This window comes from Pocillopora verrucosa, chromosome 11 (assembly GCF_036669915.1).
Source record: "Pocillopora verrucosa isolate sample1 chromosome 11, ASM3666991v2, whole genome shotgun sequence".
NCBI classification, from domain to species: Eukaryota; Metazoa; Cnidaria; class Anthozoa; order Scleractinia; family Pocilloporidae; genus Pocillopora; species Pocillopora verrucosa.
In genome coordinates, this window is record NC_089322.1 from 15,032,760 (window position 1) to 15,171,736 (window position 138,977).

The 138,977-nt window shown below is 37.3% G+C and overlaps 12 protein-coding genes, 1 long non-coding RNA gene and 1 pseudogene across 13 annotated transcripts; 8 read left to right on the top strand and 6 right to left on the bottom strand.

The window, feature by feature from the left end:
* Positions 1-1,309: 1,309 nt before the first annotated feature.
* Positions 1,310-10,509, bottom strand: LOC131789892 (non-structural maintenance of chromosomes element 3 homolog). The gene is made up of 11 exons (XM_059107074.2): positions 10,370-10,509; positions 10,258-10,298; positions 9,870-9,984; positions 9,391-9,454; positions 8,306-8,385; positions 7,791-7,891; positions 5,978-6,057; positions 4,113-4,155; positions 3,568-3,630; positions 2,813-2,927; positions 1,310-2,109 (listed from the first exon to the last, which is right to left on the bottom strand). The coding sequence occupies exons 1-11, from the start codon at positions 10,418-10,420 to the stop codon at positions 2,029-2,031; spliced, it is 834 nt and encodes a 277-aa protein (XP_058963057.2). The 5' UTR covers positions 10,421-10,509; the 3' UTR covers positions 1,310-2,028.
* An 88-nt stretch (positions 10,510-10,597) lies between these two features.
* LOC131789886 (PX domain-containing protein kinase-like protein) lies at positions 10,598-26,653 on the top strand. The gene is made up of 21 exons (XM_059107067.2): positions 10,598-10,786; positions 10,895-10,945; positions 11,530-11,577; positions 13,717-13,806; positions 14,743-14,839; positions 15,062-15,139; positions 15,271-15,350; positions 15,448-15,522; positions 15,918-16,022; positions 16,141-16,242; positions 17,194-17,230; positions 18,070-18,115; positions 18,877-18,955; positions 19,270-19,387; positions 20,031-20,112; positions 21,035-21,083; positions 21,629-21,706; positions 22,565-22,651; positions 24,282-24,324; positions 24,774-24,821; positions 25,209-26,653. The coding sequence occupies exons 1-21, from the start codon at positions 10,697-10,699 to the stop codon at positions 25,391-25,393; spliced, it is 1,668 nt and encodes a 555-aa protein (XP_058963050.2). The 5' UTR covers positions 10,598-10,696; the 3' UTR covers positions 25,394-26,653.
* A 669-nt stretch (positions 26,654-27,322) lies between these two features.
* Positions 27,323-40,948, bottom strand: LOC131777797 (uncharacterized). Its single transcript, XM_059094140.2, has 7 exons — positions 40,804-40,948; positions 40,579-40,651; positions 35,361-35,409; positions 31,990-32,159; positions 31,423-31,472; positions 30,368-30,933; positions 27,323-29,783 (listed from the first exon to the last, which is right to left on the bottom strand). The coding sequence occupies exons 1-7, from the start codon at positions 40,830-40,832 to the stop codon at positions 28,720-28,722; spliced, it is 2,001 nt and encodes a 666-aa protein (XP_058950123.2). The 5' UTR covers positions 40,833-40,948; the 3' UTR covers positions 27,323-28,719.
* Positions 40,949-42,658: 1,710 nt separating this feature from the next.
* On the bottom strand, positions 42,659-46,484 carry LOC131789913 (elastase-1-like). Its single transcript, XM_059107103.2, has 6 exons — positions 46,344-46,484; positions 45,190-45,399; positions 44,358-44,570; positions 43,270-43,608; positions 43,113-43,160; positions 42,659-42,797 (listed from the first exon to the last, which is right to left on the bottom strand). Exons 1-6 carry the CDS (start codon positions 46,408-46,410, stop codon positions 42,691-42,693), a joined length of 984 nt encoding a protein of 327 aa, XP_058963086.1. The 5' UTR covers positions 46,411-46,484; the 3' UTR covers positions 42,659-42,690.
* Positions 46,485-48,416: 1,932 nt separating this feature from the next.
* Positions 48,417-52,596, bottom strand: LOC131777794 (polycystin-2-like protein 2). Its single transcript, XM_059094138.2, has 3 exons — positions 51,891-52,596; positions 50,826-50,994; positions 48,417-50,353 (listed from the first exon to the last, which is right to left on the bottom strand). Exons 1-3 carry the CDS (start codon positions 52,539-52,541, stop codon positions 48,924-48,926), a joined length of 2,250 nt encoding a protein of 749 aa, XP_058950121.2. The 5' UTR covers positions 52,542-52,596; the 3' UTR covers positions 48,417-48,923.
* On the bottom strand, positions 52,541-62,075 carry LOC136284209 (uncharacterized). The gene is made up of 12 exons (XM_066174054.1): positions 62,030-62,075; positions 60,858-61,173; positions 60,305-60,444; positions 59,337-59,797; positions 58,324-58,503; positions 57,767-57,892; positions 57,201-57,368; positions 56,564-56,806; positions 54,485-55,993; positions 53,833-54,069; positions 52,576-53,204; positions 52,541-52,544 (listed from the first exon to the last, which is right to left on the bottom strand). Exons 1-12 carry the CDS (start codon positions 62,073-62,075, stop codon positions 52,541-52,543), a joined length of 4,059 nt encoding a protein of 1,352 aa, XP_066030151.1.
* A 98-nt stretch (positions 62,076-62,173) lies between these two features.
* Positions 62,174-64,424, bottom strand: LOC136284261 (uncharacterized). The gene is made up of 3 exons (XR_010719101.1): positions 64,294-64,424; positions 63,463-63,635; positions 62,174-62,306 (listed from the first exon to the last, which is right to left on the bottom strand). It is a non-coding gene; the product is annotated as an uncharacterized lncRNA (long non-coding RNA).
* Positions 64,425-72,691: 8,267 nt separating this feature from the next.
* On the top strand, positions 72,692-76,063 carry LOC131789939 (microfibril-associated glycoprotein 4-like; annotated as a pseudogene).
* A 5,889-nt stretch (positions 76,064-81,952) lies between these two features.
* On the top strand, positions 81,953-85,492 carry LOC131789927 (microfibril-associated glycoprotein 4-like). Its single transcript, XM_059107115.2, has 5 exons — positions 81,953-82,022; positions 82,580-82,821; positions 83,416-83,530; positions 84,045-84,431; positions 85,201-85,492. Exons 1-5 carry the CDS (start codon positions 81,953-81,955, stop codon positions 85,464-85,466), a joined length of 1,080 nt encoding a protein of 359 aa, XP_058963098.2. The 3' UTR covers positions 85,467-85,492.
* A 4,321-nt stretch (positions 85,493-89,813) lies between these two features.
* Positions 89,814-94,408, top strand: LOC131789926 (microfibril-associated glycoprotein 4-like). The gene is made up of 5 exons (XM_059107114.2): positions 89,814-89,929; positions 90,492-90,733; positions 91,328-91,442; positions 91,923-92,303; positions 93,316-94,408. The coding sequence occupies exons 1-5, from the start codon at positions 89,827-89,829 to the stop codon at positions 93,579-93,581; spliced, it is 1,107 nt and encodes a 368-aa protein (XP_058963097.2). The 5' UTR covers positions 89,814-89,826; the 3' UTR covers positions 93,582-94,408.
* Positions 94,409-100,254: 5,846 nt separating this feature from the next.
* Positions 100,255-103,894, top strand: LOC131789925 (microfibril-associated glycoprotein 4-like). The gene is made up of 5 exons (XM_059107113.2): positions 100,255-100,324; positions 101,350-101,591; positions 102,204-102,318; positions 102,573-102,959; positions 103,629-103,894. The coding sequence occupies exons 1-5, from the start codon at positions 100,255-100,257 to the stop codon at positions 103,892-103,894; spliced, it is 1,080 nt and encodes a 359-aa protein (XP_058963096.2).
* A 5,028-nt stretch (positions 103,895-108,922) lies between these two features.
* LOC136276984 (microfibril-associated glycoprotein 4-like) lies at positions 108,923-112,839 on the top strand. The gene is made up of 5 exons (XM_066158532.1): positions 108,923-109,038; positions 109,616-109,857; positions 110,453-110,567; positions 111,058-111,444; positions 112,480-112,839. Exons 1-5 carry the CDS (start codon positions 108,969-108,971, stop codon positions 112,743-112,745), a joined length of 1,080 nt encoding a protein of 359 aa, XP_066014629.1. The 5' UTR covers positions 108,923-108,968; the 3' UTR covers positions 112,746-112,839.
* A 3,453-nt stretch (positions 112,840-116,292) lies between these two features.
* LOC131789928 (microfibril-associated glycoprotein 4-like) lies at positions 116,293-119,190 on the top strand. The gene is made up of 5 exons (XM_066174055.1): positions 116,293-116,419; positions 116,666-116,907; positions 117,472-117,586; positions 117,888-118,274; positions 118,925-119,190. Exons 1-5 carry the CDS (start codon positions 116,323-116,325, stop codon positions 119,188-119,190), a joined length of 1,107 nt encoding a protein of 368 aa, XP_066030152.1. The 5' UTR covers positions 116,293-116,322.
* A 5,249-nt stretch (positions 119,191-124,439) lies between these two features.
* Positions 124,440-132,886, top strand: LOC131789917 (QRFP-like peptide receptor). Its single transcript, XM_059107106.2, has 2 exons — positions 124,440-124,508; positions 131,046-132,886. The coding sequence occupies exon 2, from the start codon at positions 131,202-131,204 to the stop codon at positions 132,378-132,380; it is 1,179 nt and encodes a 392-aa protein (XP_058963089.2). The 5' UTR covers positions 124,440-124,508; positions 131,046-131,201; the 3' UTR covers positions 132,381-132,886.
* Positions 132,887-138,977: the final 6,091 nt, after the last annotated feature.

Here is a 138,977-nt window from a genome sequence, read left to right on the forward strand (position 1 = left end):
CACCAGTCTTTCTACAGCTGAGCTTAACTTGGCCGGCTCTTAGTTTAAGGTCAGCTCACGTCAAATACAATCTTCGTGATCTTATCAAGGCCCGCCGGGAAAAAATAATTACAAACGGAACCAATCTAGAACCCGAGGAGGGAATTAGAGGGCCGAGGCACTTCCCCCGGTGTGAAAATACGCTAAAGGAGCATTTCAGATCCTAGGGCCACCCCCCCCTTCCCCCCCCCCCCCTCCCCCCCCCCCCCCCCCCCCCCCCCCCCCCCCCCCCCCCCCCCCCACCCCCCCCACACGACAAGTTGATAGCTTGTGTAGCCAATCAAAACATTATCGTAGAAAAAATACCTTCACGAGCAATATTCAGCCTGCGAAACAGGCACTGTCAGGATAATAGCAACCGATATTCTCTTGGACACTCATTATAAGCGGCTTGCGGGCGAGCGTCAATTTAAAAATAGGAGACCTGAAGCAACGCAACGTCTTATGATGAAAATATTAGTATCAGAATCTCGGCAAATCTCGACCCGCAAGCGGGACAAACGCGCGTCCTGCCGCACTATTAACGAGGGCTGTTAGAACGCTAGAGAATGAAAAAATTACAAAAAAAAATTGACACAAACCAAGTATATTTTGCACCATTTTTCTACCGACCGTAAGGGACTTTGTCCTAGAGTCATCCCGTGCTTTAGCGTCTCTCACTACCCTTCCCCGTCTAACGGGAAATGAGACCAGGGAGACGGGGGAGGGGGACTGAGTCAATCCCAAGGGTTTAAAAGAGGGCAGCACTTAGACAGGGAGTCATTCCAGCAAGCTCTTAACACACCATCCCTGTGTCTCCAACATCACTTAATCCGGGGAAGGGGCTTCTAGAAAAATTGAACCCAAGGGATTGAAAATAGGGCTAAACAGGATAAATCAATCGTCTGGAGCGATATTCGATATAAGCGAACCGTCCCATACGAATGCAAGACTCCGTCTGCATTACTTCGACGTCTCAGATTGGGTAAGAATATTTGCTGACCAACCGAACCTCTGCGCCCCATCATGCCCCATAACGCGGTCTGTTGTTTTAGTCGTTTTTAAGCGTTTTATCTGGGCCGAGTCACAAAAACCCATGGATAAAACAAAACCACTTAGGGATGGAATGCATTTTTTTTGTAGAAAACTCACATAACCTTTGATTGTAACCCCGCTGTCAACCTTCCAGACTGCGCCGGAAATGAGTTTTAACAACTGGCGTTATTAGTGCAAACATTGTCAAAAGGTATGTGATATTTAGACAACTCCTCTGATCGCACGATTCAAAGCGCTTTGTCCAAAGGTAATTTAAGTAAGTTTAGCTAATCAGTGAGCCATACCTCACCTGCTCAATACAAAGTATTATTAGCAGCTCTCTTCGTGCTGTCTTCCATGTAATCTCTAGTTTTTTGGAGATTAGATTGCATACTTTCCTAATTCAAGACCTCATACGAACCCTTCGCATTACTGTAGAAGGAAAAAAATTTACAATCGAAGATGGAAAAACAACGACTAAATCTCTTTTTTTTTTTTTTTGTTAATCAAATACTATCAGTAAAAATAAACTGTAATCTTCATTTATCATGGATTTACAAATTCACCCGACGAGTTTCATCAATGGTGCTTTTATAGAAGTGAGTGTAACTATCGCATAGAAACTTTTTTTTAAAATAAAACAATAGCAATGAAAATTAGCTATAATCTTCATTTATCATGGATGTACAAATACTTTACCTACAAATTGACCTAAAGAGTTTCACCAATAGTGTTTACATGGATGTAAGTGTAACTATGGCGTAGAAAATGTTAGTTTGTGCAATATAAAGTACGTACGTATGTTTCCAATTTGGTACTTATTTCATCTTTGTCAAATAAATCTGGTATGGCCTGAGAGTCAAAGGAAATGACCAGCAGGCCAGTAACAAGTGAAATGAGCGGCCTAAAATGACAGCGCTGGTCCGCCATATTTCCTTCTGTTTGCCGATTGAAGATTACAACATCCTCTCACTGTTAGCCTTTCGTATCGCTTTCTTCTTTAGCAGTTATCTCCTTCATTTGGGCAGTCCAGTCTTCCATTTGGGTACCATAGATCTATGAGATGTCATAGAGAGGAGTAATTGGAGAAAATCTGTAGTCTTAAACGAGCAGTGAGTGTGTACAAACTCCTGTTGCGTGGCACGAACCGCTTTCTATACAAATGTAGATCGTGTTCCTTTTTGTAAAAACCGTTCTCCTTTACACTAAATTAAAATCAAGCGTCGGGACATCTAGACTGTCACATAAATAGTCTTTAAAATGCTGTTCACATCACGAAGTTTTTTTGAGCCAAAACACGAAGTGAAGTGAAATGCCACGAAGAGACTTCGAATCGTACAATACCGGAAGTGGAGATTGTTCTTGTTCAGACTCTCCTGTGCACGCTTCAACCTGACCCCTTTTGAATCACGAATTTACCACCATACCGGTATAAGAAAAGAGGTTAAATTTCTTTACCTTTTAACTCCCATGAGCGACGAAGCCAGAATTTCTCCTCACGATATCAACACAATGTCAAGCAAACAAGTGATGAGAATAAAGAAAAATCAATTTGGGATTACCAGTTGATCCACTACCAAATTCTCCAAAGTGACATCATAGAAATTGTATGGCAAACAGCAAGGAGAATTACTAATGAGATCTTGAGAGTGAAAGGGTAAACCTTGTCTAATCAACACTTAATTATACTGATGTGTATCGACGATCCAATAAAGAAAAAAATTACAAAATTACAAAATGAAGTTTGTCAGCTGCATACCTCAGACACAAACTTCAGTGCTTGTCGCCAGGTCAGCTCCTTCTCTGCTCTTGCTCCCCATCTGTACTCATATGCAGCCTCGTCACCTCCCAAAACTTTCTTTCTGTCCAAGTAACTAAAACAGTTGCAAGGAAAATAAATTTTAGTGTGTTATATTAAAGTTCACAGGCAACCTGGTGGAAAGTCAACCATGGTTTGATGCTACTCTGGTTTGAAGATTTAATAAATGTAACAAGGACTAACTAATCACTGCAATCATAGTTAGTAGAGGAGACTACTAACTATGCTGCAATATATAAAAGGACCTCTTGTTGCAGTGATTAGATCATCCCTGATGAAGGCACTAGACAGGAGTGTCAAAATGACGAGTCTATGAATTTAAACTTCAAGGTTATATTAACTAAATCTTTAAACCAGAGTAGCATCAAACCATGCTAGCTTTAGTGTGTTCTGTCTGAGTGGCAAAGATCATACACGTTAGGGCTGAACAGTCCAGGAATTTTATCAAGGGGAGGAGGGGTCAACAAGTAATTCTCAATCAACACATGCCCCCATTCCTTTAACTCATGGTTATACAAAGGAAATCTGCAAATTGAGTATATGTAATTTTGTTGTTGCAAGATCACTGGTGTCAGATAAATATTACAGAATCCACAGGTCAGATTAAGGTGGGAGAGGGGAGGGAAGGGGGTACCTGTTACTATTGATTGTTGAGTTGTTATCACCTCCACCCTGAAAAAACCCCTTGAACTTACCATTGTCTCACAAATTCTTGTGATATGAGTTTTTCTGAATCACCAAACACTTCATGCTCTTTCCTAACAAACAAACAAATAAATGTATAAACAAATTATGACAAAAACAAAAACAAAAACAAAACATGCATAATGGAGATGGGGATGTAAGTATAAAATTCTGACCCTGGTACATATTTTGTAATGACCACTCGACCACTGAAGTTTTATGATTGTTAATCCCCACGGAATCAACAAGCGCTTTTCATTCAACTAATTTATTCCTGTTTTCTTGTCAGCATATTCCCACCAATGGTGTAGCTCCACTTTGTACATATAAACCCACACACAACCCACAATTCCTCCAATTGCTCTGACGAAGGGCTAACGCTCGAAATGTCAGCTTTTTTACCCTTTACGGTGGCTAATTTACATTTTCAACTCAGTTGTTAACACTAAATTACCTGCTATACTCTCCCACCGACGCAGCACCACGGTTTCTTTAGAAACTTACCCCCTTTATTCAGAAAAAATAGCAAATATCTTTCCTTTCAATGTGCACTTACTTTGGTTCAATACCAAGCTTCTTCAGCATGTGCCAAAGTTTTGCTAAAAAGAAGCAAAATAATAATAATAAATAATAAAAACACTTATAGAGCGCTGTGATCACTAATTGCTTAAAGCACTGTATAACAATGATTAAACTATAAAATACAAAAGCTAATAGCTATTATAATGATATTAACCAAACTACACTACTAAAAACTAGACGTCATAAGCCAAGCCAACCAGTGAAATAATTTGTTAACCCTTTCACTCCCAACCCAAGAATACGATCGACAATACAAAACAGCAAAATTTAGATCATTTCACAAGCTGTTTGCTGTACCAGAGAGTTCAACAGACAGTACAACCAGTGAATTAATTTGTTAACCCATTCACTCCTAAGATCTAATTACCGGTAGTATTTCTTCCTACTGTCTGCCACATAATCTTTTGATATTACTCGGGAGAATTTAGCATTGGATCAACTTAAAGTCCCCCAAGTTATATTCTTCTCTATTCTCATCACTCTCCTACTTGACATTGTACTGATATTGTAAGGAGAAGTTCTATCTTGGTCACTCATGGGAGTTAGAGGGTTAAGGTACACTTATGTAACTCTTGCCAAGCAGTACATGTACATCTATGGCACAACTCAGATTAATAAATAACACCCTTAAGGGGAACTAGGATAATGATAAGGATGATAATCACAAAATAATAATGATTATATTGCTGATGACAACACTGGTGTTGATAAAGTAATTAATTGTATGGATGGGCTAATATTGACACCAGATATTCGACACTATTTACACTGAGATAGATCAAATTGTAAAATATTGATACCAGCAAGAAACTTCAAAGCCATTCCAGAGCGTTATTTATCTTTATCTCTTAGCTGCTAGGTCTGGTTATCACATTTGACTCATGGATACCACAATATATTTAAGTCAGTATTATTTTAAATATTGTTATTGAATGACAAAAATGAATAAATAGATTCCCTGTTGCCATGCCTCTGTTTAACAAATAGATTCCAAGTTGCCGTGCGTCTGTTCAGTAATAGATCACAGATGATGTCAAAATTTGGTAAAAACAAAAAAGTAGCACACGAGGTGCAGCCAAGTGTGTCACCGATGTTCTTACCACATTTTGATGTCCTCTGTGATCTATTGCTGAACAGATGCACAGCAACTTGGAATCTATTTGTTTTATATAATAAAGAATTAAAATATACAGAAAAAAAGTTTTAATGGTGATGTCATCTATACGTCTGTCCTCCAATAGATTATAAGTGAGAACCAATCAGAATGCATGCATAACTGAGCTTATTATATAATTAGTAATAAATCACAGATGACACAAAAATGTGGTAGGAAAAAGAAGGTGGCACAGAAAGTTGCAGCCATTTACTTCACTGATTTTCTTACCACATTATGATATCTACTGAGACCAATTACAGTACAGACCCATGGCAACTTGGAATCTATTTTTTTTAGATGATAAAAAAGCAAAATTTTGTTAATAGTGACATCATTTACACATCTGCCCTCCTATAGATCATAAGTAAGAACCATTCAAAATGCAAGTATAACCCTTTACACCCTAACATCAGAATGCATATTCTCCATACTGTTCTCTATACATTTCCTGAAGTGCTGACGAAGAGAATTTGTTTAAAAATCAAGAGCTTTTTAAGTTGGTGACCATTTCCTTTATTCTCATGACCTTAATGTTTGATTCAGGAGTTCAGGAGTGATATTGTAAGGAGAAATTAGAAGCTGATCACTCTCTAAGGTTAAATGGATAATTCAGCTTATCATACTAAATGATGTAGACATCAGTAAGTTTTCCCGTCAGCCAAAAATACCTCAGTTGTACTTACATTCAGTAATCACATGATCACACATAAAAATCATGCCTAACACAACCATCAGCAGACCCATCTTGGGAAGATCATCTCCCCTAAAACAGAAGTATCATAAAAGAAGTGAAGATATAATCCTCCCTGGCTGGTCTTCTATAAAACAGTATGTAAAAAATCTACCTCCCTGTAGCAATTAACTTCTCGGGGTAATGAGGATAGATGCACTAAACATTTCACTTCCAAGATCTCATTAGAGACTCTTCCTACTCCCTGTCATGCAATTTTTATGTTGTTAGTTCTGAGAATTTGGTGTGGGATCAACTAATGATCCCCTAATTGATATTTTTTGCTATTCTCACCACTTGTCTTCTTGATAATGTGTTTATATAAAGTCTAGCTGCTATCGTCCAAAATTGTTCACTTTTGTGATAAAAGCATGAAACTTGACATGCTTACTACTAATCCTGTAACATATCATTTCTAATACATCGTATGGATCCAAGCTAGGTTACGCTCTGATCATGAGATCTGCACATGCCCCGAAATTGCCAACCCGGAAATGAGACTGATAATGAAATCGTCTGGGAGCACTAAAACAAACTTGAAACTGATATATCAGTAACAAATGATATATTGTGTCATTAATTGCCTTAAATGTGATCAAGTGTCCTTTCTTTCAATTTTGAGAATCTTGATTGAGGCACCTGTGCTGGAATATACTAATGGTTTACTGCACTGATGAAAGCCAAGCAATCCACTATCATTTTTATGTGTGGCCACATGCTGGCTTTTCATGTGTTTCTGACCTTGAAAAGGTCTTACATTTAGGCCTTCCTTATTAATCAATACTGCACTTGCACTGTATTTTCTTAACACCCCCATCACCTGAAATGAATACTACTGTACAGCTTGAGGGGGAAGTTGAAAATAAGTCCATCATAGAATTATTGGTACTATACTAGGGAAAAGGGCCAAGATACAGTGAGAATAACATATAGTAATAATATATAGCCATAATATAATAATATATAGCCATTACAGACACTAAGATGTTGTTGAAAACTGCGAATTTACAGGAAAGCTTTTGAGATTGATATGAACCGAGTCAACTCAAAGTGTGAGTTTCACAAACTAGTTACAATTACCTCCACAGTTGCTCAATCCAGTGCAAGTTAGACTGACTTTTTGGCATTTGCAGCATCACCAACAACCTGTTTTTCTGCCTAAGGGTTAGGTTAAGTTCATTGTAGGAGTCCTTAGCTTGGGAGAGGGTTGTCTAGAAAGGCACCCTATGACTATTTTGAGCTGCCATCACTATCTCATCTTAACGCAGCAAAACAGGTTGCTGGGGATGCTGTGACTCACCACTAAGATTGACTACATCTTTAGCAAAGGCACTTTGAATGGCTGAATTTTGCTCATGGTGAGTTTGGCTCTCATTGGTGAGAACTCTTCAAGCATTCTAGCCAGCTCTGATGCATAACCACCATCCATCTTCCAAGGGCAGCAGGGTTTTCAGTCAACCCACACATCAAAAATTATTTGTAACAAGATTAGTACTAAGCATACAAAGTTTCATGCTTTTATCACCAAAGTGAACAATTCAGTGTATGAACAATGCAGCTATTTTTCAGACAATAGCAGTTAGACTTAATATGATACAGACAAATTCAGTCTTAGTCATCTATGGGTAGTCATAAATGGTTTAGAGCCAAAGGGTGATACTTTGATAGATGACCAAATTCTCATAGCCAATTTACACAGAATTATAGAAGCATGGAAATAAGAATTACTAATTTCATCTTGGGAATAAGGGATTTAATTGAATTACCAGTCAATTAGTTCATGCTGTTCTTCACTTTTGACACCATCCACTAAAATATAACCTCTTGACTTTCCTACATCAATTTCTTCCACTTCTATTGCAAAAACCTGCAAAAATAAAATGATGGTATCTGTTAAGTGGAGTGTTTGTGAAAGACACCTTGTCACAGCAAACACAAGGTCCTTACATGTCTAAGGTTATGGCGTTACTGATTATTGAAAAGTATGGCAGATTCATTTTGAAAAGTGTATTATTTGCATGTGAAAATCCCATTACATTGGTTTTAAACCTTCCTACAGTCATACAAATAAAAGAGGCTATCAGTTTCTAAGGAAACTGCTGTGCTATGTGTATGTTGGCTGGCAAGTGAAACAAATAATTTAATTATCAATTCTGAGTTGATGAGGGAAGGCAAACAGCAATAGGAAATTGACAGTGACAGCTCTCAATCAGAACAAGTCAGACTGAATCCAGAGATATTCTAACAGAAACAATGCTCTCTACAAAATGTATTTGTATACCTTGTTTAAGTTTTTCTTGGCATGGTCAAAGATTTCATTAAAAGATTTGGCATGTTCCTTTAGCACATTCTTGGTTATATCTGAAACAGTTACAGATCACATAGGCAGAGTTTAGTACAAGGAGTCATAGTATATTCATGCTTAATGATAAGAAAAAATAGTCATAAAATTAGAAAACAATAAAGAAAGATGCTTGCAAAGGTAAAGACTTTTACATCATTCCAGGCTGCTGAAAATGATAACACAATAATGTAGCATCATCCCACATATCTCCCCTATCAAAAATGTCACTGTTACGGTCTACAGTGATGCTGACTACATTGTGAAAAAAATAACAGTATTTAGTATGGTGGCAAGCTCAAAACTATTCCCTTGATAATTTGACCATCACCTCTTTCTTAATCAACACTTCTCTTAGTCCTTTAACACATCTCTTAGTCCTTTACACCCTAACATCAGTATGCATATTCTCCATACTGTTCTCTATACTTTCACTAAGGTGTTGACATAGAGAATTTGTCCGCTGATCAGGAGCTTCCTTAATTGGTGATAATTTTCTTTATTCTCATAACCTTAATATTTGACTGAAGGGTGATAGTGTAAGGAGAAATTAGATGCCAGTCACAATTATGGTAAAGGGGTTCAGTTGCTGTGAGAAATAAAAAATTAAGAACTGGACAATCACTGGTCAGAGTCTTCTTTGAGTAATGTTACATTTGGGACCCTACATGCAGCGAGGATTGACCCTTTAACTCCCAGAAGTTATTAACTCACAACTTCTCCCTATAATATCTGTACATTATCCAGCCACCAGGTAATGAGTATACTCAAACATATCAGGAAGAAGTTGTTACCTTGATCTAACACCAAATTCCTATAACCTATTTACAAGGAATTGTGTGCCAGTTAGAAGGGAGAATTAACAATCAGATCTTGGGAGTTAAAGGGTTAAATTTTGCTGCTGCTTGTAAATGATCTGCATGTGGTTTGAAAATCTTGTAGATTGTCTACATTGATCAAGATTTTCATGTTGACATTTTCATATTCACATTTTGAGACAAAGGTACTGCATCTTAAATATGTACCTCCACGTTTGACTGGATACTTTTTCCTGTCTGTGAACAATAAATACCTAGCAACATCAGATGTCTGTAAAAAAATATAAAAAACAACAAAAAGAATAATTCAAAACATTCTATACATGGCAAAATAATGTGGCCAAAATCAAATGCACATAATGGAGAAAACAAGAGAGAGAGAGAGAGAGTGAGTTGACAAATGGACTCCACATTACCAATCCCAGATGATGTGATAATGTTATAAGAACAAAAACATAGCATACAAGGAGCAGCCAAGTATGTCAATGATGCTCTTACCATATTTTGGTGTCATCTGTGATCTGTTACTTTCCAGATCCAGAGTAACATGAACATGTTGTTTTAAATGATACAGAAAGCAAAATGTTGTCTGGTGACATCAGCTATGCATCTTCCCTCCTGTCATGAGTAAGAACCATGAAAGTGTGTGTATATTACAGCTCATCATATGAAGACATTCAGCATACCTTTCTCTTCAATTCTTCTTTGGAGAGTTCTTTGTAGTTTTGTGTTTTCTGACTCTGAGATTTTCCAGTCTGTGTACAGTCAACCTCTTCTATTTCATCGTCATCTACTAGCTGGCTATTGGATTCAACAGAAGTAAAAGACAAATAATTGGATGTAACTCAAAATCGTCGCAAAACACAAGAGTGTTCACTTCCTTAATTTGAATTTGACCACGCGATCGAGAACACAAATCGGAAGTTGTCAGAGCTGGTTGTAGGTAGCTTGCATGGTTCATTAAACACACTAGGACGGGGAGGTCTTTTATTTTGAACTTCTACATTACAAAAGAGCCTTCCTCGTGGGAGAACAAATAGAGGAAAATTTATCTAGTATTTAACCTAGACGTACCTTGCACCACGTCTTCGCGATTGGCTGGGCGGCGAATCTTCCTGTAGAAATGAAACACCGCATTTTACATCCCATTTCTCAGCAATCAACACAAGTAAAGCTCATAACGTACCTCTAGCTCTTCAATTCTTCTTCTTTTAGTTTTATCCTTCGCTTTGGGCATATTTTTTTTGGTAAAATCCTTCCCTTAAACTGTGGGGGAGCCACAAATTTTTAGGAAAGTCACACAGACGTTATCATGTTTTTCCCGCTCTCTTCGCGCCAAACACACTCATGCGCCTGTCATCCTACCAATCACTGCTGACATGAGCCCGAAAGTTTGTTCCCAGTGCATCTAATTAGACGATGAAACTCTCGGCGATTAAGTCATTGACGAAAACACATTGCTTCCCCATCTCTCAGAGGTGATTCAGCTGTTTCTAACAAACGTTGATTAGAAATGGCTGTAGTCCCTAGAAAAAGGAATGTCATTAATGACACAACACCGATGATGTGCATAATCGAGGGAATTGCCAAGAAAGACCATGTGGTAAGAGTTGTATTACATTACAGCTAGCCGATAATGTGGAGCGCTTAGTTTTCCAATCATATTTGCATGCTTGATATATTTTGTTTTCCTTGTTGGTTTACCTCGTAGGATTATATTATGAAAGTGCAGAGGGGCATCAACCAAGAAGACTCGTGGCAGGTTTGTTAAGCTTTACATATTTGCAGTTTTAAAATTATTTTCAGTAATCGCCGGGTGTAGATTTTCCGGGTATTAATAAGATGTGCGACTCGACCTCTGTGGAGATTTGCGTCTCGTCATCGATCGAGATGATTAAGCGGAATTTTTTCCCGATAATTCAGGTTAACACGTTTACCAACAAATATTTTGTGATTGCTATTTCAATCACACAAACAACCACAGGATCTCGCTTCAATTTATTTCAATTTATCACGCCTGAAATTCCGAAAACTCCTTCGAAACTGTAACAAGCCCTATATACAACAGATTGCAAGAATTAATTGCAAAGCTTGTCCGATGTACAAATGGAAGTTTATTTTGAATTCAGATGTGGTCAAAGATGTAGAGACAATTATTAAATTAAATCAATTATTAAAATTTGTTTTCTGCGGTTGAATAACATTTTGAGAATGAATTCGAAATGCTAAGTACTGATGCGATGTTTGAATGAAAGGTAACGTTTTACTGATAAAGGGGGAGATGGTTTTGGTAAAATTACAGAGTAACTATTGCTTTTCTAATAATCAAATTTTTATTTTTCCAAGGTTGCACACCGGTATAGTGATTTTGTCACTCTACAGTCAACCCTAGAGGTTTGTTACTTCTCTGGACAAATATATTGGTTCAGTGCATCATTATGTAATAGCTGGTTCCAAGAAAGGAACGATAACCATGTAGAATGAATCCATACACACTGTTACATCTCTAATAATGTACATGGAAAAATTATGCTCTTCTGATTGGGTAATAACTAATGCATTTTCATGTAACACAAGTGTAAATTACGAAGAGCATGTCCATGGTTTCAAAATTTTCATCTGTCCTACCTTCCTGTGATGTTTTGTCATGTACATTATTAACAAGTGATAACGTGATTTCTCTGGCAATTTGGTGTAATAAGCACCACAGGTAGCCCAAGCTCCAGCTGTGGGACAATCATCTTCCGTAATGAGAGTGATGAGTCATGGTGAAAATGTAAGAGTTTGTTTGAAAATATTTATGGCTGCTCATAGGGATAAAAAAATACAGTCCAATTCTTGCTAAAAATACCCCACCTTACTTTGACAGTGCATTACTTGTTTTGTGACTGCTTACTTTGTTGCAAGGAGCTTATTTGAGTAAGTTATCCATTTCTAGGGTTACTACTCTAAAGAGAAGTATACACTCAATTTCTGAATGCCAATCCAAGAAGCTAAAAATCAAGGCTCAAAATGACTGGGTGACCTAAATCCAATGCAGAATGCAAGCACATATACTGTAGTTCCATTTCAATTCACTACCAACTCAATCCTCCCCATGAAACCGACGCTAAGCTGCAATTTGCTTCCAAAGTTTCCAGTTCAGAAGTTTTTAATGACCCACATACTCATTTACCGTGACACAAGACAGTGAAAAACTAGTATGGTAACCCTGCCTCCTTTGCAAACTGAGCCTCACCAGGGACCACACTGACACTTGACATCAACAAATTGATAAAGTGACGATGTGGTTGTAAATATTCCCATACAGACTCTTGTATTTTTGCCATGACTCTTATTTTACAAGATGATCATCTCATAGCTGGAGCTTGGGCTGCCTGTGTAAGCACTACAACATTTTTCAAAGAACACAAATTGCGTTTGCCCTGCAAGCTTGTGCAATTTTGATGTCTTTGAAAAATTTACTTATGATTATTAACACCAAATTGCAAGAGAAATCAAGTTATAACCTATACTAACTTTGTGACCGTTATCAAATCAAACTAAATTTCAAACTCACAAGAATACTTTTTCTAGTCAGAATATAGAGGGATGTTAACACATCCAGAATAGGATCTTCTGGATTTTATTTACCTCTTTCATAAGAAATGAAAATTCAGCTTTCAAGATCCTATTCTGGATGCCATAACTGATAAAATTATTTATCAGGTTACATATGCAAAATGTAACTCTGGTTTTTCCACCAGGGTGATTAAGAATGTCTGTCGACAGACAAAAGTTTTTATGTTCCCATGCACCTGTGTTCCTCTCCTTAAAGTTTCCAGACTCAGCCAAAACAGCTCATTGCTTTAAATTAAAGGAGTCATTTGTGCAGTGGCCATTTGCAACCTAAACTGAATATACAGATGAAATACAACTGTAATTATTTACCTCTAGGATTCAATTTAGTGCCCTCCTTCCAATGAGTGCACCCTCTCTAGTATGCAACCCCTTGAATTTGATTTAATTTTTTAATAAGAGCCCCTGTTCTAACAAGTGCCCCTATTGGTTAACCACAATCATTCAAATAAGCTTCCCTATTTTTTTTCCTTGATCGCCATCAGCTAGAGTACACTTTCAACCATTTTTGATAATTAGGCAAATATTCTCTGTACATTTTTTTACTTTTACAGTCTTTGATATTGTTCCTTTTTAAATAAACATAAAAGCTTTGTTTCAAACATTCTGCTGTTTGTCAAAAAAGAAATAACTTCCCTGTCCCTAATTATTTCATTCGCGTTTCGAATGATAATGATGATGTACCACGTAAAAACAAAGTGAACACATACAACACACTAAACTGATGATGTCAGGAGTTATGGTGAAACATGTCTTAAAAAATGCTATTGTGAGTTTGAAATTTATTTTGTTACACACTGTTTTTTTTTATAATTATTTTTTATTGGTGTTAGTATCATCCATATCACCAACTTTTTTTATCTTGAAATTACATGTACTATATTTTACTGTACCACTGCTTTCTTTTCTTCTTAGGTCTCAGGTATTGATCTTCCAATGCCCCCGAAAAAGGTATTTGGCAACATGGATGCAGCATTTATTGCAGAAAGACAGCAAGGTCTTCAGGTATGGAAATACAGTTCCAGTAGCTGTTGTCTGGTCTAAAAATGGAGAGGAGATTTGATCCCTTAAAAAATTTTGCTGTCTAACTTGTTGATGGAAACAAGGGGGCAGGAGCATTGGAGATGAGAGAGGAAAGGGTGGGTGGGGGGGCAAATGTTGTTGACCCTTTGTACCCTAACATGGGTATCCATATTCTCCATACTGTATCTCTATGCATTTTGTTCTGTGCTGACAAGGAGAATTTGTTCACGTATCAAGTACAGTGTACTCTTCTAATTGGCAATTATATATTCTTTGTTCTTACTGATTCAGTAGTGATACTGTATAGAGAAATTGGATGCAAGTTACTCCTAGTCATGTAAAGATTAATGATGGGGTTGACTTGGATGCATCTCTTAAACAAACAAAAAAAATCAGATAAGAGGGAATTTTAAACAACTCAGTATTTTGGTAGTAATTTATTGATATTGTTGGTAGAGCTGTGTGGAATTGCAGTTGGACTGTTGGGTCAAGTCTTATATTGCAGTACCATATCTTCAAACCCCATCAATAGCTATGTTTGTTTCACTGTACATGTACATGTATGTTATATTAAAGAATTGGTCCATGCTAAGCATGCATATATCTAGTTAGGGATGCACACAGGTAGTTAGGAGAGCTTGATGTAAGCATAAGAGTTGCTTGAGGTGCAGCTGAGAGCAACTTTAGCTTCTTGAAAGTTTTGAGTCCTTGTGGCTAGTCTTGGTGGGAACTCTCAGCTGAAGTGAAACTGCACATGTCATGTTATGGATGCATGGCCATGCAGTAAATAAGGAATTTTTTACCATAGCAGCTCCCTAGGAAATAGTTAGGCCTTGTATGTGGGCTATGTTAAAAGAACAGATACACATGTCAACTTTGTACTCCAGATACATGCTTGGATCACCGTTTTTCTTTCAGAATTATATCAACTTTATACTGGCCCACCCGATGTTAACAAGACACATTTCCGTGAAGAGATTCCTGGATCCCGCAAATTATTCACATGACTTTCAAGGTAGATGTGTAATTAACTTGTCCATTTGAAGTGCATACATGCACAGCATTATCTTAATATCTTCACTTTTTTTACACCCTCTAATGCGAAATTTCATTGTCAAAGCATCAAGTACTGTGCACTATATTTTTAAAAAGACCATTTCTTGCAAGCATTTTTTCAATCAGATATTGGTAATCATTAAGTATTAATTAAATATTAACTTACCATATTTTCCTACAGAAACAGCCATGCAAAATGTAGCCATGTTTTTACGGTCAGTCCCCAATTGGGAAATAGTTGAACCTTTACCTGATGTTGGTGAGTTTTTTTAATTTCTAAAGAGTTGCAAGAAATAGACATTTTGTCTGTTCAAATTATAATGTTTTTTCCTGTAATGGATTACTGCAGGATTTCTTTTTCATTCACTTAAATGTTCGTGCATCCCTCAGGTTGGCGTTTAAGGAAGCAGTTTTTCTTGATAAAGCCTACAGATCCTACAAAAAAAGATGTCAGGAACATTCTAACCTGGGTAAAAATTTTTGCTGGTTTTTACTGTAATTGTCAGAAATAGAAAGCCTTCATGGTAATCTATATGATTTTAATTTTAATTTTCTTTCTTCTTCTAGACTGACTATGGTCCTGAATTTAGTTTGGATGAGAAAGATCTAGAAGCTATCTTAAAGTTATTGACGTCTTTACAGGTATATATACTTCATTTCTTATTTTTTGCTGTTGAATGTTATACTCAATGAAAATATTTCTCACTGACTGACTCTGGAAACTGTATTATTTAGCATGTACCCTGTCTAGACTACCCTCAAAAAAATATTGCTGTTCAGAAATTATGTTCAGTACCACTCAAAAGAAAATTGACAGGTTTTTTTTTTTTTGGAAACTCAATCCCTGATCTCTGAAACTATAATTGCAAATCATGAGAATTGAAGCTAAAGGATTGAGGATATGAGGATCAAGTATCAAGCCACTTAAGATGTAATGTCTCTTTTGAGGACCTCAATCTGCAGTTTTTTTTTTTTTTTAGGAAAAAGATAAAGGGAAGAAATATATTTTTCATGGATCTCACTTTTCTGTCTTTCAGCATCCTTACATATACCCTCCTTCATTTACCACGTGTAATTCAGAAGGAGTTATAGCTGTTCGTAATTTTGTCCCAAATGGAACACTTAGAGACTGTCTCTGTAAGGTACATGTATTCAATTGTTTGTTTGGTTGTTTGTTGTTTCTTTGTAAGTGTTAATTGCCTTTGAGAATCTTTGTGGCTTTGATTGTATTTTTAAGTATTTGTTGCTTGAATGTTGCAGGCCAAACCAAAGCTTAATCAACTAAAGAAATATGGAAATCCAAAATCTAGAGCTGTTTTACATGAACAGAACATTCAGCTGTTTGGAAGACAAATTCTAGAGGTATGTAAGAGCAAAAAAATGCTATCTTTCCAACTGGAAATAATGCTGTTTATTAGTTTACAGCAGTAGTGGTAGGTTGAAACTAAAAATATAAACAAGAGTTAAGTTAATTGATTGAGATAAGCAAATTATAAATGAAAAATTAATGCAAATGGACCAAAATGGAAAAAAAAAACCAATATTGATAATGCCTAATATATTACTGCCAACTTGACTTCTAAAACAGAGAGTGGTACCAGGCATGACATCATGTAAACTGACTTAAGAGGTGATTAGTATAGGTAATCACATGAGGCCAAGTACTATTAAGGATTAATTGCACGAGAGTTTTCAAAATTTTCCAAAATTGCCCGAGTCGCGAAGCGACGAGGGCAATTTGGAAAATTTTGAAAACTCAAGTGCAATTAATCCTTAATAGTACGAGGTCTCATGGGATTACTTGTTTATCAATAAAGGGCAAAATTTATACGAAGGAAAATCACGCACGCAGTCTATTTTTATCTGGGAAGCAACGGATTAGCAAACGGATTAGCCAATCATTAACAGGTAATCATGCCCTCTCTTGATTACTAAAAATGCCCTCGATTAAGAAAAAAATGCCCTCTCTCTCAACCAATCAGCGCTCAGTAATTTTGCCCTTTATTGATAATGCATGAAAGTAACTGGCTTTAAATATAAGAGGGCTGCAATAGAAGAGAGCTGTGTGATATGAGAAACGTGTGAAAGGTGTAACTGACAAAGAAAAAGGCTAAAACACTATCAAGGGGTACAGTGTATGGGAAAAATAAATAAAGAAATAAATCGCATGGAAACAACTTAGAGAGTGCTTTGATCTTACAATGTGAGAGAAAATTTATTCACAAATCTGACCTTGGGCTATTTGCAAGTGACAGCATGTGCTAATATAACAGAAGCTAACTGTAGTCTGTGTTACTGTTTGTTATTTCACAGGCATTAAAGTTTTTACATGATAAAGGAATTCCCTATGGTAAGCAATGCTCACAGACTTGTCTTTGGAAATGCAATGGAAATCTTTTCTTTTAGACATATCTTGAATTAATCTAGTAAAAAATATGTGCAGTTGTGGCATTAGACACAAGGTTGTCTGATTTTGGCTGTGGACTTCAGAATGAGAGATGCACCTTGAAGCCATAATGTAGGTCATTTGCAATGTGTTTGGGGGAAGTCACTTCAATTGCACAATGCCTCCCCCCTGTTCCTCCAAGGGGATGAATGCAAACCTGACAAAATGCAATAAATGGTATCTTGTCTATAAATTCTTGCACTCCCTTGATCCAGATATCAATTCTTAACACTGTGTGCTATACATTTAATATGGATTTAGCTCTGAGGAATTTGGTGTTGAATCAGACAATAATTGATGTGTTTCTTTCTTCTCGACACCCTTCTGCCCAAAACTGTATCAGAACTGTAAGGAGAAGTTCTCTTTTGGTCACTGTTGGGATTAAAAGAGTCAAGTCATTACTCTTAGTGGCTTCATGTTAACCCTTCAACCCCCATGAGTGACCAAGACAGAAATTCTCCAAACAATATCAATACAATATCAAGCAGATAAGTGATGAGAATAAAGAAAAAGATCAATTAGGGGATTATTAGTTGATCCAATACCAAATTCTCCAAATTTACATCACAAGAACCATATGGCAGACAGTAAGGAGAATTACCAATGAGATCTTGGGAGTTAAAGGGTTAAAGACAAGAGGTTAAGCCACAGCAGTTGTGTAATTCAGTCCCCAATGTGCACTTCATCTTTTACTTGTCAAATGCAAGGTGCCAGGCCTTGAAATATATCTACTACTTCCACAGGTCATTTACATTCAGGAAATATCGTTGTGGAAGGAAATATTTGTAGGTAAGTCTTTGTGCAGCTTGTATCAAAGTATCCAAAAAAAAAAAAAGAATCTGTTTAACCCCTAACTTCCACGATCTGATAGTTAATTCTCCCCTCAAGGTGCTCCACATTTAATTAATTACGAGAAATTTAGTGCTAGATCAAAACAACAACTTCTACTTAATAAGTCTGAGTATTTTCATTACCTTTTTGCTGGGTAATGTTTAGATATCATAAGGAGAAGTTACATGTTAATTACTTCTGAGAGTTGAAGTCCTTGGTTAACTTCTTAACCCTTTAACTCCCGGATCAAATTTGTATTTCTCCTTACTGTCAACCATACAATTCTTATAATGTTAGTTGAGAGAATTTAGTATTGGATCAACTAATTATCCCCAAATTGATATTTTTCTTTATTCTCGTCACTTATCTGGTTGATATTTGTTGATATTGTAAGGAGAAATTATGTCTTGGTCACTCTTGGGAGTTGAAGGGTTAACAGTCCCTTCTTTCATCTCATTTTTTTGCCAACAACAAATGATATCTTAGATCTTTCAGTTCAAGGTTATTGGTGAACTAGGTCTTTCACGTACCTCTTCGTGCTTACTTAATTAAGATGTATATGTCGTTCGAACCATTATCTCTACGTCTACACTCTGGGGCAAATATCACCTTTTGAACAAAATTAAACTGTTTATGGATTGCTAAATGTTATAATATTCTAATTAAATCACAAGAATTCGTAAAAATAAAGGTTTCGTTACTCTGTCTTCTAATTTCAGATTACTAGAAATCGAAAATGGTCTCTTGGGCATTCCATCAATTCACAGACATCGTTACGTTCCCATGAAGAAAATACAGGTATGAAACTTTTACCAGAAACAATTTATTTGCTGTTTAGTTCTGCCCATATTTTACCGAAATCTTCCCCGATTTCCGTGTTAAGATTCTTTTGATAAGACGCTCCCTAGTATAAGAATGTCGCATCAGTTTTGGTCAAGACTAAATTTCTGGCAAAAAAAAGTTGTTTTATGTATAATCTAATTGAATGTGCACCAATGAAGAAAACTTGCCGGTAAAAATGACGATTAGTTAGGAGACGGAATCTAGTTATGAAATGAATTTTCTTGTGAAGCTAAGTAATTGTTTTCATGCATTTTATTTCAATGCTGTAGGAGAAGGAATCAGAAGATGTTTACTGTTTCGCGCATTTGTTGTATGAGATGGCTTTTGGTGAAGCACTGCGAAGCAGTACACTTCAAGATGTCCCTCCAAACTGTCCATTACAACTAAGTAAGTGTCGTTTAACAAATTCAACTAGTCTTGTATGAAATCGGTATTTTAGTTTTAAAATAGGCTGGTACAAGTACCATATTTTCCATAAGCGTCTGCCAATAGTGCAATGGGCTGCTTTACCCGTAAGTTGCTACAAGGTTAAACCCTAACACAAGAGCCTGCTTCCAGGCCGAACAGACGGCGGTAAGAGGTCTTGCAGGCGGTGGTAGACCGCTGTCAATCTGCTTTTATTGAAACCGTTAGATGAGACCTACAATTCTATGTAGTACTAAGAGGGATTTTCAAAAGAAGATCGAAAATGATCGGTTGTAGCTTCGGTTTTGCTTTGCTTCGTTCCGTGATTGGTCCAAAAAGCTCGCGCCGACTTCTCAACCAATCAGGTTTGAGACTCAACCCAACCGCACCTTAGTCTCACGCGTTTTCCCGCGCTTCAGTCCGTTTGCTTGTTTATACGATAGTTCTCATTGGCTACTTGATGATACTTTGGATTTATGACGCTCATTCTGAACATTGTCCATTAACAAAGCTGACGGTAATTGATCGGATATTTTTGGTGTGTCGTCAAGAATCAAATCCTTTAAGTGACCGTTCAAGTGCTTGTAGGGATAAATTATTTCATTTCTCGTGTTTGAATATACAGGATCAGTGTTGCTATCCATCCTAAATGACGAGGCGTGTAACAAGACAGGACTTCCGACTGTTGCTGATCTTCTTGCGAATCCGTAAGTGTGAAAACTGTACCTGTGTTCCTGTGACATGCGTGGAAGAGAACCTATTGTTTTGTTTTTCTGGGGTTGTATTTCTGGGGTTGTTTTTCTGGGGTTGTTTTTCTGGGGTTGTTTTTCTGGGGTTGTTTTTCTGGGGTTGTTTTTCTGGGGTTGTATTTCTGGGGTTGTTTTTCTGGGGTTGTATTTCTGGGGTTGTTTTTCTGGGGTTGTTTTTCTGGGGTTGTTTTTCTGGGGTTGTTTTTCTGGGGTTGTTTTTCTGGGGTTGTTTTTCTGGGGTTGTTTTTCTGGGGTTGTTTTTCTGGGGTTGTTTTTCTGGGGTTGTTTTTCTGGGGTTGTTTTTCTGGGGTGAGAGAGGAGCAGGAGAAGGGGAGATCCTTGGAGCAAGGATGAATGGGAAGAGTACCTAAGTTCGTTTCCGGGATCTCTCTCTCTTCCCTGTGGTGAGATGTACCTTAGCACTTATGTCCTTTTATTGTAGATATGTTCTCTGACGTAGTGTGATACAGGGGCCAATCATTTCCTGTGATCTATCGAGCGACACGCGGCTTGGGACTGGTTAAGAGACTTCGTTGTAGTTCTGTCTTCAAGCAAAAGTACTCATTCAAGGGGGTCGGGATAAGTGGAAAATTTGACCAGTATTTTCCGGTCACAACGTATGAGCAACCTCCAACTGATTTCAGGAAAACTTGCTATCTGCATGTTCATTGCGAACCAGATACACACACATTACTTTCTTTGAAGTTCTATCGTTCCTTCGTTAACGCCGTGTGAGAGATGGGCAAAAGAAGGAGAGTTCCTGGGAGCAAGAATGGATGGGAACCTTTAGTAATTAAGTCTAATCCCTTGCTAATTGAAGAGTGTAATTTTCAACTAAGTAGAGCTGTAATTCGTGTCAAATCATTCCCTTGTTTTCCAGATTTTTTGCAGCCATAGACTTCCCAGCTGGTGATAAGCCTCTACTAAAGGTAAATTTAATTTTCTAGCTCGGAACGTTTGAAATAGTCCAAAACTACTCTTTCTTTACTTCAAACCGTGATTGGTGTAGACAACTCACACAACTCTCTCGAATTAACTCTGACCAATCAGATGCAAAACTCAAACTAGCAGCGACTTGGTCACTCGCGTTTCCCGCGCTTTTGGCAGCTTACGTGGCTTTTCTTTGAGCTTTGATTGGTTAGTTTTGTTTACTATTTTTTCCTGATTGGCCGTTGCTATTGCTTTAGATCTGGTTTTTACGAAAAACCGAACCAAGGAACATTAAAGAAACAAGAAGTACTTTGTGGAACATTGATGTTTGGGATGGTAAAAACGCTTGTGAGCTTGGTTAAAATACTGGGAAAATGGACGTTTTTAATCAAATTTACTTAAGTTTAAAGAACAAAATGTTTGTGAGGGAAGTTCAGTATTTGCAAAAGAATAGGAATTTAGCTGTAACTGGTTTCTTATCAATGGTCAATACGTACTGAATTTTCTTTGGTGTTGATTACATCGTTTTGTCTTATCCCTGTAGATTCCAAGTAAATTAAAAGAAGCCTTAAAAACAGCGAAGGATCGAACTGAATCGAAACTCAAGGAGGATCAAAAAACGGTATAAATGACCGCTGCTTTTTAACGATAGGGACACTAAGCAGTCAGGGCGGCGACAACGAGGATACGTCCATATTAAAGTGAATTTAAATTCTACTTTGAAAGTCTACGAATGACTGGATGTGTTTACCATCTTTAACGGCACCAGACCTCAGCTTTCAAAATTTTTGCGAGCTGCGTTGGTCTTCGGGTTTCCTTTTCTCAGATCACGCAAATTTTGCTGATTTTGGCGTTCTTGTTTTGCAAAGGACAGCTTTGAAATGAATAATTTTGAAATGCACGTGCTCAGCTCATTAAATCGTTTGTTTCGCCACGTGCTCGTTGCCGTTGCCGTCGCCGTCGCCGTCGCCGTCGCCATCGCCGTCTTGGTGTGCTTAAGGTTGTCAATAATAATGCTATGCAAGGGAGTTAGCAAAGTTACTTGCACTAGGTGGCTCTTCGTTTACTGTTTTCTACAGCTGGAATTACATTTCTAGTGATGGTTTTTGTGGAGGGAGAATTATTGGATTACCCGGAGAAAACCCTTGGGGCGAGGAAGAAAACCAACCACAACACAGCGGTCAACCGCAGGGCATACGAAAGGGAATCAATATTTGGCTGGCCGTGCGTTAGTGCATTTTCTGTGTAAATTTCCAACCGGGAAATCTTAACAATCCACCAATCTTATGCAGAATATGCCAAAAAATCGGACTTCACTCTGGAATCTTGGAATCGAACCTGGACTTCAAAGGTGACCCGGGTTCGATTCTAGTTTCTGAACGATGCATTGCATTTGATTCAAGGACTCGTAACAAATGTAATCTTTGTTTCTACACATGAACGTGCGATACAATAATTTTCCTTTCATTTTTCTCTTCAGTTACGACAGTTCCGGAGAGCATCTAAAGCGCATGCCTACCACATGTCAGAGGAAGAGAAGAAGAAGAGAAAGAAGTCCGCAAAGAAGGTGGAGATGATTTCTTGATCTTTTGTTGTGTTATTTTGACGTTTCTTAACCAGCACTTGTCAACATTGAGTGTCCGCGTTTTTTCAAAATAACAAATTGTGATATTTATATTTAAGATAATAAACTCTCTAACTCCCAGAAGTGATTAACTAGTAATTCTCCCTCTAATATCTCTACATCATCCAGCAAACAGGTAATTAGCTTACTCAGACTTTTCAGGTTGAAGCTGTTATCTTGATCTAACAGCGAATTTTTGTAACTGATTCACGAGGAAATGTGTAGCAGCTAGAGGGGAGAATTAACAATCAAATCATGGGAGTCAAAGGGTTTTTATACTTTCTTCCATTTACTGCTTACTATAGATAAATTGATGGATGCTCATCATAATCATAAAAGCTGATTAATTGTTAATTTAATCGACCTGCTCTATGGAAAGGTTGGTTTCCAGTTGTCCTTTTTTTAACGAGATGAAAAGTAGGCACACAAGGTGTTTAATTTTCATTTTATTATTATCATTATTACTATTATTATTATCAGTGCTAGTATAATTTGTTACAGGAATAGCATGCTAGCATAGTGGTCGGAATGCATTATACAGATTGTGTGTTTAGTGTAGGTAAAGTAGAGGATTGTTGAAGTGTATCTGTTGAATAGGAAATATGAAAGTTACAAGTAGACGATAATATTCCTTTTGTTACAGATATGAATATATACTATTTTTGTTGTTGTATTTTTACAAGAACTATCAGGTGTTAAATTACCGTCGTACTTTCATTGTGAATAGATTTTAAGTGTAGATAATAAATGTCAGAATGTAAAATTTTTTAGAGTCAGGTCGCCCTCTTTCGAGGAAGGTTTTGGAATGTCACGCAACGCCCTGTGACATTCTAAAAACAAAGGAGGAAAGCCAGCGATACGTCAGTGAGCCAGCAAGTTAACGAATCAGTCTTCAAGCTAGCCAGTCTGTGTGTTTACATATTCTTGAGGTAGTCATTTAAACAGAACCAGCTAGTCTATGACTCAGTTTAATATACTGATCTGTGAAAAGGGTCCAAATCAGAGGTAGATTAGACCAAAAACAGAACAGAGTTTGATAGCTGTGTATTAACCATCCGTCTTAAAAAAAAAAAATAGGTAAAGATATCGCCGCCACAATCATCATTTATCGTCATTGTTATTACATGTATGATTTTCATCATCAAAGTCTTTTTTGTCAGTCGTGATTTCTCCACTTCCTTGCTGAACTAACGTTTTATTTAATTTCCAATGTTCAGTCATTTTCCTTGCCCTCACTTCAGCTCCATGGCAACGTCTTGACTTTCGGCCACATTAACATGCTCACCCTTAAATTTGTCTCTACGATCATAACCGCACCCCCCTCCCCCCCATTTGCCTCCTTCGTCTCCTCTCTTGTCACCCTTAGATTTGACAATATTGATCTTGCTGTTATCATCATAGCTCCACAAAATTCGCCCTTTTCCCTTGTTTCTTTTGCGTTTAATGGCATCTTTCAACTTTTCACAGGCTTATTCATGATCGGTTTCTTGTTTTATTTTGTTTTTTGTCCGCACAAAACTTTGCCTCACCCACTCCTCCCTTACCCATCGTTGTTTATTTCCTTTCCCCGCAGTTGCAGAAGGAGGCATCCCTATCGGACGCAACACAGACAACAGGTAACAAACGTTTATCAACCTTCTGTGAAGATTACATGGGTCTTGAATAACTAAAGCATTCGTAATAATTTCATTTTGACTTTTAATTTGACTACGGTTCACCGAATACTGTCACTTCCAAGAACTCGAGGGTCTCGGTGTTTAAATCCACGTGGTGTGGCCTCAAGCTCGCAGTGGCAAGGTCACCATTTCAGTCGTGCAGATTTCAGCCGTTTCCCTCCAATTTGAACGGTTTCATCCTAATGTAGATTGCTCCGTCCACTTTTTTTTCCTGCTCCGTCTGATTTTGGAAGTTATCTTTGGATTTTTTCAACAAATCTTGGAGATGTGAGAGAGCGTAGGGCGATTTCAATTCAGTTTTTACTGAGCAATTCGCCAAATGTTACCACGGTATTGCTGCTTAATCACTAGAGGTGCTAGAGACTAACTGAAAATCATTTCTTGATTAGCACGCCCGCCATCCTCTGCTTCGCCTGCTCCTCGAACTCAAACTTCTGGTACGTTTAAAAGCTTCTTTGTAGTTTAGATTAGCTTATTTACACTGTGTTTAGGTCCGGGTTTATACGTTAATGAGGTGTTATATTGCAAAAAGATCATTAGAATTACTGTTGTTTGTTTTCTCTGCTCGACCGTAAAAAAGCTAAAATTCACAAAGAAAATCTAGTGCCACGCCTCGTCTCGCCTCGTCTCGTCTCAACCCACCCTCTTCAAATATCTAAACAACTTGAATTCCTTATATGAATTACCAATTAGTGAAAATGTTACAGCATATTATACCCAGGAAAATTAACTTAACACAACTTTTGTTGGCATAATTCGAAAACTTTTGCTGTTATTCAATTTTAACTCAACTTAACTCTGGTTTTGTTTTCCTTTTTTTGTAGCCATACCACCTCCGCCCCAGGCCCCCGCGCCACCACCTCCACCTCCTTCCCAGCCTCCTGCTCAGAAAGCTGCCCCTCCGCCAAAATCATCAGAACGAGGCGCATTATTAAGCTCCATCTGCGATTTTAAGAAAGGCAAATTAAAAAAGGCTGAGACTAATGACAAAAGCAAACCCAAATTATAGGGTGGTACAATTTAATATCATCGCTTGAAACCAACTGGCCAAACTGGTCCATTTATAAGGATAATTTGGCTATCACTCCATATTTTCTTCTCAAATTCTGTTCTCAAGATTTAACATGACATAAATTATTGGTGATTATAATAATGGTGTTAACAGCAAAGATGTAAAGTCCCCAAGAACATTTTTATAGGTATGTTCGTTTTTTTTTGTAATGTGTGATTTGGTTTTGTTCTATTTTTCGAAATATTGTTATTACTATTATTATTATAGTTAATATTATCGTCAATGTTATCGTTCATGTCATATTATTTTTCACTATGATTGAATTGCCTGGTGGAGAAGCTCCGATGATAAGCGCCCGTTGAAGATCAGGAAAGGTGTTAGGTATCAGTTCTAAGATTAGATATTATATTTTCATGATACGTTGAACAAATTATTTTTTTGTTTGTTTGTTTTGTTTTGTTTGTTTTTTTTTATGGCAGTTAAAGCTGACGCAGCGTAACAAGGAAAACAAAAATATCAAAATCAAAGAAAGGATGATTCTGCTTTATTATGTAAAGTGGCATACCTCAAGAATTGATTGTTAGCACCAATTACGTTAGACGCAAATCTAGAACCTAGCGGCGAATAGGAAAACAATCTTGCTGTTTTAAAAAATTAAGAAGATGTGATCTAGTTTAGTGGCAGCCATTGTGGATCTTATTCGATGTATGTTCGAACAATGCAAAGTTATTTATCTTTTTAATGGTGCATCTGATTTATCCTGTGACTGTGAAAATCTTCTTTTGTTTTAGTGTCCAATAATTTCCAAATCCCCTTAGCTTGAAAGAAATGCTTCAATGAAGTCCAATGTCACATGTTTACAGTACGTATAAAACTTATTTACGATTAACAAATGCTCTAGTTCCATTCGCAATATCACGTTCGTTGTGTGCGAAAAGCTTTTATGGTCATTCCAGTTACTTTTTCAGACTCTCTCTCATTCTCGTTCCCATAGCTCAATGGTTTTCTCTAGCCGATTGGACCTTTGGACGAGAAACCGAGGGACTTTGGGGACGGGAGTGGTTCTTTTTGTAAAGGAAAGAGAGGGCCTGGGAACGAAGCTGTCTTAATTATGCACACGGTAGTAATGATAAATGCTAAAAGCACTGAAGATGCTGAATGTGAAAAACTCGATTTTTAGTACAAGTGTAACCAAAAAATTTATTAATTAAACGAAAATTAGAAATAAATAATACGAATGATTTAGTTATCTCCTAATCTTGTACCCAGATCCTACCATTTAACTATAACTGAAATGTACCGAAATCGAACTTTACTGGACCTTTATATTATACCGCTTGGCCGTGGAAGGTCTAGGTACGAGACTAGCTGTCTCCTGCTGATGTGCTCATATGGTCATTGGAATTTGGGGCTGACTCGTCTCCAGTCTTCTTTCGTTGTTGTTGGGAAGGGCAAGGAAGATGGGATGGAACTGTACCACATTGATCGAAGTTTGTGTAAGCAAATTAAGGTAACCTTAAAGCCCAATCAAAAGAGTGGAAAATATCACAAGAAGCCAAAGAGAATTCAAAATAGATTTGATAGTTTCCCCAAATTTCGTCGCCCCCTAGTAAAGTTCATTCGCACCGAAGTATGGTTGCGTCTCCCCTAATTTAAGGTTGCGTCGACCTCAGCTTTTGACCTAAGTTAAAAAAAGATTTCAAACGTATTATCTTTCTTTGGGCGGACTAGGAAGCGGGAGAGAAGACGGCACTCCTGCTCTTAAGGCCTGTTCCCACCTCACTGGACGAAAAGGAGTACAAAAGCAGGTCTCGTCAAAACAAACACTAAATGGTTCTTTTAGGACCATTCTCAGCTAAATTAAGCAAACCCAGCAACCCCATAAATCACCTCACTAAAACTTACTCAAAAGACAACCACACCCGGTACCTTTGCGACGCCGACGTTTATTCATTCTTTAACAAAACCTATGAGCATGCGCATATTGGCTACTATTTCAGAGTGACATCCAAGCTAGTAGATACCATAACCAATCCACGTACATGAACTTGAAATATATGTTACAAAAAGGCTAAATACATGTAAGTCCGTAAGCATTGTAAGTAAGGAATGCGCTATATACAATGATGCTGTAATAGTCCATTTTACAGCTGTGTGTGTGCCAAGCCTTTGAACAGGAGTGAGGCTAAGGGTGACCATGTTATGATACAAACCTTGCTGCTTTTCAAGTGTAAATTGCTTTGATATTACGCTAACTAGATACTGGTCTCTATCACAACAATGTCATCTTCAGCCTCACTCAAAATCAAAGGCTTGGCAACTAAGTATATACCTGTAAAATGGCCTATTGCTATAAAGTGCAACCAAGATGCCACGCATCAGCTATAAATACAAACAAACAAACAAACAAACAAAGAAATAAAGGAAACGGAAAGATCGTTCTCCGCTTCAGCCACTAGTTAGGTGGTTAGATTGTTTAGTCATAGTAAATCGTTTCTTATTCTCGAAAAGGGGGGGGGGAGAAGAGGGGGTAAGGGGAGGGAAGGGTTGAACGCACTTCCTTACGCTATACCCTGCTTTTTAGCTGCAAGCAATTAGCGTTATATCTAAGGTTGCACTCCATAACTTCATGTCGATATAGATATTTTCATCACCCCCACGATGATCTAATAAAGGAAGCTCTTCTAACGGTAAACGACGCGAAATGCTACTCACGTGAAGGAATGTAAATGACGTGTATTCTATAAAAGAGACTTCAAGATGGCTTCAATATTCTTTGATTCGAACCTGGAGAACTGGGTCTTGTGCATCGAATTGAGGCTTCATATTCTAAACCAAAATCCCATGTCCTCTACACCTGTTATCATTTTGCTCTTTTTGTAATAAGAACGATAATAATAATAATATATAGTATATAAATTCAAATCTAAATCTATTCTTTCTAAAACCTAATCCGATATATTTCCTTAAACGTTAAATGGAGAGCAACGCATTGTATCTGTGAAGTGTTACACTTTCATTAAGCGATGTTTAGATATACTTTTTAAGCTAGCTTACATTATCATTTTAGAATGCAAAGCCAATTTATATAAATAGGAGATTCATTTTTAAGAAAATGTAGAATGTTCTAAATCATTGTCAGCACATAGGCAACTGCGCACCTACCCCTCCCCTAACCCAGCAATAGTCAACTGAAAACAACTGAGGGTTAATATAGGGTTAGGGGAGGGGAAGGTGCAGAGTAGCTCAGATACTGAAATTGATCCAGGAGTTTTGACTATGGCGTTTGCTCAGAGAGTTTCCCAAGGGTCATGAAAGCCTAACTAGTCCGTTATCTCTTGTTTTACACTAGTTTCGCATTCAGATCCCATGTTGAGCAACGCCTCAGGCGAATTAAATCCTCCAGTCTCCTCAGTTTCCATATCTTGGCTCGTCCCAGGGAAAAGATCTTCTCGCAAATCCTCTTTCGCGTCACCCTCTTTCGCACCAGATTCTTCGGCTGTTACTTCGTTTTCGGTCGGCCCCGATCCATTTTCTTCGGCATCAGCAGCCTCCTTCTGTGTCTTATCATCGGAAGGCGAGCTGTTTTCGGAGATGCTCGACAATGTTGCCGACGGTGTACTCGGGCCCTTTTGTTTGGCGTGCCATCGTTTATGTTTGTTGAAGTTCGACGGGTCACTAAATTTCCTCGGGCACTCCTTGCACTTAAACGGTCGGTCGCCAGTGTGAACTCGGACGTGGATTTTTAAACTACTAGAGCTGAAGAAAGTTTTGTTACAATGCTCACACTTGTACTTCTTTTCACCGGTGTGCTTAAGAAGGTGTGACTTGAGAGAAGTGTACTTGGTGAAGCTGGAATTGCACTCCTCGCACGAATAATTCTTTCCTGTGCGGGCTACCTTACCTCCCCGCTCTTCTACGTAAGCGTCATTGAGCTCAATATCACCTCCAACCAGTTGTGTACCTTCTTGAAATTCACACACATGCAGTCGCAGTTCCTCTGCTTCGTAGAAAGTAGCACTGCACCTTGAGCAACTGTAGGGCTTCTCCGAATTATCTTCTTGAGTATGCGACAACAAGTGCACTTTAAGCCGATCGCCTCTCGTGTACTGCTTCCCGCAGAAGTGACACACGTGCGGTTTCTGACCACTGTGACGTAGCATGTGACGTTTTAGATCCACGGCTTGCGTGAAGCGGCGGGAACAAACGTGACACTCGAACGGCCGCGCACCCGTGTGCACCAGAAGATGGCGTTTTAAACGGCTAGAGAACGAAAACTCTTTGTCACACTTTTTACATCTGTAAACCTTCTGACCAGAGGAAGTCACAAACTCTTCTGTAAGTTCTTCTTCTGTAAGGCCAGTTTCCTTTGCACGCACGGGTCGACCTACATAAAAAAACAAATGGCGAATCGTAAGGAAATATTATATTTTACTTCTAGACGTATAATCCTTTCAACTCTTTTTTAAGCAATACCTCAGAAGTTTCACTGGACGCTCCGTTTATTTATTGGACTCTAGAGACATTTTAAAGGAAAATAAAACACCCTTAAGAAATTCGGATCAACGTTGGTATGTGAACAACTGTACACCATCCCCTCCCCTAACCCAACATTAACCCCACCTTGTTATCATTTGACTGTTACTGAGTCAGGGGAGGGGTAGGTGCACAATTGTTCAGATACTGACATGGATCCAAAAAGGATTGATCCAAAATTTGTATGACAAAATGTCTGGGTTTTAGTAAAATACTTTCGATAATCCATAGTAAAAATTTCCCTGTTCTGTTGCTTTGCCAATCGAAAATAATCTTTTTGACTGTGCAGCGCCGTGTAAGAATTTTTTAATAAGCTACAAAGGTAACGCAATTATGAAGAAGAGAGGAGAAAATAAAAGGATGCCATTTCTAGATGGCTTAAGGACAGAGCGTTCGGTGGAAAGCTTGTTTGATATCTAAATACAAGACACATACCTCTGTCCTTAAGATGCACCACAAGTGGTGGAGGCTGTCCCAGTCCATTTTTGCTCCTCGTCATGTGGACTGGAGCCTGGGGGGAAGCAGCTGGTTGAATAGCCGTTAGTCCTCTCAGCCTCGTCCCAGTCCATTGTTGGTCGACGTGTGACGAGCCGATACTGGGTGCTGGAGACGACTGATTGGGGTGTTGGTGGGAAAGAACTGGTGCGGGGTTCACCACTGCTGCGGATGGCATCTGCGCATAGACGCTGGTCGCCATGGTCGGCGGGTTCACATTTTCGGCCTGTTCACTCACCGTTCCATTCCAAGAGTTGAAATTAGGCGTAGGTTGGACTACCACAGGACTATGCGAGCGTAGAGCTTCGGCAACAGAGATACTAACGACAGGGTTGGAGAAGTCGTGGAAATTGGAGGTGGGAGGGGCTTCTATATGAACAGGGAAGGATGATGGAGGGACGCTGTAAACTTGTTCTGGAACGACTACTGGAATATCCGGACTTACGGATTCTCCTTCAGAGGAGAAGTTGGACACTCGACGAGCGATCCCTTTTCTGTCGTGTTTCCTGCAAACAAAAAAATAAGTACACATTTAACCCTTTCAATCCGTAGATATGATGAGTAAATCTCCTTTCTTGCCTCCATTTAATTCCAAACCGGTTAATAAGAGAGTTTAGGGTGACATCAAGGTGAGGCAACTCACTTTCGCTGATAATTTTCCTTTATTCCTATCACCTGACAGCATAATAATGGAATGATGTTGCAAAGAGATACGAAAATTAAATCAGGTCTCTTTAATTACAACTTGAAAGAACACTTTAAGGGTATTTAAGGGTATTTTAGTCTTGGAGCGATTCTTTCAAGAGACTGTTTCGATGAAGGATTTAGAATTAGCGACAGAAACTACATGGCATCGGAACCCAAATAAAGAATGAGCAACATCCTATAGTTGAACAATCTTTAAAATTTCCTTAACGCGAAACCGGAATTTAATGACTTGGAATTTTTGGTAGAACAGGGAACGCTTTATCTACAATCTTATCAGATTAAATTACCTTCGTGTGGGACTATGAATGGAGCTATTCTCATCAGGACTGTCAAAAACCTGCAGAAAAACATAATGGAAATAACGTAGGTATTACTAAATACGAAACAGTGACTAGATCGAGCGAAAATAAGAACGAACGAACTGCTATAAAACAAACAAACGTCGAGGGAGAAATGAAGCGAGCGAAGGAACAAACGAACGAAGGAAAAAAAGGGTAAGTTTCTTAAGAAATTGTGGTATTGTGTCAGTAGTGGTATAAATAGATAATTCGGTTTATCAACTGAGTTGATAGTTTAACTTAGCCACCGTAAAGAGTTTCTAAAACTGACGTTTCGAGCTTTGGCCAGGCCTCAGAGCGAATAGAAAGAAAGGAACACACGAATAAACAAATTAATTAAAAAACGAGCGTTTTAACAACCGAACAAATGAAACAGCGAACAAACAACAAGGAAATAAATGAACGAGCGACCAAATAAACAAACTGCATAACGAACGAACGAGTGGCTTTTTTTTTCAGATCTATCGTCGGGCTTTTCCCGATCACACTTAACGGACCACTATCTACCGTCATTACCTCTCCGTTCGTAACAGGGCTGACCGCACTTGTCTGTCCGTGAGTTTGAAGCTGAACACAGTCCTTGGCTGCTTTGTGTTTCAGGTATTTCTGTAGACTGGTAAACATTCGTTTGCATTTCCCACATTGGAATAGGTCTGGTTCGCTTTCCTCTCCCTCGGACTCATGCCCTGAAAAGAAAATATGAAACGAGCTAGCAACTGAGCTAACAATACCTAAGGTTTCATGAGTTCAAATCCCGTACAGGCCTAATTTTTTTCAGGCCTTACTTTCACTACTGCTCAAGTAGTGTACATTACTGCGAGGATCACTTTCATTCACGTCTTTATCCGCAGTTCAAATATATGACTTTTGTATATTCTTAGCCGTTTACATTACCTAAAATACATCCCTTACGATACGTTACTTTCAATGGCCTGTAAGCAGCTTTTGCTCTATAATCGGTTTTACAAAGAACGCAATAAGAGAGGACTTGTGCCAATTTGTGATTGGATAGAGTCGTTCTTTTCTGACTTTTCTTTTCCAGTCAGAGAAGAGAGCGAATATTTAAGCGCACTAAGTATTAAATGCAACAGTTTGCCACTAAGAAATAGATGTATTTAATTTTGATCTGATTTTATGCCATACTTTTTGGTAATAAATTTCTGGTACTCGTTGAAAAGGAGGGGAAGCCTGGGTACAACGTTTTCCCTAAAATTTTGATTAACATACCAAGCAAATAATCGTCTCATGAATCTAAAACGCACAAATCAAATGCTATACGAACTAAACAGCGAATTGTTCGAACATAACTGGATAGCCTCCTGATAGCTATGGATTCCGGCTGGCTTTCCTTTGGCAATTTTAAATATCTCTCATTAAATGTCTGATCTATGATCGATCTTTTATTTTCTTCCATTGTTGGCTGTAAAAAATAATTGAAACCACTACAAAACACTGAAACAGCCTTCACGAAATACTAAAATACGTTGTTGTTGTAAATTACGAAATAAATCACTTTCTAATGTCTTTTCCAAGCAAAGTACAATAATTTCCGTACCACCTACCCCTTCGACAACCTTTAGGCAAGTTGAATACGTAGATCTTGGTTTTCTTTGGCATAATTACTCTCGAGGTTCTGTTGCGAGACACCGTCATTATCATAAACACTCATCTCTGACCAAGGCGATCGAAGTTTCACCTATTGTAGCGGACAGTGCACTCTGGGATTGTATTTCTACTTTCGTATAAGTTCGTGATTACCCGAGTAGAGGCCGGAAATTTAACCGACCAATCACTAGACTGTACGAACAAACGAAATCGAAGCCGAATGGTAACACGACTGTCTTTTATCCAACATGTTTGAGAGGTTTACACGTGCGGTCCAGTTTGTTTCATTCGTATACTAATTTTTACCATCTTTGATAAGCGACTTTGTTAATAGAGGTGAGTTAGATCAACCAAAGAACCCTCTTTAATTAAAGGTTGATTGAATAGCTTTTTTTTTTGATGGGGCAATTTTGAATAAGGATCGAAAGTCTTAAATCGATTGTTCAAATCGTCAACCAGATCCAGTAGCAATTTTTCTTTCCTTTGAATCTGTAACAGTGTGAAACAACTGTATTGCACTTAATTAATGTTACAGAAAGAGCGACATCTTTATTTTTGACCAGGCTAATGACTACCAAAAGCTTTGACTGGCAGAAAAGGACGTGTTGTTGAAGTTGATAACCTAATTCTCAAATTAAATTACAAAAGGAAAAAATTGGAAAAAGCGAAGTAAATGTTTGCTTTTTTTTTTAATTCGTGTGTATAGATCTATAAACAGGTTTGCTTATGATACAGACTAATTTCAAAAGGTCACAGTTATCATTGTTTCACAGGATGGAAATAAGAATTGCTAGTCATTAATGCAGGAGTAGTATAAACCGTATTAAATATAATTTCCTTGTTATTTAAGCATGGTAATCTGGTTGTATATGAAGTTTGGGACTCTCCCTAGGATTTCATAATGTAGAAAATAGCAACAAAGAACTTTTCTTATTACACATAACATCTGATTTCTCAGGATGGTGTAATTGTTAAGCATGATTAGTCAAACATTTCACACAAATTCTGACCATAATCAAAACTATGACAAAATTCTTGAACGTGATTGGTTATCACCAGCTTGATTTGAGCACTTATAGGACAGTGTACGCATCATGCTTGTAATTGGACAGTGTAATAGAACAGTTAAAGGGACAGTTAACACATCATACCTATGTAAGTGGACAGAATGCATCATGAGCGTGCACTGTTGTCTTGCATTTTGCCGAGTTAAGAGTTGGTTTTTTTTTATGAAAATGTACAACCAATGTATAATTTCTTTCTCAAATTTTGTCATAGTTTTGATTAAATGGTATCAGGACTTCATGTCATCTAATTCTGTATTTGATCATACTCACAATTAACAAATTGGACTCCTGCTTTGCGCTCATCCAATTTTGTTAATCATTTGTATGATTACAGATGGAATTGGACTCCACTTGGTCCTATTACCATTATTTATAATTTCTTGATGAGATACAAATTAAGTTTAGATGGTCTTAGTTTCCTAGTGTACCACCACTTAAAAGGTGAAAAATTTTTGTAATTCTCTGATGTCCATATTTTAGTTTTCCTGACCTAGCTTGCTTTAGTTGTACTTCAGTTGTAGGTTAATTTTGTTAGTGATTTCAGAGAAGGTTAGCTTGTGTGCTGGCTCTTATTGTTGCTGTGGCACTTGCAGCCAAGCCCCTGAGACTTGAGGTGGCAAGAAACTGTAAGGTGTTTAGCACTAGAGTTTAACACTGCTCAATGCAGTCTACTTAAGAAATTGTTAGAGTGCAGAATGCAACCATCGATTTATGGATGTATGCAGGAAGATGTTAAAGAAGTGTTAGAGTCACACAAGGTGATAGCGAAGTGCCATTCTAGTTTTTTGAGTGCTAAGCAAACCTTCCAAGTGCTTTTGATAACTTGATGGTTGAATGCTGCGTTCTAACCATTACTTAAGTAACATCGAGACTTTTAAACATCTTTTGTTTCATTTAGAAAAAAAAGCAAAACAAAGTGATTTCAGATTGCAACCCACAGGCATGGATGGAGTGTTTTAGCCAATTAGAGCATGCTCTTTTGTAAGCTTATGTTATAAAAAGTGTTAATGGATATGGCGCTTTTGAAATCCTTCATTATTATTAATTAATCTTATTGATATATTTCACATGGTCAGTTTAAATGCCAGCCCAAAATGCCGTAGCCGCTTTTGTTGCAGCTCCTTTGAGAGCCTACATACAGGCTAAGAAAGGGTTAAAAAAAAAAATCACCAAGTCACACAGTTTGTGATAACAAAATCAAATATTCAGTCTTACCTCCATTCCCAAGGTGAAACATGACATTGGAATGGTCTATTCCTGAAATCTAGAAAAAGTGGAAATGCAATTTACTTGAAGGCTGAAGACCTAAGATTCAGAGAATTGCAGTGATGATAGATTTGATCCAGTTACAGCTCAGTTTTTATATATATGGACCTTGATTTCCTTAGTAACAGTCCACAGACATCACTGACGAGTATAAATGGTTTTTGCAATGTCAGTTGGTCTATGATTTTAGTGGTTTTCTTGATATTTTTTACTTCAACATGATGTTTTTTATTACCCTATTTAGAGATGTGATTGACCATCAGGCCTTGGTTGTTTGAAGGTCGAATGATATTATGGATAATGCTATCCAGTGGATGGTGCAGTACATTTTGTGATCACTTACCAGCTATATAGCAATTTATGCGTAGGATAGCGTTATTTATCCCCTATACAACTATGCCCAGGTGTAAACATCAACAAATTTTGATGGGTAGTGGTTTGAAAAGGTTAACCGTAAAAATTTTCCTCCTATCACAATGCAAAGATATTAACTGTCAGCTGCAATATGGCCAAAGTTTTAACAGTTGGCCATAAGAGCCATCTCTCCCTTGAGACCCCCTATTTCTTTAGCCATTCATGTTGGTGGTCAGTTAGTATATATATTATATATAGTTACTATATATGAAAAACTTAGGGGCTTCTGATTGGCCAAAAACAAGTGCCTTTTTCATGTAACACAAGTGCAAAGTAACACTGACATGCTGTCTGCCTTGACTTCCTGTGATGGCTTTTTTTCATGTAAACTATTTATTAGCAAAAATTTGATTTCTCATCCAATTTTGTGTAAGTTGTAAATATTTCAAAGACTACAAATCTCACTTGCCCCCTAACTACCTTTGCAGTTTAAGTCTTCTTTGAAAAACTAACTTGTGCTTATTAACACCAAATTGCACTTGAAATTATCACCTACACTCATCTTATATATAATGTGACTATCACATGCATGTAACTGCTTTAAAAAAATTATGCTCCCCAAGGAGTTTTGAAATCCACAAGCTTGGAAATATAATTTCAAGCATTCTAGATATTAAAGAGAGTGCTTGCAGTTGAGAGGTCTTATAGGTGGCAATAGATTGCTTGTTTACAGGATGATGAAGTTATCCTTGTGGTGTTCAATCACTAGAACATTTCTATCCCTTCATACAGTGAAAGGGAAACTTTCAGTTTTTATTGTTGTTATTCACTGCTTACAGACACAATTTTACTTATTTAAACAAAACTTGTCAGCAGTGACGCTGTCAGCATTACATTAGTACAAAATTTATTGATCTCTATCAAATATGTCAAAAGTGTCAACACAATTCCATTGTTATACCTCCCTAGCTAAACAAAGGCTGCAAAATTCAAGATATTAGGTCAATAGGACTGCTTGTCATATGCTTTATGGTTGAACACCTAAATTTGTTTTTCTTTGTTGGCATGTGTGTTTGTTAAGGAATTGGGGTGCACTTGTGAGGATCATTTCTTTAACTGATTTTTATCCACAGGTCAACTGAAATTTAATTCATTTCAAGTTGTTATCAAATTCCTCTGTGGGAAAGGGAACCGCCAAAAATTTGCTGCCCTGCTAACCAGTGGCTTCCTAAGCCCAGTTGGTGGTGGCATCCATCTAGTATCTGGGTGACGCAGGTCAAAAGCTGCCAAAAGCTGAATTACTAATATTGTAGTTCACATATTAGGATCAATTCTTTGCTTAATTTTCATTCATAAGTCAAGGAAATTGTTACTAATATTATTTCTGTTAATTTGTTAGTTATTGTTGAACTGCGTTGGTTTATATTTATGCGAAGCACATGGTGGGTTCTTCATATCCTCGAATTGTTTCTCAACCATGTGAGTGTTCACATGGGTCCTGGAAAACCTTGTCTACTTGGTATTGTTTTTATATCATGAAGAGAAATTCTGTTTCGGTCACTCATGGAAGTTAATGGTTTAATGTTGCCTAAAGTGGTCCTTCACCTATGAGTGTTTGAATGAATACTTAGTGTGAGCATTCAAATAACAATTACTGAGCATAACTTCCAGGTTTGATTTTGACAACAATTCACCATTTTGAGGAAAGCCTCTGAAAAGTCGTGTCTTTTTTTTTTAATTTTAATTATTTTGTTCAGTTAGAATACCCTATGGTACTGCAAGTTTTGGGGATTTGGAGTTTTATGAGATGTGCATTGATTGAAATCTTGCAAGCCCTATCTATGTGGTATACAGACTTTGTTGTTCATTATACACAAAGGTATCAGTCATGAGTTGTCACAAATTCTAGTAGGCTAATGTATTCACTGAATTGAATTGAATTCAATCATGAACTTTGAAGTTCTTTCTATGAATAATTCACTGTTTATTAACACAGGAAAGAGGTTATAAGCCTACAGATATTAGAGATTGTCATTTAGATTCTCAAGTGTCAGTGGGGTGTAAGATAATGTTATAAATAAAAACTAATGATCCCTCTGTTTATACAATTGTCTTCTTCATTCTTTCTACAATACTTTGTTCAGGGAAAGGTTACTTGCTGTCAAGCCCTCAAATCATTGGGAATAAAAGTTTTGCACAACCAGTTGTGCATATTATTGATTTCAAAACAGAACCAGAACTTTTATTGATGTTTCTCTTTCACTTGGGGTGGACTGTTCTTTTTAAATAATCCAATATTATTTTACTATAATAACTTTTCACCTTACATTGATAATCCTGTTAAGTTCTGATGTCTGTGCAATTTTTGCTTCAGAAATTACATTTTTGTCATTACTGATATGAAAACTAGATGTAATCTGGTAATGAGACCCAGGTGGCAGGCTATTCTAGATTTTTCTGTCTCACAAGGGACTCTCAAACCATATTAAAGTTAAAATATGCAGACTTATCCTCATGGGGAAGATGGTCATTAGTTGCAAAGAAAAATTTAAAGTGTGGGTAGTTCGCCAAGAAGAAGAAAGAAACACAACTGAGTACACCAAAAAAGTCTTAAATTTCTGTAATTTCCATTTCTTAACTTACCACATGTTAATCTTCCTACAAGAAAAAAAGAAATAAAAGCAACATCCACAAGTCCTGGGTGCAAGAGGCTAAACGATAGACCTAGAAGTCTAGACAATTTTGCAAATATACAGACAGGGCTTTACGTGTGATAGTAATCCTTTTTGCGTAAGCACTTGAACTTACATAGGATAAATTCTCTGTCTATAGCTGCACTTTTTCTGACAAGAATCAATCTTATCAAAACAGAAATTACATGTAGTTAACACACCCACTCTAATAGAGCTACATCAATACAGAGACAGAGACATAAACAATTCACTGCAGTTGAAGTTGACATAAACAATTTAAGATGTATGTTTATATTCCAAGACCTGACATGTAAAACTTGACATTTATTCTGTAGTATTATATTCCACAGTAAACCAAGATCCAGTTGCAGTGGTATAGTGGCATTTTTTGGTCTAATCCCTAATCAACACTCAAGCTGGCATTGTTGTTGTTGTTTTTTTCTTATCCTCTAAAATGCAAAAACTAGAGCTTCAAAATGTGGAAAAAATTGCTAAAAAGGAAACATTGAAACACCATGGGAAATAATGACATAAACCAAAACTTGAGAACTCTCTTATACTCTCAGAAGTAGAAATGAAATTTTGCATTCTGACAAGTGAGTTAAGGAGAGCAATTGTTTCCTAGATTCTATAATTGATATGTTTAAAATACTGCAAGGAACTAAGTAGGAAGGAAAAAAAAGTACATAAAAGCTGCAAAATTTCAGGTCGCACTGAGGAGGTAGAACATAATTTCTCAGAACCTTTTATATGGACTCTGCTATTTTGTAAACGTAACATCTGACGTCCAAAAACTTTCAAACTAGTCTGAGCCATAATTTATTTTCAGTATTTATACATCTGGACATACCATATCAGTATTAAGGTTGCAAACAACATTTAATGCGATAACAACAAAATATAAAATGTGCTTCACGAGTTTAACGCTAAGATTGGCGTGTAAAAAAATATCCAAGATGCCGTAGCCTCCGTCTTGCGATCTGGGCAGGAATCACTTACACCAGCCCAAATAACAAATAATGATAATGGAAAGCGTTTGTCGACATACTTGTAGCCAATAGGACATTGACATACTTGTAGTCAGACAGTTTTAATGAGTGTCATGGCTAAGAACATTTACATATCGTGTTAACAAGGATCGAATTGCATGTGCCCTATTATCTTTAGAGACACACGAACAACTATATGATGTATTGTGTACGCGGAGATCTTCGCCTCGAGATATTAATTAAACGAGAAATGTTACCGACACCAACGAAAACACGTGCTTTGACTAAGTCGCTGCAAGTTCTCAGATTATTTTTGACCTATTTCTAAAATTTCTCTTTCTCTTTGTAACATCCGGAATTATTTTTAACAAGCGCGAATATTGTCGAATGACAGGCTTCCTGAGAGAAAACCACAGTAGAGTCTTCGATTTCAACTGCGGCGAAGCGCGAACAAAGAAATAAAGCTTTATTATGGTGTACAAGTTTATTGAAATTCGTATGTAAATTTGTACAAAAATAACAAAGCCCTCGAAAGCAGATCTAGTCAAGCGACAAAAGTGGTGGTAAATAAAAATCATGTTAGACAGACTTTCGAAACGCCGGTTTCTTACCGTGAACTATACATGTAGTACTGTAACAGCGAGTAATTTATTGCACTGTCGGTTAGACGGAAATGTTACTACAAAATGTTGCCCTCAAGGTAAAGCGATTGGTAAATACTGTTTCTCTGTCTCCTGTAAAGCCCTTTGACATTCAGGGGCTGGGTTTAATGGCAGTTTACCAATAGGAGGTATTTGAAATACGCCATTCATTTCACACATTTACATGCAAGCGTGCTTATCATCAACTACAAAGGACAAGCATCGTGTTTTCCCTAACGAAGACACGAAACTCTAAATTCGACAAAGTACCGGTTAAAATTGCTTTAAATCGCGAAAAGCCAAAACAGAGTACGAGTTTTAAGTTCTCCGACACCTTTCTGGTGCGAATTTTCGCACAGTTGAACAATAAAGTTACCTAAGCTAATCATGCATACCAAACAGCATGTTAGTCGAAACAACACGCAAGGGCCAGGCAGTGTTAAAACAAGCGACGCCTAAGAAACTCGGTTAAATTAAACATCGCTCTTACCAGCATAAAACTGTTTCGTCTCCCGTTCGGCTGCTCCTTAGAAAGCTTCGAAATTATCGTCTCCAAATTTTGTCTAGAGGAGAAAGCGAAATCATTATAATTACAATCAATTTTCACACCAAACACATGTGCGTGCTAACAATCCATTCAGCGAGGCGCCAACAGAAGTATATATCTTGAACAATGTGCAAGGCTTTAGTTAAGCTAAAACCACACCAAAATTACCCCTTTCTCGTTTCTCCAAATTCCCCCATCACAATCCCTGGTCGAATGGTCTTCGCTGTTGTCAAAGCATCAAATTTGGAGAACTAAATACGAGATTATTGTTAGCGGCGAAAGGTCAACACGTCTAATGCCTCCACCATCTTTGCATTCCTGGTCGTTCTAACTGGAACCCTGGTCAGCGGTTGCTTCTCGTCACGCGAACTTGACACGCAATCGACACAGAGAGGTGATAGACTGGGTCAAAGTCACGCAAACGTACCCTCCAACGATCACGTTTTCCATCGCGAGAAATGCGTTATCCTTCTAAAAAAGCTTTTTAAATAGTTACGCTCATTTGAGCACGGAACTAGTATCATCAATATGATAAAAACGTTTCTCCTGTTGGAAATTTTTGGGGCAGTCGCATGTGCGTGATAGCTCAGTATTTTCTCCAAGACAGGATCACGCAATTATTAACATAAATTAACATGAAAATGTAGTGGACAGATTAACACGAAAACGCATCCACAATGAGCGGTTTGAAAGCGCAAAATTCGCGACCATTAAAAGAAACAACTTATTTTTTTAAAGTTGTTCCGAAATTAATTTAACAAAATTAGTTTTATAATTACCGTTAGTGCCGCAGAAGAAAACAAACACTCCTTAGATCTCTTAATTTTGACCAGATTTTCTGGTCACGAGATGATTGTCAGCGACACGAGTCTCCGCTGTTACCTTGCGGACGGATGGTGACAAAGGTAGAATTAACTTTCAACATCGCCCTCTGAACAGGAAACTTTTGACATCACCACTGAACTGGCTTGTGAGATGTTTTTTACCCGCTCACGCACACAGGAGGTGACGAAATCACAACAACTCAGGTGATTTGAGCTACAGGGAAGATTCCAGAAACGTTGTCGTCTCTCTAACTCTCGGTATAATGAACGGAAAGCTCTCTTCTATAGTGAACTGTTACATTGGTAAAAAGTTTCTCTCTTTAACACCCTATGGACATTGATATATATATTTTTTCGAAAACGAAATCAACCGGTTTTGAAAAAAGTCATCATGAATAATTGATATTCCCAATTCATAATAAAAAAAATAACAATTGTGTCAAAAATTTGGCCTAAAGGTGATGTTTTATTTTTAAATTTTATTTCTATATTGTAGAGACCACGACGGCTTCGACGTTCTATTTATCAATTCATATTTCGAAGAAATGAAACTAAATTTGGACGAAATCCTGTCGGCTCGAGCTGACTAAAATGTGCTTTGTTCACGAGTAATTTGTTACAAAACTTTAAGTCAAATCAAAACTTAAACTAAAACAACTTTGTCGGTACCCCGAATTTCTCCGAGAACTCGAGATTTAACATTAACACTCGTTAATAGTAAACATGAAAATGTTTCTTCAAAATCATGGACGTTGAAAAAGTTAAGATTACATCAGAGACTCGGTGCACAAGAAAAAGTACAAAAAAGAATGTATAAAAAGCAACAACAACAACATAAAATTTGGAAAAATTCTCTAAACATGCTGATGAATTTCAATTTAAGATCTTTGCGTAGGTTTACCTTTGCAGGATGTTGACAGTCCTTCAGATGAAGTTAATCATAGATTTAATTTTCACTCAACTGTGTGAAAGAAAATACCAACAATTCGCAAACAAATATTTGTTCAAAATTATGAATTGAACCTGAATATTAAGGCGCCAATGAGAAAAGTTAAATACAATTTAAAATAAATTTTGTTTGGTTAAGAAAACAGTTTGTTTGATCCGAGCTTATTCTGATTTCTGTAACTCGAAGCGACTAAGAGTAGTGCTGCTCTCCCCAAAGATAGTAATCTAGTTCATCGCAGTTTATTCCACATATAACTTTTATTGATTTAAAATCTGAGTACAGTTAACATCTGAAGTTACACGTTTTACGGCAGCTGATTCTCACAGTGTGTACTCCACACTGTCCTTTATAACGCTGGCAATGTTCTGTGCCCCATCGGTCAAAACAGGCTATAAGATAGAAATATATTTTTTTTAGTGTCAACTCAAAGTTATGACGCATTTTGAAAACGATCAATTGACAATAAACTACCATACTCTACAAAATATACTGAGGTTAAAAAAAGAATGAGAAGATGATTTAATTAAATTACTTGAGGCTTCTAATTGCGCATGCCTCGCTGTTTTCCCTAGTACATGTACACCATATATTCACTTAAAGACCTGTCATTGTTTGGGATCGGTAATTATTTAACTTTGGGGGGGGGGGGGGGGTTTGCTGCGTGAAATTAGTTGCAACTGATGTGAGATGATAGTTTTGCTTACGTCGTTTTGTGGGTGGAGCAGGGGTTGGAGCACATCCTTGTCCGTAACCTAATCGACGAAAAAGAGGAGGATGGTAATTCAATCAAAAATAAAATGAAACCAAAATGTTATTGATATCAGAACGGAGATGAAATTTAAAATAAAAAATTCGCCGAACCTCCCATGGCGATTTTATGATTGATCCAATCCACATAGGAGCTTATGCGGGTGAAAACGGTGTAAGTGGTCTCTGCTTCACACCGAGGATGTCCCCAGCTCACAGCCCCATGAAGTACAAAATGCCCATTTTCTTTACAAACAAATGGACCTCCACTGTCTCCCTGGCAGCCGCTGATCACATTTCCTGCTGTCGCATATCCAGCGCATACCATGCTGTGTTTATCCACTGGCACAATATCTTTGTTGGCCACTGCGCATGTCTGATGCTCCACTACTGGCATGACAGCTTGTTGAAGGATTTTTGCTGGTTTTCCACCGCCGATGATTCTCCCCCAACCTATAAAAATGTCCTAAGCTTAGTCTTGAAGATATTAGTTTTCGTCTGTCACGAATTCTTCGTTCGGCACACTAAGTGACAAGCCCTGAAGAATATCACAGAAGGTTAGAGGAGCCCTAAACAATAAATCGGTCTTTCTTTCGGTTGACCGACGTAATAACCTGCTTGTGATGGTGGGAGATCACGAGAAACGTTTGTAAATCACTCACCTTTCGCCTCGTGATTAACAAACTTTCTTCGTATTCTCCCAGCATCACAAGAGGTTTATTACATCGGCCAACCAACAGAAAGTGTAGCCTATTGCTTTTAATTTATAAAATAAACTTAAAAACAAAGCACATTATGTTTCAAGTTTCTATGGGTTTCCTGGTGAAACAAACTACAAGTTTTCGACCAATCAGGGCACTCGTACTATTTCGGTTGTTTTATAAAGAATGATGTTGAACATCAAAAGTTTTATATTGCATACGCTGGCAATTATCCCTTTTCAACAATACGAACGCGAAAAGTCTTCATGTTAAGGCCTGTCACAAATGCAATAGATTGATTTAGTGTTTCGCCGCCTCGCGAAAACTGATTGTAAAGAAAGTTGATATTTTTGCATGCAAGGGTAGCGTTACAAAATTTGAGAATTTTCCAAGTTTCTTGATAGATTCTTACTCGCTCCCATATTTCAAAGAAAAATAAATAACCCAGTTCCACGGCCAGGGTTATGTTCATGACGTGAGTACAAGACTTTGATTGGCTACCTGTTATGTAACAGTTGGTTCCGGCGGGAACCTGTCGACTTTGCTGTGGTAAGCAAACGATGTTAATCCTGTCACTCAGCACTACCGGTTTGGCGAGTGTGAGCAGGGCGATATCGTTTTGTATATGTTTCATGGAGAATCCTTCGTGATAACAGACAGCAGCCACGTCTATCAGTTTTTCTGCACCTTCTTCTACGGTCTGGTCGTGTTCACCTAGGAAAGAAAAAAGAAAGAAAAGGAAAGCATTAAAAAGAGGAAAGAGGAAAGGGAGGAGGAAAGAAGGGAAGGGAAAGAGGGAAGAAAAAAAGGAGAAAAGAGAAAGAATATTAAAAATAAATAAATCGTGTGAAGTGAATGAGAAATAAGAGTTCCTTGAAAGTTTTCCAGATGAATGGCGTAAGGACGATACGAATAAACCTAAAGACAAAGAAAACTACGCATGCACACAGATCTCTAAGGCGGAGCGTTTAATACAGTCCTGAATGAATAAGTTCTTCAACGGACTTCAAAGTCTCAGTTGCTTTTTCATCTGATCACTTTTGACTAAGAAAACACTATTCGTATTCCAATTACCGTGAAGAAAGAGTACTTCTCTCATAAATCCAACATATATTACATCCTTAGAAGAGCCTGCATGTTACGAATAAAAATACTTTTACTTAGTTGGTGTCTTCTAAAGGAAGCCCATCTCACAAGCAGCTGAACCCTTTCGGTTTTGTCAATGACGACTTCCATCACACAAATTGCGAAGAGTAAAAACAGCAAACATGAGATTTCCAACCGAAAGACAAATACCCTATCACGCGGTATTTAAGGACGAAATTAAGCTTACCTACGACAACTTTGTAACGACTCGGAGCGGCATTTTGCACGACACAGTGTGCTGCGGTGACAACATGCGTCGGAGAAATGAGAGATCCTCCGCAAATGTGATACAGTTTTCCTCGCGCTTTAACTCTCAAAGATATCTGCCAAGGCCAGGAATTTGGCTCAGCATTAATTCCACCCACCACACGTGTAGAAATTGGTCGCTTGCCGCATCCTGCGGAGAAGAGGGTACAATAATTACGGTATATGACCTTAAGTAACCCACAGTGAGGTAATGGCATATAAACCATCAAGCCTGATGGTTTAGAACTTTGCTCCGGAAATCGATTCAGCTTCATGCTTCTTACTATATCTTACTATCATTTGCTTTTGGGCATTTAGCATCCCTTTCGAAAAAAGATTTTGGAAGACTGCGGTTGTAACACAGGTAAGCACCGATATTCCGACAAGGATATCTTACTGATCATCAGACTTTAAATTAAATGGCTAGGTTTTTATAAGTGGTGCGAGGAGAACTAAAAGATAACAAGTACTTATTGCTTATAAATCAATGAAAAAATGATCAAATTATGCTTAATTTATTCTGGAGTAAAGCTGAAGACGTTTGATTCTAACAAATAGTCTTTCAACAATTCTTAGGGGTAATTTAGCTTAGTCAACTCTTTTTTTCTTCTGCCTTGACGAAGGGCTAACGCTCGAAACGTCAGCTCAAGAAACTCTTTACGGTGGCTAATTTGCATTATCAACTCAGTTCATAAAACCAAAGTATCCCATAAAACCCCACATACGCAGCGCTACGGTTTCTTCAGAGACTTACCCCTTAATTCCTAGGAATAGTTTGCTATATTTCTTGTAGTCGAGAAATGAGGACTGTGGAATGAATCTTAGAGAAATAGCGTTCGGGTTCGTAAGTCTCCAAAGTCTAGACGAAATGTCTCATGTTTGCTATTTGCCTACCACGTTAACCTTTCCTCTCTTGTACCAGGCTTTTTCAGTTGCGAGTTTTATTTCGCGCACAGTATTTCACACCGTAGGTTTAATTGTACAGAACGATAAACTCCAAAGATTCAAAAGAAATTCAACATAAAATGATACAGCATAGTTAATTAAACTGGTAGTGTTGAATGCTATTCAAAGAAATCATTGCTATTTCTGTACCTTGATTTCCATGGGCAAGAGTTAACTCTGAGAGCAAAAACACTACAGATAGCATTACCGAGCCCATCCTGATGTGAAGTCTTGAACGCTGGAAAACTCACTTTTGCCTCTAATGTACGAAGCTTAAGTATGGCCTTCGAGCAAGCTAACATCTGCTCTATGGTGCTGCTGTGACGTTTCGCAATAGTAGATGTCAAGTTTTCCGAGTGCGAGCAGATTTCCAAGCACACGTGGACCAGCTGCACCGCTGATGTAAACACTTCAACCGGACGATGCACTTCATGCTATTTATTTCGTTTAGTCTTTATTTTTGAAATTGAAAAACAAGAGACAAATACAATATATTTGTCTTATGTGTGCCAAGTTAGGAAGAAATGATTCCACTGTCAGAAAGAAGATACAAGGATTGCAGGTTTATTCCATGTCATGACTAATATTTTAACAGCCGTTTTTTTTTTCTGTTTTTACCCTATTCTTGATGATAAAACTTATTTTTTCACATATCTGAAAAGTGAAAAGAAGAAGGAAAATCTACCTTTCACTCTTACAAGAGTTTCTTACTGGGTCATTACCAAAATTATTGAAATCTAATTATAGGTCACCTTCACCGTAACAACTAATTGCGTTAAGATCATCCAGTTGAGAATTTTCTGGCTGACGACCATGACTAGCACATTTTATTGAAAAGTCGACCTCTTCCAGTAAACTTTACATATCTGTTCTCACTAAAATTATCGCATTAGTTAATCGACCATTCCCCTTAACCAGAGGCGAATCTTTAAAGGATATCCACCACTTCATATTTCAAGCAAATTTTATCCTATTTTCAGATTAAATTTGAATCATTTCTAGGGAGAATGCCCCAGACCCCCACATCAGCTTCCATATAAGCAAGCCCCTCCCCATTACTCATAGAAAGTCCCTAAAAATTTACGATCAGCCATTGAGTAGCGTTTTATTTCACATTCTGTCTCATAATGCTATCCCAAAATTAACTCTGTTAACCGCAATATGTCTTTTTTTAGTTTGGCCCTTCCGCGCGATTTCGGGCTAGAGATAGACATTATGGTCTAGACCGTGTGCTCGCAAGGGAGCAATCTTTGCGTTTTGAATATCATGTTTTCTCTCAGGCTTTCAAATCTAGTAAGTGGTATTTCGTTTAATTTAGTTCCCTTTTTTCAAATGTATTTTTTCCCCTTTTTAGTCAAACCAGATCGCACGAGTCGTATTAACAGATTATACAGATTCCGAGTTAAACATTTATCCATGCAGGCTACACACTCCTCCAGGAAGGAAATAAGATGAAGCAAATAGAGCAAAGAGGAATCAGTTGATATGATAGATAGTTTTTATGTGGATTTTTGAATTACAGTGCGAGAATTCGAGTTCTCAGTTCTACAATGAATCATAAGTTTCATGTCATGCGATCGTTGTTGCGTCAACTCTGTTAATATGTATTCCGCTGTTCTGTTTCTTTTGTGTCTGATTTTTTGAGACATATACGACGCTCAGCTGAAAATTGATTCACGCTTACGTTCATTTCAAATGTTTGAGGGTGAGGTAATATGACAAAGTTGGTTAGTACCTCACTGAGCTTATCACAAGACAGCGTGCTTTAACTGAGCCAGGTGCAATCTCAAAACAGGAGTGAATCAGCTCGCAAGGAAGATAAATGCAAAGTACCAGTCTCTTCAGTACTTCTTACAACGTAACCTTTACGAAGTACAAATCATGGTACCTGTGTATTCCTACTCAGAAGCCCTTCAATTCCTAAATTTAGGAACATTAGACGAGAGACGTAGTGAACTCTGTTAAAACTCTTGAAAAGATCTCAAAAGAAGGACATCGATTAAATATCTCCCAATGACGAGACATTGCATGCACCACTATCAAACGAGATGCGCTAACAAATATACATTAACTAAATGCAGGACTGAAAGATAGCGCCGTAGTTTTTTCCAAGTACTAGTTTAGCTTTCAGAAATCAATAGACTTTTAGACCCTATACCTACATATATATTTTAACTTCTATTTGTAATTTTAATACAAAATCTATTGTAATCCAGTCCCTTATTGATTAATAGTATGTGATTCTTATAGTTGTAAATTTGTAACCACATTGTACTTCAGATTAACAGCGATTATGGTGGAATTAAACTTCTTTTTTCATTATCATTATTACTATTATTATTTTTACAACGGTAAGGCACAAAAATTTAACTTTTTCGAAATGCACTAAACTATTTGTGACAACATCGGCGTGCGTTTTAAGTACGACATTTTTCTATGTTTCAATGTATCGATCAAGAGTAAGATTAGGAAGTAGGTAAGGTTCTGCTTAAACGCTTATATAGTTTCAAATAGAAGATCTCATTGGGGTTTAACCGTTAGCGGTAAAAAAAACTGAAAAATCTAACCGTCATCGTGAGAACTCAACCGTTAGACGTAAGGCGGCCCAAAAACTGAATCTGAAGGCGTAAAAAGCTACAAAGTTTAAACGTTAGCTGTAAGCGTCACAACTCCATTAAGACCTACACAACAGTGACCCAGTTGCGTCCTATTGCAGCCAAACAGACCACATTAGTACAAGAAAAAGTCCCGTTCTTTCGCTTCTTTACTGTACGATACGAATTTGTCTTCATATGTAGCATATTTTACACTTTTTCCACCGCTTCCTCCTAACTCTTTTGATATTTCCCTCAGCATGGCCTTGGCATATTCTCCGATAAAATCGGACATTTCGCTGTCCTCGGTTGGGTTTTCTTCCAAGATTTCTCTTGCGTCTGTGAAGGAGTCGTTCAGTATGGCCACAAAGAAGTTCATCATGAAAACAGTCATACCGGAAAAATAAAAAAACATGAAGAACGGCCCGAGAGAACGGTTTATGGCTTCCAGCTCGTCATAATTAGTTCCTTTGCCAAGTATCATCTCGCAGACGTTCACCAATGACCTCGTGAATGTAGAAAACATGTACGCTGAACGTCCAAACAGCATGTTACCTATGACGGCAAATGCCAGAAGAGCCACAAGGAATACAAGTGAATACGATGTCATAGGACCTCGGGATACATTTATGCTTTTCGCCAACTGGGAGATATGCTTATTGAACTTCAAGATGCGAAGGAACTTCAGTGTGGACAGAAAGGTAACCATGGAAATAACCACATTTTCAACGTCTGTCCATAACGCAACATAATCAAAACTCATCCGGCCATAAGGATTTTCATGAACTTTCGCGACGAGTTTTCTGGTTTGTTCGGCTTTGATGAAGAATATCACCATAGTTGTAAGTGTGAGGCATATCAATGTCCACTCGTGAAAACTCCATATGTCCCTCAAGTAAGCCCAGCCCGACTGACGCATTTCGCGTATTTCTATGTATATAGAGTATACGAGTATTAAAACAATGATTACGTAACATGCAATAAAAACTGAGCCGGTGTGTGAACTGGTGCTGCGGGAAAACGAAATGGGGTCAATACGATAAGATATTTCCATGCCTCCCGTAGGTAACCACTCGAAAGAATATCGAGTAAAAGCGAACAGATTTGTCGCGGGCTCAAATGTAACGAACTCAAACAACACAATAACTGTCCGTCTGTTAATCCAGTTGTCAGCAATAAGGTTGGCAATGACCTTCCAGGCAGTCTCATTTTCATATCCTAACTCTGCTACAAGTCCGCCACCGTAATAAGTGCCGAATGCTGTGATAATAGGTAAAGTGCCTAAGGACGTTGCATCCTGGAATTTGACGGTGTGGTCACACGTGATTGGCACGATGGAAAATATTTCTTGGATGCTTTCATTGGTGTAACTGCTACCATTAATACTGTTGCTAATATCACTGTAACCGCTGTTGCTGCCAGTTCCGATATCGTCATAAAATGGCGAGACATCAATTAACTCCAGGCTTGAATGGCCCTCATCAAGGTTGCTGCCTTGGTACTCATGATAACATCGAGGAAACCAACGTTTAAACTCTGGATAAGCAGACCAAGTAAGACATGGCTCTAAAATATGAAAAAATTTTTTACATCAACTTGATAATCCTTAACAAACTAATACAAAAACCATATTTACTAAAACTCCTTTTGTATGAGTGGTACATATGGCACACTAGATGGTTAGTTGACAAAACTGGGCAGGAAAATGATGCCTTAATGTCTAGAACCCCAAATGTGTTGTTATTGTGGATCTTGGGCCATATCCTTTGACGTAGTATTTGCTTCGTTTTATTTGTTTTTACCATTTTTGACCTCAAAGTGTTCGAATGCTTGAGTACATGGCAAGGCAAATAATAGCGTATTCGTTTCAACTTAAATGTTAGCGTGTCTAAAGCAGAAGTGTTTTGAAAATGAGTAGAGATAACTCTGCTAAACCGCTTTATCAAAATCGTCCTATCATTAAGATTGATAACCGCTCTAGACAAGCAGGAGTTTATAGAATGGTTTAATTTTTTTGGTTTTAACCTTATTGCAATACCTGGTTTTATACGCAGCTGCCGTAGTCGGGGAAGGCCGACAATAAACGCCCTCTTATTTGAGAAGAAATCTTCCTCTTCAAATGGTTGTCCATTGTACCATGGGGCACTGTACAAACCAGGAAGCATAAATTTCTCGCACCACCACCAAAATGTGTGTACATTCTTGACCTACAGTAAGAGAATTTGCGCATGAGAGTTGGATACAGAAACAATATACCAAACAGAGATGGCTTCTGGATTTTCACTGCTTCATTATGGAAGCACAGAAGCCGGCCTGTAATCGACACGGACGGCCCTGTTTAGTTTGATAACATGTATGTCTGACCCATTCTTTGTTTCTATGCCATTTGGTATCACGCCATATGACCGGGCTGACAATTAAGTTCTGCTTTGAGATAACTAGGAGTATGTTATGACACCCTTGATAATACACATACAAAAATTTCAGCATGCTGATAAGCTTATCAGCATGATGAAATTTTTGTATGTGTGATGGCTTTAGTTTAATGGTTACTGCTATCGACTTATACCTAACAGAGAAAGATTGCAAACGCTCAGTTATTCTTTAGAGGAAATCCTGGCAACACAGAGAACAAGGCATGGGGAAGCAGCCGAACTGGAGAGCCATGACAAGATATAAAGAAAACTTCAAAGGAAAACAGAGTCATATATTTGCTTGTGTATTATTAACCAGTAATCGCGTGATTTTCTCGTACAATTTGGGATAAATCAGCACTCGTAAGCTTTTCCAAGACTACAAATTGCGCTTGCCTTACGGGTTCAAGCAATTTGGTTAGCCTTTGAAAATTTTACCAATACTGATTTATCCAAAATTGCACTCGAAATCATGTGATTACCTATACAAATTGTGATGAAAATGTTCAGTATTCAGATTTCACAGACATGATTACAAAAATAATTTTATCAGTAAATAGCCACCAAGGAATAGAAATAGAGGCAGATGAAGTAAGAGCAATCTCGAAAGCTCTTTTAAAATTCCTTCCTCTACTTAAAACTGTGACAAAGAGCAACTGATGAGAAATGCGTATTACTTCATAGCCTACCTTGTCAAGTTTTGCATTGAAGATGTCCTCCATGTTTTTGTTCAATCTAAATCTGTCGCTCCCTATACCTCCGTAACAAACTACCGCCAAAAGTAGGGCAAACACAAAATGTAATGCAAATTTAAAGACAAATTTCCACATTTTAACTTCCTTGACCCTCTTTTGTCTGGCAATTGCCACTTTAAGTGGATCAGGAGGAGTGTAAAGCTCCGACAGCGTCTTAGGGCTCTGCAGCTCATCTTCAACTGGATTTGAGCCCTCAATTTCTGTGCTTGAAATCTCCGCGACCTCGCCATCCTGAACTTCTTCTCTGTCTTCCTCCGGGGGCTTGCGTAACAAAATAGACAGCAAAGAAGCAACAAGGATCACTTTAAGGGGCTGAATGAAAAAGATGTCCTGCACTAGGGAGACAACAACGGATGTGATCCATTTGTTGGACTTCTCAGTTCCCCACACCATGCTGTAAAACATTGTAAAGGCGGCACCTATCAGGGCTGTTAGTAATGACAGTGTATATGCTATGTAAATAAAACCATGAGGCAGTCTACATTTCTTTGTCTTCACCGATGATTCTGGTTTAATGTAACGAAAAATGGTTATGATCAATAGGTTTACAGGCAAGACTACCAAACTGCTTTGAATTCCAATCATCAACTCTATCCAGTTAAAGTTAATCGGACCAAACGTAATTTGGAGACCTTGTTGTTTTAAACCATATTCGTAGAACATTGCATTAGCAAACATGGAGGAAAATAGAAGCGATATACAACAAGTTAAGCGCTGCACTCGAGTGAAAGAACTGTTTGGTGGTTTGGTGTAAACTGAGAACCAGATGTGACCATCTCCTATGTCTTTTGAGGCTCTTGTGTAAAAGAGATTATGGAATCCTGACAACTGTTTTCGATTGGCCACAAAAAGTACTCTTTCAATTTGTCCATCATCCTTTTCAACAGCCAACCAGCGGTTGCACATAAAGAACCATTTCTGATCTGTTGCCACGTGACGAACTACAACCTGATGAAGATTCCATGAAGGACTTGCGCCTGAGTTGTCGTGCCACAATCTCACATAGTTTAGTCGGCCAAGAACGCGAGGAAGTTTCACCACAAAGGAACTTACACTGCCTCGTGGAAATGGATTTTTACTACCATTCATGTCCAGTAATGGAAGTATCTCTGTCTCTCCATTTTCGGCATTGATCATCATAGAAACATTGGCAGTTGTACCAGATGAACCAAAAACTCCTGTGTAAACAGCAATCTCGTAGACATGAGTGCCAGGAAATGTTGTCCGTACAGGAATGGACACGGACAGCTATAAAGCAAAAACAAAAAAGTTGTATGATGTACTGAATTATACACAATTGCTTCTTACTTATAATCTATTGGAGGAAACACACATACATGACGTTACCATTAACAACATTTTGGTTTTTTTTTTATCATACAAAAAAAGTACATTCCATGTTGCCGTAAGTCTGTACAGTAATAGGGATCACGTAAAAATCTGGTAAGACCATCAGGAACACACTCGACTGCGTTTCTTCTTACTGAACAGGCGCATGCCAACAAGGGATACATTTTTCAATTAGAACGTATGATCCGTATGATTTTACCGTTACAAATTATCTCACGGGGAATTAAATTATCACAATGTTGGTTTATAGCACCGAAATTCCACCCCCCCCCCCCCCCCCGACAAGGAAACAGCAACAACAACAATAACAACAAAACTAAAAACACTTAATATCAAAATCATAGGGGTAAAATCAGAAAAATATTTGATCCAGCTAGCCAGCTTTACAATGACTGAAACAGCAAGAAAATATTCACATGGCGCCATGATGTAGATACCTATCTAAGACCGGAAATGTAAGCCTGAGAAACTCTTTACGTGGCAAAATTACAATATCAGTTTAGTTGTTAAAACCAACTTATCTCACCTTCTTTTCATCTCTTTTGTCAGCTTTTCTTGCAAACACTGTTGTGATAACATACGTCAGGAAAAAAACACCAACGGCGACAATTACTCCGACATTTCCAGTCTCGCCGAGGCTGGCAAATCCCAGAAATGCCGAGTCAAATTCAATGGTGTTGGGCGGAGGAAAAAGCTCTCCTCCAAATGAGGTCAGGTGGTTGCAGAAACATTGCAAGACTTCGTCAGTCGAGTTTGGACCAGGCTGTGAAAAAGATAAAGAAAGAAGTGTAACTCATCAGTAAGTTTCTTAATTACTGCGTCTCATGATACATGAAATACGTAAAAGGCTTCTGAAGTAATATTCAGTAGTTAAATGTATGTGGGTAAATATGATTCGATTAAGAAGATGAAAAAGACAATTGGAAAAGATAAAGGAAAGAAAACAGACAAAATCAGCTACTGGATAAAGGATCTCACGGATGTTCTTACAATTCTGGCTGTGAATAAAAGAGAACCAATTACTACTTATCCCAAATTTATCTCCTTCTGCGTCACTTATAAAAATTTGCTCTTGAGTCAAACAATCGTTAAGCTGCAACGTTTGTGAAAAAAAATCCCCTGCGTAGTTCAAAACGGTGTTTGGTATGGTTCTATCAAAAACCTATACATTTCTTTACCTTGCACCCTCTTGTGCTCCATTCGTCTTTCAGTTCATCCCAAAAGAGGCACGTGTAAAACCTAACGTCAAATGTATACAAAGTGGAAACATCTATATCACGAACAGGTATTTCAATGAGCTCCATTTTTACCCCAACTTTCGGCGGAGGAGGCTTCTCGTCGACTTTTATGCAAAGTCTTTTAGCCTTGACATCTGATTCTGGGTCGTTCTCTTTTTGCAAGAGTGACCTTCGTTTGCGGCGACGTTTATCGTGCTCGTAATCATCGGGTTCGTGATCATCGTTTTTGTGACCATTGTGTTCGTGATCATCGTTTTTGTGACCATCGTGTTCGTGATCATCGCTGTTCTCTTCCATCCACTTCTGCCAACGCCTAAGGAGATACCTTACAACATCTTTGCATTTTACGCCATTGTACCACCGGCAATCATTTAGCTCTAATGTTGCGTTATAGTACTTACTCATCTGCTCGACGACGGATTCCTCAAGAAACTCTTCCACCTCTTTTTTTTTTGTCATATTCAATGACAAGTGCCACCACTTTTGAACCGTATAATTACCAGAATTTTGAAAATTTGTGTGGTTGACAATGGGAGTTATATAAGGCCTAATACCAACGTACCACTTGCCCAGTTTTGCAAACGAATCATTGAAGAAAACTTTAAACGGATCCTTAAGACACCTTCCATAAGTATCATAAAACAGTTTACGAGGCGTGAAAAGGATCTCCCGGCACTCCTGGTAGCGTTGTAATTCCAGTGCATAGCAAGATAACACGTTAACAGAGTTCTTACAAAGCAGAGTATCGTTTGGGCACTTTGTAAAGTTTGTGAAATTTCTACACGTCTCAGCACTTTCCTCGATCGTCTTGTTAAAAAGGAAGTACACATTAGGAATTTCATCGCATGAACAGTTAAAGTACGTAAGGTTCTCATATTTGCAGATATCAGGACATTTGAGCGCGTCTCCGTCGTTTTCAGAAGATGCAGGCGTGGGAACGGATTCATTCTTGGGACCACAAGTTTTGGGTTGGCCAGGTTTGGTAAAATTGGCATCATGATAAGTAGATGACACATTAACCTTTCCTAAGCACTGCATAAACTCAGATAAAACTGTGCAATTTTCATCCCCTGGTGGTAAACACGAGGTAAAATCAGGCAAGATGATTTTATAATCAAAGTGCGTGTCATTTGGTCTTTTTCGATGCCTCAAAAATACCTCCAAGCGTGACTCGTTGAACGGTTCTATTCGAAGAGAAAACGCCGTGTCTTTATGTTCAACTCGAAAAGTATGGTAAGCCATGGTGCCATTCACAGGATTAACAAAGTGAACTGGTATGTTTTGACTGAGACTTTTCGCAGGGATATTAATCTCAATGTCTGACCCAGAGTTCTGAACTGGTATCAGATTTCCATGTTCATCCAGGAAAGAAAGGCTGACCACAGGTGTTCCTGGTTTGAGGGTATCATTCTTCCGCCATATGAAAGGATCCAAATCTGAGAATTGCACCTAAGGCAAAATGAAATTTTGAGACGATAAAAATCAGCATGGCCGCGCATGATCAATGCGTCGTTTTTAAATCATTTCGAGCAGCATGCAGAACGTCCCCGGATACTTTCAAAGGAACAAACAAGATCTTCCTGTTATCAGAGCTAATTGGTCGGAAGGGTGCGTACCTGTTGAAGTCTTTTGATAATCATTTGCTCTGACGAAGGGCTGACGCTCGAAACGTCAGCTTTCAAAATTATCCCAATGCCAATTTACGTTATCAATTTAGTTGACAATACTGAATTACCCTACTGATAACAGTCCCTTAGGGAGGCGACCTGTAAATCAAGCATTCAATTATAAGTGACGTTACACCAATTCTTGAAAAAAAAAATCACAAAGGAGGACTGTCATCTATAAAAAAAAAACTGGTACATTCGTACTGACTTCACCTTAAGGTGTGGGTAGGCGTCAGTGCATAACCAGGAGGCCCGGACCAGTGTGAGGGATACCTACGATAGACTAACATCCACCCAAGCACAAAGCTTGTGAGATTACTTAACCTTCAGGTCACGTATTGTTTCAGCTTACATTTCGATCAATGATTTTCGACTTTGAGCCATTGCCCAACGAGAGGTTCGATGGAAGAGAAAATGAGCCCCCTCTGACTTCCAAACTCCGTGGTAGGGCTTCACTAGCTCCCTGACGGTACAACTGCATAGAAACGCGTGGACTGTCAAAGAGGGCAGGTGTCTCGCCGGGAAGCAAACGGTCAAGAAAAACCTTGGCCAGAGTGTCTGTTAAGTTCCAGGCCTTCTTGGCCATGTCTCCAAACTGAAAAGTTAGAAAACAAAAGTTAAAACAAATTATCAGAAACTTCACTCTCTAAAATTTTGTTTACGATGGGTAGTTTGTCATGATGCTAATGTTGCCTGTGATCGCAAGAGACCCGCATTGTTTGCTTTGAAAAGAATTGCAATCCAAAAAAAGGAAAAAATACTTTTAAGCGTCGAAGCACTAACATTGGTGTGGACACTACCAATTAAAAAGAACCGCTTAAAACAAGTGCATACTTGAAAAGTTACTTTTCGAATGAGTTCAGCGAATTTATATAAATTTATAGTAAAAACGGTTCTCCTTCAACATTCAGTAGAAGCAAATAGCCTAGGGCTGTATGATTCTGATCGTAGCTTATGGTAACTGACATTTTGTTTTATGGTGCTCTGACCTGTGAACCATTCGCAGTTCCGCTGGACAAAACTGCTCCTCCTAACAAGCTCCCTGCCACCAACACGATTTGTTTTCCAGCATTATCGACTGCATCTCTAGACTCCGTGTTGTTTTTTTCCCGGGACAAGACGGACATCATGTTCTCGCACGCTCCTAAGGCTTGGAGCTGATGAGAGAGTTGTTTATTTGGGTTTAATGTTCGTCTTTCATAATGTTGTTGAATTCTTAGGCTAAGGAGAAAAGCAGGATTAGCTTGAAAACAAAACAGACTCTTCTACAAAACGGCAACCGAAGTTAGTAGTTTATCAGTAAAAACTTAACAAACTTTCCGAGTCTTGTAACCAGAGACAGGTATCACACATACTTCCTGCAAGATAGAAACCATCACGCCTTTCTTGTTCGAGGGGTCGGTCAGGACAGCTAGGATGTACTATCCATGATCAGCCCCGACCAAAGGAGGCCGATTTTGATTATCATTATCTGATAAGTTCCTCCGTTCTCGCCACATGCTTGTTCAATTATGTTATGTGTAAATCACTACTTGGAGACAAAAGTTTTGCTTACCCCTGATGATGGAGAAATGGCACCTTCTTCCTTTGTAGCCTCGACCAGTACACTGGCTATCTGATTTACGCTTGAAGTGTCATTCACTGGTAACTTTGTTATACTATTAATAATGTTATCACGTATCTGTCAATGAAAAAAAAAATGTCACCAAAAGAGGAATAGGCTTAGAGACTACATTGCTGAAGTAACAAATTGAATTAAAATATCAATAATGAAATAAAATTAAAAGTTTGACCCGCGGACATTAAGATACCCTCAGTTGAGCTGCAACATAATCAATTTATTGGGTGTTACAGGGAAAAGCCTGAAAAAAAATAATTGGGTTAACAAGGGAATTTTTTTTTTCCAACTTAGTTACGGAGCCACATAGTGGAAAGGTTTGTGATATTGGGTAAAAAGAGTTGCAGTAAGAGCGAAGTTTCTATTCCGAGAACACACAACAGTAGCTCGGTCAGGGTTAAACTTCGGATCCCTTGATGCGTGGTTTGGCGTATTATCACCAATTCGGCCACTGTATCTTTCATAAAGTCATAAAGTAACAAGTTTTATCTTACCGCTGGAGTGTTGGTTGTAGCATTGATTCGCGCCAGTGCGTTGACAGCACTCAGAATGCCAATACTAAGCTGTACCGCGCTTTGTTCTTTTCCCTTATGGACGATGTCTTCAAGCTCGCTGTTTTCACCTGTTAAACTTGATGCACTAGAATCGAATTCCTCTTTCGATGGCTTGTATACCTGCAAAAATGTTCAAGTCTTGACTCTTATCTTGAAGTGTGAATCGAAAGAAGTATTTGACAAAGGATAAAACTTACTAGAACTCAGCTCTATATTATCTGAACGCACGTTCATTTCTATTGCGAATTAATTTACAACTTTTTCAGCTTCAACTACAGCGAAATCAGTAAATGACAATAGTTCCTTTTTCCGTTTCACCGTAATTATGCTTGCAGTGCTCTCTAATGTTTGTATCTGTTCTTTTGATTTTTGTCTTATTTTTGCGCTATCTTAAAGCGCACCCCTCGATTAAGTGTCCTTCCTAAAATAAGCGCTCCTCCTTTTAGCAGAAATTTTAAATAAGTGCCCGGGCGCTTACTCGAGAAAATACGGCAGTGAACAGAGGTTTAAATTGTGACTTCTCGCTCAGTTTCATTCTCCGAACAAGGAACGCAGTTCCAAGGGAGCTGTCCCTTGTCTTTTGTTTTGCTTTGTTTTGTTTTGTTTTTTGTCTTGCTTTCTTTGTTTTTCAAGTTTTATCTCATTTTACATCATATTATAGCTTCCAGCCCCAATTAAATCCACAAACGGTGCACGCGTAACTCCGTAGCTTTAGCGGAATAGATCATTTCGAAGCCCTAAAAAACCGTCTCTTTGAAATCGAAAAAAAGTTCAAAAACTTTGTTTCAAAATGAATTTTACTTAAAGCACGAGAACAAAAAGATAATCTCCTCAAGAAAGTTTCGCAAGAACTCTCGTTTCCAAGCAGAGGTATCGGGCATCTGAGAAATATCTTATTAACTTATTCCAAGGTGTGGAACAGGGATCCCATCTCCTCTTATGCTAATACTTACGAATACGGTTATATTTGCTTTGGCAAACGCCAAGAGAGAGTCAATTATCACCACTTCAAGTTGCAATCGATTACCATCACTTTCATTTCCCACTGGTAGACGTAACGGTAGAGAATTATTTGTTCCCGATGCTAAAATGATGTAAGTGCCATCCTCTTTCGGAATGTTCACTTGGTAAGTCAGTGGTAAATCCGTATCGTACCAATCATTACACTGTAAATGGAAAGTTTCCAGGGCTGCTTTCCCTTCGCTCTTATCTGTCTCACACGTCCCCGATTTGGGAGGACTGTTTGTATGAAAGTCGTAATACGAATATCCTTCTCCTCTGTATGCCGTTACCGTCCGAAATCGTATCTGGTAGAACATCTCCTTTTGGAGAAAGTTTTCCATCAAAAAAATCTTTCTGCTAGTGGATGATGTTATCAATGCCTGGTAGAATCCAGGTGTCTTCTTCCATTCTCCTAAGCCAATTAAGATGCAAACACAGAGTACTTTATCCATCAGCCGACGATTGAAATAAAAGGGTCGAACCTATTAGTGTTTTAACTTCTCCTGCAGGTTGGCACTTCCTATTGCCAAATATGTGTTTGGGTTTCAGGCATATATAAGACAAAAAATTTCATCATTTGGTACTTTCAAAGGTGAAGAACACATATAACTTTTCCCGGCAATATCGATAAATTAAAGTGATGATGAATTTAAAGAAGCTTATCTGATAGACCGGGGTACCTTGATACTACACTAAACTTTCTGAGACAAATAGCAAGGAATTCGTTAATTCAGACCTGTAACAGTGTGTTGGTACAGCGATGCAACATCCTTTCTTTATTAAAATGAAATTGTGTTTGTCGGCCTAATGTATGTTCGAATAGGAACAGTTGTGCGACTCCTTGGCTGTTTCTCCGCCTATCCTCTTAAGCATTTATAAATAGGTTCTTTCGTTCTTACTGATTCAGATAAAAACTTACCTCCGCCATCTTTGTCTTTTTCGTACATAAACCAATTGTATGTTAGGCTTTGAGCGCATTTGCTTGCCGGTCCCACGCACACTGCATACAGTTCAAGTCGCAAGTTAATGACTGCATTTCGCTTGCAATTCGCCATACAGCTGTGATACATAGGAAAATGTTCAAAGCAGACATGTTGGATAGGTATAGATCATATATTACACCGTAGATAACAATACGTTCAAATGTCGTGATGCATGAGGGGAAGAACTCTGGCCGGTCACTAGCCAATTTCCCGCGCAGAATTTCAAAGGATAACATAAGAAACAATCTCTGTCCCTTAGTGCACTTTTCATTCTCTTTTGAGCTTTAAAAAACAACTTATACGCTTTTAAAACACAATGAGTTACTGGCTTGTGTGGTTGTTTGTAACTAGTCTGAGACAACTTGGTTCTTAGAGTCTGAAAGCACGCTACCCTATCATGATTACTTATTACAACGTCCGCACATGCGTAGGCGTTTGACCGCTGTGTTAGCGCAGATGTACAGTTCTTTAAGAAAACAAACCACGCACCTGATATTAAACGGGGGAGGAGCCTCCGCCACGGCCACTTTCTGTTTATAATAATCAAAACGTTGACGTTTCTCTACTCTGAGGATCATGTAATATGTAAACCCTCGCACCATCAAACTGTTGTTGAATGTTACTTTAAAAGAACTGTCGTTGAATGGCAATCTACCGGGTCCTTTATTAAAGCAGCCTCCAGATCCATCAGCTGTTGAGGAAGATCCATTAGGATACACCACAGGCAGTGCACTTGGGTCAGTAATATCAAGGTTCTCACCACTTGCATAGCAGATCCAAGTGAAGTTCATACCGGTGTAGTTTCCTAATTGAGATTATGGCACATTGAGGAAGCACCGTTTAGTTCCTTAATAATGTACATGAAAATATTACGCGTATCTTATTGGCTGAAAACAAGTGTGTTCTCATGTAAAACAAGTGCAAAGTTGTAGCAAATAGCGCGCGCGCTGCCAAAATTTACGTCTCTTTTGACTTTCTATGATGTTATTTCATGTACATTATTAACACGTAAGAAAATGATTTGTCATGCAATCCAAGTACCAAGCACTTGAAAATTCTTTAAAGACTACAAATTTCACTTGCCCAGCGGGCTCACGCAATTTTGTTGTCTTTGAAAAATTTACACATGCTTAGTAACACCAAATTGCGCTCGAAATGATGTTATTACCTATACTTCGTTTGAAGATTCGCAGAAAATGCCCAGATGTCCTGATTTAGTATAGAAAGAGTGTTCAAATTCTCTTTTCGGGCTTAAAATATAAACCTGTGTCCAGGATCTCCTGGAAGAGCGAGGGGGCCTTTTTCCAGGCGGAAGGAATAACAAGAGTGGGTATTACTCGAAACTTTGAGTAGAGCGAGGAAAATTACCATCCATGTATTGTGCATTTTCTGTAATATTGTTCATAGTTCATTTAGAAAACCCTTTCACATGACATGAAAATATTGTTTTTATATTAAACATGATATTGCCGACAATGTTTTGTAATAAGTTTCCCATGCATTAGCGATTTGAGGAATGCCGATGTAAACGCCTGTTTTTGTTTCTTGTTTTGTATTCTTTAAATTCTTGTTTTCAATTTTATCTTGATGTGTGTTGTGGTACTTTTTCTACCATATTTTGTGAATGTCATTCGCAATTAGCATGTTAAAGCCGAGGTTACCTTTCTCAGCAAAGAAATCAGGATCATAGGTGTCGCTGCCATCCATGGTAATTATAGTGTTTTCAGTGTATACTGCATCGCAACCATTGGCAATGTACACGTACAATGGACCGGGTTCAATCTCAAGGAAGCCAATGGCATGACCGGCTTGGTAAGGGCTCATAGGTGTGTTTACCGACAGTTGCACAAAATAAAGACCATATGGAAGTGATCGCGCAGAAAATGACCAAGACATCGAACTGCTGACCGTTGTGAAATTGCCCACGGTCACGTTGTCCTAAATCGAGATAAAATGCAAACAACAGATTCTCCCGTCTACGTAGACCGCTATAGATTAGTGACGATGTTCTTGATGTGCAAATGTAGGTTTTTATGCGATTGAAAAAAGGGGAGTTTGTTAAGGTGTCTGTTAGCAGAGCTGATGGTATCTAAACTAGTGCTGTGAAGAAACAGCTCCGACGATACGCCTTTAAAGGAACAGCTAAACAATCTATGGTATTCATGTGAAACTTTTGGGCACTTTATCGTTATTATTAAAATAAAAACAAATAAACAAAGAAAAAAAAACTACTGAAAACGTATTATTTACTTATTGACTGAGCGACTGAGGGCCAGACCGGAAAATATCTGGCCCGAGGTCAAGACGTAAGGACCCAGCGCAGCGAGGTCCGTGTTTCATGAACGAGAGTCAAATATTTTTCCATCTGGCCCACCTTACTCAGTCAATGAGCATTTTATCGTATGACTAATGAGTCTTAATAATTTCGAAAATTTTGTTTTAACTGTAATGCGACGCGACAATCTGGCGCGTGCCGGAAAAACACAGAAACGATTCTATAATAAAAACTTTTTCTCTATTTGTATGAGTTAGAACAAGAGACTCACAATTCATTGAAAGAGGTGACTTATTTTCTTATTTCTGTTCGCTGCTGACACTCAACTCGTGTTATCAACCAGCCTAAATTTTTATATTGAGAAAAACATGTTACTCACAAGAAAGTAACATACTGTAGTCAATTAATTTATAGCAGATTTGTAGAGAAGTTAACGTTCTAAATGAGTGCAGAAAGTAATCTTTCATTGTTTTTGTTTTGATTTACAACGCCTTGCCATTGGTCCAGAAAATTCGCACCACTTTTTCAACCAGATTTAAAACCAAAACCAATCGTGATTTGGTCACTCGTGTTTTCTAACGTTTCGTGCAGTTTGACTATTTTAAATTTTAGTTCTCATTGGCAAAGAGAACTCAACTAAAGTCAACCTCCACTCTGGTTTTTCGAAACTCAATAACAAACCGCTCTATAGCCACAGATTTACTAATATGATCAAACAATAAATCATCAAGTCGCGAAACGAAAAGTAAAAAACTGAGTGAATATCCTGTAAACCAAATAAGGGCACGACTTAGTCAATGAACAATAAATTACACTAACCGGCCCAAGAGATGCCACTTCCCAATTGTAATTCTTCTTCGGTGGATTAACACAGTAGAAACTCACATATCCCGCGGTTGATGTAGTATCCTGCTTGCGATGTTTGGTTGGGTTGTTCAAATGGGACGATAAAGACATTGATACACGAACATAGGAGCTTCCAAAACACTGTGCTTTAAATAGAAAAAAGAAATATTTATTGAGATAATAATTATAGGTAATAAAATGATTTCTCTTGCAATTTGGAAGTGCAATTTATAGTCTTTGAGGAATTTGAGAAATTTGAGAAACCGTGTTGTCCCTTTTTAATCATGTGGCGTAAATTTTGGCCGCGCGCGCGTGCTATTTTTAATTTGCACCCGTGTTACAGCCACGCGCGTAATTTTTTCATGTACATCATTATAATGTAATGATAAATAAGACATTGACTAAAATTAAAGTTCAGAGTTCTCTAAATGCTTCATGAGAATATCCTGGTGAATTTTGGAGTTATTTTTTGCCTTAGAGAAACGCATGAGATATTCTTTACGCGAGCAGAAAAAAAAAATTATAGACTAGTTATACGTCCTGAAGAGTTTTCGTCGCTTCCCAAAGTTTGCCACACTTGATAAGCGTTGTTTGCTATGGGAAAACAATATGACATCATGTTATGCACGAAATTGAGACATTTTACGAGGAAAATCACCGATCTACAATCGTTTTTGGGTGGACAAAACGTAATGATGAGCTTTTAATTGTATTTGAAATGAAGCTTTTAGGGATGACTTGGCTACACGGCCTAAACGAAGATTTCCACCATGATCACCTTGTTAGCAACCGCTATCTTCCTACCTCTGTATTGGTGTACGGCCATAACTTTTGCGTCAAAGTCATTAAGAGTTAATCCTATCATCTTATCAGCGATATATGTAATATTTTGAAAGCTTGTCGGAAAGTGATAATGTCCTATGATGTAACTGGAATTGTGGTCAGGCCTAAACGAAATGAAAAAATAAAAAAAAACTTAGAACAAACATTCATCCTACATACACAGCTTCTAATTCATGAACTCTCTCTTCAAAAAATGCATTCACAGGGTTGTAATTACACCTGAAATCAGTTTCAGAAAGCCTCAATGGTAAATCAGTCTTTGAATGGTCTTATATTCTACTGAACAGTGCGGAACACTCCAATCGTTTAAGTACTCTATCGATACACAAGTCGCAGATAGAAGAAGAAAGATTGTGAATATTTTAGTTCAGTAATGAAAGATTTTAGGTAAAGATATGTTTTCTTCTTGAAAGAACAACAAACCCTATTCCTTAAGAGAAACAAATCATTTCTTCAATTCAAGCGGTTTCTTCGTCCTTCTTTTAAAAATGGAGATACAACAACCAGGCAGGGTTAGTTGGAGTCATGCCCATAGTAAAGGAGTTGCTGACTTCCCAATGGTTTTGAAAACGTAAGTTAGAAGGGATTACAGATGACTGAAGACATAATAAGACTCAAGCAACAAGAGCTAACACTCCTTCAGAACGATGAAGGAGTAACATATTTTACCTGAAAAACCTAAGAGTTCCATTGTAGACACCACATATCTTCCGATTGGTTATCTCCTCAACAAGCTGCAAGGTTTGAGAAGAAGAGAAGGATAACGACGAAAGCAGCCAACCGAAATATACATTTTTACACAAGAACTTAACTCATTTTCTACAACGTAAAGTGACTGTGAAGAAAGTACCCTTGCTTTTCCTTTACACTAGTTTACGATTTCTTTCGGAATCTAAATCTCAGTTAAGCAATGATAATAACACAGCTCTGCCAACCTACCAAAGATTGCAACCCTGACGAAGCGTTTGTGAACGCCTGTGAATTCTTTGAGAAAATATCTTCATATCGTGGGAAGAAACTGCGATTTAACCGGACTAACAACTCCACGTCGTAGACTGTCGTCATAGATAAATAAATAGTTAGTATTCTTTTGAATTGTATTCATATTCCACAGTCTGTTTGGCTACTGCAAAATTTTAAATAGTATATCACTCAGTCATTCAATGAGTCAGTGAGTCAGTGAGCCACTGAGCCAGTGAGTCAGCGAGTCGTTAAGTCATTGAGTCCGCGGGTCATTCAGTCAGCGAATCACTGAGTAAGTAAGTCCGTGATTCACTGAGTCAGTGAGGCATTGAGTCAGGGAGTCCGTGATTCGTTGAGTTATGAGTCGATGAGTGAGCCAAAGATTCAGAGAGTCATTGAGTTAGTATGTCAATAGGTCAGTGAATCAGTGAGTAAGTGAGTCAATGAGTAGGTGAGTCATTGAGTCCGTGAGTCACTGACTCACTGAGTCAGTCAGTGAGTGAGTCGTTAAGTAATTTATCCATTGAGTCCGCGAGTCATTGAGTCAGTCAGTCACTGAGTCAGCAATGCAAGTCCGTGATTTACTGAGTCACTGGGTCAGTGACACAGTGAGCCAGTAGGTCGGTGAGTCAGTGAGTTAGTGAGTCAGTAAGTTGGTGATTCATTGATTCCGTGAGTTATTGAGTCCGTGAGTCACTGACTCATCGAATTAGTAAGTCAGTGAGTCAGTGGGTCAGTGAGTCAGTGAGTCAGTGAGTCAGTGAGTCAGTGAGTCAGTGAGTCAGTGAGTCAGTGAGTCAGTGAGTCAGTGAGTCAGTGAGTCAGTGAGTCAGCGAGTCAGAGATTCATTGAGTCATTGCGTCGATGAGTTTGTGAGTAATTGATTCTATCAGTCAGTGAGTCAGTAAGGCTAAATACATATGACATACCGTACACGTTGTATACATTCATCTTCCATGAATCGCCGTATCCATTACCGCAGTAAACAAGGTAGCTGTAACATCGATAGCACCACCCCCACCAACAGTAATGGTAGCAATACTGTCTTGTAGATACTTTATTACCATACTTATTGTACGTTTTCTCGGCATCAGGTCCAGAAAGACATTCCCCGCCTTTGTACAATGCAAAATATCTGTAACCTCTTCCTGTCGAGGCTTTGGCGCAGGCTTGGACTTTTTTTTGGCGATAAGCAACCGGTCCTGTTAAGAGAGGGTCTTGACCTTCTATGGAGGGTATGGGAGGTTTGCCGCTTTGCGCAGTCTTGTAGCAGTAATAATACCTGTTGTATTGAGGTGGAACTAAGAGGAAAAAGGAGGAGAGGATAAATAAAAACTTTGATCCCAAAGATAATTGCTGTTGCAGCATCTTTGCCTCTCTCATGCGTAGTCTGCAGTTAAATCTTGGAAACTCTGAGCAGTTCTTTCCTTCCAAGACTCGTTAATAGAAGTTGCAGGACGAAAACAAGTTTAAGAAACACGGTGCAAAACATTTGGCGTCCTAGTTGGTCCTTTGGCTTCAAATGAAAGGAAGGGTCCAAATACTGACAACCCAAATCCTGATACAAAGATTTTAGAGAGAGAAAGGTGGACTCAACATGGCTATGTACGATCTACGTTGACCTTGAGGTCCTTCTACATATCAGAATATATCCATTCTGCGAAATTCTATTGAAAAAGGGTGACTGAAGCTTTTGTTGGAAGGTTTAGACTGTCCACTCTTCTACAGAAAACAAATTGTATAGGCCACTCCCCTTTCCCATCTTGTTTCCAAGAAGGTTAGCGACGTGCCGTCCATTCAGTACCACTGAATAAAGGACAATGTCAAACCACACTCAAAATAAAATTTATGAACTGAAAGATAGAAATCAAAGACACTCACATATAAAGTTTTCCACGAGTGGAGAACAATTCCATTCTGACTGTGCATATATAGCGCACTGCCACCCAAAGAGGAGAAGTGTTGATTGTGCAATAATCCTTGGAACGAGAGACGCCATTCTGATCGCGGTGTTACCTTGACTACATTGGAATCAAACAAAAACAAAACTAGGATGGACAATTCGTACGTGTTGGTGAATTTGAATACGATAACATTGCTTAGACAACATAGGACGTTTGTCGCTATGGTCCTTGGTGAACGAGTCTCAGTGGTAGAGTGTTCGAAGTAGTAATTAAAAGGTCATAGTTTCCTCTCCTTTTGGGCCCACTCGGCTTAATTTGACCTTCTTTAGTTACAATACCATCACACAGAAGCATTACATATCGACATTTTTATTCCTAGCAGTGTGCAACAAGTAAGTTTGTCACCGTAGACCTAGTTAAAGGTTTAGCCTGCTTCGAGTCTCCTAAAGCTCAGTAGCAAAGGGTTCGATGTACTAATCGTAGGGTCGTGGGTTTGACTCTTATTTGGAGCACCCAGGTTTCTTTTATTCCGAGTATGACTGTGTCATTCACTGCATAAAATCTTGTTTCATAACATACCTCGTATCTTTCATGTTTTCCTATAACCTCGCTAATTTTTTAGCTCTTTTATCCATCCAACTTGCATTGCTATTCAGAGGGGGGGATCATCAACCACTTTGACTATGTTTAGGGGAAAAAAAAATAACTATAAATACAAAGCTGAGTTACAGTACTCTTATCTCTCACTTGACGGCTAAAAATAATAGAAACGTGTAATTATTTTCAAAATGATTTGGGTTTTTTCATTAGTGGTAAGCCGACTGCAGGGGCGGATTTTGTTTCAAAGCTTAATGTATACACACTTTTAGCATCCTAACCAGCCACGCAAACGAAACCGAAAAAGGGACTGAGAGAATCCTATCATTTTCCCTCAACCAAGTTTAACCTTTTCCCCTTAACCTAAGCAGCGTGACAAGCATCCAGTTTCTTCATACAGTATCATTAAGGGATCAACATTAAGGTTATGAGAATATAAATAAATCCAGAGCTTAGGGAGTTCCATACTGTTAAACTAATCCTCTCCGTCAGTGCCATAGGAGTAGTATAGAGAGCAGTATATGTTCACTCGTGTAAATGGGCGGAGAATACAATGAGTTTTCGACTTCGGAAACAACATGGCAGCTGCTCCAGTGTTAAAGGTTCCACTGAGTTAAAGTAATGTCGACTGTAAGGCTCATTATTAAGTACATCTGCCGCGAGTAGGTTCTGAGAAGTTTTACCTGCTTTAAATTTGTTCGGCTTTATCTTCAAATACTTACCACACTTATTTCGGATCTTAAATCATTAAAATTGTTTTCTTTGATGCATAACTTATGTGTAAATATGCAGGTCTTCACTAGTCCGTTTTTTGAAACAAACCATGGGTGGAAAATACGGTTTTTGCTTTTGTGTTATAAGAACTGAATGAAATCTTAACATTAAAAAAAATCCTGTAATGATAAGAAAATTCCTCGCGTGACTAGTCCCTAACAGAGTTGGAGAAAGGTGCACCTCCTGTTTGGATTTCTTGCAGGGTTTTTTGTGATTCGTGTTTGTTTTTACACCTTCCAAACAAGTCTTATGTAAATAATTGTGTTTCCATAACTCATTAAGAGGTTCATGTTCCGAAAAAGTCAAAATTACTTTTTCAGTTAGAAAAAACGCAAACACGTTTTCTTCTTTCTCCTCGCGCACCTGTTTCGTATAGTTTCCAGGTCTCAAGAAATTCACTGAAGGAGTCTGTTAAGTGATAGCGGCAAATTACGTAACTCTGTAACTCTTCAAGGAAAATTTTGCTGAGTCGGTGCATGTTTCGTTAATGCTGTATTTTGTTAAATGATTAATGTAGAATGTAAAGTGCTGGTCATACGGTTTTCAAACATACCAGGATCGAATGTTCTAGTGGTGAAATTCGAGGCTTTTTTTTTTACCAAAGTTGTCATTCGTGAAAATTATTGTTGTATTCTTAGTATAATTCTTTACAATTAAGGTAGAATAATAATAAAAAGTACTATTTTCTTTTATGAAATTAGGGTAAAATAATAATGACGAAATCATCCTTCTTTTTATTCTAGAATCCCAGATCTGAATGTATGAACACTGAATTGAATTCTAAAAATAAAGAGACTAGTGTCAAACACAGGACGAAATCACATGTTTCCGTATTTCTGAAACGTGGCGGAAGCATGCAACTCCATGTTTCCGTTATGTTTAACATGCACAAAAAGTGGTCCGGTTCCGTTGTATACGCAGCAACGGAAACGCGAGAAAACGTCACGAAACCGGTAACGGAAACACAGGTTATCCGTCGTGTTTCCAGAACGGTTTAACATGTTTCTGCCACGTTTCCGTTTACGGATTCTTGCAATTTCGTCCAGTGAAACTGTGTGTATTTACTTGAGAAAGGAAAAGTAAAGAAGCGTGAAACATTTAGCGGCAGAGGTTAGTTGTGTTCAAATATTACTATTTTTTAATTTGAAACTGAAATTGTTTTAGCTAAAAAAGAGGAATTTACACTTGGTGTAAAACTTATTCAAAACTATTCGATTTCGTTAATATTTAGAATCAACTCAAACCATATTCAATGGTAAACTTTGGGAATCTTACCTTTAAGTACGCACAACTTTGTGGCAGGTGAAGATAATTATTTTAAAATCTAATTTTTTAAAGTCGTCGATAGAATTCTAATATCTTCAACTTTCCCAAAACGGTCTTTGTTTCTTTTAAAAACTATGATTTTGCACTACTGTAGTTTAACATCTGTCATAAATAATTAATTTTGACTTCCGCTGAGAATCTTTCCCTTCACCTCCGGTTTTGTTCTTCGCTTACTATTATTATTAACTAATCACCTCCTCCTCACCCCTTGAAAAAGAAGGAAACAGAAAAAACGATTGAAATTCTTAATCAGTTGAAATTTCTTAGTTATTGGTTGGTGGTAATCTAGAGTAAAACTTTTTACCCCTTCAGTATTCAGATTTATTCTTCTTAAAGTCAAGTTTCTCTTTCAAAACATACTCTCTAAAACTTGTTCTTAACACCTGCTCCTTAACCAGAAATGTTTAGAAAAACCTCATTAAAATCTATGGAGGAGGCCGACTGTTTTTCAGTCTAGAAGTCATAACAGTAAGCAAATTTGAAGGAAATCTGACGAAAAACTCCCAATCTTTGAGGACTTCCTTTTTTAAGGCTTCTGTTAACGGCAGCTGTGTTCGTTAATTGACACAAAAAAAATTACTGCAGGGTTTCTAGGAAAGCATTAACAATCTGCAGAAGAAGCGCGGTCGAAATAATAACTGTCTCTGAACCAACTGTGAAAAGAAGAATATAAACCGTTATCTCCTGTCGCTTTCAAATATCATGTCATTTGAAGATTCTTGCTTCTGTTTACTCAGTCATTACAGAGTTCAAATCAGCTTATGGTTTTAACTTCATCAAATGATGAAGTGACACCGCTAGTAATAAAAAGATGGCTGTGGTATATCTAGTCTTTCTCTTGGTTAATAGAGCTGCGAGAGAATTACGAAATATTTCAATTCTATTTTAGTAAAAAATGGTGGATCCAGTTTACAAACTTTTAAAATCATATTCATATGAGACAAATCAAGTCAAGAACCTTTGAAACCTTCAATTTTCTTTCCCATGACATTTCGAACCTAAAATTACGTCATTCGGTGAAAATTAGGAAAAGCAAACCATGATACTGGGAATTTATTTATAATCAATCGCATGGGAATCTCCAAGTAGTTTTCCTTTAAAGGTTTGTGAAGATGCCAAGCGCCGTAATTTACGTTAATATAACGTGAGCAGAGATGAAAATTCGCAAAGAGAAAGCGAAATGGATAGTCCGAGTTTTTCACGCTTAGTTAGATTGCAAATTTAATTACTTACTGTGATAAAATCAAACACAGCTAACACGCGTATAGTATATTTAGTTTCATGTTCAAAAACAAAACAGAACGAAATAGGAATAACGAAAAACATACAAACAAACTGGCATTATTGTTAAAATTCATACAAATACGATGGTGTCAGAGCGACTGCTATCATACTGAGGTCCATCGCGGCTAGCTCATAATGGCGATCTTCGGTCATCGCAATGAAGCAAGCCTTGACATTACATCGGACGCCCTCCGACTGAATGACTAAGAGCTTGCTCTGGTATCCTTTCCGACACGTGGAGTGGAAGGCCACATCAGACAAAGTAGCTGAGTTTTACAGTGCTGTCATCCTGAGCGATCTTCATGTCCTTATGAATTCGTCTCTCGTTATTCATACAACACACGTCTCGAGTAGTTTGTTTTCTAATTGTCATGTGAGAGAACTTGCGTGTTTTTATGAACCCCAATTCAGTCGGAATTCACTGAACATTTCACTTTCAGATATGTATTAGAGACAAAAAAAAAAAAAACTTTAGGAAAAAGTGTTAAATTGTATCTGCCAAACTAATTCAGTTTGTAAACTATTGCAAATTGTGGAATTTGATGGCTTCTGAAATTTGATAGTTTGACATTTTTGACAGCATTCGTCTCGTTCAACCAATCAGATTATTTGAACCATTCTTACAAGGATCCTGATATGCCTATGGTAGCGTGCTTTATGAGAGTATAGAGCATGCTGACGATTCTGATGATCGCTTTGGAAGTAAAGTTTGTTTTGAAAATTGAAAGTAATGCTTGGAGAATTTAACGAATTCTTTATTAAAACAACTGATCGACTGCGTAACGTGTTTCCCCCAATACTTCTTACGTCCTCTAGCCGCTTCCTAAATGCTTTAAAACAGAACAGAGCACAGTCAAGGCTTCTCTATCTGATAATTATATCTTTAAGCACTATTTGGTACAATTGAAGGAGTTCGAATCATTCTTCGTTGATCTCGCGCAGATTTTGGATGGGCAAGAGAATTCAGGCCAAAATATTTTTACTGTGAAATGGCTTCAAATATGAGTCAAACGCTCTACGGACTTAAGACATTCTGCTGTGAAAGAATATAACCAAGGAGCCAACTCTATAATTGTGACAAGGTCTAATGTTACCTGTTCTGTCATTTGAACAGGAATTTGTGGAGATAAAAGCATAAATTACTTCTATCTCCAGGAAAACACCTGTCAGAGGTATCATTCATTAAAAGTTCAAGTTGATTTACCTCCTGAGAGAGCATGTGAAGGGATAGAAACACGCAACATAATAATACTTGAAATTTTTTAATAAAAATGATAGTGCAACTATTTTATCCATCTCGGTGGAAGCAGCTGTAAGTAGTCGTAATAAACAGCAAGAAAATATTTTATAAAGGGCATTCAAACACATATGTAAGTTAATTGCAACTAGTTCAGTATCCTGTCAGGGGCTGAAGTACCTGCTGTATAGAATAATAAACCCCCTGCATTCTTTGTTGTATGTAATATATTTGAGGGTGAAAAATAGAGGCGCCTTCTGCATTAGAAGTAGCTTTCTGTCGCGTATCTGCAAGGATGCGTTATTTAGACCTCCAGTTTTATCTCAAAATGAAAACCATCGTCTTCATCGTCTCCATCAAGTTTGGAACTTTCTTCTCTTGGTGTAATTGCTGTTTGGGTAAGAACATCTTGTAATTTGTTAATTTTGGTAACTGTAAGGATTTAATTTAACTACGTTAGATACAAAACTATTGGAAAAGTGGGAATTGTTTTTTCTCTCCATTACTGATATTATATTTAGAAGTTATCTTTTACATATTGCTTTTTCATTTTGATAACTGTAAGGATTCAATTTAACTACAAAACTTTTGGAAGAAAAATAATAATTTGAAGAAGAAATAGCCCTTCAAGTTCCGTAAATTTGTCAAACTCCCATTAATACGACTCCATGGGCGTTTTTGGAGAATAATGACGTTAAGTTAAGTTAATTTACAAAGAGAACGCATTGACGGTAGATGGGAATAAAAATTGGATGAAAAAGTACTCGAAAAGCTCTTTATCTTGAAGAGAGCCACAATAAAAATTTTTTTCGCTTTCCACAGATGACGAATTTCGTAATATCGTGTTCAAACAACCAATCCCGAATAAGATATTGAAGAATCATTTGATTAAGACTGAGGATGTGCCTAATGAGGGGAGCTGTCGTGTGTTGTGTTATATGGACCCCGACTGCGTGTCCATCAACCTTGGACCATTTATGCGAGGAAAACACATATGTCAGTTAAACAATGCTACTGACAAAAGTCTCGCCAGTGAACGTGGTTTTACTCACCTTGCCATTGAGGTAACGAGCACATTTTATTCATCTCTTTGAGCTGTTTTGTGGTACCTGAGTGCAGATAGATTCTCTAGCCTCGAAGGATGCATTTATGGACTTGTTCTTCCATATAATCTTGATGATCATAGCGTACTTCAATAACAGGTGGCTCAAATCACATCCATTAGATTCTTGCACGAACCTCAAGCGCGGTGGATGAAATATAAAAATAAGAAAACCTAAGAATTAATCGTCCTTCACCGAAGCTTACAGTGATTCCTTTAAAGTATTTTTGAAGCCAAAACAATCGATGGGAAAAATTTATACGCATATATGGTGACAACATCTAAGATAAGATTACTTGGTGATTTCAATTAAGAGTTTAAGAAATTTGGAATGCGAGGGTTTTGTATCACAGCACGCTGTTATTTGCACACGAAACTTGCATCTCCTTATCAATCAGGCATAAAATTTGCTTGTGATTAATTTTAAAAAATTCTTAATGGCGCCTTAACACATTTTCCTTTTTTCAGAGTTTGGAGATGTTATCATAACAACTTTGGTTATAAGTTTAATGAAACGTGCTTCATTTTATATTTGTTATTGAATAGAACCATTGTGATAGCGGCCCGTGTTTAAATTGAGGCATCTGCCAAGCTGGTTTCACAAGTAAAGGTTTTCGGTGTTCTGTCCAGAAGAATTCAGCGGAGGAGAAGTTTGCCAAGGTATTGTAAAGGTGATGATATGGTCAAAAATTGCAGCATAAATCCTCTGAAACCTTGTGAATAAAGGAGGTAAGTTTTTAAAGAAACTGTGGTGCCGCGTCGGTGGGAGAGTATGACAAGGTGATAAAGTATTATTAACTGAGTTTTAAAGCTGACGTTAAAGCGGTGTGTTAACACTGCGTTAGAGCGAAGCGTAGATCATTTCATATGTAATCCATTTAATTATTTTATCTTAAGTGAGGTGTGTCTCCTTTCTTGCCTAAGTTTCTTATTTTGATATGGAATCGATATCGTTTGGAAAACACTTCTGTGTCTGAATTTACCAATTTTTTTTATTGCTCTCATCAGTAAAGATACTGTTCTAATCGAGTCAGTACCTTGTTGTTTGCTGCATATTCTACGCGATCAGTTTTTTTTCTAATTTATTTTTTTAAATTTTTATTCTAGCTTTCAGAAATTGCGCTGACATTTTTAAATCAGGCCAAAAAAGAGACGGTGTTTACATCATCAAACCTGACGACCGATCAGCTTTTGATGTCTTCTGCGACCAAACAACGGCCGGTGGAGGATGGACGGTATTCCAGAAAAGAATCGACGGTTCCGTTGACTTCAACCGCCACTGGAGCGATTATAAGCATGGCTTCGGAAACCTCAGTGGCGAGTTTTGGCTTGGCTTAGACAGGATTCATCGCCTGACTTCAGATTATAACAGCATACTACGAGTAGACATGGAGGACTTCGAAGGGGGAAGTGCTTATGCCGAATAGAACCTTTTTAGAGTCAGGAGTGAACATGACAAGTACCGGTTGATCGTTTGGTCGTATTTAACATCAGGTGACTGAATTGACTTACACACACATTGAGCAGAAAAGCTAACAACAACAGTTTCAACACAAACAAAGACAGAAATCTAACAACAGTAATTGAATAAGAGATAGAACATTGTTAAGGAAGTTAAGAAAATACTAAGCTCAGCAGTTTAGTAATTATTCACTTAAAACAAAATTCGACAATGGTTAATCATTTAGTAAAAGATTTAGATAATCTCGAGGAGATCTCTTTTTTTCCCTTTTCTCAGCCTTTTGCTGATAAAATAGTATTTGAAGGGGTTCTGGTTCTTGAGAGGAGTATAATTGAGATGTGTGATTAACCCTGTCGGTCTCGTCTTCTGATTCCATTTCCTACTCCCTTCTCACCACCGCCTACCTTCATTGTGTACTCGAAGCCATTTTGGTAGCTATATACATATTTTCTATGGTGAATCGAGCTCAAACAAGCATGGATGCAGAAAAGACTTCATAAGCGCAGAAGGAAGAGTAAAAACTTAAACCTTATTTATACGGAATAGCAAATATGCAGCCATTGCTTTAAACCTACTCTTACAAGATCAGTGGCGGATCTAGGGGAGGGGCCCGAGGGACCCAGGCCCTCTCCCCTGCCTTATTTTGGGTAAAAAAAATTGCAAAAGAATCACAGAGGGAAGAAAAGCCGGCAGGGCAAGCGACAGAAAACCTCCCCCCTCCCCCTCCCTTTACCTAGCTCAAGGTCTGGATCCGTCACTGAGGACAGTATAACTTTTAAATATTTACCTGGTTTTTTGCTTTGGTAAATTTCTCAGGAACCGCTGGTGACTCCTTCTCTTACCATCGTGGCTGGCCATTTTCTACTCCGGATGAAGACAACGATCTCAAATCTGATGAGAACTGTGCCCTTAAGTACCATGGTGGCTGGTGGTTTAAGAATTGTCACACGGCTTTTTTGAATGGTCCTTACATACATGGGCCAAACCCTGATCACGGCGAAGGCAATATTTGGAAACATTTTCGAGGTTTTCATGACTCATTGCAGAGCTCTCAGATGAAAATAAGACCTGGAGACTTTTAAGCTGTTGAATAATAGTTTCTCTTACGTAGCAATGATTTTTGTGCTGAAGCACAGCACACGGTTTTATTCAGTATTGTTAGCGACATAAAACCAAATAAAACCAATGGTGGAAAACAAAGCACTCAGATGACCATAAGACTGCGAGTCGTCTGAGTTGGACTGAAGTACCTGTTAGGTAGCACGGATGATGTCTTAAACTTTTCTGAACATAGCAAACGCGTTCACTCAGAATTTTTAGTGACATGGGGAAAGATAGACCTTCTCTGTTTGATTACAAAGCTTGTACCTGAGTCTTATGGAAAATAATAGTAGATAGCTTTGATTTTGGCATTGACGTTTATCACAACACAGAAGATGAAAGCCAACCTCTGATTGATTGATACCGAGAGAGTAGGAATTGAAAAAAAAAAATGGAAAATATCACTAATTCATGGCAACCGTGAACATTTTTGCATGAACAGTCAAGAACTAGACAGCGAATGCATAATATTACAGTCTTTCATTTGCGTGAATGTTGAACAAATAAAGTTAAAATGAAACGACAAGGACGATGCTTGTTCTCATTTTCATGCGTGTTCGATTCATGTCGCGAGTCTCGTGTTATATCACTGAAAAAAAGTCTTCGTAAAGGCTGCTATCAAATGGCAAATATAATCATTGTTTGGTCATGACCATTTTCATATTCATTTGCAAGCAGTGAGAGTTGGCGGCCTGACTCATTCTTTTAAATATGCTTTAAAGAGGCATTGTTATGATATGAGCATCTATTATATTTGCTTAAATTTTTCAAGTTAGCTATTTCCAATCCATTTCAATCTTCTCCATCCTTAACGATACTCTTTCACTTTTGGACGCAACTTGTCAAATGTTCGGTCCAAACCCATCTGTGTTCCTTGCAATCATTACGTACTAACTACTAAAGACAAAATTTGTTGTATGTCAACAAAACGTTAACGTCTCCCGTCTTATGCCATAAGATTTTACTCTGGTATGACGCAATTGGAACACTTTAAAATATGCTTGTCGTGTATCATGCATGTCTCCAAAATTAGTATCCTTCAAGCTTCTGTAAAATAAATGGAAAGGTTTTGTGGAAAAAAAATTACATTTTCCGCAGTTTCAGAAATGTTTGAACGCTTCTGAAAGGACAGTTACTAATTATGTGTTTTTGTTAAAGTGTAACACAACGGTAAAATTAATTTTAGTTATAATGTCTAAACGTGCCTAGGTTTATGGAAGCTTACTGTTTATCTTCAAATCTTTGTGATCAAGAAACTCTGTATAAACAAACATTGCATGCTTTAATTCTAAGCTCAAAATAGACTGTAGATGTAAAAGTTACGAAATTCAACTTAATTGTACTTGAGCTGAGCGGGAGCATAAATAAAAGTTAACTTTTATTTCCGAAATGTTTCACCTCAGTTGATTCCTACTTCTCTTTTATTTCCTCGCAGTTACAATTGTCCGACGATCAACCTTTCCTTTGTCGTCATTTCCTACTGAAATCGAAATATCACATTAGTAAGCTGGTATTAGCGATACAACAATTTAGTATCAATCACCTCCTCCTCACCCCTTGAAAAATAAGGAAAGAGAGAAAATTAATGAAATTCTTAACCCTTTCACTCCCAGATCAAATTTGTCTTTCTCCTTACTGTCAACAATACAATTCTTATAATGTTAGTTGAGAGAATTTAGTATTGGGTCAACAAATAATATCAAAATTGAAATTTTTTTTTGTTCTCATTACTTATCTGGTTGACATTGTATTAGTATGTTGGTCACTCATGGGAAGTAAAGTGTTAATTAATCAGTTGAAATTTCTTAGTTATTGATTTGTGGTAATCTAGAGTGAAATTCTTTACTCGTGTCAGAATTCAAATTTTTTCCTTTCTTAAGGTTAAGTATCTCTTTTTTAACATATTCTTTTAAAACCTTTTTCTTAATACCTGCTCCTTGACCAGAAATGGTTTAAAGTTTAAAACAACCTCATTGAAATCTTTGGAGGAAGCCGACGGTTTTTGAGTCTACATGTAATAGCAGTAAGCAAATTTGAAGGAAAAACTCCCAGTCTCTGAGGAATTCCTTTTGCAAAGCTCCTGATAACGTAAGCTGTATTCGTTAATTGACACAGAAAAAAATTACTGCAGGGTTTCTTGGAAAACATGAACAATCTGTAGAAGGAGTGCAGTCGAAATAACCAACTGTGTTGGTTTGGTCTCTGAACCAACTGTGAGAAGAAGAGTAAAAACTGTTATCAGTCGAACCTGAAATTACCTCATTCGATGAAAATTAGGAAAAGCAAACCATGATACTGAGAATTATTTGTTATTAATAGCATGGGAATCTTCAAGTAGTTTCATATATATAGTTCAGATATAATGCGAAAAAGAAACGCGGTCGAAAAAATAACTGTCTCTGAATCAACTGAGAGAAGTAGAATAAAAACCGTTATCTCCTTTCGCTTTCAGATATCATGTCACTTGAAGACTCTTGCTTTTGTATACTCAGTCATTACAGAGTTCAAATCAGCAGGGCTTTACGTTCATCAACTGATGAAGTGAAACTGCTAGTAATAAAAAGATGGCTGTGGTTTAAATGTCTAGTCTTTCTCTTGGTGTCTCTTTTCTCAGAGCCTCGAGAGAATTTCGAAATATTTCAATTCCATTTTCATTCATTCAAGTTCAGATATAGCGCGCGCTGTCATTGGTTGAAAAAACGTGCTCCATCAGAGTACAAAACATAGAGCTGAACTAAAGTTGTTACGCCATTTGCCAAATTGTCTTGTGTCCGACCTCTTCCCGGACCTCTCTCGCCCCTTGAAAAAGAAGGAAAGAGAGAAAACAAACGAAATTCTTAATCAGTTGAAATTTCTCAGTTATTGGTTGGTGGTAATCTGGAGTGAAACTCTTTATCCTTTTAGATTTCAATTTTTTTTTCTTTCATAAAATCAAGTCCCTCCTCTAAAACATATTTCTTAAACCTTGTTCTTCTTTAAACCTGCTCCTTAACCAGAAATAGTTTAAAGTTTTAAACAACCTCATTGAAATCTATGGAGGATGCCGACGGTTTTTCAGTCTACACGGAAAATTTGAAGGAAATGTGCCGAAAAACTCCCAGTCTCTGAGGAATTCCTTCGTAAAGCTCCTGATAACGGCAGCCGTGATCTTTAATTGACACACAAAAAAAACTACCGTAGAGTTTCTTGGAAAACATCAAAAATCTGTAGAGGGAGCGAGGTCAAAATAATAACTGTCTCTGAACCATCTGTGAGAAGAAGAATAAAGACTGTTATCTCCTGTTGTTTTCAAATATCATGTCCCTTGAAGATTCGTGCTTTTGTTTACATAGTCATTACAGAGTTCTTATCAGCCTAGGGTGTTACGCTCATCGCCTGATGAAGTGACACTGCTAGTAATAAAAAGATGGCTGTGATTTAAATGTCTAGTTTTTTCTCCTGTTAATCAGAGCGGCGAGAGAATTTCGAAATACTTCAATTCCATTTTGGTGAAAAATGGTGGATCCAGTTTACAAACTTTTAAAATCATATTCATATGTGAAAATCAAGTCAAGAATTTTCAATTTTCTTTTACCTGATTTTTCGAACCTAAAATTACGTCATTCGATGAAAATTAGTGAAAGCAAACCATGGTACTGGGAATTTATTTATAATCAATCGCATGGGAATCTCCAAGTAGTTTTGTTATAAAGTTCAGATGTAACGCGCGCTGTCATTGGTTGAAAGAGCGTGCTCTATCAGAGTACAAAACACAGAGCTGAACTAAAGCTATCACGTCATTCACCAAATTGTACTAATGTCCAACCTTTTCCCGGACTTTTCGCTAGCTTTCTTTCGTTAACTGGAAATGAAATTTCGGAACGAGCGAGTCGGAAAGTAGCAACAGAAGAACTAAACAAACGTTTGTAAAAATGCCAAGCGCCGTAATTTACGTTACTACAAAGTGAGCAGAGATGAAAATCCTCAAAAAAAAAGCGAAATGGAAAGTCCGAGTTTTGAAGGTTTTTCACGCTCAGTTGCATAGCAAACTTAATTACTTACGGTGCATGATAAAAATCAAACACAGCTAACACTCGTATAGTATATTTGATTTCGTGTTCAAAACCAAAACAGAACGAAATAGGAATGATGAAAAACATAAACAAACTAGCATTATTGTTAAAATTCATACAAATACGAAGGTGTCAAAGCGACTGTGATCATGCCAAGGTCCATCGCGGCTAGCTTATCATGGCAATCTTCGTTCGCTCGCTCTTTCACTGCGAACAAATTGCTCGAGAAAATTCAGGTATTAAAATGAATGAAAGTTCCATCGTTCAGTTTAATTGTAACCAAATACCTCACGATTCAACTTTCTGGGTACTTTTTGTGAACGATTAAAATTAATTGCAGACGGGTTTTGGGCCGCTTGTCAACCAACGCAATGACGCTGTTGTTTATACAAATTCATTCTGAAACCAATATTTTTCTGTCAACCAAAGTGATTTGAGTGAGAGAAAAGAGAGGATTCATAAGTTATTCATCGGCTTGAGATAGTGAACCACGTGTTTGCTTAAAAATACCGCCCAGCCGGAAAAACGAGATATATTTATTAAAAATGGCAACGAAAGTTGGGATGTACTCGGCGACTCACGAAAGCGTTACCGTGGCCCGTGGGCAGAGATAGGAAAATACTGACCGGGTAAAGAACCAATCAGATTGCAAGATTTGTTACCGTGCCCTCTCAAAAAAAAAAAAAAAACAAGAAAACTGTTATCTCCTGTTGCTTTCAAATATCATGTCATTTAAAGATTCTTGCTTTAAATTTGTTTACTCAGTCATTACGGAGTTCAAATCAGCTAAGGGTTTGAAGTTCACAAACTTATGAAGTGACACTGCTAGTAATAAAAGGATAGCTGTGGTATAAATCTCTAGTCTTTCTCTTGGTTAATATGAGCTGCGAGAGAATTTCGAAATATTTCAATTCCATTTTAGTGACAAAATGGTGGATCCATTTTACAGACTTTTAAAATCATATTCACATGTGACAAATCAAGTCTAGAAATTTCGATTTTACTGAATTTTCCTTTTAATGACTTTTCGAACCTGAAATTATGTTATTCGGTGAAAATTAGGAAAAGCAAACCATGATACTGGGAAATTATTTACAACCAATCGCACGGGAATCTCCAAGTAGTTTTATTTAAAGTTCAGATATAGCGCGCAGTTATTGGTTGAAAGAACGTGTACTAACAGAGTACAAAACATAGAGCTGAACTATAGCTGTCACGCCATTTACCAAATTGCACTATGTCCGACCTTTTTCTCGGACTTCTTTCTAGCTTTTTTTCGTTCATTGGAAGTTAAATTTCGGAACAAGCGAGCCGGAAAGCAGCAATAGAAGAACCAAATAAAAGATTGTAAAAATGCAAAGCCGTAATTTACGTTTCTATACAGTGAGTATAAATTGCTTTCATCTCCCTAACAACACCTGTTGGAGGTATCATTAACAGTTCAAACTAATTTAACTGCCCGAGAGAGCATATAAAGGAAGAGAAACACGCAACATGATAGAGCTTGTCATGTTGCGACACTTTTATTCATTTCGGTGGAAGCAGCTGAAGGCAATTGTTACAAATTAGACAGCTAGAAATTATTTCATAAAGGGCGTTCAGTCACATATTACTTAATTACAATTAGTTCAGAATCCGGTCTGCGGCTGAAGTACCTGCTGTTTAGAACAATACACCCCCTGTACTCTTTAGAGTATGTGATATATTTAAGGGTGAAAAATAGAAGTGCCTTCTGCATTAGAAGTAGCTTTCTGTCGCGTATCTGCAATGAACCGTTACACCTCCAGTTTTATCTCAGACCTCTAGTTTTATCTCAAAATGACAACCATCGCCTTCATCGTCACCATCATGTTTGGAACTTTCTTCTCTTGGAGTAATTGCTGTTTGGGTAAGAATATCTCGTTACTTTTTCCTTCTATTGTCTTAAGATATCTCTTTTACTGCAGATTAATTTTTCATGCCTTCAGTCTCGACAAACTGTAGCTAACTGCGAAATTGTAACATACCTGTAACTTGTTGTAAACTTTTTACATGTAATCTTGTAACTAAAGCCAAAACCTACTGTCTTCAGACCATTGTCATTCCAAGCCATTTTTTTCTCTTGGATTGGTTTTTTTCTCTCTCTCCGTCACTGATATTATACTTTTCAAGTTACCTTTTACATATTCAAAAGATTCATTTGAAGTATGTAGGATGCAAAACTATTGGAAAACATATAATAATTTCAAGAAGAAATAGCCCTTATTCCGTAAATTTACCGAACTCCCATGAATGCGACTCCATGGACGTTTTTGCAGGGTAATGACCTTAAACCTATATGGATAAAGTTAATTCACAAGGAGTACGCACTGACGATAGATGGGAATAGAAATCGGATAAAAAAAGGAATCAAAACGCTTTTTATCTTGAAGAGAGCCACAGTAAAAACGCGTTTGCTTTCCACAGATGACGAATTTCGCAATATCGTGTTCAAAGAACCAATCCCGAATAAGATATTGAAGAATCATTTGATCAAGACTGAGGATGTGCCTAATGAGGGGAGCTGTCGTGTGTTGTGCTATATGGACCCCGACTGCGTGTCCATCAACCTGGGACCATTTATCCAAGGGAAACACACATGTCAGTTAAACAATGCCACAGACAAAAGTCTCGCTAATGTACAAGGTTTTACTCACCTTGCCATTGAGGTAACGAGCACATTTGATTTATCTTTTTGGGCTGTTTTGTGGTACCTAAGTGCAGGTAGGTTCTCTTGCCTCGAGGGATGCATTTGGGGACTTGTTTATGTTCCATATAAACATGGCGTGACCAAAGCGTACTTTAATAACAGGTAGCTCAAATCACATCCTTTAGGTTCTTTTACGAACCCCAAGCACGGTGGATAGAAAAGTATAACCTAAGAATTAATCGTCCTTCACTGAAGCTTATAGTGATTCCTTTAAAGTATTTTTAAAGCTAAAAAATCGATGTGAAAATATTTATACGCATATATGGTGACGAAATTTAAGATAAGATTTCTAGGTGATTTCAATTAAGAGTTTAAGCGATTTGGAATTGCGTGGGTTTTGTATCGCAGCACGCTGTTATTTGCCCACGAAACTTACATCTCCTTATCAATCAGGCACGAAATTTGCTTGTGATGAATTTTAAAAAAATCTTAATGGCGCTTTACACATTTTCCTTTTTTCAGAGTTTGGAGATGCTATCATGACAACTTTGGTTATAAGTTTAATGGTACTTTATAGCGGAACGTGCTTTATTTTATATTTGCTACTAATTAGAACCCTTGTGATAGCGGCCCATGTTTGAATGGAGGCACCTGCCAAACTGGTTTCACAAGTAAAGGTTTTCGGTGTATCTGTCCAGAAGAATTCAGCGGAGGAGAAGTTTGCCAAGGTATTGTAAAGGTGATGATATGGTAAGAAAATTTGCAACATAAACTCTTTGAAACCTAATGAATAAATGGAGTAAGTTTTATAGAGACTGTTGTGCTGCGTCGGATGGATAGTATAACAGGGTAATAAAGTATTATCACCTGAGTTGATAACGTAAAAGTTGGCCACCGTAAAGAGTTTTAAAGCTGACGTTTCGTGCGTTAGCTCTGCGTTAAAGCGAAACCTAAGTCATTTCTTATATTTTCCATTTAATTATCTTATCTTAAGTAAGGTGTGTCTCCTTTCCTGCCTAAGTTTTTTTATTCTGGTTATCTTTTTCATGACCTTTTTTTTAACTACAATTCTTTCGTATCGATATCGTTTGGAAAACACTTCTGTGTCCTAATTTACTAATTTCTTTCATTACTCTCATCAGTTTAGATACTGTTCTAATCCAGTAAATACCTTGTTGTTTGCTACATAATATACACGATTAGTTTTTTTTTTTCAACTTTTTAAATTTTTTATTATTCTAGCTTTCAGAAATTGCGCTGACATCTTTAAATCAGGCCAAAAAAGAGACGGTGTGTACGTCATCAAGCCTGACGACCGATCAGCTTTTGATGTCTTCTGCGACCAAACAACAGCTGGTGGAGGATGGACGGTATTCCAGAAAAGAATCGACGGTTCCGTTGACTTCAACCTCAACTGGAGCAACTATAAGCATGGTTTCGGAAATCTCAGTGGCGAATTTTGGCTTGGCTTAGAAAGGATTCATCGACTGACTTCAGATAATAACAGCATGCTACGAGTAGACATGGAGGACTTCGAAGGGGAAAGTGGTTATGCCGAATACAGCTTGTTTGGTGTCAGGAGTGAACATGACAAGTACCAGTTGATCCTTGGTTCTTATAACACAGCAGGTGACTAAATTAATTTCAACGCACATTGTGCAAAAAAGCTAACAGCAACAATTTCAGCACAAACAAAGACGGAAATCTTACTACAGTACTTAAATAAGAGAACATCGTTAAGGAAGCTAAGAAAATACTAAGCTATAGTACTAAGTACTATTCACGTAAAACAAAATACAATCACGGTTAATCATTTAGTAAACGATTTAGATAATATCGAGGAGATCTCTTTTTTTTTTCCTTTTCCCAGCCTTTTGTTGATAAAATAGTGCTTGTAGGGTTCTGGTTCTTGAGAGGAGTATAATTGAGATATGTTATTAACCCGGTCGGTCTCGTCTTCTGATTCCATTTCTCACTTCCTTCTTACCACCACCTACTTTCATTGTGTACTCGAAGCCATTTTGGTAGCTATATACACATTTTCTGTGGTAAATCGAGCTCAAACAAGCGTAGATGCAGAAAAGACTTCATAAGCGCGGAAGGAAGAGTAAACACTCAAACCTTATTTATACGGAATAGCAAATATGCAGCCTTTGCTTTAAACCTACTCTTGCAAGATAGGTGGCGGCCGGCGGATCTAGGAGAGGGCCCCTTCCTCTTCATTATTTTGGGTAAAAAAAATAGCAAAAGAATCTCAGAGGAAAGAAAAGCCGGTAGGGAAAGCCAAAGAAAACCTCCCCCTCTCCCTCCCTTTCCCTAGCTCAAGGTCTGGATCTGCCACTGAAGACAGTATAACTTTTAAATACTTTCCTGGTTTTTGCTTTGGTAAATTTCTCAGGAACCGCTGGTGACTCCTTCTCTTACCATAATGGCTGGCCGTTTTCTACTCCGGATGAAGAGAACGATTTCAAACCCACTGGGAACTGTGCCCTTGAGTACCAAGGTGGCTGGTGGTTTAAGTGGTGTCACAAGGCTTTTTTGAATGGTCCTTACATACATGGGCCTAACCCTGATCACGGCGAAGGCAATATTTGGGAACATTTTCGAGGTGTTCGTTACTCATTGAAGAGCTCTCAGATGAAAATAAGACCTCGAGACTTTTAAGCTGCTGAATAATAGTTTCTCTTACGTTGCACTGATTTTTGTGCTGAGGCATTTTCGAACACAGACCATAAGACTGCGAGTCCCCTGAGTTGGACTGAAGTACCTGTTAGGTAGCACAGATGATGTCTTAAACTTTTCTGAACATAGCAAACGCGTTCACTCAGAATTTTTAGTGACATAGGGATAGACAGACCTTCTCTGTTTGATTACAAAGCTTGTACCTGAGTCTTATGGAAAATAATAGTGGATAGCTTTTATTTTGGCATTGACGTGTATCACAACACAGAAGATGAAAGCCAACCTCTGATTGATTGATACCGAGAGAGGAGGAAATTAAAAAAAACAAGGAAAATATCACCAATTCATGGCAACCGTCAACATTTTGCATGAACAGTCAAGAAGCAGACAGTGAATGCATAATATTACAGCTTGTCATTTGCGTGAACGTCGAACAAATAATATTAAAATCACACGACAAGGTCGATGCTTGTTCTTATTTTTATGCTTGTTCGATTCACGTCGTAAGTCTCGAGTTAAGTCGCTGAAAAAAGTCTTCGTAAAGGCTGCTATCAAATGGCAAATGTAATCATTGTTTGGTCATGAATATTTTAATCTTCATTTGCAAGCAGTGAGGGTAGGCCGCCTGACTCAGTCTTTTAAATATGCTTTAAAGAGGCATTGTTATGATATGAGTATCTATAATATTTGCCCTAAATTTTTCAAGTTAGATACTTCCAATCCATTTTAATCTTCTCCATCCTCAATAATACTCTTTCGCTTTTGGACGAAACTTATCAAATGTTCGGTCCAAACCCATCGGTGTTCCTTGCGATAATTACGCACTAACTATGACGCAAAGACACAAAATTTGTTGTATGTCAACAAAACGTCAAAGTCTCCTGTCTTATCCCATAACATTTTACACTGGTATAACGCAATCGGAACACTTTAAAATATGCTTGTCGTGTATCATGCACATGTCTCCAAAATTAACATCCTCCAAGCTTCTGTAAAGTAAATGGAAAGTTTTTGTGGAAAAAAATCTATTTTCCACAATTTCAGAAATGTTTGAACGTTTCTGAAAGGAAAGTTACTAATTATGTGTTTTTGTTATAAAATGCAATGCAACGGTAAAATTAATTTTAGTTATAATGTCTAAACGTGCTTAGGCTTATGGCAGCTCACTGTTTATCTTCAAATCTTTGTGATCCAGAAATTCTGTATAAACAAACATTGCATGCTTTAATTCTAAGCTCAAAATAGGCTGTACATGTAAAAGTTACGCAGTTCAACTTAAGTGTATTTAGGCTGAGCGGGAGTATAAATAAAAGTTAACTTTTATTTCGGAAATGTGTCACCTCAGTTGACTCCTACATCTCTTTTATTTCCTCGCAGTTTCAATTATCCGACGATTAACCTTTCCTTTGTCGTCATTTCCTAAAACAATTTAGTATCAATCACCTCCTCCTCACCCCTTGAAAAAGAAGGAAAGAGAGAAAACAAATGAAATTCTTAGTCAGTTGAAATTTCTCAGTTATTGGTCGGTGGTAATCTAGTATGAAAATCTTTACCCTTTCAGATTTCTTTCTTAAAGTCAAGTTTCTCTTTGAAAACATATTCTTTAAACCTTGTTCCTAACACCTACTCCTTGACCGGAAATGGTTTAAAGTTTAAAACAACCTCATTAAAATATTTGAAGGATGCCGACGATTTTTCAGTCTACATGTAATAGCAGTAAGCAAATTTGAAGGAAAAACCGGGGAGTCTCAGTCTTTGAGGAATTCCTTTTGTAAAGCTCCTGATTAACAGCATGGGAATCTTCAAGTAGTTATATATATATATATATATAGTTCAGATGTAACGCGCGCTGTTATTGATTAAAAAAGCGTGCTCTATCAGGGTACAAAACACAGAGCTGAACTAAAGTTGTCACGCCATTTGTCAACTTGTATTGTGTCCAACCTCTTCTCGGACCTCTCTCTAGCTTTTTTTCGCTAATTGGAAGTGAAATTTTAGAATAAGCGAGTCGGAGAGTAGCAACAGAAGAACCAGACATAGGTTTGTAAAAATGCAAGCGCCTTAACTGACGTGAACAGAGATGAATCTCCTTCAAGAGAAAGTCAAATGGACAGTTCGAGTTTTGAAGGTTTTTCACGCTCAGTTAAATTGCAAACTTAATTACTTAAGGTACTAAAAATCAAACAAAGCTAACACATGTGTAGTATTTATAGTTTCGTGTTCAAAAACAAAACATAACAAAATAGGAATGATGAAAAACATAAACAAGCTGGCATTAATGTTAAAGTTCTTACAAACACGACGGTGTCTGAGCTACTGCGATCGTGCTAAGGTCCATCGCGGCTACCTTATCATGGCGATGTCCGGTCATCGCATTGAAGCAAGCCTTGGAACTACACCGGACGCCCTTCGAGTGAACAACTAAGAGTTTGCTCTGATCTGATATCCTTTCCGATGCGTGGAGTGGAAGGCCACATGAGTCACAGCAGCCGAGCTTTACAATGCTATCATCCCGAGCAATCTTCATGTACTTATGAATTCGGCTGTCGTTAGTCATACAACACACGTCTTGCGCAGTTTGTTTTTTGCGAAAGAACTTGCGTGTTTTTATGAACCCCAATTCAGCCGGAATTCACTGAACATTTCACTTTCAGATTATATGTTAGAGACAAAAAAGGCAAAAAAAAAAAAAAACCCCAGGAAAAAGTGTTAAATTGAACCTGCCAAACTAATTCAGTTTGTAAACTGTTGCAGATTGTAAACTTCGATGGTTACTGAACTTTAATGGTTTGACATTTTTGACAGCATTCGTCTTATTCAACCAATCAGATTATTGAACCATTTTTACGAGGATCCTGATATACCTATTGGAGCGTGCTTTATGAGAGTATAGAGCATGCTGACGACACTGATAATCGCTTTGGAAGTAAAGTTTGTTTTGAAAATTGAAAGTAATGCCTGGGGAATTTAACGGATTCTTTAGAAAAGAATCCACTACGTCTCGTGTTTCCCACAATACTTCTTGCGTGCTCTAGCCGCTTCCTAAGTGCTTACAAACAGAACAGAGCACAGTCAAGGCTTCTCTATTTGATGATTATATCTTTACGCACTACTTGGTACCGTTGAAACCAGTTCGAATCCCTCTTCGTTGAATTTAAAATGATAGGTCAATTTTATTAAAAAAGCTGTGGTAAAACTTTTGAAAGCACTCTGGAAAAAAGGAAAAAAAAGTTGGTAATGACAGTTTACTAAGCGATCAAATGAGAAAAATAGGAAGGAATGGATCTCACGCAGATCTTGGATGGGCGACAGAATTCAGGCCAGGATATTTTTAGTGTGAAATGGCTTGAAATATGAGTCGTACGCTCTACGAACTTAAGACATTTTGCTGTGAAAGAATATAACTAAGGAGCCAACCTTACAATGTTGACAAGGTCTAATATTACCTATTACGAATGTTACGAACTTAAGATATTTTACTGTGAAAGAGTATAACTAAGAAGCTATCCTTTTAACTTTGACAAGGTTTAAAGCCTGTTCTGTCATTTGAAGGTGTTAGTTTAAACTGAGACTGCTTTAGGCTTAAAAGAGAAGAGAATCATAACTAAACCAGAATTTGTGGAGATAAAAGCATAAATTGCTCTTATCTCTATAAAAACACCTGTTTAGAGGTATCATTCATTAAAACTTCAAATCAATTTAACCTACTTAGAGAGCAAATGAAGGAATAGAAACACGCAACATAATAAAACTTGAAATTTTTGCAACAACGAACTTAAGACATCTTGCTGTGAAGCAATATAACTAAGGAGCCGACCCTATAACTTCGACAACATCTAAAGTTATCTGTTCTTTCATTTGAAGGTGATAGTTTAAACTGAGAACGCTTTAGGCTTAAAAGAGAAGAAATCATATTTAAACAGGAATTGTGGAGATAAATGCATAGATTGCTTTTATCTCCATAAAAACACCTGTTAGAGGTGTCACTTATTGAAAGTTCAAATTAAATTAACCTCCTGAGAGAGCATATGATGGAATAGAAACACGCAACGTGATAAAACTCGAAATTTTTTAATAAAAATTAAACTGAAACTTTCCTATCCATTTTGGTGGAAACAGTTATAAGTAGTCGTAATAAACAGCTACAAAATATTTCAGAAGGGGCATTCACTCACAAATGTAAGTTAAATGCAACTAGTTCAGAATATTTTAAGTGCCTGAAGTACCTGCTGTTTAGAATAATACACCCCCTGCATTCTTTGTTGTATATAATATATTTAAGGGTGAAAAAATAGAAGTGCCTCCTGCATTAAAAGTAGCTATCTGTTACGTATCTGCAAGGATGCGCTATTTAGACCTCCAGTTTTATTTCAAAATCACAACCATCGCCTTCATCGTCTTCATCATGTTTGGAACTTTCTTCTCCTGGTGTATTTGCTGTTTGGGTAAGAATATCTCGTTATTTTATCTTTCTATTGTCTTAAGATATCTCTTAATTGCAGATAATTTTTTCATGCATAAAGGCTCGACTAGCTATAACTAACTGCGAGCAGTATATATCTTTTTTTTTTTTTCAAACTTGTAATAAACTTGTAACTTGTTATAAACTTTCCATCTGTAAACTTGTAACTAAAGTCAAAACTTACTGCATTCATACCATTTTCATCTTAGGCCATTTTTTTCGAGGAATCATCTCTCCATTACTGATATTATATTTTTGAAGTTACCTTTTACATATTGTTTCTCAATTCTGATAACTGTAAGGATTCAATTTAACTAAGTTAGATACAAAACTTTCGGAAGATATGTAATTTGAAGAAGAAATAGCCCTTTTTCCCTAAATTTGTCGAACTCCCATAAATACGATTCCATGGAATCCTAAAAAATCTAAATGGATAAAGTTAATTTACAAAGAGTAAGCATTGAATAAAAATTGATAAAAAAGTAATCGAAATGCTCTTTATCTTGAAGAGAGCCACATAAAAAAATTTTATTTGCTTTCCACAGATGACGAATTTCGCATTATCGTGTTCAAAGATCCAATCCCGAATAAGAAAATGAAGAATCATTTAATCAAAACTGAGGATGTGCCTAATGAGGGGAGCTGTCGTGTGTTGTGTTATATGGACCCCGACTGCGTGTCCATCAACCTGGGACCATTTATCCAAGGAAAACACATATGCCAGTTAAACAATGCAACTGACAAAAGTCTCGCTAATGTGCAAGGTTTTACGTACCTTGCCATTGAGGTAACGAGCACATTTGATTTATCTTTCTGGGCTGTTTTGTGGTACCTGAGTACAGATAAGCTCTTTGTCTTCGAAGGATGCATTTGTGGACCTGTTAATCTTCCATATAATTATGGTAACCAAAGCGTACTTCAATAACAGGTAGCTCAAATCACATCCTTTAGGTTCTTGCACGAACCTTAAGCACGGTGGATGAAAAATAAAAAAACCCTAAGGATTAATCTTCCTTCACCGATGCTTATAGTGATTCCTTCAAAATATTTTTAAAGTTAAAAATTGATGTGAAAATATTTATACGTAAATATGGTGACAAGATTTAAGATAAGATTACTAGGTGATTTCAATAAAGTGTTGAAGTAATTTGGAATTGCGTGGATTTTGTATCGCAACACGCTGTTATTTACCCACGAAACTTGCATCTCCTTATCAATCAGGCACGAAATTTACTTGCGAAGAATTTTAAAAAAATTCTTAACGCCTCCATTAAATTTTCCTTATTTTAGAGTTTGGAGATGTTATCATGACAACTTTGGTTATAAATTTAATGGTACTTTATAGCGGAACGTGCTTTGTTTTATATTTGCTATTGATTAGAACCCTTGTGATAGCGGCCCATGTTTAAATGGAGGCAGCTGCCAAGCTGGTTTCACAAGTAAAGGTTTTCGGTGTATCTGTCCAGAAGAATTCAGCGGAGGAGAAGTCTGCCAAGGTATTGTAAAGGTGATGATGTGGTCAAAAATTGCAACATAAACTCTTTCAAACCTAATGAGTAAATGCAGTAAGTTTTGAAGAGACTGTTGTGCTGCGTCGGATGGAGAGCATAACAGGGTAATAAAGTATAATCAACTGAGTTGATAACGTAAAAGTTGGCCACCGTAAAGAGTTTTAAAGCTGACGTTTCGTTCATCAGCTCTGCGTTAGAGCGTAACCTAAATTATTAATTATTATTAATGATTTTACCTTGAGTAATGTGTGTCTCGTTTCTTCCCAAATTTTCCTATTTTGGCTATTTTTTCATCACCTTTTCTAAATTACAATTCTTTCGAATCGATATCGTTTGAAAAAACTGCTGTGTCTGAATTTACCATTTTTTTTTTGCTCTCATCAGTGAAGATACTGTTCTGATCCAGTCAATACCTTGTCGTTTGCAGCATAATATGCGACATAATTTTTTATTTATTTATTCTAGCTTTCAGAAATTGCGCTGACATCTTTAAATCAGGCCAAAAAAGAGACGGTGTGTACAAACCTGACAACCAATCAGCTTTTAATGTCTTCTGCGACCAAACAACAGCTGGTGGAGGATGGACGGTATTCCAGAAAAGAATCGACGGTTCCGTTGACTTCAACCGCTACTGGAGCGATTATAAGCATGGCTTCGGAAATCTTAGCGGCGAGTTTTGGCTTGGCTTAGAAAGGATTCATCGCCTGACTTCAGATAATAACAGCATGCTACGAGTAGACATGGAGGACTTCGAAGAGGGAAGTGCTTATGCCGAATACAGCTCTTTTGGTGTCAGGAGTGAACATGACAAGTACCGGTTGATCCTTGGTTCTTATAACACAGCAGGTGACTAAATTCCTTTACACGCGCATTGTGCAGAAAAGCTAACGAGAACAATTTTAACACAAACAAAGACAGAAATGTTATTAAAGTAATTGAATAAGAGATAGGACATTGTTAAGAAAGTTAAGAAAAATACTAAGCCCAGCGGTTAAAAACTGTTCATGTAAAACGAAATTCGAAAATGGTTAATCATTTAGCTAATGATTTAGATGATATCTAAGAGAATTTTTTCCCTTTTCCCAGCCTTTGTTGATAAAATAGTGTTTGAAGGGTTCTGGTTCTTGAGAGGAGTATAATTAAGATATGTTATTAACCCTGTCGGTCTCGTCTTCTGATTCCATTTCTTACTTCCTTCTTATCGCCACTTACTTTCATTGTGTACTCGAAGCCATTTTGGTAACTATATGCACATTTTTTGTGGCAAATCAAGCCCAAACAAGCGTGGATGCAGAAAAGACTTCATAAGCGCGAAAGGAAGGGTAAAAACGTAAATGTTATTATACAGGGCCTGGTTTTTCAAAACAAGGTTTACCTAACCAGCAGGGGTTAGTGTGAATTTTTAATTCAGTTTTATAGCTCTGCAAAAGGATATATTTGTTTGCATCTTTCCCTGTTAGTTTTGAGTCATACTGAGATAAAACCCAACAAAACCTTGGCTCCTGTATACGCTCTTCTACATAAGAAATTAAATCCAAGGTTAACTTTTAAACCAGAATTAAAGTCAACCCCTTTTCGGACAACCCGGCCCAGAATAGCGAATATGTGGCAATTAAACCTACTCTTGCAAGAGCAGTGCCGGATCTAGGGGAGAGGCCCGGGGGACCCAATCCGCTTCCCCCTTCCTTATTTTGGGTAAAAAAAAAAAAAGGAATCGCAGAGGGAAGAGAAGCCGGTAGGGCAAGCGACAGAAAACCTCCCCATCCTCCCCTTCCCTAGCGCAAGGTCTGGATCCGCCACTTAAGAGAGTACAACTTTTTAAATACTTTCCTGGTTTTTGCTTTGGTAAATTTCTCAGGAACCGCTGGTGACTCCTTCTCTTACCATCATGGCTGGCCATTTTCTACTCCGGATGAAGAGAACGATTTCAAACCCACTGGGAACTGTGCCCTTGAGTACCAAGGTGGCTGGTGGTTTAAGTGGTGTCACACGGCTTTTTTGAATGGTCCTTACATACGTGGGCATAACCCTGATCATGGCGAAGGCAATATTTGGCAACATTTTCGAGGTGTTCGTTACTCATTGAAGAGCTCTCAGATGAAAATAAGACCTCGAGACTTTTAAGGCGCTGAATAGTAGTTTCTCTCACGTAGCACTGATTTTGAGCATTTTCGAAACACAGCACTAGGTTATATTCAGTATTGTTAGCGATATAAAACCAAATCAAACCAAAGGTGGAAAACAAAGCACTAAGATGACCATAAGACTGCAAGTCGTCTAAGTTGGACTGCAGTTCCTCTTACGTAGCACAGATCATGTCCTAAATAATAGTTGATAGCTTTAATTTTGGCATTGACATTTATCACATCACAGAAGATGAAAGCCAACCTCTGATTGATTGATACCGAGAGAGGATAAAATTAAGACAAAAAAATAGCAAAATATAGCAATCGTCAATATCTTTGCATGAACAGTCAAGAAGCAGACGGCAAATGCATAGTATTACAGTTTGTCATTTGCATGAACGTTGAACAGATATTGTTAAAATCAAACTACAAGGTCTGTGGTTGTTCGATTCATGTCGTAAGTCTCGAGTTAAGCCGCCGATAAAAAGTCTTCGTAAAGGCTGCCATCAAACGGCTTTTTAACCATTGTTTGGTCGTGACCATTTAATCTTAATTTACAAGTAGTTAGAGTGGGCGGCCTGACTCAGTCTTTCAAATATGCTTTAAAGAGGCATTGTTATGATATGAGCATCTATCACATTTGGCTTATTTTTCAAGTTAGCTATTTCTAATCCATTTAAATCTTCTCCATCCTAAACAATACTCGTTCGCTTTTGGGAAACTCTCTTCGATTTTGTTATTTTCCCGTCATACCAAAATCATTTTTTTTGGTTTTCTTGACGCAAAATTATAAAAGTCAGCTGTTTCAAGCTCAACACTGATTTAAAATCCATGGCAATCCTCTCCATCCTTCCTCATCCTCGTTTGTTTTGAGTTAATTGATCTCGTTTTGGTGTTTTTCTATCTCACTAGAGTAGTACTTTTGGTCCCCTCCACACTTAAAGCTCGTAATTTGCACATTATACAGAACAGCAAAAATTTTTCAAGTTTATCATCTGAGATTCATTTCAATTTTCTTCATCCTTCATTAATTAATTATTTAGATGTAGATGTAGATGTAGATAGTTTATTCTGATTAAAATCGCAGCCAAAAGCTGAATTAGATTAATCGTTACAATAGTAAAATCTAATAAAAGTATGAGAAAAGTATAAGAAAAATGTACACAGATTAACTACAATTACTATATATGAATGTATTCATGAGTCTCTTCGTCTTAGCCAGAGGAACATTAAATTTCCTCTTTCGTCTCAAATTGAGTTCACAGTTGTTCTGAGGAGGCAGGAGCTTATACAGTTTATGGTCTGAGTTACAGGTGATGGAATCAAAAAGCTTAGCTGTGATACACTGCCTGCGTTGGGAGAGCGTCTCCAAGTTGGCTTGATTTAATGCGTCGCTATATGGAACAAACGGAAAAATAATTCGCATGGCACGTTTCTGTAGCTGCTCTAACTCAACAGATAAATATGCAGGAAGCGCAATGTGAAACACCGGGCATGCGTAGTCCATTACTGGGAGGATACAAGTCCTGTAAAAGATTAGCAGATCTTTGGTGGGAATATTCGCTCTCTTCAGTTGTTTAAGAAAATATAATAGACTTGCAACTTTTTTACTTATTTAAGCAACATGACAGTTCCACCAAAGGTCGGAAGAAATGTTTAGCCCCAACCACTTAACAGTAGACACTACCTCTATTGCTTTCCCGTTGATGACAATTGGAGCAAAGTCCGCGGCTGATTTAGCGAAAGAAATCCGCAGCTCCTTACATTTCGATTCATTTAGCTGGAACGTATTTTGATTAGACTTAGCAATGAGTTCCTCCACATCAGATTGAATACGACTGCCTTCTTTCTTGTGAACACACTCTGCAATAGTTGTGTCATCCATGTATTTCCACAGATTCGAATTGCTGGTGTTGATGTCGTCGATCATAATTCATAAGAATATTCATAAGAATAAACAGCCACGGCCCGAGCTTGGTTCCCTGAGGCACCCCTGCCGGTACATTCCTCCATTCGGACAGGCAATCTTCTCCCAATTTGACTCTCTGCGTACGGTCTGTAAGGAAGTCGATGATCCAGAACGATGCGCCAACCGGTATGTCCAAGGCGAGCAGTTTCCCAGCGAGAAGCGCGTGGTCTATCAAGTCAAAAGCTTTCCGGTAATCGAATAAGACGACCCTGACGGTGGATCCTGTCCCGTCTGTATGTTTGGCCCAGAAGTGCACCAGACTGATTAATGCATGTGTTGTAGAAGATTTTGGGTTATCCCCAAATTGGTTGTCTCCAATTTTCTTGAGAATTGATGGTCGTAAGTATTCCGCAACAACAAACTCCTCTGCCACCTTAGAGAGAATGGACGTTAACGAGATGGGACGCAGATGTTTATTTACGTCTTTAATTGGTTTCTGCTTTGGGATCGGCAAGGTATCAGCAGATTTCCAAGAAGGTGGTAAACGTCTTTCAGCAAAAGAACTGTTAATGATATCAGATATCGTATCGGAAAGGAGATCTGCATTTTCCTTTAGCAATCATGCTGGAATACCGTCGGAGCCAGACGCTTTCCTAGGGTTGATCGACACAAGCTGAAGGTAAACAGCATGCGTAGAAACGACAAATGGTTGCTCAATGGAGTGGTCTTGCGACAGCTGAAAAGATTCAGCAGATAACGGTGTAAAGTCTTGCACTGGGGAGAGGAAAGTATCACTGATCAGGTTGGCCAGGTCCAAGGCACTGAGAGACTCCTCACTTATTTGTTGTAATGATCTCATTAATTCTTCCGAGTCCCTAACGGTCGATGACATGCCGCTCAGTTTCTTAACTCCACTCCACCAAACAGACGGTTTGAACTCCTTAAGCTGGCTACCTTTGGAGTCGTAGTACCGCCACCTGCAGATCTTACGCTCACGGCTCACTCGGTTCCGCAGAAATCGAAACATCGGCTGATTATTTCTGCGAGTGCTCTTTGCCGCCGTCTGATTAGATCTTTCAAACCTGAATTAATCCAGGGCGGATCTCTAGAGTGGATCGCTTTGGATCGCAGGGGCAGTACACTGTCCAGACCATGTTGGATTATTGACTGAAAAATTGACACTTTTTCTGCACAGCCATGTACGTTGCCGACGAGGGTGTACGCATCGACCTCTTGGAGGTAGGTGCGTATAGCAAGGCGATTGCTAGGTTTTAAGTCCCTTGTTTTCATTGTTGATCGCGAGTCCGGAAGCTGGGAACTATCCTTTGGCAGTACCTCTACGGACATGTGATCTGATAGACCGTGGGGAGGACGTTGGATGGGGTCCTTGTAGTACTCTCTCACATTCGTTAGGACAAGGTCCAGTATTTTATGGCCTCGCGTGGGAAACTTGGCAATCTCTTTTAGATCAAAACTGTTCTGAAGACGCTTGGTGTTTAGCCGATTGAAATCTCCAACAATAAGCAGACCACTGTTGGGAAAGCGCAATTCAATGGACGACAATCTCTGCCACAAATAATATAAAATTTCGGGGTTATTGTCGTTTGGTGGATGATAAATTATTCCTAACACAATACAACTGAATCCCCTCGGGAGACGAGCAGGTCGTAATTTTAACCAAAGCGCTTCAAAAGATCGGTCTTCTAAATCTTCCAGGATAGTAAAGTTGATATTGTTTCTAATGTATACGCAAATCCCTCCATGAGTAATTTAAACTCTGTCCTTTCGCACTAGATTGAAGCCACTGAGCGCGACAATGTGATCTTGAATATAACTACGAAGCCATGATTCAGTTACACAAACACAATCCAAATTTGCATGTTGGGCAACGTAGCGGATTTCATCAATCTTGGGAGCAAGGGACATAACGTTCGATAAATATGGAACGTAGGCAGATGGAGAGCCTTTCCTTGTTGAGATTGAAGTTCATGTCAGACGAACAGAGTTTGACGGATTGTGGGCTTGGTGGGAAACACGCCAAGATGGTTTTCCAAAGCCATTGTCGACACCTCGCTTCTGAATCGTGCTTATTTTAAGACGGCGAAGTTTGCAACGCTCTTGAACAAGACGACCAGCACGCACACCTCTATAACGAGGCCAAAGACGTAAGGAACTCATGTTGACCTTGTTAAAACTTACTTCGGAATAAAACTTAGATAAAACTATAAAACTTGGAGGAGCTCTGAAAAGTGCTGCCATTTAGATCGGCGCATACATAAGTTTAATACATATTTAAGTTTGTTTTATTTGGTGTTTCTACACAGGCAAGCAATCATTATTGCTTTCCTAATTTTTTCAAGGTTCAACTGACATCAATTTTCAACGAACCTAAAATAATTTCTGATGTAACTTGTTAAATATTCCGTCCAAACCCATCTGTGTTCCTTGCAATCATTACGCACTAATTATGACGCAGACACACAATTTGTTGTATGTCAACAAAACGTTGGCGTCTTCCGTCTTATTCTAAAAGATTTTAACTCTAGTATGAAGCAATTAGAACACTTTAAAATATGCTTGTCGTGTATCATGCATATGTCTCCAAAATTAGCATCCTTTCAAGCTTCTGGAATATAAATGGAAAGGTTTTGTAATTCAAACGTTCAAACGTTCAAACGTTCAAACGTTCTTAAATTTGCGCAATTTAAGAACGTTTGAACGTTTCTGAAAGGACAGTTACTAATTATGTTTTTTGGCCAAAATGCAAAACAAGGATAAAATAAATTTTAGCTATAATGTCTAAACGTGCTTAGGTTTATGGCAGTTCACTGTTTATCTTCAAATCATTGTGATCAAGAAATTCTGTATAAACAAACATTGCATGCTTTAATTCTAAGCTCAAAATAAACTGTAGATGTAAAAGTCACGCAATTCAACTTAAGAGCACTTGAGCTGAGCGGGAACATAAATAAAAGTTAACTTTATTTCCGAAATGTTTGACCTCAGTTGACTCCTACAACTCTTTTATTTCCTCGCAGTCACGATTATCTGACGATCAACCTTTAAAATGTCATTTCGTCATTTCCTATTGAAATCGAAATATCACATCAATAAACCGGTATTAGCGATAAAACAATTTAGTATCAATCACCTCCTCCTCACCTCTTGAAACTGAGAAGGTAGGAGAGAAAAACAGTGAAATTCTTAATCAGTTGAAATTTTTCAGTTATTGGTTGGTGTTAATCTAGAGTGAAACTCTTTACCCCTTCAGAATTCAGATTAATTTTTCTCTCTTAAAGTCAAGTTTCTCTTTTAAAACACGTTCTTTAAACCTTGTTCTTAACACCTGCTCCTTAACCAGAAACAGTTAAAAGTTTAAAATAACCTCATTGAAATATTTGAAGGATGCCAACAGTTTTTCAGTCTACACGTAATAACAGTAAGCAAATTTGAAGCAAATGTGCCAAAAAACTCCCAGTCTCTGAGGAACTATTTTTGTTAAGCTCCAGATAACGGCAGCTGTGTTTGTTAATTGACACACAAAAAAGATTACTGCGGGGTTTCTAGGAAAATATCAACAATCTGCAGCAGAAACGCGGTCGAAATAATAACTGTCTCTGAACCAACTGTAAGAAGAAGAATAAAGAATAAAGACTGTTATCTCCTGTTGCTTTCAATTATCATGTCATTTGAAGCTTTTGTTTACTCAGTCATTACAGAGTTCGAATCAGCTTATGGTTTTACGTTCACAAACTTATGAAGTGACACTGCTAGTAATAAAAAAATGGCTGTGTTATAAACCTCTCGGTTTTGCTCTTAATTAATCAGAGCTGCAAGATAATTTAGAAATATTTCAATTCCATTTTAGTAAAAAATGATGGATCCAATTTACAGACTTTTAAAATGATATTCACATGTGACAAAACAAGTCTAGAAATTTCAATTTTTTCTGAATTTTCCTTTACATGCCTTTTGAAGCCGAAATTACGTGATTTGATGAAAAGTAGGAAAAGTAAACCATATTACTGGGAAATTATTTATAATCAATAGCACGGGAATCTCCTGGTAGTTTTATTTAAAGTTCAGATATAGCGCACGCTGTCAATGGTTGAAAGAGCACGCTCTATCAAAGTACAAAACGTAGAGCTGAACTAAAGCTCTTACGCCATTTATCAAAGTGTCCTATTTCTGTCCACTTACCAGACTTCTCTCTAGCATTTTTTCGTTCATCGGAAGTAAAATTTCGGGACAAGCGAGCCGGAAAGTAGCAACAGAAGAACCAAATAAAGGATTGCGAAAATTCCAATCGCCGAAATTGACGTTATTATAACGTGAGTATAAATTGCTTTTATCTCCCTAACAACACCTGTTGGAGGTATCATTCATTAACAGTTCAAATTAATTTAACTTCCTGAGAGAGCATATGAAGGAAGAGAAACACGCAACATGATAAAACTTATCATGTTGCGGCATTTCCATCCATTTCAGTGGAAGCAGCTGTAGGCAGTCGTCATAAACAGCTATAAAATATCCTATAAAGGGCACATTCACATATAAGTTAATTGCAGCCAGTTCAGAATCCTGTCTGCGGCTGAAGTACCTGCTGTTTAGAATAATACACCCTTGCATTCTTTAGAGTATGTAATATATTTAAGAGTGAAAAATAGAAGTGCCTTCTGCATTAGAAATAGCTTTCTGTTGCGTATCTGCAAGGATGCGTTACAACTCCAGTTTTATCTTAGACATCCAGTTGTATCTCAAAATGACAACCATCGCCTTCATCGTCTCCATCACGTTTGGAACTTTCTTCTCTTGGTGTAATTGCTGTTTGGGTAAGAAGATTGTCGTTAATTTTTTCCTTCTATAGTCTTAAAATATATCTTTTATTGTAGATAAAATTTTCATGCATTAAGTCTCGACAAGCTGTAGCTAACTGCAAGCAGTGTATAACTTTTTTTTTTTTTAATTCCAAACTTGTAATAAACTTTTAACTTCTTGTAAACTTGTTTTTGTAATATTTCAACTAGTTCAGGATCCTGTCTGTGGCTGAAGTATCTGCTGTTTAGAATGATATACCCCCTGCATTCTTTAGAATGTGTTACATTTAAGGGTGAAAAATATAGTATCTTCTGCGTTAGAAGTAGCTTTCTGTCGCGTATCTGCAAGGATGCGTTATTTAGACCTCCCGTTTTATCTCAAAATGACAACCATCGCCTTCATCGTCTCCATCATGTTTCAAACTTTCTTCCCTTGGTGCAATTGATGTTTGGGTAAGAATAACTCCTTATTTTTCTTTCCATTGTCTTAAAATAACTCTTAACTGCTGATAAATTTTTAATGCATTAAGTCTCGAAAAGCTCTAGCTAACTGCGAGAACTGTATATATATTTTTTTCATTTCAAAATTGTAATATACCTGTAACTGTAAATTTTTACTTGTACTCTTGTAACTAAAGCCAAAACCCACTGTCCATTCTTATTCCAAGCCATTTTTTTGTGGAATTTTTTTTTTTCTCTCTCCATCACTAATATTATTTTTTTTTAGTTTACTTTTACATATTGTTTCGCAATTTTGGTAACTATAAGGATTAAATTTAACTACGTTGGATACAAAACTTTTGGAAGACAAAATAATTTGAAGAAGAAATAGCCTTTATTCCGTAAATTTGTCGAAATCCCATGAATACGACTCTATCGACGTTTTTGCAGAGTGAAGACCTTAAACCTGAATGGATAAAGTTAATTCACAAGGAGCACGCACTGAAGACAGATGGGAATCAAAGTCGAATGAAAAAGTTATCAAAACGCTTTCTATCTAGAAGAGAGCTTCAGTAATAAAATTTGTTTGCTTTTCACAGATAACGAATTTCGCAATATCGCGTTCAAAGAGCCAATCCCGAATAAGATCATGAAGAATCATTTGATCAAGACTAAGGATGTGCCTAATGAAGGGAGCTGTCGTGTGTTGTGTTATATGGACCCCAACTGCGTGTCTATCAATCTGGGACCATTTATCCAAGGAAAACGCATATGCCAGTTAAACAATGCCACTGACAAAAGTCTCGCTAATGAGCAAGGTTTTACTTACCTTGCCATTGAGGTAACGAGCACATTTTGTTTATCTTTTTGGGCTGTTTTGTGGTACCTGAGTGCAGATAGGTTCTCTAGCTTCGAGGGACGCATTTGTGGAGTTGTTTATTTTCCATATAACCATGGTGACCAAATCGTACTTCAATAACAGGTGGCTAATTCACATCCTTTAGGTTCTTGCACGAACCTCAAGCAGAGTGCTTAAAAAAATAATAATAGTTGTTATAATAATAAAACCCTAACAATTAATCGTCCTCCATTGAAGCTTATAATGATTCTTTTAAAGTGTTTTTAAAGCTAAAAATCGATGTGAAAGTACAAAATACTGAAGCGCATATTCTAATGGTGACGAAATTTAAGATAAGAAGACCTGGTAATTTCAATTAAGAGTTTAAGTAATTTGGAATTCCGAGGTCATTTTTATCGCAGCACGCTTTAGTTAGCTCACGAAACTTGCATCTCCATATCAACCAGCTACGAAATTTGCTTCTGATGAATTTTAAAAAAATTCTTGACGGCACCTTGACGCATTTTCCTTTTTAAGAGTTAGGAGATGTTATCATGACAATTTTGGTTATAGGTTTAATGGAACGTGCTTAATTTTATATTTCCTCTTGATTAGAACTTTTGTGATAGCGGTCCATGTTTAAATGGAGGCACCTGCCAAGCTGGTTTCACAAGTAAAGGTTTTCGGTGTATCTGTTCAGAAGAATTCAGCACAGGAGAAAATTGTCAAGGTATTGTAAAGGTGATGATATGGTCATCCATATCATCATTCTTGGTCACGTTTGAGCGAAACCTAAATCATTTCACAAATTTTCCATTTAATTATTTTATCTTAAGAAAGGTGTGTCTCCTTTGTTGCCTAAGATTCTTATATTGTGTAATTGGTTATCCTTTCAATCACCTTTTTTTAATTACAATTCTTTCGAACCGATAGCGTTTGGAAAACAATTTTGTGTCTCAATTTTCCCAACTTTTTTGTTTCCAGCTTTTAGAAATTGCGCCGAAATCTTTAAATCAGGTGAAAAAAGAGACGGTGTGTACGTCATCAAACCTGACAACCAGTCAGCTTTTGATGTCTTCTGCGACCAAACAACAGCTGGTGGAGGATGGACGGTATTCCAGAAAAGAATCGACGGTTCCGTTGACTTCAATCTCAATTGGAGCGATTATAAGCATGGCTTCGGAAATCTCCGTGGTGAATTTTGGCTTGGCTTGGACAGGATTCATCGCCTGACTTCGGATAATAACAGCATTTTACGAGTAGCCATAGATGACTTCGAAGGGAAAACTGCTTACGCCGAATACAGCTTTTTTGGTATCAGGAGTGCACAGAAAAAGTACCAGTTGATCCTTGGTTCTTATAACACATCAGGTGACTAAATTCGTTTAAACGCACATTGCGCAGAAAAGCTAACAACATCAATTTCAACACAAACAGAGACGGAAATCTTACTACAATACTTGAATAAGATGCAGAACATTGTTAGAGAAGCTAAGAAAGTACTAAGCCCAGCGGTTTATTCACGCAAAAAGAAACTCGATAATCATTTAGTAAACGATTTAGATATTCATGAGATCCCTTCTTTATTTTTCCTTTTCAGCATTTGTTGTTAAAATAATGTTTGAAGGGTTCTGATTCTTGAGACAAAAATAATTGAGATATGTTATTAACCCTATTATTCTTACTTCCTTCACACCACCTACTTTAATTGTGTACTCGAAGCCATTTTGGTAGCTGTATATATATTTTCTCTGGTAAATTGAGCTCAAACAAGCATGGATGCAAAAAAAGAATTCTTAAGCGCGGAAGGAGGTGTAAGAACGTAAAACTTATTTATACAACATATATATTTATACCCTCCTTATTTTGGGTAAAAAGAGAAAAGAATCGCAGAAGGAAGTAAAGCCGGCCGGGCTAGCGACAAAAAAAAAAACAAAAAAAAAATTGCCCCCTCCCCGTTTGCTCAAGTTCTGGATCCGCCACTGAAGACTGTATAACTTTTAAATACTTTCCTGGTTTTTGCTTTGGTAAATTTCTCAGGAACCGCTGGTGACTCCTTCTCTTACCATCGTGGCTGGCCATTTTCTACTCCGGATGAAGACAACGATTTCAGATCCACTGGGAACTGTGCCCTTAAGTACCATGGTGGATGGTGGTTTAAGTGGTGTCACAGGGCTTTTTTGAATGGTCCTTACATACGTGGGCCTAACTCTTTTAAAGGCGAAGGCATTATTTGGAAGGGTTTTAAAGATTTTCGTTATTCATTGAAGAGCTCTCAAATGAAAATAAGACCTCGAGACTTTTGAGCTACTGAATACCAGTTTCTCTTACATAGCACAGATTTTGTGTTGAAGCTTTTTCGAACACAGCACACGGTTTTATTCAGTATTGTTAGCGATATAAAACCAAATAAAACTAAAGGTGAAAAACGAAGCACCCAGATGACCATAAGACTAAGAGTCTTTAGAGTTGGAGTGAAGTTCCTTTTACGGAGCACAAATCATGTCTTAAACTTTTCTGAACACACCAAACGCTTTCACTCAGTATTTTTAGTGACGTAGGGAGAGACCGACCTTCTCTGTTGTAATATTACAAAGCTTGTACCCAAGTCTTATCGAAAATAATAGTAGATAGCTTTTATTTTGGCAGTGACGTTTATAACAGCACTGAAGATGAAAGCCAACTAGTTCTGATTGATTGATACCAAGAGAGGATGAAATTGAAAAACTAGCAAAATATTTCCAATTCCTAACAAGCGTGCACATTTTTTCATGAAAATTCAGGAAGCAGACAGCAAATGCATAGTGTTGCAGTCTGTCATTTGCGTGAAGGTTGAAGAAATAATGTTAAAATCGAACGACAAGGTCGATGCTTGTTCTCATTTTCATGCTTGTTTGATTCATGTCGTAAGTCTCGAGTTAAGTCGCTTAAAAAAGTCCTCGGCTGTCATCAAACGGCTTTTATCATCATTATTTGGTCATGACCTTTTTAATCTTAATTTTCAAGCAGTGAGAGTAGGCGGCCTGACTCAGTCTTTCAAATATGCTTTAAAGAGGCATTGTTATGATAAGAGCATCTATTATATTTGCCAAAATTATTCAAGTTAGCTATTTCAAATCCTTTAAATCTTCTCCATCCTGAACAATACTCGTTCACTTTTGGCAAATCCTCTTCGATGTTGTTTTCTCCCGTCTTACCAAAATCATATTTTATGGTTTTCTTAACACTAAATCTAATTTTGTACATTGTAAAACACGGCTATTTCAAGCTTACCACATATTTAATTCCTCGTTTGTTAGAAACATTTCTATTTGGCGTCCTCCACACAAAAGGCTGGTAACTTGCACTTTATACAAATCCGCAAAAACTTGTCAAGTTTATCATCTGAGACTCATTTTAATCTTCATCATCCTTAATTAATTAATTACTTAAGTTTGTATACTTTGGCAAGCAATCATTATTGCTTTCCTAATTTTTTCAAGGTTCAACTGACATCCATTTTCAACGAACGTAAAATAATTTCTGGCGCAACTTATCAAATGTTCGGTCCAAACCCATCTGTGTTCCTTGCGATCATTACGCACTAACTATGACGCAAAGACACAAATTTGTTGAATGTCAACAAAACGTTGGCGTCTTCCGTCTTATCCTAAAAGATTTTACTCTAGTATGACGCAATTGGAACACTTTAAAATATGCTTGTCGTGTATCATGCATATGTCTCCAAAATTAGCATCCTTTCAAGCTTCTGGAAAATAAATGGAAAGGTTTTGTGGAAAAAAATTACTATTTGCGCAATTTCAGAATTGTTTGAACGTTTTTGAAAGGAGAGTTGTTAATTATGAATTTTGGTTAAAAAGCGATACGACAGTAAAAGAAATTTTAGCTACAATGTCTAAACGTGCTTAGGCTTATGACAGCTCATTGTTTGTCTTCAAATCTTTGTGATCAAGAAATTCTTTGTAAACAAACATTGCATGCTTTAATTCTAAGCTCAAAATAGACTGTAGATGTAAAAATTACGCAATTCAACTTAAATGCACTTGAGCTGAGCGGGAGTATAAATAAAAGTTAACTTTTATTTCCGAAATGTTTGACCTCAGTTGACTCCTACAACTCTTTTATTTTCTCGCAGTTACAATTATCCGAAGATAAACCTTACCTTTGTAGTCATTTATTATTGAAATCAAAATGTCACATCAGTAAGCCAGTATAAGTGATAAAACAATTGAGTATCAATCATTTCCTCCTCACCTCTTGAAAAAGAAGGAAAGAGAGAAAACAATTGAAATTCTTAATCAGTTGAAATTTCTCAGTTATTGGTTGGTGGTAATCTAGTATGAAAATCTTTACCCTTTCAGATTTCTTTCTTAAAGTCAAGTTTCTCTTTTAAAACATATTCTTTAAACCTTGTTCGTAACACCTGCTCCTCGACCAGAAATGGTTTAAAGTTTAAAACAACCTCATTGAAATATTTGGAGGATGCTGACGGTTTTTCAGTCTACACGTATTAACAGTTAGAAAATTTGAAGGAAAAACTCTCAGTCTCTGAGAAATTACTTTTGTAAAGCTCCTGATAACGGCAGCTGTGTTTGTTAATTGACACACAAAACAAATTACTGCAGGGTTTCGTGGAAAACATGAACAATCTGCAGAAGGAGCGCTGTCGAGATAATAACTGTCTCTGAACCAACTGTGAGAAGAAGAATAAAAGCTGTCATCAACCGAACCTGAAATTACTTCATTCGATGAAAATTTATAAAAAGCAAACCGTGATACTGGGAATTTATTTGTAATTAATAGCATGGGAATCTTCAAGTAGTTTTATTCATATATAGTTCAGATATAACGCGCGCTGTCATTGATTGAAAAAGCGTGCTCTATCAGAGTACAAAACATAGAGCTGAACTGAGGTTGTCACGCCATTTGCCAAATTGTATTGTGTCCAACCTCTTCTCGGACCTCTCTCTAGCTTTTTCTCGCTAATTGGAAGTGAAATTTTGGAATAAGCGAGCCGGAGAGTAGCAACAGAAGAACCAAACAAAGGTTTGTAAAAATGCCAAGCGCCTTAACTGACGTGAACAGAGATGAATCTCCTTCAAGAGAAAGTGAAATGGACAGTCCGAGTTTTGAAGATTTTTCACGCTCAGTTAGATTGCAAACTTAGTTACTTAAGGTGATAAAAATCAAACACAGCTAACACTTGTGTAGTGTATAGTTTCGTGTTCAAAAACAAAACATAACAAAATAGGAATGATGAAAAACATAAACAAGCTGGCATTATTGTTAAAATTAAATATACTAAGGTCCATCGCGGTTAGCTTATCATGGCGATCTCCGGTCATCGCTTTGAAGCAAACCTTGGAATTACACCGGACGCCCTTCTAGTGAGCAACGAAAAGTTTGCTCTGATCTGATGTCCTTTCCGATGCGTGGAAGGCCACATGAGTCACAGCAGCCGAATTTTACAGTGCTGTCATCCCGAGCAATCTTCATGTACTTGTGAATTCGGCTGTCGCTATTCATACAACACACGTCTTGCGCAGTTTGTTTTTGTGAAAGAACCTGCGTGTTTTTATGAACCCCAATTCGGCCGGAAGTCACTGAACATCTCACTTTCAGATTATATGTTTGAGACAAAAAAAAAAAAAAAAAAAAAAAAACTTTAGGAAAAAGTGTTAAATTGAACCTGCCAAACTAATTCAGTTTGTGAACTATTGCAGATTGTAAACTTCGATGGTTACTGAACTTTAATGGTTTGAAATTTTTGACAGGATTCGTCTTATTCAACCAATCAGATTATTGAACCCTTTTTACAAGTATCCTGATATACCTATTGGAGCGTGCTTTATGAGAGTATAGAGCATACTGACGACACTGATTATTGAACCCTTTTTACAAGTATCCTGATATACCTATTGGAGCGTGCTTTATGAGAGTATAGAGCATACTGACGACACTGATAATCGCTTTGGAAGTAAAGTTTGTTTTGAAAATTGAAAGTGATGCCTGGGGAATTTAACGGATTCTTTAGAAAAGAATCCACTACGTCTCGTGTTTCCCACAATACTTCTTGCGTGCTCTAGCCGCTTCCTAAGTGCTTAAAAACAGAACAGAGCACAGTCAAGGCTTCTCTATTTGATGATTATATAATTAAGCACTATTTGGTACCGTTGAAATCAGCTCGAATCACTCTTTGTTAAATTTAAAATTATAGGTCAATTTTATTCAAAAAGCTGTGATAAAACTTTTGAAATCACTCTGGAAAAAGGAAAAAAAAGTTGGTAATGACAGTTTACTAAGCGATCAAATGAGAAAAATAGGAAGGAATGGATCTCACGCAGATCTTGGATGGGCGACAGAATTCAGGCCAGGATATTTTTATTGTGAAATGGCTTGAAATATGAGTCATACGCTCTACGAACTTAAGACATTTTGCTGCGAAGGAATATAACTAAGGAGCCTACAATGTTGACAAGGTCTAAAGTTACCTATTACGAATGTTACGAACTTAAGATATTTTACTGTGAAAGAATATAATTAAGGAGCTATCCTTATAACTTTAACAAGGTCTAAAACTGCCTATTCTGTCATTTCAAGGTGGTAGTTTAAACTGAGACTGCTTTAGGCTTAAAAGAGATAAGAATCATAACTAAACCAGAATTTGTGGAGATAAAAGCATAAATTGCTTTCATCTCTAAAAAACACCTGTTTAGAGGTATCATTCATTAAAAGTTTAAATCAATTTAACCTACTTAGAGAGCGTATGAAGGAATAGAAACACGCAACATAATAAAACTTGAAATTTTTGCAATAACGAACTTAAGACATCTTGCTGTGAAGCAATATAACTAAGGAGCTGACCCTATAACTTCGACAACGTCTAAAGTTATCTGTTCTTTCATTTGAAGGTGATATTTTAAACTGAGAACGCTTTAGGCTTAGAAGAGAAGAGATCATAATTAAACAGGAATTGTGGAGACAAATGCATAGATTGCTTTTATCTCCATAAAAACACCTGTTAGAGGTGTCACTTATTGAAAGTTCAAATTAAATTAACCTCCTGAGAGAGCATATGATGGAATAGAAACACGCAACGTGATAAAACTTGAAATTTTCGAATAAAAATTAAACTGAAACTTTTTTTATCCATTTCGGTGGAAGCAGCTATAAGTAATTTCAAATGTAAGTTAAATGCAACTAGTTCAGAATATTTTAAGTGCCTGAAGTACCTGTTGTTTAGAATAATACACCCCCTGCATTCTTTGTTGTATATAATATATTTAAGGGTGAAAAATAGAAGTGCCTTCTGCATTAAAAGTAGCTATCTGTTACGTATCTGCAAGGACGCGCTATTTAGACCTCCGGTTTTATTTCAAAATGACAACCATCGCCTTCATCGTCTTCATCATGTTTGGAACTTTCTTCTCTAAGTGTAATTGCTGTTTGGGTAAGAATATCTCGTTATTTTATCTTTCTATTGTCTTAAGATACCTCTTAATTGCAGATAATTTTTTCATGCATAAAGGCTCGACTAGCTATAACTAACTGCGAGCAGTATATACCTTTTTTTTTTTTTCAAACTTGTAATAAACTTGTAACTTGTTATAAACTTTCCACCTGTAAACTTGTAACTAAAGTCAAAACTTACTGCCTTCATACCATTTTCATCTTAGGCCATTTTTTTTCGAGGAATCATCTCTCCATTACTGATATTATATTTTTGAAGTTACCTTTTACACATTGTTTCTCAATTCTGATAACTGTAAGGATTCAATTTAACTACGTTAGATACAAAACTTTCGGAAGATATGTAATTTGAAGAAGAAATAGCCCTTTTTCCGTAAATTTGTCGAACTCCCATAAATACGACTCCATGGACATTTTTGCAGAGTAAAGACCTTAAACCTAAATGGATAAAGTTAATTTACAAAGAGCAAGCATTGAATAAAAATTGATGAAAAAGTAATCGAAATGCTCTTTATCTTGAAGAGAGCCACATTGAAAATTTTTTTTGCTTTCAACAGATGACGAATTTCGCATTATCGTGTTCAAAGAACCAATCCCGAATAAGAAAATGAAGAATCATTTAATCAAAACTGAGGATGTGCCTAATGAGGGGAGCTGTCGTGTGTTGTGTTATATGGACCCCGACTGCGTGTCCATCAATCTGGGACCATTTATTCAAGGAAAACACATATGCCAGTTAAACAATTCAACTGACAAAAGTCTCGCTAATGTGCAAGGTTTTACGTACCTTGCCATTGAGGTAACGAGCACATTTGATTTATCTTTCTGGGCTGTTTTGTGGTACCTGAGTACAGATAGGCTCTTTGTCTTCGAAGGATGCATTTGTGGACCTGTTTATCTTCCATATAATTATGGTAACCAAAGCGTACTTCAATAACAGGTAGCTCAAATCACATCCTTTAGGTTCTTGCACGAACCTTAAGCACGGTGGATGAAAAATAAAAAAACCCTGAGAATTAATCTTCCTTCACTGAGGCTTATAGTGATTCCTTCAAAGTATTTTTAAAGTTAAAAATTGATGTGAAAATATTTATACGTAAATATGGTAACAAGATTTAAGATAAGATTACTAGGTGATTTCAATAAAGTGTTTAAGTAATTTGGAATTGCGTGGATTTTGTATCGCAACACGCTGTTATTTGCCCACGAAACTTGCATCTCCTTATCAATCAGGCACGAAATTTGCTTTTGATGAATTTTAAAAAAAGTCTTATCGCCTCCATGAAATTTTCCTTATTTTAGAGTTTGGAGATGTTATCATGACAACTTTGGTTATAAGTTTAATGGTACTTTATAGAAGAAACGTGCTTTGTTTTATAATTGCTATTGATTAGAACCCTTGTGATAGCGGCCCATGTTTAAATGGAGGCACCTGCCAAGCTGGTTTCACAAGTAAAGGTTTTCGGTGTATCTGTCCAGAAGAATTCAGCGGAGGAGAAGTCTGCCAAGGTATTGTAAAGGTGATGATGTGGTCAAAAATTGCAACATAAACTCTTTCAAACCTAATGAGTAAATGCAGTAAGTTTTGAAGAGACTGTTGTGCTGCGTCGGATGGAGAGTATAACAGGGTAATAAAGTATAATCAACTGAGTTGATAACGTAAAAGTTGGCTACCGTAAAGAGTTTTAAAGCTGACGTTTCGTTCATCAGCTCTGCGTTAGAGCGTAACCTAAATTATTTCATAAATTTTCCATTTAATTGTTTTATTTTGAGTAATGTGTGCCTCATTTCTTCCCAAATTTTCCTATTTTGGCTATTTTTTCATCACCTTTTCTAAATTACAATTCTTTCGAATCGATATCGTTTGAAAAAACTGCTGTGTCTGAATTTACCTTTTTTTTTTGCTCTCATCAGTGAAGATACTGTTCTGATCCGGTCAATACCTTGTTGTTTGCAGCATAATATACGCCATAATTTTTTATTTATTTATTTATTCTAGCTTTCAGAAATTGCGCTGACATCTTTAAATCAGGCCAAAAAAGAGACGGTGTGTACATCATCAAACCTGACAACCAATCAGCTTTTGATGTCTTCTGCGACCAAACAACAGCTGGTGGAGGATGGACGGTATTCCAGAAAAGAATCGACGGTTCCGTTGACTTCAACCTCAACTGGAGCGATTATAAGCGTGGCTTCGGAAATCTTGGAGGCGAGTCTTGGCTTGGCTTGGACAGGATTCATCGCCTGACTTCAGATAATAACAGCATGTTACGAGTAGACATGGCGGACTTCGAAGGGAGAAGTGCTTATGCCGAATACAGCTCTTTTGGTGTCAAGAGTGAACATGACAAGTACCGGTTGATCCTTGGTTGTTATGACACATCAGGTGACTAAACTAATTTACATGCGCATTGTGTAATTCCAAGGCTTGCTTCAATGCGATGACCGGAGACAAAAACAACAATTTTAACACAAACAAAGACAGAAATGTTAGTAAAGTAATTGAATAAGAGATGGAACATTGTTAAGAAAGTTAAGAAAAATACTAAGCCCAGCGGTTAAAAACTGTTCACGTAAAACGAAATTCGATAATGGTTAATCATTTAGTAAATGATTTAGATGATATCTAAGGGAATTTTTGTCCCTTTTCCCAGCCTTTTGTTGATAAAATAGTGTTTGAAGGGTTCTGGTTCTTGAGAGGAGTATAATTAAGATATGTTATTAACTCTGTCGGTCTCGTCTTCGGATTTCATTTCTTACTTCCTTCCTATCACCACTTACTTTCATTGTGTACTCGAAGCCATTTTGGTAACTATATACATATTTTTGCGGCAAATCAATCCCAAACAAGGATGGATGCAGAAAAGACTTCATAAGCGTGGAAGGAAAGGTAAAAACTTAAACGTTATTATTCAGGGCCTGGTTTTTTAAAACAAGCTTTACCTAACACGGGGTTAGTGTGAATTTTCAATTCAGTTTTATAGCTCTGCAAAGGGATTTATTTGTTTGCATTTTTCCCTGTTAGTTTTGAGTCATACTGAGATAAAACCCAACAAAACCTTGGCTCCTGTACACGCTCTTCTACATGAGAAATTAAATCCAAGTTTAACTTTTAAACCAGGATTAAAGTCAACCCCTTTTCGAACAACCCGGCCCAGAATAACAGATATGCAGCAATTAAACCTACTCTTGCAAGAGCAGTGGCGGATCTAGGGGATGAGGCCCTGGGGACCCAATCCACTTCTCCCTTCCTTATTTTGGGTAAAAAAAAAAGGAATCGCAGAAGGAAGAAAAGCCGGCAGTCCAAGCGACAGAAAACCTCCCCCTCCCCCCCCTTCCTTAGCGCAAGGTCAGGATCCGCCACTGAGGAGAGTATAACTTTTAAATATTTTCCTGGTTTTTGCTTTGGTAAATTTCTCAGGAACCGCTGGTGACTCCTTCTCTTACCATCGTGGCTGGCCATTTTCTACTCCGGATGAAGAGAACGATTTCAAACCCACTGGGAACTGTGCCCTCGAGTACCATGGTGGCTGGTGGTTTAAGTGGTGTCACAAGGCTTTTTTGAATGGTCCCTACATGCATGGGCCTAACCCTGATCACGGCGAAGGCAATATTTGGGAACATTTTCGAGGTGTTCGTTACTCATTGAAGAGCTCTCAGATGAAAATAAGACCTCGAGACTTTTAAGCTGCTGATCAGTAGTTGTCTCTTACCTAGCAATGATTCTGTGCTGAAGCGTTTTCGAACACAGCACACGGTTTTATTCAGTATTGTTAACGATTTGAAACCAAATAACACCAGAGGTGGAAAATAAAGCACTCAGATGACCATATATAAGACTGCGAGTCGTCTGAGTTGGACTGAAGTTCCTCTTATGTAGCACAGATCATGTCTTACACTTTTCTGAACACAGCAAACGCTTTCACTCAGACAGAGTGAAGACAGACCTTCTCTGTTGATATATATTACAAAGCTTGTACCCGAGTCTTATGGAAAATAATAGTAGACAGCTTTTATTTTGGCATTGACGTGTATCACAACACAGAAGATGAAAGCCGACCTCTGATTGATTGATACCGAAAGAGGATGAAATTAAGAAAAAAAAGCAAAATATCTCCAATTCATGGCAACCGTTAACATTTTTGCATGAACAGTCAAGAAGCAGACAGCAAATGCATAGTATTACAGTCCGTCATTTGCGTGAAGGTTGAACAAATAATGTTACAACCAAACGACAAGGTCGATGCTTATTCCCATTTTCATGCTTGTTCGAGTCATATCGCAAGTCTCGAGTTAAGTCGCCAAGAAACAAAGACTTCATAAAGGCTGCCATCAAAGGGCTTTTATGATCATTGTTTGGTCATGACTATTTTAATCTTAATTTGCAAGCAGTGAGAGTGGGCGGACTGACTCAGTCCTTCAAATATGCTTCAAAGAGGCATTGTTATGATAATATAATATTTGCATCGATTTTTCAAATTAGCTATTTCCTATCCATTTAAATCTTCTCCATCCTTGACAATACCCGTTTGCTTTCGGCAAATTCTCTTCGATGTTGTTTTTTTTCCCGTCCTACCAAACTCATATTTTGTGGTTTTCTTGACGCTAAAGTTAATTTCGCATATTATTTAAGACGGCTGTTTCAAGCTTATTACTGTTTTAAAATCTATGATAATCCTCTCCATCGTTCCTCATCCCCATTTGTTTTGGGTTAATTGATCTTGTTTTAGTGTTTTCTATCGCATTGGACTAATTTTTTGGGGGTTTCCTCCACACTAAAAGCTAATAATTTGCACATGATATGAAGTTTGTCAAGTTTATCATCTGAGATTCATTTTAATCTTTTTCAGTCATCCTAAATTTATCACTCCCGTTCCCTTTTACTTAGGTTTGTTCTTTTTTGTGTGTGTGTTTCTACACAGGTAAGCAAGCATTATTGCTTTCCCTAGTTTATAAAGCGTTGACATAAATTTTTAAGGAACCTGAAATAATTTCTGACGCAACTTGTCAAATGTTCGGTTCAAACCCATCTGTGTTACTTGCGATCATTGCGCACTAACTATGACGCAAAGACACAAGATTTGTTGCATGTCAACAAAAAGTTGGCGTCTTCCATCATATCCTAAAAGTTTTCACTCTGGTATGACGCAGTCGGAACACTGAGTTTAAAATATGCTTGTCGTGTATCATGCGTGTCTCCGAAATTAGCATCCTTTCAATATCTGGAATATAAATGTAAAGGTGTTATGGAAAAAAATTTTATTTGCGCAATTTCAGAATTGTTTGAAAGTTTCTGAAAGGACAGCTCTTATTTATGAATTTTGGTTAAAAAGCGATACAACGATAAAATAAGTTTCAGCTATAATGTCTAAACGTGCTTAGGTCTATGGCAGCTCACTGTTTTTCTTCAAATCGTTCTGATTAAGAAATTCTGTATAAACAAACATTGCATGCTTTAATTCTAAACTCAAAACAGACTGTAGATGAAATAATTACGCAATTCATCTTAATTGTACTTGAGCTGAGCGGGAGCATTAATAAAAGTTTACTTTTATTTCCGAAATGTTTGAGCTCAGTTGACTCCTACATCTCTTTTATTTCCTCGTAGTTACAATTATCCGACGATCAACCTTTCCCTCGTTGTCATTTGCTAAAACAATTTAGTATGAATCACCTCCTCCTCACCTTTTGAAAAAGAAGGAAAGAGAGAAAACAAATGAAATTCTTAATCAGTTGAAATTTCTTGGTTATTGGTTGGTGGTAATCTAGAGTGATACTCTTTACCCTTTCAGTATTCAGATTTATTTTTCTTTCTTAAAGTCAAGTTTCTATTTCAAAACATATTCTTTAAACCTTGTTCTTAACACCTGCTCCTTGACCAGAATTGGTTTAAATTTAAAAAAAAACCTCATTGAAATTTATGGAGGATGCCGACGGTTTCTCAGTCTACACATAATAAAAGCAAGCACGTTTGAAGAAAGCGTGCCGAAAAGCTCCCAGTCTCTGAGGAATTCCTTTTGTAAGGGCTCCTGATAACGGTAGCTGTGTTCGTTAATTGACACAAAGAAAATTACTGCTAGGTTTCTGGGAAAACATTGACAATCTGCAGAAGGAGTGTGGTAAAAATAATAACTGTCTCTGAACCAACTGTGAGAGGAAAAATAAAGACTGTTATCTCCTGTGGCTTTCAAATATCATGTCATTTGAAGATTCTTGCTTTTGTTTACTCAGTCATTACAGAGTTCAAATCAGCTTAGGGTTTTACGTTCACAAACTTATGAAGTAACACTGCTAGTAACATAAAGATAGCTGAGGTATAAATCTTTAGTCTTTCTCTTGGTTAATCAGAGCTGGGAGAGAATTTCGAAATATTTGAATTCCGTTTTAGTGACAAAATGGTGGATCCAGTTTACAGACTCTTAAAATCATGTTCACATGTGACAAATCAAGCTTAGAAATTTCGATTTTTCTGAATTTCTTTTACATGACTTTTCGAACCTGAAGATACATTATTCGGTGAAAATTAGGAAAAGCAAACCATGGTACTGGGAAATTATTTATAATCAATCGCACGAGAATCATCTCGTTGTATTTAAAGTTCAGATATCACGCGCAGTCATCGGTTGAAAGAGCGTGCTCTATCAGAGTACAAAACATAGATCTGAACTAAAGCTCTCACGCCATTTACCAAATTGCAGTATGTCTGACTTTTCTCCCGGACATCTCTCTAGCTTTTTTTCGTTTTCGTTTTTTTCTGCGAGCCGGAAATTAGCAAGAGAAGAACCAAATAAAGGATTGTGAAAATGCCAAACGCCGTAATTAACCTTTCTATAACGTGAGTATAAACTACTTTTATCTCCCTAACAACACCTGGTGGAGGTATCATTGAAAGTTCAAAGTAATTTAACTTCCCGAGAGAGCATATTAAGAGAAACACGCAACATGATAGAACTTGTCATGTTGCGACACTTTTATTCATTTTGGTGGAAGCAGCTGAAGGCAGTCGTTACAAACTAAACAGCGAAAACATATTAGTTGAACATATATTAGCATAATAAACGTACAAACATAATAAAAACATTTTAGTTAAATAGAACTAGTTCAGAATCCTGTCTACGGCTGAAGTACCTGCTGTTTAGAATAATACACCCCCTGCATTATTGAGAGAAAATAATATATTTAAGGGTGAGAAATAGAAATACGTTCTGCATTAGAAGTAGCTTTCTGTTGCGTATCTGCAAAGAAGCGTTACGCGTCCAGTGTTATGTCAGACCTCCAGTTGTATCTCAAAATGACAACCATCGCCTTCATCGTCTCCATCATGTTTGAAACTTGCTTGTCTTGGTGTAATTGCTGTTTGGGTAAGAATATCTCGTTACTTTTTCTTATATTGTCTGAAGATATCTTTTTTACCGCAGATTAATTTTTCATGCATTCAGTCTCGACAAACTGTAGCTAGTTGCTAAAATTGTGATATACCAGTAACTTGTTGTAGACTTTTTAATTGTAATCTTGTAGCCTAAGCCGAAACCCACTGTCTTCAGACCATCCTCATTCCAAGCCTTTCTTGAAGAGAGCCACTGTAAAAAATTGTTTGCTTTCAACAGATGACGAGTTTCGCAATATCGTGTTCAAAGAACCAATCCCGGATAAGATCATGAAGAATCATTTGATCAAGACTGAGGATGTACCTAACGAGGGGAGCTGTCGTGTGTTGTGTTATATGGACCCCAACTGCGTGTCCATCAACCTGGGACCATTTATCCAAGGAAAACACTTATGTCAGTTAAACAATGCCACTGACAAAAGTCTCGCTTATGAGCAAGGTTTTACTTACCTTGCCGTTGAGGTAACGAGCACATTTGATTTATCTTTTTTGGCTGTTTTGTGGTACCTGAGTGCAGATAGGTTCTCTATCTTCGAGAGATGCATTTGTGGACTTTTTTATCTTCCATATAACCATGGTGACCAAAGCGTACTTTAATAACAGGTGGCTACATCACATCTTTCAAGTTCTTGCACGAATCTCAAGCACAGTGGATAAAAAATAATAATAAAAAAAAAATCCTAAGAATTAATCGTCCTTCACTGAAGGTTACAGTGATTCCTTTAAAGTATTTTTAAAGCTAAAAAATCGATATGAAAGTAGAAAATACTTAAACGCATATTCTATTGTTGACAAAAATTTAAGATACGAAGACTAGGCGATTTCAATGAAGAGTTTAAGTAATTTGGAATTGCGTGGGTTTTGTATCGCAGAACTTTGTAACTAGCCCACGACCCTTGTATCTCCTTATCGGTTAGACACGAAATTTGCTCGTGATCCTTTTTCCAGAGTTTGGAGGTGTTATCTTGACAACTTTGGTTATAGCTTTGATAAAACGTACTTCATTTTATATTTGCTATTGATTAGAACCACTGTGATAGCGACCCATGTTTAAATGGAGGCACCTGCCAAGCTGGTTTCACAAGTAAAGGTTTTCGGTGTACCTGTCCAGAAGAATTCAGCGGAGGAGAAAATTGCCAAGGTATTGTAAACATGATGATATTGTCGAAAATTGCAACATAAAACTCTAGAAGAGTCTCTTTAAAGAAACTGTGGTGCTGCGTCGGTGGGCATGAATAACAGGGCAATAAAGTATTATCAACTGAGTTAATAACGCTAAAATTGGTTGGTGCAAAAAGTTTTAAAGCTGACGTTTTTTCTAATTACAATTCTTTCGAACCGATATCGTTTGGAAAAGTGAAGTGAAGATACTGTTCTAATCCAGTCAATACCTTGTTGTTTGCTGCTTAATATACGCGATTAAATTGTCTTTTTTATTCTAGCTTTCAGAAATTGCGCTGACATCTTTAAATCAGGCCAAAAAAGAGACGGTGTGTACGTCATCAAACCTGACAACCAGTCAGCTTTTGACGTCTTCTGCGACCAAACAACAGCTGGTGGAGGATGGACGGTATTCCAGAAGAGAATCGACGGTTCCGTTGACTTCAACCTCAACTGGAGCGATTATAAGCATGGCTTCGGAAATCTCAGTGGCGAATTTTGGCTTGGCTTGGACAGGATTCATCGCCTGACTTTAGATAATAACAGCATGCTACGAGTAGACATGGAGGACTTCGAAGGGGGAAGTGCTTATGCTGAATACAGCTTTTTTGGTGTCAGGAGTGAACATGACAAGTATCAGTTGATCCTTGGTTCTTATAACACAGCAGGTGACTAAACTAATTTAAACGCACATTGTGCAGAAAAGCTAACAACATCAATTTCAACACAAACAGAGACGGAAATATTACTACAGTACAGAACATTGTTAGGGAAGTATTAAGCCCAGCGGTTTATTCAAGTAAAAAGAAACTCGATAATCATTTAGTAAACGATTTAGATATTTACGAGATCCCTTTTTTATTTTTCCTTTTCAGCCTTTGTTGATAAAATAGTGTTTGAAGGGTTCTGATTCTTGAGACGGAATAATTGAGATATGTTATTAACCCTGTCGGTGTCGTCTTCTGATTTCTTTTCTTACTTCCTTCACACCACCTACTTTAATTGTGTACTCGAAGCCATTTTGGTAGCTGTATATATATATTTTCTCTAGTAAGCGTGGATGCAGAAAAATAACTCATAAGCGCGGAAGGAAGTGTAAAAAACTTAAACCTTATTTATACAACATATATATTTATACCCTCCTTATTTTGGGTAAAAAGAGAAAAGAATCGCAGAAGGAAGTAAGCCGACCGGGCTAGCGACAAAAAAAAAAAAAAAAAATTGCCCCCCTCCCCGTTTGCTCAAGGTCTGGATCTGCCACTGAAGACTGTATAACTTTTAAATACTTTCCTGGTTTTTGCTTTGGTAAATTTCTCAGGAACCGCTGGTGACTCCTTCTCTTACCATAATGGCTGGCCATTTACTACTCCGGATGAAGACAACGATTTCAATCCCGATCTGAACTGTGCCCTTAAGTACCATGGTGGCTGGTGGTTTAAGTGGTGTCACTGGGCTTTTTTGAATGGTCCTTACATACATGGGTCTAACTCTTTTTACGGCGAAGGCATTATTTGGAAGGGTTTTAAAGATTTTCGTTATTCATTGAAGAGCTCTCAAATGAAAATAAGACCTCGAGACTTTTGAGCCACTGAATACCAGTTTCTCTTACATAGCACAGATTTTATGCTGAAGCTTTTTCGAACACAGCACACGGTTTTATTCAGTATTGTTAACGATATAAAACCAAATAAAACTAAAGGTGAAAAACGAAGCACCCAGATGACCATAAGACTAAGAGTCTTTTGAGTTGGAGTGAATTTCCTCTTACGAAGCACGGATCATGTCTTAAACTTTTCTGAACACAACAAACGCTTTCACTCAGTATTTTTAGTGACGTAGGGATAGACCAACCTTCTCTGTTGTTATATTACAAAGCTTATACCCAAGTCTTATCGAAAATGAGAGTAGATAGCTTTTATTTTGGCAATGACGTTTATAACAGCACTGAGGATGAAAGCCAACTAGTTCTGATTGATTGATACCAAGAGAGGATGAAATTGAAAAACCAGCAAAATATCTCCAATTCGTAACAATCGTCAACAATTTTGCATGAAAAGTCAGGAAGCGGAGAGTAAATGCATAGTATTACAGTCTATCATTTGCATGAAGGTTGAACAAATAACGTTAAAATCAAACGACAAGGTCGATGTTTGTTCTCATTTTCATGCCTATTTGATTCATGTCGTAAGTCTCGAGTTAAGTCGCTTAAAAAAGTCCTCGGCTGCCATCAAACGGCTTTTATCATCATTATTTGGTCATGACCTTTTTAATCTTAATTTACAAGCAGTGAGAGTAGGCGGCCTGACTCAGTCTTTCAAATATGCTTGAAAGAGGCATTATTGTTATGATAAGAGCATCTATTATATTTGCCAAAATTTTTTAAGTTAGCTATTTCCAATCCTTTAAATCTTCTCCATCCTTAACAATACTCGTTCACTTTTGGCAAATTCTTTTCGATGTTGTTTTTTTCCCGTCTTACCAAAATCATATTTTTGGTTTTCTTAACGGCGCTAAATCTAGTTTTGCACATTGTAAAACTCGCTATTTCAAGCTTACCACATATTTAAATCCTCGTTTGTTAGAAACATTTCTATTTGGCGTCCTCCACACTAACGGCTGGTAACTTGCACTTTATACAAATCCGCAAAAACTTGTCAAGTTTATCATCTGAGACTCATTTTAATCTTCATCATCCTTAATTAATTAATTACTTAAGTTTGTATACTTTGGCAAGCAATCATTATTGCTTTCCTTATTTTTTCAAGGTTCAACTGACATCAATTTTCAACGAACGTAAAATAACTTCTGACGCAACTTGTCAAATATTCGGTCCAAACCCATCTGTGTTCCTTGCGATCATTACGCACTAATTATGACGCAAAGACACAAATTTGTTGAATGTCAACAAAACGTTGGCGTCTTCCGTCTTATCCTAAAAGATTTTACTCTAGTATGACGCAATTGGAACACTTTAAAATATGCTTGTCGTGTATCATGCATATGTCTCCAAAATTAGCATCCTTTCAAGCTTCTGGAAAATAAATGGAAAGGTTTTGTGGAAAAAAATACTATTCGCGCAATTTCAGAATTGTTTGAACGTTTTTGAAAGGACAGTTATTAATTATGAATTTTGGTTAAAAAGCGATACGACAGTAAAATAAATTGTAGTGATAATTTCTTAACGTGCTTAGGCTTATGACAGCTTATTGTTTGTTTTCAAATCTTTGTGATCAAGAAATTATGTGTAAACAAACATTGCAAGCTTTAATTCTAAGCTCAAAATAGACTGCAGATGTAGAAGTTACGCAATTCAATTTAAGTGCACTTGAGCTGAGCGGGAGGATAAATAAAAGTTAACTTTTATTTCCGAAATGTTTCACCTCAGCTGACTCCTACATCTCTTTTATTTCCTCGCAATTACAATTATCAAACGATCAACCTTTCCTTTGCCGTAATTTCCTATTGAAATCGAAATATCACATTAGTAAGCTGGTATTAGCGATAAAACAATTTAATATTTTTCATTTGTTTTTTGGTCTACATTAGGATGTACTGTGTACCGCCAAGCTTCTTGATGAGCTAAATTTTAGATAAGCAAAATAAAATTAATAGCTGTTTGGAATATCTGTTATATCTACCAAAATATTTAATAGTGAGTTATCGTGCACGGATGAGGATAATTATCAATTATACCGAGGCAACAAATATGATATAACTTTATCATGAGATTTTCATGCGCCTCAACCCTTCTCAAGCTGATTTGTAGTTAATAACGATGAAGTTCTTTAATAGTAAACCGTTTAGAGTTTTTTCCTTAGTTTTGTCCTATTTATAAATTGGGGCTTGACATCTATATTGTTTACTGTATAAACCATTATCCAACAGGATACCAGCCGCTTGAATTAGCAATGAATGAAATAAAATCAATACAAAGTATTTCGCAATTAAGCGCTTTCTTTAAATTTTGCCCCATTCACACCAGTTGATAGGTTGATTTATTCCGTTTTCCCTACGATTTTTTTACCCTTTATACCTTAGCCAGTTCAATTTTCTTCATATTTTTCCATCAGTTCAGAATACGATCAACATTTTCCTTTACTTCTCATTCACAAAATGGCATTTTCCCCTAACAGAAAGATTCTCTTCCGTCAACTACCCAAGTGGTCCAGATGATACACTCGTCACTTATATATACAATTACGTAATAACGTTCGAACGACCTCATTGCAGCACCTGCCAAAAATTTCTTTGTAGAGTCTAACTGTTTTCAAAAAATACATGTACTTATTGATATGTTTGTAATTTAATAAACTGAAAACACAGCTCACTACAATTAAATAGTCGAAGAAAAAGGGCTCAGAGTGCAACCAATATTACTCGTTTGTTCAATAACAACATCTTTCATATAAAAATCTCTAAGTTTAAAAGGTTAAAAAAAAGAATTCTTTAAAGAAAAAATATGGAAATCGCTTGTTTGATTACATTTCAGCGCTCTATCAGATTGGTTTCCTTTTTAAAATCGCCTAAGAATATTTCTATTCTGTTCCTGGATAGGCGTTTTCCAAATGTCAGCAAGAAGTTTTTTGGTTTTATGACAAAAAGCTATCGTGAGGTATTTTCGTGCTTATTTGTATGCTGAGGCTATATCTAGTTTGCTGTTGAAGATATTCACCTTAAGTTCGTGCCTAGCATTAAGCTAAAGTTATGCTAATGAAGACATTAATTAGGTCATGCGACAGTCATTTTACCCTGAGCGCGAAACTTCCACGATATATAAGATTGAATAGCTCGAGTAAGTGGCTCCTTTAATAGTTAGTTTTAAAGAAAAAATATAGGTACATGCAATGCAATGAAGAAATGCTGCTGCTCCCCTTAAAGTTGTTATTCCGTGAGAGAAAAGATATTGAGTATTGCATTTGCGACCAGCTGTTTTTGTGATTCAACGTACGACTACTTTTTTTCTGAAGATTTGAGTTCAACTTTTCTTTTGAATTTCAAATTCGAATGTATTATTTTCTTCAAATACAACCTTTTCCTACCTTTTCTACTTTTCTTTGATCACGCAATGCACAGTTAATTAAAATCTCTCAGGAATATCGACTCTTGTTTCAGTTCTTTGAAGCGATCAAATTTGTTCACGATTATGTTGCGAAATCTATAGCTTATTTTTTCTATTAATTCGATCCTCGCAATGTGCAATTACCTAAAATCTCTCAGGGATACCGACTCTTGTTTCAGTTCTCTGAAGCGATCAAATTTATTCACGACTATGTTGCGAAATCTATAACTAATTGAGGTGTCACTTTCGCGTTCACTAAGAAAAAAATTTGGAATGACATCGCAAAAAAAAAAAACAAAAACAAAAAAACCCCCAAAAACAACCAAAAAGCTAACAGAAATAAAGATAGGAAGGATTTCAAGATTACATATAAGTCTCGTTTCCCGTAAGTTGTACCACAGAAACCTATTACTTTACGTGTTTTTTCTTCACAGACTCCATCGATAAAATGAGTAAGCGAGTGAAAGATTATCTGGAAAGATTTCCAGCTTTTGATTTGCTTTCATCGAGAGCATTAAAAATCGACAACAAACTGAACACGAGTTTATTCGACCTGATTGAAATTTAGCTTATAATCAGTTATAAATCAAATACTACTCAACTAGACATCGACTTTCTAAATTATGTGTAAAAATAAATACGATTTTAGAGGCACTCTCACAAGGTAAGTATTCGAAGGTAAATATGCTGATAAAAAACTACATGTAAGATGAACCGATACATTTTCATCCAAGATGCACATCATGATAATTTGTAATTTCACGAGCGATAAGTTCGTTTTCCTTTTTTGATGGAAAACTTTTGAAAATCATAAAAACAAAACCAACAATTTGAAAACGGATGAAGGAAAAAACAAAGGAAAAAAAAGTGAACAAAAAGTAAACAGTTACATCACATGTCAACTTTGACACCCATATCATACTTTATCAAGGTAATTTCATTCATCTTATTAAATGGAAAGGCAAAGGAAATCGTTCATTCATTTAAAAAGTTTTTTTTTACCTTAACCATGTCGCATAAATTTGTTTATTCTCACTGAATAACCAAAGCAGATAAACGTGTTTTTACAATCTTTTGGGGTTCAACTTGGTGAACCAAGCTTTTAATTTTGATTCCGATGTTATTCAAAATCGGCTTAAAAAATCCTACAAGGTATTGCATATTTAAACATCATTTTGGATTTATTTTCTCGAAACCTTATGTGTGAAATTAACTTAATAGCTCTTCAAAAAATCTTTTGCAAAAGAATCTGAATCGAAGGCTGACCCAGTCATTTCGGAATCTCTCACGACAAGTCGCAGTTTCTTTTTTCAGAAGAAACTCTTTACTGTAGATGTGAACGAAACCCAAAACTTCCTCTGTTCCTCTATTTGAAATGATTGCAAGCTATACATGAGTAAGATCTTTGGTTTACAGATGGACAACTGTAAAATGTAATCTTCTTAACGACTTGTTCGTCATGAATAATTATATACAATCTCTTTGTGTACGGAATAAGGTAAATTCGAAATATTGTATTTCTTTACGAGCCGATAAAGCTCTCTGCAACATCTATTTTGCAGGCGTTACTCTAAAAATATCAGATATGCACAAAACTGATTTTATTTTTGCTTCCGTTTTCGCTTTAAAGCCTGAGGCGAATCGATCGTGTGAGTAGAAAGCAAATTATCCTTCACGTAAACGCTTGGAGGCGGTGCTATCGCATTTCCTCTCTCAATCAAGATACCGAAATAAATTCAAGTGCCACCAACATTTCAACGCGTTTTTGCAGGGCTTTGGCATTAAACGCACCAAAATTCAGAGCTTTGATACATTTCAGACAAGAAAAATCCATGCAAAAGAGGTAAGTAACTGCGACATAATTTCAACATCTTTTTTTTTTTTTTTTTTTTTTAACAAAAATGAGATTTTCCTTTTAAAGACTGTCGGCTTCGTAACACCCTAAGAACTAAATATTTAAATCGGTGAGTTTTGTCCTCGCGTGTTTACCAAGTGAATAGAAATTACCGATTGTGAACGTGTCCCCCGCTGCTAAAGAGTAAACGAAAGAAGGTGAAGAAAAATTAATTCCCTTTTATTTGCGAATAATAAAAAGAACAATCAATATGCGGAAAATACTCACCTTCATCTCACTGGAGTAGAATGGAAGTTTTGACAACATCAGTTGAACTTTTCAATTCATGTAAGCCGACGCAATAAAACCAATTCCTAAAGACGGTGTTGACTTTTGTTAATGTTTACAACACCGTAATACCCTAAAAAAATCAATCATTTAAAAATTTTGTGTGGAAGATTGCGCCATAAAATTAATGATAGATTTGGACAACCCTGTCAATTTTTGCATTTACGGTTTCAAAGTCTGTGTTAAGCCCTTTTTAAAATTTTTGTCCCGCGTCGAAAGCCTTTGTCTCAGGTCCTGTGCTTAGTCACCTCCTTTTTTTGTTTTTTCCTTTTTTTTTCGTCTCGCATCGAAAAATAAATCGTATCTTCCAATACCCTTTGGTCGGAGGGGAAGTTCGAAGGTAATCTACTTCATGAAGTTAATTTACGACCCGTGGTAAATTAAAATTTAAGAAAGCTGCCGGAAACAGTTCAAAATCAATTTCTATCACCAACATTTCATAGAGCCTCGCAAATTTTATCCACATCAAAAACGAACAGAGGCAAACAGAAGATCAGAGAAGAGGTGAGGCATTGATCAGGCTTGAGCGTTCATCAAAGGTACTATTTCAATTTAACTCTGAATAATATAATACATGTATTTAGGAAAATACTTTTCAAATCGGGAGGTGATCTATCGCAGGAATTGATCATCATTTTATCGTTGGCGGTTACCGGAGAAAATAGCTGTTGTTGATTAATAAATCAAACGAATCTTGGTGATTTTGAAAAAAAAAAATGTTTATCTCATTTTCAAATTTTCTAGTTACTTTTTTTCGTATTATAATCGAAAACCACCAACGCCGTCTGAGTTCGTTTGTTTATTCATATGCGGTCCTCATATGAACCGATTGAAAGACAAAAGTAGGAGTCCTTAACCCATTGAGTTTATTGCTGTGGTTTGCCAAAGAAAAAGAATGGATTTCTCTCCTCTTAGCACAGCTGGAGGTGGACAGATGGGAAAATTTATGAGCAACGCACTAAAATACGACGAAAGCGAAAACAGTAGCAGCTGTGTATATGGCGTTTTAAGCTCTTAGCTTGTTGTGGAAGAAAAAGTGGGTGTTTTGGATAATTGCTTAGAGCTCGGCCTACTGTTCTCGAACGGGAGCGATAAAATTAATTGAGTCAGGTAATTCCAATCAGTTACAAAAGCATTGCTTCTCGCGAGTAAAACGCACTTGTGGAGAGCAAAACAAGAATTTTTCTATCAGGTTTTTTTCTCAAATTAAAAATCGTTCACGAGTCTTTATTTCTAAGAGTACCTTCGTTACTATTTCGAGTCTTAAGGCGTAAGTGATGTAAATTTTTCATTTGTCACTTTTGCATTTAAGATAATTTCGATAAAGCATTTTTGGGACATATAGCTTTTCAATTTATTGGTAGGGAATCCACAGTTTAGCGTACTAAATTGCCTCGACTTTTACCAGTTGGCTGACTACTGCGCGTTAAACGTGGGCAAAAGGGACGAAACTCGCTTCTAAAAGTTTACAGTCGCGTACTTCCTCCAAACGAGGAAGTAACTGCACCAACATTGTAAGGTAGCCAACGGAACTCTTTCCCCTCTTTAGATGTTTCAGTATTTATACAATAACTTAAAGTTCATGACCGTTGCAGCTTGCGGTAATCTGTAACTGAGGAGGTTCCTAAATGAAAGCTGACTGCATTTTACTCACAATAACATGAAGAATGCCATTATTAATTTAGCAGCTGAACACCTCCCCTTAGAATAGAAGTTTGATATCAGTTAGGGATCAATATAGGACTTTTCTGCCACGGATCAGATTAGTCTCGTGACTAACTGACGTACTTTAGAAACTGGCTTGTGTAAGCTACTTCCAGTTATTTTGAGAAATTAAGGCGTAGAAGCGCAAAGAAGCAGTTCTCTAAAAAAAATCTCATTGGTTTTTAAGAAACTTTTAATCTTCCTTAAACGATTGGGTTGAGTCAATGATTTTTTCTATTGGATGCTAGGCCCTCTAAATAGATGATATCAATCTGAAATAGGGCAAAAATCCGAGGTTGGTCTCAGTCAGGTATTTTAGAAGTCCCTTTCTTAAACTAATTCAATAGATATATACGGTTTTTGTATTGTATTGCAAATATCAGAAAAATTTATTATAAGAAATTAAAAAAAAAAAGTACACGGACAGTTTAAAACTACTAAAGCAAAATTAATACAAAGTGAATAAAATTCTTGTATCTTACATGTATGCTTACTTGACTGTGAAGAAATTAAACACTCTTTGTCTCAAATTCAACAATTCTTTTTTTTTAGATTCAATAACTTTTCTAAAGACGGAAATTTCCTCCTGCATTAACTAGAGTAATACGAGAACAGAAAATTTAAATGATTAGAATTCATAAAAATTATTTATAGCTCCATATTTCGCTGAATGTAAATCACTTTTGACGTATAGGTGATTATGATTTGTGCAAAAAGTAAGGCATATCTAGGCCAGTGTGAATGTTTCATATTGAAAAGTATACTGGGATGTTATTCATCATTCGATGCGTGTTCGTTCTTTTCTCTTTCATAAAAAAAAGCTGAACATTCATTTTACAAGTATGCGCTATTAAATAACCCTCATTAGGTCTATAACGATCGTGGTATATAATTTCTTATCCATTGGTAAAATAAGGAAAAAAAAACAAAAACGAGAGGTAATTTCCGCCGACCCTGGTTGTTTTGTCTGATGCACAGTGTTTCATTGATTTGCCTGTGGAGTAAACATTTCAACGAGGACGCCGTTGAATATTCGTTTTGCTTTGGGCGCAAGAGGATAGTTTTTCTCGCAGTAACAGTCGAAAACATATTAAGTGCATGTTTTCAGTCCAGGAGGAACATTCGAACGCGACTGCATGATGGTACGACGATGTGAACGTAAACACTGGAGACAAGCGGACAGTTCGTTCAAAGGCCCAATATCGTATCATATGCAAAGTCTGGTTAATGGGGGCCTAATGAGGTATTAAGTTTGTAATTGGTTGATCGTCATTGCCTATTAATTGTTCATAATATTTTATGAAGGGTGTTATAATTAGAACCGTAAGAGAGGCAGTCTTATTGATGTTTCAATTTCACAGCTTCGGTTGTCAAGGAGGCTGTTCCCGTCTTCTTTAGCAACACCCTCTTTTGCGTTCTTCTGAGCCGCTCAGTCAGACAAATTTTATTATATGATCTGCGGAATGATCGTAAGGAGATATAAAATTTGTTCCTCTGTGTACCATTTTGACCGGGTAAGGACAGTTATGCTTGGTGGAAGAGGAAAGACTTCCTGGATACATGATTCGTAGAGAAGACTTTATCTTCCGCGAAAAAAAATTAATATGTTCTCCGAAAATATATTTATTATCAACCAATACTAGCTATTAATATTCATAATTTTGGCCACAAGAACAGCTGTTTTACCGCTACGTGGTATTTTTTAAATAGAAAAACAAGTTTTTACTATTTTAAGCGGCGACAAGACTTAAACTACCACTTTTATTAAACAGTCAATGCGATGTTGTTTGCTAATATCGTCACGCAGCGGCGAGAGCCGGAGTAAAGAAGAGAGCGGGGGAGGGAGGTGCTGAGGAGGAAAACCGTGCATTAATGTATGTTGTACCTACCCCCAAAGTCAAAATTATTTATTTATAACATTGCTATCTTCTCAAGGGGATTTTTGCCAAGATAGCACGTACACACTTAACCTTGCTTCGAAGCGAATTGATTGATGAGGAAGGTTTATACGTTGTCTGAAGAGTCAAAGTTACTTTTTTTTTCGATGCTGCTATCTTACAAAGGAACTGGTGGTCATTCCAAGAGACTACAGCAAAGATTGATAGTTTAATTTATAGAGCTTCATTCTAAGCCACATCTTTGAAATACGACAAAAACGAGTATATCGCAATGTTTAATGTACGGAACAAAAGCATTGTTCGACTTTAACGACACATTATCTCTTATTGAAGTCAAATTAACATACTAAGCTTTATCTAACCGAAAGGCTGCCTATTAAGCTTTCAGGAACATTTAAAAGTATTATGATTTTAAGAAAAGAAAACAAGAGCAATTCTGACAAGTCTCACTTCAAGAAACTGGTCAGTTATTTTTAATATATATCTATTTTTGAAATATATTTCGATATAGCAATTTTTTTCTTCTGTTTTGTCTTAGAGATCAATTTTGTGGCCATTATAAAAGCAAGTGTTTTCAATTGGTTTTTGCTTTTGTGAAAGTATATAAAGACGCATTTGCAATGCAAATAAAAGAGTTGTTTGGATAGGACACGAGCCACAGTACTGAACATTAAAAGATAATTTTCGCTTTTTGGCTGCTTCTAATACAAGGAGCTTATGACGAAAATCAAGACCGAGGTACTATATAAGTCAAACCCGTTTTTTCTATGTAGTATTGTTGTCGAAGATCAATGCTGTCAGATTAATGGATACAACTTTTTTATCTCGCTTTTCCATTTGTGGCGGATAAATGATCAAGGTTAAACGCTTTGGGTTTTGCTTATATTTGATCAAAAAATAAAAGTACACGGACAGTTTAAAACTACTAAAGCAAAATTAATACAAATTGAATAAAATTCTTGTATCTTACATGTATGCTTACTTGACTGTGAAGAAATTAAACACTCTTTGTCTCAAATTCAACAATTCTTTTTTTTAGATTCAATAACTTTTCTAAAGACGGAAATTTCTTTCTGCATTAACTAGAGTAATACGAGAACAGAAAATTTAAATGATTAGAATTCATAAAAATTATTTATAGCTCCATATTTCGCTGAATGTAAATCACTTTTGACGTATAGGTGATTATGATTTGTGCAAAAAGTAAGGCATATCTAGGCAAGTGTGAATGTTTCATATTGAAAAGTATACTGGGATGTTATTCATCATTCGATGCGTGTTCGTTCTTTTCTCTTTCATAAAAAAAAGCTGAACATTCATTTTACAAGTATGCGCTATTAAATAACCCTCATTAGGTCTAACGATCGTGGTATATAATTTCTTATCCATTGGTAAAATAATGAATACAACTTTTTTATCTCGCTTTTCCATTTGTGGCGGATAAATGATCAAGGTTAAACGCTTTGGGTTTTGCTTATATTTGATCAAAAAATAACTGTGTTCAAAGCAGCGCAGTAGATCTTTTTGACATTCATTTAATTGTAAAAGATGTCGCTCTTACAAACTGAGGTCAATATAACCAATTTTAAGAGTTTCTTTTTTTTGACAATCTTTTTCAATAAACAATACTGGATAGTTTTCTATAAAATTGAAGACTGGTTTTTTCTATCACGCAGTTTGACACACTTCCACATTCAGGTGAGAAAAGTTTACGGAAAGGATTGAAAAAATATTAGGATGAAATATTTTGAGCTCAGAGAAGAATATGCCGTAACATTTCAATCTTGCTGTTTAAGTAGCAATGATAATATGTTCAATAGTTACGACTAACTACTCTCTTGTACCGTCCACACTTTGACTTAAAGCTGGCGTTTTGAAGTTCAGTTAAATTGAAGAGAGCCTTGAAAAACTCAGTTTTTTTTTAGGACAAAGTATTAATGTGAGTAAATAAGTTAAGCCTACAACTTATCTCGAAAACAGTTGTAGCTGTATTAAGTTTGGATCACCCACATACTGGGTTAATGGCATTGTCTTAGAAGGTGACCTTAGGGTGTAAACGAATCGATATAAGTGTGGGGTTAAGCCTAACTATATATCTAAAAAAACAATGTTAGCTTTATTAAGTTTGGATCACCCACATAGTTAATGGCATGAGAAGGTGACCTTGGGGTGAAAACGAACCAATATGAGGGTGACAATGCCATTAACTAGGTGGGTGATCCAAACTTAAAACAGCTAAAAATGTTTTTGAGATATACTGTGGGCTAAACTTTTTCACTCATATTGATACTTTGTTTACCGGTCGCGCTCAAACTTGGGTACAAACCGACTCAAACTTGGGTACAAACGGACTCAAACTTGGTAACGAACTGACACAAACTTGGGCACAAATCGACTGCATTTGGGTACGAAATGACCGTGGGTATGTACCACATAGTTAACGACACCAATTGAAGAGGTGACGTTAAGGTGTAATTAGTACGCCTCAACGGATTTTGTCTCTTTTATCTCGTGAATCACTCTTATATGCAAAGTAGTTTGTGCCAGACGGTGCGATTTTCTTGTAATTAATTAATAATTGTATTCTTTCTTTTAGCAGGTAAAAGGAAATGGAAGGAGTGAAATTCTAAATGACGAATTTGCTTCTTAACTGTTACACCGTGGATAAAACAGCTCTTCGAATGATCTAACGTTTAATTTACCATCGTTTATCTGCAAAGCGGAAACTCAATCCGATGATTGATAACTTATCATGTCTAACTGGTCAATACTTAGAAATATTTCACAAAATAATTCAACCAGCCTTGGTGCTTCTGATTTTCAGTTTGTGCGGGTATTGCAGCTGTTTTTCTACTCCGTTATAATCGCTGTAGGCTCCATCGGAAATGCGTTAATATGCCTGGCAATCCTCAGTCGCAGAAAGAGAAAGACAAGTGAGTATTTTATTCTCAACCTAGCAATAACTGATTTATTAACCAGTATTGTTAGCATTCCATTGGATATTATCGAGCGATTAGCCGGTTATTGGCCATATGGCCCGTTCCTTTGTAAGTTGGTGTATCCTCTTCAGACGGTTCTAATGTCTGTGTCTGTAGCGACACTACTGGCGATGAGCTTAGAACGACATCGAGCCATACTGCACCCGCTGAAGCCCCGGATGAAGGGAAGGAAGCCTGTCTGCATTATTTGCATCATATGGGTCGGCAGTGCATTACTCGTGTCTCCCTATATTTACGTACTGGGTTTCAATTCAGGAAGCTGTATAGAGAACTGGCCTGGTGTGAGTTACGTCAAAGCATACACCAAGTCTGTTTTTATCGTGTTATACGTTTGTCCACTTTTTGGCATAACTGTTGCTTATGTACAAATTGGGAGAAGGCTTTACAAGGACATTAAGACTCTTCAGGTTGTTATGGCTGATACAGAGGGTGGTATGACTGGGCGACAAGTGCTCAAAACGCGTGCACACCGCAACTTGCGCATTGTGAAAATCTTTGTGGCAGCGGTCGTTGCGTTCGCAGTATGCATGCTGCCAAATCACGTGATGTGGATCTGGAATGACTTTGGGAGCGGTTCAAACTTCGAGCACTTTTACGACCTGTTGGTTTTTACAAATATCTTGGTGTACGCCAACAGCTGTATGAACCCTTTCATATTTGGGACCTTGCAGACCCGGTGCACCAGCTGTAAAGAATTTATGAGAGGTTCCCAAGACAGGGATGAGAGCAGTGGGCATCGAAGAATATTTTCCATGCGGGTCTCATTTACAAGTTCCTCCAGACTAAGGACGTTTATTCGAGGGACACTGCGGGGTCCGCGCTCAAGTCACTTGATTCCTTCAAGCCGCAAGGAAAGTCTCCCCACTACAAGAGCGACTTTCAAAGAACTTCAGCTGCTAGATGATAAAGCAGATGCAGAGAGCAATCTTTAACTATTTCATTTCGCAAAAAACCAAAAAGTAATTTCTCGCCTCCTCGTGAGTCGTTCTTGGACCCACGCTTACCCACTTTTCTCTGTTTCATTATCATGCTGAAAATTTATCACCTTTTTCATTCTCTCAACTCACACGGAGCTTTTGACATAGTGGTTTCCATCAGTTTGTGGGACTCGTGTTAAATATGAACTTGATATTGACCCAGCTTGCTACAGAAAAATTGTTCTATAAGTAATTTCCTCTGGCAGAATCAATACATCGTCAAGCCGACTGCTGATGAATTTCTTAGGGCTTCTGTCTTGACGTGAGATCTATATTCTTTGAGCCAAACTTAGCAAAAAAAAATATTGGAAGTCGTAAAGGCTTGCAGATCTTTGGAATGAACTATTGAAAGGTATTTACTTAGCCACGTCAAAAAATATGGTTCACAACCTAGGAACCTTCTGCTGAAATTCGTGTTCATCATACCACTTCGCTCTATCCGAGTAACATTCGGTTCACTATTTTCTTTGTAATTCAACGCGCAGCCCTAAAAGCCATTTTGATAAATTTCTATCATTAATAAATTATTAACTATTGTTGGAAGGCGCTGTCTTGATAAAACAACAAATACTCGTAACCAATTCACTTGAAAATTAGGAGTTAAAAAATTTAAAAAAAGAATTAAAAAGCCGTAACACGTCTCCCTTTTTAAACTTTTTCACAACCAGGAATAACAAAGAAGTAATTTCTCCATACAATAACAATTAAACAGCAAGCAGAATGGTGTTTACAACGTAGTGGATATCGACTAGTCGTTCATCACTTTATTAAAATTTCTAATGGAGTATTTGGGAGTTTAAATGTTAAATCATATATAATGGTGGTACCTTTGTATTATTTTAGCTAGCTTTCACTTTAAAGTTAAAATTCGACAGAAATAATGATAATAATGAAATTATGTTGACATGTAAGCTGTGCTTGTTTGGGCTAAAAACTTAAAAAAGTAATTTATTGAGATAATAAAGTAATGTAGCGCTTGATTAATATAAGTTCCAGCTTAAAAAGTAATTTGTGTGATTATGGTGATATTTAAGAGAGTGTCTCTGTAAGAGCGGTCCGGTCGATTTTGCTTGAGACACGGATTTCGCTCGTTTCTCGTGTGTTGTAAGACATTCATGTACCTATACTAAAACCACATTCAGTTTGATCGGATCTCTTTATTTTTCAGAGTTTCAAAGAAATTAAATTTCACTCGAGCGAAGGCTTGTCGTGACACTTTTCAAGACTTTAATTTCATACAACTTTGGAGGACAATTTACAAAAAAATACGGAACTCAGCAAAAAATAAATACCACAGCCATGTATATTAACTCTATCTTATCAATCGAGGCGACTTTCGTAAACATCACGTGTCAATCAAGGAAACAGGGAGACTTCAATGGCACTTTATCGGTTCGTCTAAATCAAACATGCCAAAACCGATCAAATTCAAGGTAAATTTTTGAAAAAGTGAGGCGTTCTTAACTGATCCAACTAACATAGCTAGGAAGTAGGTGCCATATAAAAGGTAACTACAGAAAAAAACTTTGCGGCCCGACCTTTACGAAAACTTTATAACTCCGTGAACTTACAATCTGAGAGGAATCGGCAATCTCCAAGTTTGGCCGCCATTTTGAGGGACTTGTCAACATGAAGCGTAACCGATATAAATCAAGCAGCTAAATCTAAAACCGTCAGAAATACATACGAAAGCAATTCAAACGAACTTTACTTTCAATTCAAGCGGCAAAATTTGAAATTGTTTGTCAAACTTTCCATCCCCATGCGACCATTTATTCCAACAATTCAAACACTACAACTAGTGTTCAAATTCCCCTCGTCGATTCCACCGCAAGAAATAACCTGTGCCACCCAAGCTTCGACTCGAATGTGAAGAACGAATCAAATAACATAACTGCTTCATCTTCGCGGCAATATCACGCTGGTGTTTTGATTTTTCGATCGACAAGAACGGTGATTAAGAATCGATCGGTTTATTTACCTCGTAAACGTGACCGCTGACCAGTTGCTGAGTGAAAACAGTACGGTTCAGTGGCGAGGGGCGGGGTGAGGGGTGGGTGCGGGCAGATTATCAGAAGATTTTTGGGAACATTCGAACATGTGCATTCAAGTACCATGATAAACATTAGGACTCGAAGGCATCCTTCGTGTTGCAGACAACGTTTGTTTTACTTAGTATTCTTTTTTATTTCAAATACATTTCGTTCCAAATAGGACTAGCATCAATTCATAGATTTAAAAACAAATCTTTACCACGTAAATAAATGTGTTTAGATAATCGAGATAACCATTGAACCTCTTGTATCGCATCGGAAATGACGTGTCTTGTTTTTGCCCAACTCTGTAAGCATGGAGCGGCAAACTTTGGTTCATCGTGTGGCTTAAGTGGTTTGGTACGACTGTCTTAATGCAATGACGAAGTAAAACATCATTTGATAAGCTGCCACTTGTCTAAAGAGGTTTTTAAGTGAAAATGAGCTAATCTTGGCAAGGATGCCTATTTCACCTCGCTCAGGAGGATAAACAAAAAAATGTAAATTTGCTATTGGCATCGCCACACTTTTGGGAAGTTTTGGAGAAATGCAAAGGTAACATGTCAGTATCCTGATCATGATGGTGTCAGGAAGCGTATCCAAGGCAGAGATGTAATTACCTTGCACATGTCTCAGGACATTCAAAAGCTGTTTGGAGTTATTATTCCAGTTGAATCAGGTAGTCTTCAGTATTATTTTCTGTCATCTATTTTTGTCACGTGACATATCTGCTCGAAAAGAGAAGAAATTCTATATTAGATGAAGGGTACTTAAGTACACATCACGTTGAAAAAAAATAGATCTATGTGTTAGTGCTTTTAATTGCAGATGGAAATATGTATAATGTTGCTTGGTTGATAGTCAATAATGTTTTTGTAGAAGATCAAATCACCTGACAACGCAATATACTTACTCATGTGTACGGTTCACAATTATTTGCGGTCAGTTTTCCTCAGTTTGTATGATTCTCATTAACCAGTATGATTAGATTTGCAGACTGAAACACCCCTTATTTGATTAAGAATAATAAAAGTAAACAGTGCATGTCGGTTTTTAATTCCTGATGGATGCTACTGGGCTTTACTTTAACTGAGAAATTTGCAATCGCTTACCTCAGCTCTCTGTGTCCCATGCCGTAAGAAGCAAAAGAAAAAAGTTGATGATAGTGAGCCTTGGCTGAGACAATAAGAATCAGAGAAGAATCTACGGTCCCCAGAAACGCCACTTTTAAACACGAGACAACTAAGGTAAATTGAATTAAGTGCTATTTGTTTTATTTAAAACTATCGTTCAGATTATAAGATACACGAATAACTCTCCCCACCGATTTTTTCTTACATTCTGTTAATCAAAAGTTTCAATAATTATGAAGGCTTTCTTGTTGATCGTCTTAATAGTAACAGTTTCCAGGATCTAAGGGTGCAAAAGAGAGAACAATTTTCTGTGTAGCTAGGTAAGGCGACGTGCCGGCTTTATACTCCTTCCGGCGTGATAACGATAATGATGACAACAGTGGGCAAAAAGCACCGTCCGCTAATGATGACGATTATCATAGTTATAAACAAATCTCAGTTATAGTCCTGAAAAAAAGTCTCAGGGGGTCCTTTGAACCATCCACTTAATCTCGCCAGAAGTCAAAGTTGCCTACACCCATTCTAAGGTTCATGAAATTTTACGACGAATTTTCAATTCCGGTGTGTTGCACGCGCGACTGTTGATAGAAAAAACCTGCACGCGCCATAATTTAAAAGAACGTGTCAGCGGAATGAATCAAATCTCTATCACTTTGCATACATTCTTGGGAGCAGCAAAAATTACTAAGTATAGTAAAGTATAGTGTTCATTCCGTGCAATGAGGCATAAATAAAAGGTTCTGGTGGAAAAGACACCTTATTTTTATACCTCTGATGACAAGCAAAAAGGTTATATGGGTACCCCGGTTAAAAATATATTGATAACTCTATTAATTAATACCAGTTCTAATTTAAAGGAGAAAGTTATGAGAATAAAATAAAAGTTGTCTGTACCACGAAGCATGCCTTCACTGTTTATACTGATAGTCCTAGAGCTTTTTGAGCATGTATTCGAATATCTTATGACGATAAGCCCGCCACCCACCCCACCCCGCGCTATGCTGTTTTCTCTTAGCGGCTGGTCAGCGGTCACGTTTATGAGGTAAATAAACCGATCGATTCTTAATCACCGTTCTTGTCGATCGGAAAATCAAAATGCCAGCGTGATATTGCCGCGAAGATGAAGCAATTATGTTATTTGATTCGTACTTCACATTCGAGTCGAAGCTTGGGTGGCACAGGTTATTTCTTACGGTGGAATCGACGAGGGGAATTCGAACACTAGTTGTAGTGTTTGAATTGTTGAAAGAAATGGTGGCATGGGGATGGTAAGTTTGACGAACAATTTCAAATTTTGCCGCTTGAATTGAAAGTAAAGTTCATTTGAATTGCTTTCGTATTTATTTCTGACGGTTTTAGATCTACCTGCTTAATTTATATCGGTTACGCTTCATGTTGACAAGTCCCTCAAAATGGCGGCCAAACTTGGAGATTGCCGAAAATTAGGTAAGTTCACGGAGTTATAAAGTTCTCGTAAAGGTCGGGCCGCAAAGTTTTTTTCTGTAGTTACCTTTTCTATGGCACCTACTTCCTAGCTATGTTAGTTGGATCAGTTAAAAACGCTTCACTTTTGCAAAAATTTACCTTGAATTTGATCGGTTTTGGCGTGTGTGATTTAAGCGAACCGATAAGGTGTCATTCGAGTCTTCCTGTTTCCTTAATTGACACGTGATGTTTACGAAAGTCGACTCGATCGATAAGATAGAGTTAATATCCATGGCTGTGGTATTTGTTTTTTGCTGAGTTCCGTTTTTTGTTGTAAATTGTCCTCCAAAGTTGTATGAAATTAAAGAAAAGAAGAAAAGCGACAAGCCTGCGCTCGAGGGAAATTTAATTTTCGTAAAACTCCGAAAAATAAAGAGATCCGATCCAACTGATTATGGTTTTAGTATAGGTACATGAATGTCTTACATTCGCATCGATGAATCCCAGTATTCGTTTTCCTCGCGGTAAATGCAGGTAAAAAAATAATTTTTCGGCATCAACCGCTCGGTTAACGCATGGCAAACAGCTTCTTTTCCTTTTGTTCATTGGCATTTTCCGAGTGTACAATAACGTATTCACCGTTCGCGAAATTCCAATGATATTTACAGACACCCACAAATTTTTCTTTGTACTCTTCAAAATTCATAAACCTAAACTGATTTCCAATGTATGATATTCCACAGCTATAAAACTATCCAAATAGGAGAAAAATATGTTAGTATAAGGGCGGAATAATGAAGAATCTTTTTTCACATGCAAATGATTTGGATGAAGTTAGCAGAACCTTGTTCTTTGGCGCTAGGAAAAAAAATACACATCAACATTTTTATTCGTGCTTGTTTTTTTTTTTCATAATTTGTAATTTCTTGATCTTGTTTGCAGCTTGTTTTAGTTTTCCATTTTCCGCCCGCACCCTTTTGTCTGCGTAAGAAATGCGACATGATAATTTGGACTGTTTTAGTTGATTTTACTCTAAATCGTGAGACAAGTTATTGAACACTCATTTATTGTGTGACTACGAAGAAAAAACACATGTTACCCTACACATCTTTAGATCAGCTATGTTAAATGCATACGACATCCCACAGTGACAGCTATCAGCTGAACCACTCATAAATTGGTCATACTGTTTAGAATTCGGGAAAAAAACGTCTATACGTCAACATTTTCCTGTCATATTTCACCAGTTTCCTCAAAGCCCCTTGATTAAAATGTTAAGTAACCTAAAATCGAGACGGCTTCAACTGGCAGATTAATCCTTAATAAGAGTTAGCGGGACTGTAAAAAAAAATAAAAAAATTGGGGAAAATATATTTTCTTTTCCCAGCTATGTTTCATTAATAGTTTCTTCAAAACCTCTCGAATTCAATGTTGATTAACCTAAAGTCGAAGGGCTAGCTTTAATACGCAGAAATCATCTTTAATTCATAAAAATTAAGAGCGAGCGGAACTGTGATGACGATGTTTGGGGAAAAACTATTTCACTTGTTCTGTCATGTTTCATTTATAGTCTCCTAAAAAACCTCCCAATCATAATGTTCAGTAGTCTAAAGTCAACAAGCTGACATTAGCAGAAATCGACAATGAAAGCTAATGGAACTATACAGAAGAATTTCTCCTAAGTTGCCTTTAGTTGACGAAAGAAAGAAGAGGATTTTAATTTCCTTCATATCTAGATATCGCTTGGAGGATTCCTAATTAAACTACTCGGCCAGGGCGATTGGCGTCAAACATTGTTAGTTCCAGTGCCTAGTGCGGTAAATGGAAACGCAGGAAATATTTAGTGGCTATATTCTACAGGGGATCGCTTTAATCGATTCGTCCTCGACAAAAGTAGGTGCGAAACGCCTTTTGTTTCCACAATTTTGTGTTTTTCATACATCAAAGTCGTACGTCAATTA

Bases quoted from the DNA above. Each gene is read 5' to 3' on its own strand.
- LOC131789892 (XM_059107074.2), bottom strand. From the start codon at position 10,420: ATGCCCAAAGCGAAGGATAAAACTAAAAGAAGAAGAATTGAAGAGCTA. The intron at 8,386-9,390 runs GTACATATTTAA...TAACTGTTTCAG, and splicing joins GTATCCAGTCAAACGTGGAG to ATATAACCAAGAATGTGCTA. The intron at 2,928-3,567 runs GTAAGTTCAAGG...CAACTGTTTTAG, and splicing joins CAAGAATTTGTGAGACAATG to TTACTTGGACAGAAAGAAAG.
- LOC131789886 (XM_059107067.2), top strand. From the start codon at position 10,697: ATGGCTGTAGTCCCTAGAAAAAGGAATGTCATTAATGACACAACACCG. The intron at 10,946-11,529 runs GTTTGTTAAGCT...TATTTTTCCAAG, and splicing joins ACCAAGAAGACTCGTGGCAG to GTTGCACACCGGTATAGTGA. The intron at 24,822-25,208 runs GTACGTTTAAAA...CTTTTTTTGTAG, and splicing joins TCCTCGAACTCAAACTTCTG to CCATACCACCTCCGCCCCAG.
- LOC131777797 (XM_059094140.2), bottom strand. From the start codon at position 40,832: ATGGGGGAATTTGGAGAAACGAGAAAGGG. The intron at 32,160-35,360 runs GTAAGACTGAAT...TTTTCTTTTCAG, and splicing joins GTTTCACCTTGGGAATGGAG to GGCATGAGTCCGAGGGAGAG. The intron at 31,473-31,989 runs GTAATGACGGTA...GTTTTTCTGCAG, and splicing joins GCCCTGTTACGAACGGAGAG to GTTTTTGACAGTCCTGATGA.
- LOC131789913 (XM_059107103.2), bottom strand. From the start codon at position 46,410: ATGGGCTCGGTAATGCTATCTGTAGTGTTTTTGCTCTCAGAGTTAACT. The intron at 44,571-45,189 runs GTAAGCTTAATT...TTTCTTTCCTAG, and splicing joins TCGTTACAAAGTTGTCGTAG to GTGAACACGACCAGACCGTA. The intron at 43,609-44,357 runs GTAGCCAATCAA...ACATTTTTATAG, and splicing joins AACCAACTGTTACATAACAG to GTTGGGGGAGAATCATCGGC.
- LOC131777794 (XM_059094138.2), bottom strand. From the start codon at position 52,541: ATGATTGGAATTCAAAGCAGTTTGGTAGTCTTGCCTGTAAACCTATTG. The intron at 50,995-51,890 runs GTAGGCTATGAA...CTCTTACTGTAG, and splicing joins TCAATGCAAAACTTGACAAG to GTCAAGAATGTACACACATT. The intron at 50,354-50,825 runs GTATTGCAATAA...TTCATATTTTAG, and splicing joins GCAGCTGCGTATAAAACCAG to AGCCATGTCTTACTTGGTCT.
- LOC136284209 (XM_066174054.1), bottom strand. From the start codon at position 62,075: ATGGATGGCAGCGACACCTATGATCCTGATTTCTTTGCTGAGAAAG. The intron at 58,504-59,336 runs GTAAGTATTAGC...ACATTTTTGCAG, and splicing joins AAGCAAATATAACCGTATTC to GTATACAAGCCATCGAAAGA. The intron at 57,369-57,766 runs GTAAGCAAAACT...CTCTCTCATCAG, and splicing joins CCATTTCTCCATCATCAGGG to CTCCAAGCCTTAGGAGCGTG.
- LOC131789927 (XM_059107115.2), top strand. From the start codon at position 81,953: ATGACAACCATCGCCTTCATCGTCACCATCATGTTTGGAACTTTCTTC. The intron at 82,822-83,415 runs GTAACGAGCACA...GCTACTAATTAG, and splicing joins TTACTCACCTTGCCATTGAG to AACCCTTGTGATAGCGGCCC. The intron at 83,531-84,044 runs GTATTGTAAAGG...TTATTATTCTAG, and splicing joins CGGAGGAGAAGTTTGCCAAG to CTTTCAGAAATTGCGCTGAC.
- LOC131789926 (XM_059107114.2), top strand. From the start codon at position 89,827: ATGCGCTATTTAGACCTCCAGTTTTATTTCAAAATCACAACCATCGCC. The intron at 90,734-91,327 runs GTAACGAGCACA...GCTATTGATTAG, and splicing joins TTACGTACCTTGCCATTGAG to AACCCTTGTGATAGCGGCCC. The intron at 92,304-93,315 runs GTGACTAAATTC...TAAATTTCTCAG, and splicing joins TGGTTCTTATAACACAGCAG to GAACCGCTGGTGACTCCTTC.
- LOC131789925 (XM_059107113.2), top strand. From the start codon at position 100,255: ATGACAACCATCGCCTTCATCGTCTCCATCACGTTTGGAACTTTCTTC. The intron at 102,319-102,572 runs GTATTGTAAAGG...TTTTGTTTCCAG, and splicing joins CACAGGAGAAAATTGTCAAG to CTTTTAGAAATTGCGCCGAA. The intron at 102,960-103,628 runs GTGACTAAATTC...TAAATTTCTCAG, and splicing joins TGGTTCTTATAACACATCAG to GAACCGCTGGTGACTCCTTC.
- LOC136276984 (XM_066158532.1), top strand. From the start codon at position 108,969: ATGACAACCATCGCCTTCATCGTCTTCATCATGTTTGGAACTTTCTTC. The intron at 109,039-109,615 runs GTAAGAATATCT...TGCTTTCAACAG, and splicing joins TAAGTGTAATTGCTGTTTGG to ATGACGAATTTCGCATTATC. The intron at 111,445-112,479 runs GTGACTAAACTA...TAAATTTCTCAG, and splicing joins TGGTTGTTATGACACATCAG to GAACCGCTGGTGACTCCTTC.
- LOC131789928 (XM_066174055.1), top strand. From the start codon at position 116,323: ATGTCAGACCTCCAGTTGTATCTCAAAATGACAACCATCGCCTTCATC. The intron at 116,420-116,665 runs GTAAGAATATCT...TGCTTTCAACAG, and splicing joins TTGGTGTAATTGCTGTTTGG to ATGACGAGTTTCGCAATATC. The intron at 117,587-117,887 runs GTATTGTAAACA...TTTTTATTCTAG, and splicing joins CGGAGGAGAAAATTGCCAAG to CTTTCAGAAATTGCGCTGAC.
- LOC131789917 (XM_059107106.2), top strand. From the start codon at position 131,202: ATGTCTAACTGGTCAATACTTAGAAATATTTCACAAAATAATTCAACC.